The 109,742-nt window shown below is 53.6% G+C and overlaps 7 protein-coding genes across 18 annotated transcripts; 6 read left to right on the top strand and 1 right to left on the bottom strand.

Annotated features, from left to right (window-relative positions):
• The first annotated feature begins 1,775 nt into the window (after positions 1-1,775).
• BLVRB (biliverdin reductase B) lies at positions 1,776-17,013 on the top strand. Its single transcript, XM_030297275.1, is given in 6 exon segments — positions 1,776-1,962; positions 11,398-11,564; positions 11,701-11,790; positions 13,138-13,149; positions 13,152-13,265; positions 16,759-17,013. Coding segments are annotated over 6 exon segments (618 nt in total). The 5' UTR covers positions 1,776-1,885; the 3' UTR covers positions 16,917-17,013.
• Positions 17,014-19,501: 2,488 nt separating this feature from the next.
• On the top strand, positions 19,502-22,682 carry SERTAD3 (SERTA domain containing 3). Its single transcript, XM_030297276.1, is given in 3 exon segments — positions 19,502-19,684; positions 21,681-22,043; positions 22,045-22,682. Coding segments are annotated over 2 exon segments (597 nt in total). The 5' UTR covers positions 19,502-19,684; positions 21,681-21,686; the 3' UTR covers positions 22,285-22,682.
• Positions 22,683-31,120: 8,438 nt separating this feature from the next.
• Positions 31,121-34,420, top strand: SERTAD1 (SERTA domain containing 1). The gene is made up of 2 exons (XM_030297273.1): positions 31,121-31,276; positions 33,336-34,420. Exon 2 carries the CDS (start codon positions 33,336-33,338, stop codon positions 34,071-34,073), a length of 738 nt encoding a protein of 245 aa, XP_030153133.1. The 5' UTR covers positions 31,121-31,276; the 3' UTR covers positions 34,074-34,420.
• Positions 34,421-46,962: 12,542 nt separating this feature from the next.
• On the top strand, positions 46,963-55,168 carry PRX (periaxin). The gene is made up of 3 exons (XM_032591488.1): positions 46,963-47,365; positions 50,459-50,655; positions 51,295-55,168. Exons 1-3 carry the CDS (start codon positions 47,188-47,190, stop codon positions 54,970-54,972), a joined length of 4,053 nt encoding a protein of 1,350 aa, XP_032447379.1. The 5' UTR covers positions 46,963-47,187; the 3' UTR covers positions 54,973-55,168.
• Positions 55,169-57,467: 2,299 nt separating this feature from the next.
• On the top strand, positions 57,468-64,495 carry HIPK4 (homeodomain interacting protein kinase 4). The gene is made up of 4 exons (XM_030297256.1): positions 57,468-57,932; positions 60,642-60,998; positions 61,741-62,589; positions 63,336-64,495. Exons 1-4 carry the CDS (start codon positions 57,468-57,470, stop codon positions 63,513-63,515), a joined length of 1,851 nt encoding a protein of 616 aa, XP_030153116.1. The 3' UTR covers positions 63,516-64,495.
• Positions 64,496-64,569: 74 nt separating this feature from the next.
• On the bottom strand, positions 64,570-83,263 carry PLD3 (phospholipase D family member 3). Of its 6 annotated transcripts, XM_032591492.1 has the most exons (15): positions 83,178-83,263; positions 78,468-78,577; positions 75,504-75,548; positions 73,361-73,393; positions 72,363-72,455; positions 72,188-72,262; positions 71,957-72,099; positions 71,289-71,472; positions 69,803-69,923; positions 69,598-69,725; positions 68,285-68,485; positions 66,415-66,554; positions 65,764-65,929; positions 65,153-65,252; positions 64,570-65,068 (listed from the first exon to the last, which is right to left on the bottom strand). In XM_032591492.1, the coding sequence occupies exons 5-15, from the start codon at positions 72,387-72,389 to the stop codon at positions 64,881-64,883; spliced, it is 1,473 nt and encodes a 490-aa protein (XP_032447383.1). In that variant the 5' UTR covers positions 72,390-72,455; positions 73,361-73,393; positions 75,504-75,548; positions 78,468-78,577; positions 83,178-83,263; the 3' UTR covers positions 64,570-64,880. The 6 variants fall into 6 exon arrangements, with proteins under 6 accessions (XP_032447383.1, XP_030153127.1, XP_032447384.1 ...); XM_030297267.1 differs by lacking the exons at positions 73,361-73,393; positions 75,504-75,548; positions 78,468-78,577 and adding an exon at positions 81,925-82,004; XM_032591493.1 differs by lacking the exons at positions 75,504-75,548; positions 78,468-78,577 and having other exon boundaries at positions 72,363-72,561.
• Positions 83,264-83,493: 230 nt separating this feature from the next.
• On the top strand, positions 83,494-107,151 carry CE2H19orf47 (chromosome E2 C19orf47 homolog). Of its 7 annotated transcripts, none has more exons than XM_030297262.1 (11): positions 83,494-83,573; positions 84,925-85,031; positions 87,615-87,666; positions 91,652-91,739; positions 91,885-91,999; positions 94,108-94,189; positions 98,410-98,547; positions 101,531-101,683; positions 103,057-103,127; positions 104,520-104,594; positions 104,777-105,873. In XM_030297262.1, exons 3-11 carry the CDS (start codon positions 87,648-87,650, stop codon positions 105,269-105,271), a joined length of 1,236 nt encoding a protein of 411 aa, XP_030153122.1. In that variant the 5' UTR covers positions 83,494-83,573; positions 84,925-85,031; positions 87,615-87,647; the 3' UTR covers positions 105,272-105,873. The 7 variants fall into 7 exon arrangements, with proteins under 7 accessions (XP_030153122.1, XP_030153123.1, XP_030153118.1 ...); XM_030297263.1 differs by lacking the exon at positions 83,494-83,573 and adding an exon at positions 83,635-83,834; XM_030297258.1 differs by lacking the exons at positions 83,494-83,573; positions 84,925-85,031 and having other exon boundaries at positions 87,509-87,666; positions 104,777-105,125; positions 105,780-107,151.
• Positions 107,152-109,742: the final 2,591 nt, after the last annotated feature.

Raw genomic sequence — 109,742 nt, 5'->3', positions numbered from 1 at the left:
GGTGGGGAAAAAAAAATATCGATGCTTTAACCCTTCCGAGGCCGCGCCTCTCTCTCCCTGCAGTCTAGTCACTGTTCGAAAGCAGGGGACCTGGGAAGGACAAGGCCCGGAGGAAGACTCACGCATGGCGCGGAGGCTGGCCTGGGTTGAGGTGTGGGGGCTCATTCTGCCCTGGACCCTTCCCCTCCTCCAGCCCGGGAGACCCTAGGGGCTCAGGCCATGCCCACGGCGCGCGGGGGAGGGATTCTCGGGCAGGTGGGGACATGCTGTAGGGAGGGGCTATCACCCAAAGCCGCTCACCTGGGCCCCGTGGCCGCCGGTGCCGCCGTCCCCGCTGCTCGCGGCGCCCGACCCCGCCCTCACTGGCGCGTCCTGCCCGGCCCAACCCGCCCGGCTCCGCTCGGCCCCGCCGCCCCGCCGCTCTACCGTATCCGCATGCTCCTGCCGCCGCCTCCCTCCTTCCCCCTCTCTCGCTCGTTCCGCTGCGCTCTGCGGCTCCCCCTGTTACCCCTCCCTCCCCATCCTCCTCTTCCTCCTGCGCTTCTTTCCACCGCTTTCCCACGCCCCCTCACGCCCTCGCCGGGCCAGAGCGTCACACACAGCCACGCACTCTCACGGGGTCACACACTCCCACACTGTCACACACACACCCACACACGCACACACATGGGTCACATACGCGTCGCAAACATTTATCCACAGCCACACACTCACACGGCATCACCCCCCCCCCACCCACGGGGACACACAGAGCCAACATTCAAACTCACACGCAGTCACCACGCTCACATGGGTCCCACTCTGGCACAGTCCCCGACAGCATCACACATAGTGACACGCTCAATAGTGCCACCACCCACACCATGTCACACACAAGCACGCATATGCCATGCACTGTCGCACACTCCCATGGGGTCACAAAGAGTTATCTGCTTACTGGTCACGCACAGCTTCACAATCACACAGTATCCACACACTTTTTTACACACTCAAACTTGTTACACACTGTCACACATCTTGCAGGGTCATACACTCATACATCATACAGTCCCAAGAGGTCACAACAGCATCACAACAGTTAACACCCACAGCACCACTCAGATAAGGTCACAGTGACACATCCTTACATGTCCATGTGGTGTCATACACTCCCTAAAACACATCTCCACGTGTCCCCACACCACATCCCCCAGCTTCATGGATGCATACAGCATCACAGACCGACACAGTGTCATCCACAGTGGCACCACAAGTCCCAAAAGAACAGCATCAATGTTTGCCACTGTCCACACAGTCTCATACTGCAACATATGCTATACAGAGGATGGCGCCTGGTGTCATCCACATTTTGCTCTCCCTTGGGCTACTCAGTCACACATAGTCACATGGGCACATATACACACAGTGTCCCACCCTCCCTCATTTTCTCCCCTTGCAGCTTCCGAAAGGTCTTGGGGCACAGCGTGGGTCCCAGGTCAGCCTCAGCCTTAGAGAGGGGGCTGAGCTAGGAGAGGTCGGTGGGCGTGGCCCGAGCTCACCCCCCGCCCGACTAGAGCGCAGAGGCGGGGCACCGGGGTCCACCCCAGTTTCCTCCCAGTTGTCCATGCGCCACGCCTCCCATCTAAGTGGCAGGCGGAGGGGGCGGTGCTGACGCCAGTTGAGGTGAGCAGACCGATGCCGCTCCACCGCGTTCTTCCTGGCTAAGGCGTGGCCTGTTTGGCCCCGCCCCTCGGCCTGAGCCTGGGCCCAGAGGCAGCTGAGGCGTGCCTTCGGTGCCAGCCCCGCCTGTCCTCCCGCCGGAGAAGGACGATAGGGAGGCCCGCAGCCAGCCAGTTTCCCGCGCGTCGTGCAACTCCGTGGCCTCACACCCCTACGAGTCCGCAGAATGGAGGTCAAGAAGATTGCCATCTTCGGTGCCACGGGCAGGACCGGGCTCACCACCCTGGCGCAGGCGGTGGAAGCATGCATGATCTGGGGTGGGCGGGGGATGTCACGGGTGTATACGCCCCTCATTAGAAGGGGCATCCTGGGACCCGGCAAGGCTGGTTGGGCCTCCGTGCTTTGATTTTGTGACCTAGGGGCAAAGCGGTTGCGACGGGGCAGAATGGGGGACCCGTGAGATCCAATTTTATGAGTCTGAGACTAGGAATTGGCCCTGGGAGGCAGAGGATTCCAGTGACAGGTTTTAAATACAGTGCTCTTATGAAATGCTGTAGTTGTAGTTGTGGTTGTTAGCACACCCAGCGAGGGCTTACTAAGCCATGCAACGGCTTCCTCCCAGCCCCTACCGCTCTTCTCCCCCTGTTAATTCCTCCCCAGCGCTCATGTTGCGGGTACTATATCACCTCACTTCACAGATGATAAAACTAAGGCCCAGAGAGTGACTTGCCCGATATCAGACAGGTGGAAAGTGTGGTGCTGGGATTTGAACCCGCCTGTGCTCTTAACTGCCAAAGTGCACTTGCTCGTGGCCTGGGCACCAAGGCTGGAAGTTTAGAAGGCTGGGGGCCATTGCTGTGCACGGTATGGGAAAGAGGATATGGAGACGTAGGTGAAGACTTGGGGCTGGTCCTGGGAAAGAGGGGGTGGAGGTAGGAGTTGCAAATTCAGTTGCTCCGAGAAAGGGGATAACGTCCTGCGGCCTCCCTGCCTCCACCATCCAGACTTCACCAACCCCCAGGGTGCCTGGGACTTCCAGATATAAGGCCCCACCCTCGCTGGCCTCAGTGACGCTGAAGATATTGACTATCTGGGTGCCCCAAAAGGGTGGAGGCTGTCAGGATCCCACTCTCTATTGTCTCCTAGCCCAGCCCTTGGTGGGACTGGCCTGACAGTTCCTCATCAGGCCCACTGCTCTCTCCCTCTCCAGGAAGACTCGGTGAGGATCTTGATTTGTGGGAGGGAGAAAGAAATTTGCTGATAACTATTTCTCGGGGAGGAAGTAAGAGGGAGAAGTTGAAAGGTGCTGAGTCACCCTGAGGATCCAGAGTCCCATGTTACTACCTTACCCTTTATCCTGAATTCTGCTGAATTCCACTTGTCCACCCTGCTGGTCACAACTGGGACTGCACCCCAGGGAATTGAGAGCTGAGGCCGAGGGGAGGCCCTGCCATCTCAGGGTGGCTCTGACAAGTCTCTTCAGAGCCACATTGAGCCCTGAGCCTCACTGTCTCCAGCAGGAAAAGAGGAGCCTGACTGAGCTGGGCTTTTTATTTACCTCACTGATTCTATAGGCTGGTGCCAGACTGCCGCCTTCACATCCCAGCTCTGCCACTCACCACCTACATCAACGAACGCCTTGTCGTCTGTGTACCTAGACAGCTGGAAAGTGGGGATACAACTAGTAGCACTTGGGTGCCTGGCTGGCACAGTCAGTAGAGCGTGCAACTCCTGATCTCAGGTCGTGAGTTCAAACCCCACTGGACGTAGAGATTACTTAAAAAAAATTTTTTTTTAATTTTTTTAAATGTTTATTTTGAAAGAGAGAGAGAGCAGGGGAGGGGCAGAGAGAGAGGGAGACACAGAATCTGAAGCAGGCTCCAGGCTCTGAGCTGTCAGCACAAAGCCTGACTCGGGCTCAAACCCACGAACCCCAGCCAAAGTCAGATTCTTAAACGACTGAGCCATCCAGGTGCCCCCCCCCACCAACCAAAAAATTTTCTTAGAAGAAACTATATTGCTTGCTCTGGGGTGCTTGCAATGATTAAATGAGATAATATGTGGAAAATGCTAAGAACCATGACCAATACGTAGTTGGTAATTCAATAAGCCCTCTTTTGGCTGAGTGAACTCATAGCTGTGTGAACTTGGCTCAGTTAACCTAAAATGGTCTCAATTCCCCCATCTTCAAATGGCATATAATAATATCTTTTAGGATTGCTGCAATCTGGTGCTTTTCAAACTGTGGGTCATAGTTCTGAAATACATTTAATTGGTTATAAAGGTGTCAGTATATCATAGGTTAAATATTGGTTTTATGAAACTTCTTTCAATATATATATGCATGGAGTTGTATATACTGGGTTAGGCATGGAAATCTGTTTTGGACTGAGGGTTGAGATCAAAAATTTTAAAAGGGGCATGATCTCTGCAACTTACTCTCAAATAGTTAGGAAAAAACTTTATGCGTATGTTGTATGTGTGTGCTGTGTGTGTTGTGTGTGTTTATATATACACGTATATAATTACATATGTTATATTATACACACAGATAATATATAAGATAAAGCAAAAGCAACATGAGAAATGACGTCTTCCAACTTTCATATACAATAGAACTTCTTTTTTATAAATTTAAGAAAAAATATAAAGTTAAGGATTTGTAAAAAAAAAAAAAAAAAAAAGTGTGGAAGTACCTTACCAATGCTCTTGTTTTTTCTAAAGGGTAAAATATGTGAATTCTTTTTTTTTAATGTTATTTGTTTTTGAGAGAGAGCAAGCATGAGCAGGGGAAGGGCAGAGAGAGGGAGAACAGGGGATCCAAAGCAGGCTCTACACTGACAGCAGAGAACCCCATGTGGGGCTCAAAACCACGAACAGTGAGATCGTGACCAGAGCCAAGTCAGACGCCCTCGACTGAGCCACCCAGGCGCCCCCCAAATCTGTGAATTCTAAAACAATGCTGTTTGATATGGTAGCTACTAGTTACATGTGGCTATTGAAATTTACATTTAAATATGGGTTGTTTAAAAAAAATTTTTTGGAAAAAGGGGCGCCTGGGTGGCTCAGTCAGTTAAGCAGCTGACTCTTGATTTTTGGCTCAGGTCGTGATCTCACAGTTTGTGAGATTAAGCCCCGCATCAGGCTCTGTGCTGACAGAGCAGAGCCTGCTTGAGATTCTCTTGTCTCCCTCTCTCTCTCTGCCCCTCCCCCTCATTCATGTTCTCTCTCTCTCAAAATAAATAAACATTCTTTTAAAAAATGTCTGGAAAAAATACCATTCATCTATGGAAAGAGCTTAGCACGGGACTTGGCATATAAGAGGTTCTCAATAAATGTCATTAATCAGCAATAATATAACACTAATGGGCACCCTTGTACTGAGCACGTGTCAGAGCTCTCACTCTCCATGAGAACATTTTTCTCCCTCAGAGTGCTCACAATTTACTAGGGTCCGTTGTAACCATTGGTAGTTAACCGATGCTCACACTGGCACCCTGAAAGTTTCCACTGCTCCCTGATGTGTGTGAAGACAGCCATTCCCTTCTGAAAGGTGGTCACGCAGGATGGGGACACTGGGAATTCTCATTTTCACTTTAGAGAGGAGACTGGGGTCCAACCAGGGAGCGTGTTCCCTGTGGTTCCTCAGCCACTTACTGGTAGAGCTGGAGTTTGAACCCAGGTCCATGGGGCAGTAAAGCCTGTGCTTTGTGTTTATGTGTGTTATCCACCCCTGTGCTTTTGTGTTTATAAACATCAGGGAGATGGTGACGAATATGACAACGTCCCTGGAACTGCAGGGCCATTATTTACTCTAGGGCAGCATAAGTAAGACAGTGACAGAGGAAACACAAGCAGCTGGGGGCTTGGGGAAAGGATCAAGGGCTTCTGGCTGAGGAACAGCATGTGCAAAGGCCAGGAGGCAGGAAACCATGATGCATTTGAAGAACTTAAAAAGTACAGTGAGTTAAGAGGGTAGTGGCTTCAGCACAGGCTGGAGAGGGGAGGCCAGACCCCGAGGGACTGGAAGGCTGTCATGAGGAGCATAGACTTTATGTCCAGGCACTGAGGGGATCATGGGAGGGATATGAGCTGGAGGGCACTCCAGTAAAACTGTGGAAAGCTCTGTCTGACTGCCATGTGGAGTATGGATGGGAGGGGGTGAGATAGGGGCCGGGAGCCCAGGGAGGACTAAACCAGGACAGGAAATAACCTTGTGAGATGATTAAAAAGTATAGTAACAGCCAGCCCCACATACGGCCCCTTTCTGTGCCAGGCACCCCCTCAACTTTTCATTTGTTTGTTTCAGTTCTGTGCTTTTTTTTTTTTTTTTTTTTTTAATTTTTTTTTTCAACTTTTTTTATTTATTGTTGGGACAGAGAGAGACAGAGCATGAACGGGGGAGGGGCAGAGAGAGAGGAGACACAGAATCGGAAACAGGCTCCAGGCTCCGAGCCATCAGCCCAGAGCCTGACGCGGGGCTCGAACTCACGGACCGCGAGATCGTGACCTGGCTGAAGTCGGACGCTTAACCGACTGCGCCACCCAGGCGCCCCAGTTCTGTGCTTTTTAAAACACCTTTATTAAGATTTAATTCACATGCCATATAATTCACCCACTCAAAGTACACAACTTAGTGCTTTCGGCCTATTCACAGAACGTGCAAACACCATCGCAATTAATTTAGAACATTTTCATCACCCCAAAAAGAAATCCCTAGGAGTCACCCCCTCCGTTTCCTTCTTAACCCCTCCCCCAGCTGTCTACAACCGCTCATCTCCTTTCTCTTTGTACCTATTTGCCTGTTCCAGACATTTCGTGTAAATGGAATCGTACATCACGTTGTTCTTTGTCACTGGCTTCCACCGGCTTCTTTCACTTAGCAAGAAACATTGTTTCAAGGGGTCCGTGTTGGAGCACGTATCAGTCTGTCATTTTCTTTTTTTTTTTTTTTTTTTTTTAATTTTTTTTTTTTCAGCGTTTATTTATTTTGGGACAGAGAGAGACAGAGCATGAACGGGGGAGGGGCAGAGAGAGAGGGAGACACAGAATCGGAAACAGGCTCCAGGCTCCGAGCCATCAGCCCAGAGCCCGACGCGGGGCTCGAACTCACGGACCGCGAGATCGTGACCTGGCTGAAGTCGGACGCTTAACCGACTGCGCCACCCAGGCGCCCCTGTCATTTTCTTTTTTTATTGCCCAGTGCTATTATGTACATTGGATGGGTAGACCGGGTTCATTTTCATTTTATCCATGCAGTCCATGGAGGACGTCTTGGTTGTTTCCATTTGGGGCTATTATGAATAATGCCTCGATGGAATCATGTGCAAGTTTTGTATGAACATGTGTCTTCATTTCCCTTGGACATATACCTAGGAGTGGAAAGGCTGAGTCATATGCTAACTTCATGTTTATCCTTTTGAGGAACTAACTACCAGAATGTTTTCCAAAGCATAGCTGCACCATTCAGCACACCCATCAGTAGCGTATGAGACTTTCAGCTTCTCCACATGTGTACCAGCATTTAATGTCTTTTTTATCATAGCCATTCTAGTGGGTGTGACGTTGTATCTCTTTGTGGTTTTGATTTGCATTTCCCCGATGACTGATGATGCTGAGGATCTTTTCATGTATTTATGGGCCACGTGTGTATCTTCCTTGGAGAAGTCTCTGTTCATATGTTTTGCCCAATTTTTAATTGGGTTTTATCTTTTTATTATCGAGTTGTAGGAGTCCTTTATGTATTCTAAATACAAGCCCTTTATCAGATGTATGATTTGCAAAAGTTTCCTCCCATTCTATTGATTCTCTTTTCACTTTTTTTTTTAATGTTTATTTTTGAGAGAGAGAGAGAGAGAGAGAGAGAGAGACAGAACCTGAAGCAGGCTCCAGGCTTTTGCTGCTTGTGTTTTCGATATCATGGCTAAGAAACTGTTGCCTAATCCAAAGTCACAAAGATGTATACCTGTTTTTTCCTAAGATTGTTTATTTATTTATTTTTATTTTTTTATGTGTATTTATTTTTGAAAGAGAGAGAGAGAGAGAGCGCATGAGCATGGCGGGGGCAGAGAAAGGGGGAGACACAGAATCTGAAGCAGGCTCCAGGCTCCGAGCTGTCAGCACACAGCCCGACTTGGGGCTCAAACTCACAAATCATGAGACCATGACCTGAGCCGAAGTCGGACGCCCAACCGACTGAGCCACCCACGTGCCCCTCTAAGATTTTTTAATAGTTTCAGCTCTAACATTTAGGTCTTTGATCATTTTGAGTTAGTTTTCATATACAGTGTGAGGTAGGGATCCGACTTCATTATTTCACATGTGGATGTCCAGTTATCCCAGTACCGTTTGTTGAAAAGACTATTCTTTCCCCACAGAATTGTCTGGGCATCATTGTCAAAAATCAACTGACTACATTAAACCTTTAGATGTATTATTTAAACCTACATTAACCCTATGAGGTAGAGACTATTATCAGTGTCGCCTTATAGATGAAGGCCCTAAGGCCAAGAGAGATTATGTGACTGGCCCATTATCACACAGCTAGCTGGTGGTGTGGCTGCAATTCAAACCCAGGGTTACTTTGAGCATTAAATGAGTAAAACATATGTCAAACACATGTAGTGAGTATTGCATAAATTTTATTTATTATTTTCTTAAAACAATTTTTTTTAATTTTTTTTTAACGTTTATTTATTTTTGAGACGAGAGAGACAGAGCATGAGCGGGGGAGGGTCAGAGAGAGGGGACACAGAATCCAAAGCAGCCTCCAGGCTCCGAGCTGTCAGCGCAGAGCCCAACACGGGGCTCGAACTCACGGACCGCGAGATCATGACCTGAGCCGAAGTCGGCCGCTTAACCGACTGAGCCACCCAGGCGCCCCAAAACAATTTTTTTAATATTTATTTATTTCTGAGAGAGAGACAGAGCACGAGCGGGGAGAGACAGAGAGAGAGGGAGACACCGAATCCGAAGCAGGCTCCAGGCTCTGTGATGTCAGCACAGAGCCCGACTCGGGGCTCGAACTCACCAGCCGTGAGATCATGACCTGAGCTGAAGTCGGACGCCTAACGGACTGAGCCACCACCCAGGTGCACTGTTTATCATTATTGTCATCATCATTGCCCCAGAGTGTTCAAATCTCCCATCACTTGTTTTTGAAATACATGACAGCTGTCAAGAGAAATGGAACAATTTTGCTTGTTGTTTTTCCTTTTCTTTTATCATTTTCTGGACAATGAACTAACCCTCTGGTAGCTGTTGGTGATGACTAATGAGGTTTCTTTGTTAGTACCATTCTGAACTCACAGATTTTTAAATACTTGATGTGTAAATTTTTTGTCAATTTTTTTATTTACCAACTTAACCATTTTTTAAATTTTATTTATTTATTTTTGAGAGAGAGAGCATGAGTGAGCAAGGGGCAGAGAATCCCACGAAGGCTCCCCACTGTCAGCGTGGAGCCCGAGCGGGGCACAAACTCACCTGATGCAGGCCTCGAGCTCACCAACTGTGAGATCATGAACTGAGCAGAAGCTGGATGCTTAACTGACTGAGCCACCCAGGCATCCCTCTTTGTCAGTATTCTTTTGGACAAATCATATTGTCCCTGATTTTTCCAATGAGAACGCCTTCAAGTGGCTTCTGTGTCCTTTCAGGGGCGGCTCGGTGGCTCGGTTGGTTAAGTGTCCGACTTCAGCTCAGTTCGTGATCTTGTGGTTCGTGAGTTCGAGCCCCATGTCAGGCTCTGTGCTCACAGCTCAGAGCTTGGAGCCTACTTTGGATTCTTTGTCTCCCTTTCTCTCTGCCCTTCCCCTGCTCGCACTCTGTCTCTCTCTCTCCCTCAATAAATAAACTTAAAAATAAATTTATAAAAGTGACTTCTGTGTCCTTTCAATATAGCCTCATCATTCTTTAAGCATTGCCTTACCAGCACTACAAGACATTCCAGCCTCATCTTGTCCTTTCTCTAAGGAGCTCTGGTTCCTTTATCACAAGAATGATGTTTAGAAGCTGTCTTAGTCAGCTCGGGTTGCTATGACAAAATTCCATAGACTGGTGGTGTACAATAGGTATTTATTTCTCATAGTTCCGGTGGCTCCAAAGTCCAAGATAAGGTATTAATAGACTTGGCTTCCGGTGAGGGCCCTCTTCCTGGGTTGCAGACAGCTGCCTTCTTGCTGGATCCTCACATAGTGGCCAGAGAGCTCTGGTCTCTCTTCCTCTTATAAAGACACAAATCCCATCATGGGGTCCCCACCCTCATGAGCTCATCAAAACCTAATTACCTCCCAAAGGCTCCATCTCCAAATACCATCACATTGGAGGCTAGAGCTTTGGCATATGAATTTAGGGGGGTAGGGCACAAACATTTAGTCCATAACAGAGGCCACAATTAATAATTTTTTAAATATCATTATTTCCATACACCCAAACATTAACATCCTCTGCCATGTTTAGAACAAAGGAAGAATATGTTGGCTGTGAACTTATTTATTTAAAAAAAATTTTTTAATGTTTATTGATTTTTTGAGAGAGAGAGAGAGCGCGCGCGCGGGCGCGCGCGCGCGCACGCGCGGGGGAGGGGCAGAGAGAGAGGAAGACACAAAATCTGAAGCAGGCTCCAGGCTCGCATTGTCAGCACAGAGCCTGACTCGGGGCTTGAATCCACAAACTGTGAGATCACGACCTGAGCTGAAGTTGGATGCTTAACCGACCGAGCCACTGTTGGTTGTGAACTTTAAAATAGGTGTGTATGTGTAGAGACACAGTTACTCAAAATTCTTTGGGACTGGACATACCAAGACGATGTTCAAATCTTGAATGACCACTTAGGGCCCTGCCCTTCAGAAGTAAGCCTGAGGACCAATCCCAGCATTGGGCAACCTTTGGGGAGCTCATGTTTTCCTCTGTACCTCATTTTCCTCCATGGATGGGGGGCATAGACCGGTGTGATGCCAGGCTTTAACCCTTTAGTTGCTGGAGGGTGGAGAAGTCTGGGCAGTTCTGGGGGAGGCCCTTGGAGGCATCAGGGCAGGTTATTTATAAACGGGCATGAAGGTATTGTCCTATTTTAACAACCAGCTAAATGTCAACTGTGAGTATGCCAGCAAAAATATTTAAAGACTGGGTGCCTGCGTGGCTCAGTGGGTTGAGCGTCTGACTTTAGCTCAGGTCGTGATATCACGGTTCTGAACGTGAGTTCAAACCCTGCATCGGGCTCTCTGCTGTCAGCACTGAGCACTGCTTTGGATCCTCTGTCCTCTCTCTCTCTGCCCCTCCCAACTTGCTCTCTCTCTTTCTCTCTCTCTCTCTCTCAAAAATAAATAAACCTTTGGGGTGCCTAGGTGGCTCAGTCAGTTAAGTGCTGATTTTGGCCCAGGTCATGGCCTCATGGTTCATGGGTTCAAGCCCCATGTCGGGCTCTGTGCTGACAGCTCAAAGCCTGGAGCCTCCTTTGGATTCTGTCTCCCTCTCTCTCTACCCCTCCCCCACTCACGCTCTGTCTTCTCTCTCTCTCTCTCTCTCAAAAAATGAATAAACATTAAAAAATTTTTAATTAAAAATAAATATAAATAAGTAAATCTTTAAAAAATGTGTGAAGACCACTTCCCCATAACAAGGGACCTGGGGGGATGGATTTGGGGGTTCGTGGCACCCTCCGGGACCCAGCCCGTGGAGCCTGGGAGTGGCAGCCCACAAGCCTACTGACCTGCTTCTCTGCCCTTCTTTGCCCACAGGTTATGAGGTGACAGTGCTGGTGCGGGATGCCTCCAGGCTGCCCCCAGAGGGGCCCCAGCCAGCCCACGTGGTAGTGGGTGACGTTCTGCATGCGGCCGATGTAGACAAGACCGTGGCTGGGCAGGATGCCATCATCGTGCTGCTGGGCACCCGCAATGATCTCAGTACTGAGCCCCCTCTCTGCCCACGGCCCACCCCTGCACCTCGGCCCCCAGCGCCACCCCCGCCCCCGGCCCCACCCCTGCCACCCCCACCACCACCGCCACCTGCTAGTGACAGCCACTCTCTGTCCTTTCTAAGGTCCTACTACAGTTATGTCCGAGGGCGCCCGGAACATTGTGGCGGCCATGAAGGCCCATGGTGTGAACAAGGTCGTGGCCTGCACCTCGGGTGGGTGGTGGGATCATAGGGATGGGGCTGAAGGGTGGGGGGGTAGGTACTGGACAGGCAGCCAAGGAGCTTTGGAGCCATCCAAATGCAAGGAGCCAATGCAAGTTGCCATTGGAGCCATCCCAAGTTACTGTGCATTTATTGAGCACCAACCATGTGCACGAACCTTGCCGGGTGATGCTGGGGACACAGTGGTGACCAATACAGCCCTGGGCCCTGTACTCATGGGTCTCACGGATGGGAGGGAAGTGGTAAACAGACCCATCATCACACACAGTGGGACAGGCCAGAGTAGCCAGGGCCGAGATGAAGGGGCACAGGCAGAGGGTCAGGGCGAGAACAGAAGAGGCCTAGAGGACTACGGAAGCCCAGAGGAGGCACCTGACCCAGCCAGCCCGAGAGAGGGGCAGGGAGACCCTCCTATAGGAAATGACAGAGCCGTGATCCACACACCACGTCTCTACCTTCACAGAGCTCCCAATTTATGAGGAGAAGGACATGAAACAAATGGTTGCCTTGCATAATCCAAAAGACAGGGTACAGGGTGCATAACGGGAGCAGTGAATGCTAACAGCATTCACTGAGCACCTCCTGTGTGCTAAGCACCATATGAGTACCTTAGGGATGAGTGCCACTGGTCATCACAAAATTCTGACGTATTTATACTCCTAGCGGCACATAGTAGGTGCTCAGTTAATAGTAGCTGGTTTGTATGCCTCCTTGTATGGAAGGGAGTGGAGGCACGGGGAGGCCCACCGGCTGCACCGCAGTCACACAGCTTGGGGCTGGCAGACCAGGCTGTGAAACCAGGCTGACGGTCTCCACGGTCTCCGCGCCTTGCCTCTGTGCTTCATCCTCCCAGGAAGGAAGCGACCTGAGGGAGGGCAGAGGGATCCGCAGTTGCGAAGGCTCAGAGGCAGGAGTGTGGCGCGGGCCAGAGTGAGTGAAAGGGAGAGTGTTGGGTGCTCAGGTCAGGGGGCTAATGGTGCCAGTCTGGTGGGGCCTGGTGGGCTCTGACAGGACTCTGCTTTACCCCGAATGAGGTGAGCCACAGATGAACTATGACCCTCTGGGGGTGCACCGGCCCTGTCTGGCTGCTTGCAGGGGGCAGGGGTAGGCAGACAGGAGAAGGCTGTTGTCATGACCCAGACAGGAGGTAAACGGACAGGAAGAGGTAGGGAGAGAGGAGGTCAGCCCTTACGTGGCTGTGAGAAAGACGGGAAGCCGGGACAACTGGCAGGCAGTGGGGAGCCCCTGCAGGGTTTTGTCCTGGCATATGACCAGCGGGCTGTGGGCCTGGCCAGGCTGTCCTCAAGCCCTGGCTTACCCTGCTTTGTGTCTCCCCAGCCTTCCTGCTATGGGACCGACCAAGGTGCCCCCGAGACTGCAGGATGTGACCGATGACCACATCCGGATGCACAAGGTGCTGCAGGAGTCAGGCCTGAAGTACGTGGCCGTGATGCCGCCACACATAGGTGAGTGGGGCTGGGACCTGGGGGCAGGGTTGCCACCCGCCTCTCCCCTCCCATCAGATGGTGAGATCTGCCAGGCCTTCCCTGGCCAGTTGTAAAATTGCAACCCTCCCCTGCACTTTCTATCCTCTTTCCTGCTGATTTTATCTCCTTTCTGCTTACCCTTTTCCATTACCTCGTTTGACAACCACCCCAAATTAGAATGTAGAACAACCCTTATTAGTATTTTTTTTTGTAAGTTTATTTATTTTTGAGAGAGACAGAGCACAAGCAGGGAGGGGCAGACAGAGAGGGAGACACAGAATCTGAGGCAGGCTCCAGGGCTCTGAGCTGTCAGCACAGAGCCCGACGCGGGGCTCGAACTCACGAGACTGTGAGATCAAAACCTGAGCTGAAGTCGGAAGTTTAACCTACTGAGCCACCCAAGTGCCCAGCCCTCTTTAGTATTATTATTAGAAGTGAGTTACTGGGGCTAGCCCATATTCAAGGGAGGGGGATTTACCTTTTACCACACATATCGTTCCTTCCTTATCTTAAAAAAATTTTTTTTTAATGTTTATTTATTTTAGAGGGGGAGAGGGGCAGAGAGAGAGAAGAATTGAAGCCGGCTCTGCGCTGACAGAGAGCCAGATGTAGGGCTCGAACCCACCAACCATGAGACCTGAGCTGAAGTTGAACGCTTAACCAACTAAACATCAGGCACCCCCCTCTCTCTCTTTCTTTTTAATGTTTATTTATCTTGAGAGAGAGAGCACGCACGCATGAGCAGGGGAGGGGTACAGAGAAAGGGGAACAGAGACTCTGAAGCGTGCTCTGCGCTGACAGCAGAGAGCCCAATGCGAACAATGAGATCATGACCTGAGCTGAAGTCAGATGCTTAACCGACTAAGCCACCAGGCACCACTCCTTTCTTTATCTTATTTAGCGTGTGTCTCTGTCTGTAGAATGCCAACTCTTTGAAGGCACAGATTTGTCTTGTTTTGATCACAGCTGTGTTCCTAGTGCCCAGAACAGGGCTTGCATAAGGTAGATGTTCAGTAAATATCTGTCTGGTGAACCAACATTTCAGGGTGCCGTTGTGGAAAGAATCAGTAAACCACAACTACACCCTCTTTTCTTCTCCCAGGGCGGAATCCACCTGGGAGAGACAACAGAGCCAGACACAGGGAGGAATGAATGAATGAATGAATGAATTCATTCATTCATTCATTCATTCATTCAAAAATGTCTTTTGCATATGGAGAATGTACCCTTCCAGGCACTGGTGACACCAGTCTGCTCTCATGAGGTTTGCATTTTCTAGCAGGGGAGACAGGAAACTCAATATTACTGTTAGGTATGCTGTGGTGACTGAAGAAAGTATAAAGCACAGAGAAGGGAGACATGAGGAGGTGTTTATGGAGCACTGACTCTCTAAAGAGAATGGCTTCGTGCAGCGAGGGAGAGGCCGGTGAGCGGCCAGGCAAAGGAGGATTGGGCGTGAGGGATCGGGACACACACCAAGGCCCAAAGGCTGGGGCACTTGTATCTGCCGTCACATTTGCCTGTTTCGCTGCGAGAGCAGCTCTGCTTTGCCCTCGGCTCCTGGGATCCCTGACAAGAGAAGGCCTGTGCGCCTCTAGAGGTTCAAATAAGGCTCAGTGCTTAGGTTCCGTTCAGGGCCCTGTGGGGACCAGAATCCTAAGCTTTGAATTGGCCGCTGGGGGCTCATGCTGGAGGAACTGGGTGAAAATCCAGCCCCAGCACTGTGTGGACTTCAGGCCCGGGGCTTCTGTGCCTCAGTTTTTTCTCTCTGAAACAGGGCTCATAATTTTACTTCCTGACCTCTGGGGTTTGAAGTGAAACCAGAGACATCATGCCTAAACGTTATTTAACACAGAATACCTTTTTGAGGTAGGTTTTGTTGGTTTTTTTTTTTTTTTTTTTTTGTGTACTGTGTGTAAAAACTTCGAAACCTCCAGAAAGTTGAAGACATTAAGATTTATGAAGACCCCTAAACCCTTCACCTAGATTCATAACATCTGTTGCTTGCTTTACCTTTTGTGCACGCACCTAATGTGTATATGTGAATACCTGTGTAGTATGTATTTTTTATAGTATTTGTGCATATATATAAATACATATATATTTAAAAAAATTTTTTTGGCGAAAATGAACCATTTGAGAATAAGTTGAAAACATCATCACATTTCACTCCTAGAACTTGATAGGCATCCCCCCAAAACAGGTATCTTGGGAATGAGCCACAGTACCATTGTTGCATGAAGGGAATGGACATGAACACTACCATATCATTTTAGGGTCCATTCCATATTTAAAATTTTCCAATTGTTAAAAATATTGGAGGAGCCTGGCTGGCTCAGTCAGAAGAGCTGTGACCCTTGATCTTGGGGTCGTGGGTTTGAGCCCCAGTTGGGTGTAGAGGTTACTTGAAAATAAATTTTTAGGGGTGCCTGAGTGACTCAGTTGGTTAAGCATCTGATGCTTGGTTGGTTCCCCATGGTCTCACGATTCATGGGATTGAGCCCCATGTCAGGCTCTGGGCTGACAGCAAAGAGCCTGGTTGGGATTCCCCTCTCCCTCTCCCTCTGTCTCTCTCTCTCTATATATATATATATATGGTTCACGAGTTCGAGCCCCACATCAAGCTGTGTGCTATCAGCGCAGAGCCCGCTTCGGATCCTGTCTCCCTCTGTCTCTGCTCCTCCCCCACTTGCTCTCTCTCTCTCTCTCTCAAAAATAAATACGCATTAAAAAAATTAAAAATATGTCTCATAAAATTGACTCAGCCAGGTCTCTTTCTAAATATCCCATCTTCTGGATTTCTCTGCTTGTTTTCTCCCAGACTCAGATGAAACATTGTTGGCAGGAATGCCACTTGGGTGAGGGTGTGTGTTTCTTACTGCACATGATTCCAGGCTGTCCCTGCACTGGTAGCTGCATTCAACCCCTAAGTGAAGTTGGTCACTGTCATAATGCAGCCAACAGATTGCCCTCCTAACAGCCAAGTTATGCCTCCAAACGGAAGGACCCAGAGCAAATCTAGCTTTTGCCTGCTCGGAAGTCACCCTTTGCAACCCTGGGAAGTAACTTCAAAGTAATCTCCCAGATTCAGTTTGCCCATCTGTAAAATAAGAGTTAATAATAGCCCCTAGGCTATTCTCTGCTTTTTTCTCCCTGTAACACATTGTCTATTTGACTTTCTTATCTGTTGCCTTTTCCTAGGGAATGATTGCATGCAAAGGGCAAGGGTTCTTGTCTGTTTTTTGCCTTGCTAGGTGCCCAGCACCTGACACATAGTAGGCCATCGATAAGGATTTATTGAATGAATGAAGTTAGGGGTATAGATTAGAGTCCTGCTCGTGGGAAGGGTTTCCTACATGGTTGACTCCTATACCCTCTGGGCTGGGCACACTATAAGGCCCCTGGAATGATCATGTGTTGTAGGAAGGGAAGGGGCATCTGCTTCACCCATTCCTGTGTCTTTACCTTGCAGGAGACCAGCCACTGACTGGGGCCTACTCAGTGACCCTGGATGGACGAGGCCCCTCAAGGGTCATCTCCAAACACGACCTGGGCCACTTCATGCTGAGCTGTCTCACTACTGATAAATACGACGGGCACAGTACCTACCCCTCCCACCAGTACGACTAGGGATCTGACCGCATCCAGGAGGATGGCGTTCTGAGAAATGGAGAACAGAGGAAAGGAGCAATAAATCTTGAGCCCAGAGCTTCACGTTATTCTAGAAGACCCGACTCTGACTCTTCCTCTGTCTGGCTTTGTCTGGCTGATTCGGTGTCTCTATCTGCCTCTGTGTAAGATTTTCCTTCATTTCTTCATCTGGCCCTGTGCTGGAGACCAGGTGAGGACTATGAGGACCCAGGGGGTGACCCTCCCTTCACAGATCTCACAGTCCAGTGAGGAAGACACCCTTGCCCGTGACAGTGACCACCCAGAGTGGCCAGGGCTCTGAAGGAGGAAGTCCAGAGGGCTTGGGAAACTACCTAAGCCAGCTCCAGGAGCAAACAAGTTAATAATACTTGGCTCGGAGGGGAGGAGTGGTCAGCCCCAAGAGGCTGTTATATGGAAGCTAAATTGTGCAGAATCATTGTAAAAAGCTTGAGCTTCATTCTAAGGTTCTGTGCTAGGAGGGGAGCAGGAGAGAGGTGGAGAGGGGCACAGTCAAGTTTATGTTTATAAAGCTGCCCTTGACTGCTGTGTGAATGTGGATCGGAGGCGTGCAAGAGTAGAGGCTAGAGCCTCAGGGCACCAAGACAGAGGCCTTGACAGGGGCAAGAGAGTGGAGGTGAGTGGAGTTGGACAGTCCATGATGGAGGGGAGAGAGGCATCCAGGCTTCATGGGACTGGAACCTAGAGATGGAGTTACAGTGAGGCCACTCTGAGATGGGGCCTCTGGAAGAGGGGCAGGATTGGGCGGGGGGGAGAATGACCCCTTCCTAATCATGTCCCTCTTTGGAATCTACTGTCCCCTGCCCATGTTGCCCAGAGACACCTTTTGAAGGTTTGAGTGACCCACTCCTCTGACCCCACTTCACAGCCTCCCCCACCTACCCACCCAACACCTTCCCCTCCAAAAAAAAAAAAAAAAAAAAAAAAAAAAATTCCATTCCAATCATATATTGCTTCTGCAAGCAGCAGGATGACTGGTTGACAAATTCCAACCCGTGAGAACTGGTCTGAGGAGGCTTAAACCTCCCTTCCCAGGGGTAGCCTGGAAAAAACTCCCTCTCCCTCCTCTTGGTGACACTTTTAGGGGTAGGGCAATACTGGTTCAGTTTCAGGGCACTAGCTCAGGTTTTTTGTTTTTGTTTTTTTTTTTCTGCCCTCTTTCTCCTTCTGTCACATTGGGCATATTTAAAGAACTTTCACTGGATGCCTGCTTTGTGTCCATGTGCTGGGTGATGCTACGGACCAAGCCCTGGGTGACAGAGATAACCTCAGTACCTGCCCTCAGGGCCAAGAATGGGAGACATGGGGGGCGCCTGGGGGGCGCAGTCGGTTGGGCGTCCGACTTCGGCCAGGTTCACGATCTCGCGGTCCGGAGTTCGAGCCCCGCGTCAGGCTCTGGGCTGATGGCTCAGAGCCTGGAGCCTGTTTCCGATTCTGTGTCTCCCTCTCTCTCTGCCCTCGCCCGTTCATGCTCTGTCTCTCTCTGTCCCCAAAAAAATAATAAACGTTGAAAAAAAAATTTTTTAAAAAGAATGGGAGACATGGGCAGAGGGGTCAGGGTCAGGATGGGGGCAAGCCCAGGACACCATAGGAGCCCAGAATGGGTCCTAACCCACTCAAGCATCAAGGGAGGGCTTCTGAGAGAAGGAAATCTTTGAGATGAGACCTGGTGAGAAACAGTCTGGGAACGGAAGGTGTACTTTCAGGATGGGGAAACAAGTTTAAAGATCCAGAGGCCCTTTATTGTCATTTTTGAGTATTTGCTATGTACCTAAAGCATTGGGGTTAAGGCAGGAGGAAGAAACAGACAAAATCTGTGTTTATGGTGGTGGCGGGCACTCGAAGTCATTTTAGAAAAACTGAGAGTCAATCTGTGGTCGGATCACAGGGAGCAAGGAGTGTGTTTCAGGGACCAGACCGTGAAGGGCTTTGTGGCAAAAGGGAGGAGTTTGGATTTTGTCCCCAGGGGAGTAGCGAGTAAGTAACGAGTTCCCAGCAGTGCCATCCTGAGAGGGGAAGGATGGGGCGTCGGGGGTTGCAGGAGGAACCAGCACAGGACGTGCTGAGAAGTCCTGAAGATTAAGAAAGGGGCCTCGGGTAAAGTACTGGGGGGCGGGAGCACAGGAACTGGGCTGCGATCGCCCAGGCAACGTAGGCCGCGCCAAACTATTGGCTGGTCTTCAGCTACGTCATCCTCCGCCCCGCAGCGTCCGCCCTCGGAACCCCGGGGGCGCGGCCTCCGCGCGTGGCTCAGCCCCGCCCGCCTGGAAAACAGGGTGGGGAGGGGCGTGCCGACCAGCCTCGCTCCCGGACAGGGTCCTCACCTGGTATAAAGGCATCGCAGAGATCAATGTTGACGACTTTGGAGCGAGGACAGTGGCTGAATTGAAGGAAACAGTTCTGACGTCCCCGCCACCCTCCACCCTAGAGACGGTGGCCCCTCCCCCGGCGAGTCGGAATCCTTAAAAGGTCCGGGGTGTAAGGAAAGGGAGGGCCGGCCGGGTGTCTCCTGCGACGGACCGGTGGCTCCACCCGGCCAATCCGCGCCCCGCAACGGGCAGGGCTCCAGCCAATCGCGGCTCGCGGTTCGGCTCCTGGGCGGAGCGGGGTGGGCCGGAGGCCAAACCAAGAGGCCCTGGGGAGGTGAGCGAGGCTCGTACCCAGCACTGTTGGGTTTGTAAAAGCTACGGACGTTCCACGACTTGGTCATTGCGAACCTGGCAGCTGAGGTGAGAGAGTCCACCTGGCTTGAGATTTGCCTTAGTTTAGGGAAGGTGGAGGCGCGCCCCCCGAGAGTCGTGGAGGCGGGGTCTGGGCGTGAGTCGGGGGCGCAGATAAGGGTGACTGATAGGGTTGGTGGGGCTTCGAGACTGAAATCGAGATCCCGGACTGAAGGCGAAGTTGTTGGGGCAAGATCTTCAAGTGGAGGGAGTTTGAAGCTGGGACATGGGGTGTTTGGAGAAGCGAGAGAACCGAGGAAGGAACTTTTGGGGCAGGAAATCTGGAGATTGGGACAATTCGAGTCTCCCGGACGGGTTGAATTCGGGGCTCTAGTGTTCTGGAAAAGGGGTGAGGGGTTGGAGCTGGGATCCTGAGCATTTGGAAAAACGGAGATAACTACTGGCAAGGATCTTGGTAAGGGAGACGCAGTGGCGGTGAGGAGGTGCTGGTGAGAGTCCCATATTCAGGTCTTGGAGTCACAGGGAGAGTCTGGAGGTGAAGTCGAAAGGCGTTTGAAAGACGGGAGAAAAGGGGAAAGTTGACGGGTGAAGGTATCAGAATTAGTCTCCCAAACGGAATAAATCAGAGAGCATTTGTAGTTTTTGAGCGATGTGTTGGAGCCTGGGTTTCTGGACCCGAGAGCAGTTTGGGGAAAGAATCTAGGACCTCCTTGGGGTGCGAAACCCGAGAGAAAGCAGTTTTAGGGCCGGAGTCTGGGGTGGGGGAGGGGCGTTCCGGGCTTGGAGCTCAGACCCGCAGCCCTAGAGGCAGCAGAGGGCGGGGCTCGGCAGGCGCCGGGCAGCTGGACGTCCGGGTTCCCTTCCCCCACCGGCCCCGGGCACTTGTGCGCATGCCTTAAGGGAGGGCGGGGGAGGTTCGTCCCAAAGGCGTGCGGCACCCTCTGGGTATTGTAGTGCAAGCTCAACGTTACCGCACGTGCCAGGCGGCTATTGGCCCACATTTCCCAGAAGCCCCTGGGCCAAATTGTTGCCTGCCTGGACGTTGAATAGAGATCCAGGGAGGAGGCGGAGTCGGGCGTTGAGTCAAGTTTTAGCAAGTTTCTTGTGGGGCGCGCTTTGGGGGAAGTCGAAGGCGCGGGCTAAGAGAATGAGGGAGGCTCCTTCCCTGCTCTTGGGAGAGCTCCCAGTCGGTTAGGAAGAGGGCATGGTCAGAAATATACTCCCTGTAAAAGAAGAGTTTCGACAAATAGGTGTCCTAACAGGGCTTCGGTGGCTCTAATAAAACAGGCAACAATAGATAAATATTGAATGAATAAATGGCAATTAAATTCTTCTTCGTTAAGCGTTAACTGTAGATGGGTACCGTGTATATTACACATCGGATCTCCTTGAGAATACGGTGAGAATTTTTACATTCCTCTTTTTACAGATGGGGAAACAGATCCAGAGAGGTAATGTCACATAACTTACAAAGATCAAACAGCTGAGCAGTGTCAAAGGCAGAATTCAAATCCAGGTTTCCCTGCCTCCAGTCCAGGTCTCCGTACTCCACAGCTGTCATACGTGACACTGTTGAAGAAACGAGTATTGTAGAAAGAACAGTGTTAAGACTCAGGAACTTGATCCTCATCTTACAGCTGAGGTAACTGAGTCTCAAGGAGGCAAATTCACCATTCAAGGCCACACAGGCAAGTAGGGGGGATGCAAACCCACCTATGTTTCAATCCAGATCTTATTTTCTTAGTCATTTACATTTAGTCTCCTCCTCAGCCCTGTGGAATTCATATCATGTCCATTTTATAGATGAGGAAACAGGTTTAGATCATAAAAATGACCAACAACCGGGAGGCGCCTGGATGGCTCAGTCGGTTAAGTGTCTGATTCTAGATCTCCACTCAGGTCTTGATCTCAGGGTCCTGAGTTCAAGTCCCGCATTGGGCTCCACACTGGGCATGGAGCCTACTTAAAAACCAAACAACCATACAGGAAATTCGGGATCTGAATTATCCCTGCGGTGTCTGACTTGCCCCTCTTCTCTCTACAGGGCATCATGGTAGGAGGCTTGAAGAGAAAACACTCAGATTTGGAGGAGGAAGAGGAGGATGAGAAGTGGGACTGGGGTCCAGCAGGCCTGCGGAGCTACCAGCAAGCCCTGCTTCAAATCTCCTTAGACAAAGTCCAGCGGAGTCTGGGCCCCCGAGCACCCAGCCTACGCAGGCATGTCCTCATCCACAATACCCTCCAGCAGCTCCAGGCCGCCCTTTGCCTGGCTCCAGCACCTGCCCTACCCCCTGAGCCCCTCTTCCCGGGCGAGGAGGACTTCTCCCTGTCCGCCACCATCGGCTCTATTCTCAGGGAACTGGAGACCTCCATGGACGACACGGAGTCCCCTCAGAATCCGGTAGCTCCCCCGGGGCCCCCAGAACGAAGTGCTGCCCCAGCCCGATCCAGTCTTCTTGGAAGCTCTGAGCTCCCGGTATCTGGGGGACTCTGGTCTGGATGACTTCTTTCTGGACATTGACACATCTGCAGTGGAGAAGGAGCCTGCACTGGCCCCACCGGAGCCTCCTCACAACCTCTTCTGTGCCCCAGGGTCCTGGGAGTGTAATGAACTTGATCACATTATGGAAATCATTCTGGGATCCTAAAACTTCCAGGGGCTGTTTCTCATCTCTGCCTCAGTGGGGCAGGATCCCTGGATGCAACTGTGGTGTGTGTGTGTGTGTGTGTGTGTGTGTGTGTGTGTGTGTGTGTGTGTTGCAGGGGCTCTAAGCAGTGACTGTGGCCTCCTTTCCTCCCATTTCAGGGTTCCACAAACCGTCTTGCATGTGTGTGTGTGTCTGGTTGCCGCAGCCTTCTGTGAAGGTGGGTCTTCCTGAATTAATTTATCTGTTCCAAATGCCTTAACGTGACTCTGTTTCTGGGAGTCTGATTTCCCACTTCCCACATTTCTTCTGCCTTTTCCTCCAGTTCCTACTCCCCTGGTGACCACTGGGGCCTCAGGGAAGATAAAGCTGGGCCTGTATGTTGATGACTGGGATGTGCTGCCTGGTTGCTATGGGAACTCAGACTTTGTCACTTGCACCTGGAGGGAGCAGGAGGGGCGGACCTCCTCCCTCAAGGCTGATCCCCACCTCATTGGCAAGACCCCAGTCCCAGCAGTCCCCTGATGCATAACCAGGCCGGACCACGTGCAATAGGGTGGAAACCAAACCGCTCCATGCCACATTATTTAAAAGAAAGGCGGGTTTTGTGGTGGGTTTTGTTTTGTTTTGTTGTTTTGTTTTGTTTTTGATTGTTTGTAATGACTTTTTTTTTTTTTAATAAAAGTATTTTGGAAAGGGTGATGTTGCCTGAAGTTTCTAAACTTCAGCGGGTCGATGAGAGGGACCTGGTAAGTTCCCTGGACACCTGCACCACCTCCCCACCCCCCCCCACCAAAGTTGGGGCAGGCATATTATTAAACATAATATTTATAGAGTACTTGTTAAGAGTACTGTTGTATCCACTTTGTTTGGATTAGGTCATTTAATCTTCATGATAATACAGAATTCTGTTAACAGGTTTTACATAGGAGGAACCTCAAGTTCAGAGAGGCCAAATCACTTGCCCTAGGTCACACAGCAAGGAAAGCAAGGACCAGGGAGCTAGGACTCAAACTCAGTTTGCCTCCAGGGATTGGTTTTCAACTATTGTGTTTGTTGCTCCTTGGTAGACTTAGACTCCCCAGCCACGTGGGTGCACAAAGGAAGGAGAAACTAAGTCCCATGAATTACCAAACTGTCAAAGGATAGGTGACTCTAGCATCTAAAAGTCATTTTTTTCATTGCATGCAATGTGTTGCTGGGACCCAGAGGGGAAAGAAAATGTCTAAAGATAGTCTGCATTAAGAGTAGATCTTTCTAGGGGTGCCTGGGTGGCTCAGTGGGTTAAGTGTCTGACTCTTGATCTCAGCTCAGGTGATGATCTCACACAGTTGTGAGTTTGAGCTGTGGGTCAGTTGGTCCCTGCACTGACAGAAGGGAGCCTGCTTGGAGTTCTCTCTCCCTCTCTGCCCCTACCCCACTGGTGTTCTCTCTCAAATGGAGGGGGGGGGAAGCTCTAGAAAACTTGGCTAGGAAGTAGAGACCAGGTTGAAGTTAAAGTGCTAAGGATTTGGGGCTTTTGGGTGGCTCAGTGGGTTAGGTGTCCACCTTCGGCTCAGGTCATGATCCCATGGTTCATGGGTTTGAGCCCTGCTTCGGGCTCTGTGCTGACAGCTCAGCCTGGAGCCTGCTTTGGCCTGTGTGTCTCCCCTCTCTGCTTCTCTCTCTCTCTCAAAAATAAACATTTAAAGTGCTAAGGATTTATTTGGGAGGTACAAGCCCAGGCCCGTGAGAGGAGAAAAGAGAGGGGGGCCAGGAAGATGCAATGCTTAGCACTGGCTAAGCCTCTTGCAAAGACCTTAGAAGATAATGCAGCAGGTGAGTTTATACAGCATTAGGGACTCTTCTAGAAGGTTTGCAAAGAGGAACTACACCGGTGGAGTCCACAGGCAGGGAAAGGAGGGGGATTTTGCTTTTGCTTTCTGGCCCAAAGCCAAGGTTCTCAGCTTAAGAGGGGCTTTGCATCTAAGTCTGAAAGCATTGGGGTAACTGACAGGTGCCAATGGAGAGAGAGAGAAGAAATGGTCATGAGAGCCTCAAGGCACATGCGTTTCACATCTCGTGGATGCCCATGTCTTACTCCTACTTAAAACTCTCAGTGCCTTCTCACACTCAGAATAAAACCCCAACTTCAAGGCCTGCAATACAGCAATCTTGGGGCACCTGGGTGGCTCATTTGGTTAAGCAGCCAACTCTTGATTTTGGCTCAGGTCACTGATCTCAGGGTTTGTGAGATCGAGCCCCACATTGGGCTCTGTGCTGACAGCAATGAATCCCTACTTGGGATTCATTCTCTCTCCCTTTCTCTCTCTCAAAATAAATGAATAAACATTAAAAAAAAAAAAAAAAGACCTGTCAATCTTGCTCCTAACTTCCCCATTTGAATCTCCCACTCTTCCGCACCACCAGTCACCCTGGTCTCATTTGACTCCATGCTCATAACCACCCCAGGGCCTTTGCACTTATTAATGACCCAGAGGATATGTCCCCTCTAGTTTCACCAACATAAATGTCCCTTTCTCAGAGAGGTCTTCTCTGCCCTTCCTAGCTCAACGTGTCTCGCTGCACCGAACATTCGCCCCACTGTTTGATTTTCTTGGTAGCATCTATCCTATCTCAAGTTATTTGTCACCTGTTTATGGTTAGCCTCCTGGTCTATAAAAACTCTGAGAGGGAGGGGTTTTGGTGGTCTTAGCCCAGCTGTGTGCCCTAGTGTACAAAACTACGCTCAGTACAGGTGTGCACTCAAAAACAATTTTTTTTGGCTATTAAAAAATTTTTTTTAATCTTTATTTATTTTGAGAGAGAGAGACTGAGCATGAGTGGGGAAGGGGCAGAGAGAGACGGGGAACACAGTATCAGAAGCGGGCTTCAGGCTCTGAGCTGTCAGCACAGAGCCTGCCGTGGAGCTCGAACCCACGAACTGAAAAATCATGGCCTGAGCCTAAGTCGGACGCTTTAACTGACCGACCCACCCAGGTGCCCCTTTGTGGGCTATTGTTGAAAAAATGAACCGACCTTGCAACGGTCAACCCTCCCTCTTACCTCTCTGAATTCACCTTCCTCACAGTCTCCCCACTACTGTGCTCCAGCTATACCATTCTCTACAGTTCTTCAAACAAGCCAGCATGTCCCAACCTTAAGACTGGATTCATACCTGCCTCCCTGAGCGATTGTGCAAACTGGAAAGGAGGGCCTGATGCATGCCAAGGATTCCAATAATCGCTCAAATTTATTGTCTACGGTGGGCCTGGTGCTCTTCCAGGCATATGAATAAAACAGACAACTCCTGCCCTCATACAGCATGGCAGTTGGGGAAGGCTGCAATACCCACACAAATAACTAAAACGGAGAGTCTGTCGGGTGGTGACAAATGCTGTAGAGAAAAAGAAAGGAGAGCGATGGGGGTGTTAACTATTTCAATGGGATGGCCAGAGAAGGCCTCACCGACAAGGTGACATTTGAGTCAAGACCTGAGGGAGGTGAGAAGTGAGTCATGCCTATCTGAGGGGGGACGGATGTCGGATGTCTATGCAGACAGAGGTAACAGCCGGTGCGAAGGCCCTGAGGTGGGAGCCTGAGTGGAGCGTTTGAGGGACCTGAAGAGGTCAGTGTGGCTGGAACAGTGTGCAAGAAAAGAGCATCCTAGGAGATGAGCTGAAAGAGACGTACGGTCTTGAGGGCCTGAATTTTACCGAGTGAGATGGAAGCCATGGGAGGCTGTTGAGCAGAAGAGGGATGAGACCTGACTCACCTTTTAACAGGTCCTCCTTGCCCTAAAGATAATCGAGTGAAAGGAATCAAGTAGCTTTCTAGCACCACAGTGAGGCCACTATAAGGAGCATCCCCACTTTCCAGATGGACAAACTGAGGCTCAGAGAGGCCCGGTATCCCCCGCACCCCGTTAAAGAGGCTGATGAGAGAAGTAGAAAGGCTGGCCCGCAGAGGGACCGGGTATCTGAAGACAGAGTCCACCTTCCCCAAACTGCGCTCTTCCGGCCCGCGGTGGGGGGAGGGGGCGCGGCCGCCTCGGGGCGTGGCCGATGGGACAGGCCCCTCCCACCTGCCCACTACCCATCCCCAGCTGGCCGGGCGGTGGAACTATTCGGAGGTAGCGGCTGCGGCTGCGGCGGGAGCCGGCCCGGCGCCTGCTCCCTCCCCAGAGGCCGGGTGGGGCGGGGTGGGGCGGCCGGCTGGGGGCGGGGCGCTCCCCGACCCGCTTCCCCCTCCTCCCGCCGCGGGCGGAGCCTCCTCCCCAGGCCTGCCGGGCGGGCGGCCTGCTTCTGGTTTCATTTGCCGAGGCCTGACCTCTCTCCCCCTCCCTTCCCCCAGCCCTTTGAATTCCTGGCTCCTTCTGCACTCTCTGGTCTCAGCTCCAGGGTCACCTCCTCAGGGAGGCTCTCCTGGACCATCCCGCCACAGGCCTCCCTATCATATACCGTCCTGTTTTGTTTTCCTCAAGGCACTGAACAGGGGTCGAAATTATCTTCCTCATGTATTCATCTTCTAGGGTCTCAGAATAAAACACAGTGTTCCATAGAGGGCTCTAAACCGCCTGAAAGCTTCTCTGACCTCCCAGGCAACACAGTCCGGCTACACTGGCCTTGCTGCCTGGCAAACTCCCTCCTCGGGGCCTTTGCACTGGCCCTTCCCTCTGGCCAGAACACTTTTGTTCCAGAGCTTTAGTACCTCTCTCGTTTCATTGGGTCTACTCAACGTCACCTCTTCAAGGAACTTCCTACCAGCACCAGCCAGCATCCTATCTACACCACGCACCACGCACCCTTTCACTATTCTCCCCCTGCTCTGTTTTATTCTTTTCCTTTTCACTTCACCTTATAAGATACTAAGCAATTTCTTTATTGTATTAAGTGTATTGTCCACCTCCTCATGTCAGGGGTTTTTGTCTTTATAGTTTTACTGCCGTATCAGTGCGGTATCATCCACGGTACCTGGCACACGGAAGGTGTTCAATCCATGAATGTTTGTGAATCAATGAATGTTTTTGTTTTCATATTTCTTTTCTTTGTTTACCTCCTCCCCTGAGCCATGAAAAGAGAGACCCTGTGAGGCTTATCCTCACGTATCCTTGCTGGATCCTTATTGACTGTAACAGTGCCCAGAATATAGTAGGTGTTCAATAAATACAGGTTAATCAAGCTCTTGCGATTTCTGTGAGCTCTCCAGCATGCGATCTGGAGCAAGCCACTTGGAGACTCGGAGCCTCCTGTTTCCTTAGGCCATAAAGATAGGTTATGGGAGAAATTATGTGAACTTGCCTAGCAGGGGCCAGCTTCTAATTAGCATTTTACCCTCCTTTTATTATGAAAAATGGTAAGCATATAGAAAAGATGGGGGGTGGGATGTATTCTCAGTGCCTGTATAGCCTCCCATCTAGATTTAATTGTTAATATTTTGTTTCCTTTATCTACATATGTATATATGCATATGTATATGTTTTCTTTTGCTGAACCATTGGAAAGTAAATTGTAGACATCTTAACATTCTACCTCTAATAGCTCAGCAGAAATTTCTTTTTCTTTTCTTTCTTTCTTTTTTCTTTTTTAATAGGACAAGGAGGTTTTGTTTTTTGTTGTTGTTGTTTTTTAAGTTTATTTATTTTGAGAGAGAGAGAGAGCAAGCACTTGCAAGCAGGGAAGGGGCAGAGAAAGGGAGAGAGAGAATCCCAAGCAGGCTCCAGGGGGCCACCAGCATAGAGCCCCGGTGGGGGCCATGAGATCATGACCTGAGCTGAGATCAAGATTCTGATGCTTAATTGACTGAGCCACCCAGGCACCTCGGTATTTCTTAAGATTAAGGACACTCAGGGGCGCCTGGGTGGCGCAGTCGGTTAAGCGTCCGATTTCAGCCAGGTCACGATCTCACGGTCCGTGGGTTCGCGCCCCGCATCGGGCTCTGGGCTGATGGCTCAGAGCCTGGAGCCTGTTTCCGATTCTGTGTCTCCCTCTCTCTCTGCCCCTCCCCTGTTCATGCTCTGTCTCTCTCTGTCCCAAAAATAAATAAAAAACGTTGAAAAAAAAATTTTTTTTTAAATAAAAAGATTAAGGACACTCACCTACAAACACAACATTTCACATCTAATAGAATTAAGACTTCCAGGGGCACCTGGGTGGCTCTGTCGGTTGAGTGTCTGACTCTGATTTTGGCATGATCTCATGGTGCGTGAGTTCGAGCCCCACATCGGGCTCTGTGCTGACAGTTTGGAGCCTGCTTTGGATTCTCTCTCTCCCACTCTCTGTCCCTACCCCACTTGTTCTCTCTCTCTCTGTCAATAAATGAAAAACCTTAAAAAAAAAAAAAAAAAGAAGAGCGCCTCGGTGCTCTGTTGGTTAAGCATCCGACTTCACCTCAGGAGATCTGGTGAGTTCAAGCCCCACATCAAGCTCTGTGCTGACATCTCAGATCCTGGAGCCTGCTTCAAGTTCTGTTTCTCTCTCTCTCTCTGCCCCTCCCTTACTCACACTGTCTCAAAAATAAATAAACATTAAAAAAAATTAAAAAAAAATAATTCCAGGGGCGCCTGGATGGTTCAATCAGTTAAGGGCCTGACTCTTGATTTCGGCTCTGGTCACGATCTCATGATGGTATGTGAGAACGAGTCCCATGACAACTGGCTCTTCGCTGACAGCAAGGACCCTGATTGGGATTCTCTCTCTTCCCCTCCCCTGCGTTCTGTCTAAAAAAAAATGTAATAAATGAACATAAAATAAAAAGAATTAAGAATTCCACAAGTCATCTGATATCCAGTCTATGTTCAGATTTCCCCATGAATATCTTTTGTAGCTGTTTCTCCAACACCCCCCCCAGTCAGGATTTAGTGAAGGTTCATACGCTTATTTGGTTGTAATAAAGAAATTATACAGTAATTTTCATTCTGGAAAATCCTCCACCATCAACCCCACCAAACCCTTTTTCTGTTTTCTTGAAATTGAATTGTTGGTGGAACAGCACAGTTGTGCTGCAGATGTTCCACATTCTGTATTTGTCTGATTGTGTTCATGTTTAATTTGTTCCTCTCTGTCTCCTATAAGCTGAAGGTTAGGTCTAGAGGCTTTGTGAGATTCAGTTTATGAAGTTTAACAGGGACTCCACAGGGAGTGTGCGTACTTCCTAACGCATCATATCGGGTGGTGCCCAGTGTCGGGGTGTCCCTCTCTTGTGGGTACAGAGTTTCATTACATGGTTAAGGTGGTGAGAACCACATCTCCACATCATAAAAGGATATTTTCCCCTTGCAGTTAGCAAGTAACCTGTGGGGTGATGTGTTGGAGCCTGCCAAGATCCTGTTAACCTTTCACCCGAAGGTTTGAGCATCCATTGATAATTGATGCCTGAATCGAATAGTTTAGTTAGCATTTTCTAGAGCTTACTTTGGCCAGAAGCTTTATTTACAACTAACAATTCTTCCCAGAACTCCAGAAGAGTTAGCAAATGAGCTACTTGGAGAAGCTAAGTCCCATTGTCAGTTTATCAGACAAGTGTTAAACTCCTGTCTACCCATACCCCACCCCACAAGTCCCCCTCTCCTTGAATTAAGTACCTGTGCTATACCAACCGCTAATGCTACCAACAAAAGGACATGTCGAGCACCATTCTGAGCATTTCATGCGATTACTCTTTTTTTGATATTAATTAATTAATTAATGTATGTATTGATTTTTAAGTAGGCTCCAAGCCCTACTAAGGGCTCGAACTCATGACCCTGACATCGAGAGTCACATGCTCTACAGACTGAGCCACATAGGCGCCCCGTCCCCTCCAACCCCGGCCTTTTTTAAAGATTTTGTTTTTAAATAATCTCTACACCCAATGTGGGGCTTGAACCCACACTCTCAAGATCAAGAGTTGCATGGTCTTCCAACTGAGTCAACTGGGTGCCCTTATATGATTATTCTTTTTAATCCTCAAAATAATCTCATTTTAAAGGTGAGGAAACAGGGGCACCTGGGTGGCTCAGTTGGTTAAGGATCTGACTCTAGCTCAGGTCATGATCTCACAGTTCGTGGTTTTGAGCCCCACTTTGGGCTCTGTGCTGACAGCTCAGAGCCTGGAGCCTGCTTCGGATTCTGTGTCTCCCTCTCTCTCTCCGCCCCTCCCCCACTTGAGCTCTGTCTCTCTCTCTCTCTCTCTCTCTCTCTCTCTCTCAAAAATAAAATAAACATTAAAAAAAAATTTTTTTTTTAAGGTGAGGAAACTGAGACCCGAGGGGATTCAAACACTCGCCCAAAGTCACAAAGTTACTTAGGGTATGAAGCCCAGGATATGTGACTCCAGTGGCATCCACTCCTGCCCCCTCCCTCCACGCCTATAACCACCATATAACTGCCCAGCATTTGCTGAGTGTGCTATAGTGCTCTTACAGATACAAACTTATTTTAATTTTCCTAACTCCCAAGGGGTAGGCAAGAAGATGCCCATTTAACACACTGTGTGGCTCAGAGAGGTTAAGCATTTTTCCAAGGTCACACACACATCTAATGAGTGGTTAGAATTTGAACCCATGCCTATCTGGCTTACAGTACAGACCCGTTAGAGTTGGGTGTGTAAGAAGCTCAGTTTGGGTTTGGCAAGTGCATGGGCAGGTGTGAGGGGCCTGCACTTTGAGAGGTTAAAAAAAAAACCCTCCCCGCTACTGTCCCGCAGGGAAAACGGCCACCCCACCTGGCCCAGTCCCTTCACGCAGTAGCCGGGCATGCGCCCTGGAGCCAACCTACCCTCCTTTCGAACCTTCCCTCTATAGGCTCCGCCCATCACCGTCCAGGCCCAATCCCTGGGTGGAGGGCGGGGCCGCCACGGGAGTGGGTGGTAGTTAAGGAGAGTCAGGAGCCTGGAGTCGTGCGCCGGAGTCAGAACTGCGTCTCACGACCCAGGCGCCGGTTGCTGAAGGAAAGCGAGCGAGCGATGCTGCCGTCGCCGCTTCCTGATTGGCTGTGCGTTGATCCCTCTTCGTTCTGATTGGCAGCGGGTGAGCTAGGTATGTAAATGAAGTGAAGGGGCCTGAGGAGAGAAGGGAAACCCTCGGCGGGGTCGTTTGGCCGGTTCGATCCCCGGGTCCTGCCGGTACGCGCCGGGGCTGCCCGGGATCGAGATGCGCGGGCCTCTAAGTGTCGCCCGGCCGGGTTGGGTGAATCACGTCGCAGCCCAGGAAGGGGGCGGAGGCGCCGGCTTCTGGCTCCGGCTGCGTGACTCACCCGCCCCCGCCGCCGCCGCTTCGGAAGGAGCCACCTCCACTGCCTGCCGGAAGCGAGCGCAGGCAGAGAAGGCGGAATTAGTCCTCCGGGGATCCCAGCCCGCACGGTCCTGGGCGGCAAGCTGGAGCGACAGCCAGGACGTGGGGGCAGTGTCGAGGATCCCGGGGTCTGAGGAGCCGGAATCCCCGGGGAAAGCCGGCCTGGCGCCGCTAGGGGGCACCGGGACCAGGGGGCGGAGTCGGGTGGGGGCAGAATTCCTGCGGTTCTGAACTCCCGGGTCTGCGGGGAAGGAGGCGAGGACCGTTTTTAGTAGGGTGGGGGGTTACTTCTAAGGTCCTGTTGGGGCAACTCCCCGGGGACTGGACCTTGCAAGCTTCCAGTCTGAAAAAAGCAAGTTGGGGCTGGGGTCCAGAACTCCAGGGGCCCCTACCTCGGGGAAAGTGTGGGTCCTCAAAGTTCTCTGAGTGGCCCCCTGTGCCCGTCAAGATTTCCCGGCAAGCTCTGTCTACTAGGCCTCCCAAATAAATCCTGAATCGATCAACTTCCTTCCACGTCCACTACCAATCACCTTCTACTCCAAGCTACCATCATCACCCCAAGAGTGCACTAGCCTCCAAATGGAGCTTCCGATCACGCTCTTCCCCGTCTCCACTCCTCCCCACTCATCTTACTCCAAGCAGCTGAGGGGGATCTTCTGGAAACCTAATCCACAGCACCACTCTATTCCCTCCTCAAAACCCTTCAGTGACACTCACAGTAAAATCCAAACTTCTTGCCTCTGCTTGCTTTCCAAACCCTGTTCCCTCCCATGTCACTCTGTGCGCTGACCACACTGGTGTTTTTTCAGTTCAAGCTCATCCAGCCTCCAGGTCTTTCTTTGCTTTTGTTGTTGTTCTCTCTTCCCTGAATGCTCTCCCCCTGGTTCTTCTATAGCTGACTCCTTCTCCTGCTTGAGGTCTCCACTCAAATGTCTCTTACTCAGAGGAGCCTGCCCTGACCACCCCCCAGAATCTTCCTAGCACCATCTGTACGTTTCCTGTATTTAAAATTTCTTTTTTTTTAAATGTTTATTTATTTTTGAGACAGAGAGAGACAGAGCATGAATGAGGGAGGGTCAGAGAGAGAGGGAGACACAGAATCTGAAGCAGGCTCCAGGCTCTGAGCTATCAGCACAGAGCCCGATGCGGGGCTCGAACTCACGGACTGTGAGATCATGACCTGAGCCGAAGCCGGTCGCCCAACCGACCGAGCCACCCAGGTGCCCCTACATTTCCTGTGTTTATGTATGTATTTGTCTGATTTATAGACATTCAATAAATGTTAGGTTAAACTATGTGAAACAGCTGCTTTCATGGGTTAAAAAAAAGGTTGAATATTGGGCATTTCACATGGTTCACTGAAGAAGCACATAATAATAGCTATTAAAAGTACTTGTTAATAAGAATAGTTACAATGTAGGGGCGCCTGGGTGGCTCAGTCAGTTAAGCATCTGACTCTTGACTTCTGCTCAGGTCATGAGATCGAGCCCCGAGTCAGGCTCTGCGCTGATATCAAAGGGACTGCTTGGGATTCCCTCCCTCCCTCTACCTCTCTCTCCCCCTCTCTCAAAATAAATAAACTTAAAAAAAATAGAGTGCACTAGGCACTGTTGTAAGTGCTTTTTGTATATTATCTCATTTACTCCAGAGAACAACTCTATTATCTTAAAGTTTCCCTAAGGAAGCACAGGCTCAAGAAGTTAAATGACTGGCCTGAGATCACACCAGACACCAGTTACCAGAGCCAGGGTTTGAACTTGCCACGGACTTTCTATAAGTGAATGACTCGCCCCACCCCCTGCAGATGATGCTGAGCAAAGGTCTGAAGCGCAAGCGGGAGGAGGAGGAGGAGGAGGAGGAGGAGGAGCCGGAGAAGGAAGCCTTGGCAGTCGACACCTGGTGGCTGGATCCCAGGCTCCCAGCAGTGGCACAGGCACCCCCGGCTGTGCCCTCCAATTCCCTCTTAGACCTCTCGGTGCTCAAGCTCCACCACAGCCTGCGGCAGAGTGAGCCGGACCTGCGGCACCTGGTGCTGCTAGTGAACACCCTGCGGCGCATCCAGGCATCCATGGAGCCCGAAGCTACCCTGCCCTCCGTGCCCAGCCCGCCTGAGGCCCCTGGCGTGGCGGCTGACAGCCTGCTGGCCAGCTCAGACGCTGCCCTCTCAGCCTCCATGGCCAGCCTTCTGGAGGACCTCAGCCATATCGAGGGCCTGAGCCAGGCCCCCCAGCCCTTGGTGGACGAAGGGCCGCCGGGCCGCCCCAGTGGCGGGGCCCCACCCGGCCTGGGTGCCTTGGACCTGCTGGGCCCAGCCACTGGCTGTCTGCTGGACGATGAGCTCGAGGGCCTGTTTGAGGACATCGACACCTCTATGTATGACAGCGAACTTTGGGCACCAGCGTCTGAGGGCCTCAAACCTGGCCCTGAGGATGGGCCTGGCAAGGAGGAAGGTCTGGAGCTGGATGAGGCCCAGCTAGACTACCTCCTGGACGTGTTGGTGGGCACACAGGCGCTGGAGCGGCCACCGGGGCCGGGGCGCTGACCCCCACAGCGGAGATGGTGGTTTGGTGTCCAAACTGAGCCTGGTTGCTGGACTAACTGTCCTTGGAAAGACACAGCTAACTTCCCTAGAACGGAGAGAGGGGCTTTGGAGAGACAGAATCCGTTCCTGAGCAACTTCACCTCTGTCCTCTTGGCTAGGGCCAATGAGGGGAGTCTGGGACTGGCCCTTGGGAGGGGATGACAGGGCCCGGTGGCTGGAATGTGATTTGGACCAGGCCCTGTGCTGGACTGAATCGGCGGAGGTCGTTCCCGGGGATACTTTTTCCGTGATGTGGGACGAGACTGCACCATTTTCTGGAAATTAAAACCAGTCCTGGGTTATTTCAAGTCTGTGTGCTTTGTCTCTGGGCTAAGGCAAGGGTCAGGTAATAACCTCCAAATTTTACTGAGCGTGGACTGTGTGTGCTAAGCACCTGACGTGTGTTCACTCTTTTCATCTTTGAAATTAGATGGCCATTATTACTATCCCCATTTCACATTTTGAGAAAACTGAGGCTCCAACAGGACATCGCATGAGGGGGTGGGTTTCAAGCCATGAACTTTACTGCTTTCTTGTTCTGGTAAGCGGATGAGTTAGCTCTGGTAACTGGCCCTCTAGAAAACTCCCCCCAACATACTCAGCCAGGTTTCCCTGATTGTGCATGATGATGGTGGTCGTGGTAGCTAGCAGTGGAAGAGCCCCAGGCCACCAGAAATCATGGCCTTGCCTGAAGTCTACCTGTGTGTCTTGAGGCTGGGGGTGGGGCAAAAGGGAGGTTTCAGAATGAGCCAGAAATAAAAGCCCAAAGCTGAAGGCTTGATGGAGCTTCTCCAAAGAGCTTTGAGAGCCAGCTCTCCAAGAAAATGGGGAAAGGCACGGGAGACTCCAGCAAGTTAAGAAGAAAAAAAAAATCCACTCGGGGTCTCAAATCTGCCTTTGGGCAGGGATAGGGCAATTTGGAGGGTGCCTCTGAAATAAAGCCACCGGGTTTAGCGGCTTGACCGCAAAGCAGAGGCGGTCCTGCTTTCCTTCTAGAAGAAACCCAGGCCCTGGCGAGCTGGGGCCACCTGCCCCACTGCTCGAGTGATAGGGCCCGCCCGAGCGCCGCGCCGGGTGTCTGCGCCGCCCCCGCGGTCCAGCCGCATTCCTGGCCCGGCAGGGAGGGGCCGCACACTCAGAGGCCTGGCACGGGACCCAGGAGGCGTCCTTCCTGGCGGCTGTGGGGGCAGGGCAGCGCCCCGGGTGCGGGCGGGGGGAGGGGCACGGTGAAACCCACGGGCGGCCGGGGGGCCGGGGGCCGGACGGTGACCTGCGAGGCCCGCTGGGCCTCCAGTGGGGTAACGCCGGCAAGAGGACACCGAAATCGCCGGGCCCCAGAGCCTCCACCCTGGCCGGAAGCTCTAGGGAGGCTGAAGCTGGGGTGGAACTGGGGGAGGCGGGCAGCTTCGGCGGCCCCTCGGGCCGGGAAGGGGCGGGCAGAGCGGAGCTTCCTGGAGGAGGAGAGGAAGTCGTGCCCATTTCTGGAAGTGGATGGGGCGGCCCGGGGAGGGGGAGTGGAAATGGCCCGAAGGGAGCTGGTGCCCTGGCTGAGGGTCTTCGGGTGCCTGACTCCTACACCGGGTGACTCCAATGGGATTCAGATCTTGAGAGTGTGGGTTGAGCTCTGTAATGCCCCCTGGTGCTCAGTCTGGGGGTCTGAGATGCCGCTGCCTTAGTTCCCTGTAGATCTGTCCAGTGGTCAAGTAATCTCCCAGTGTAGGGCCAGCAATGCCCTCTGTTTACAACACTCTGGGGGCCTGTTTCCGTTGTCTCTGGGTGCCAAACTGGGGGACAATCTGTGATGCATACTGATGCAGACAGCCTACCCATCTGTCAACGATGCTCGCATCTGCCCCTGTGCCTACTTGGCCAGCGATGCCCCCTCTCCCCAGAGCCTCTGTATACAGTTGCACAGGTTGTGGGCTGCGCATAGACTCCATGTTTAAGGGGCTACTGTGCGTGTTTCAGGCACCATTCATTTACATATTGACTGCAACAGTTTCCCAGCAGATGGAGGTCAAACGCCTTGGGGAAGGAGTATGCCTTTTGCACAAAAGCACCATATGGGCTGGATCAGCTATAGTCCCATCCCACTGGTGCCCTCGGGTCTATGAGCAGCTCGTGCCTGAGGACCTATTCCCCCCACCCCCTACTCTCCCCATGTCTGACCCCCAGATGATTGCGCAGGCTCCCAGGCTCTAGTGTGCCCCACCGCCCTCAGGCTCAACCCCAAGAGGCCACCCTACCTCAGCCAGCAGATTCCAGGGCCCACACCATTCCGAGCTGAGCCACCAGCCCTGGCGCTGTTACTCCTTTTCACAGAGCCTCTGTGTTCCTGCCAGGACACTCCCCAGCCAGGCTAGCTCCCCTCCAGGGGCATTCTCAGGATCCCCCATCACACATACACCTCTCTTCTCAACACCTGGGACAGTTGTCCTTGCTGTCCTTCACTCCCCTCCCTTCATCCCTTCTCTTATTCAGAAAAGATGTATGCTGGCCTACTGTGTGCCTGGCTAAATCTGACCGTGTCTGTCCTCTGCTCCTCTGAGATCTGAACTCTGCCCCTACCAAGGCTCATCTCCCTCACCTCCCCGTCCCATTCACGCACTTAAGGAACATCTACTGAGCACCTGTGGTCCCAGTGCAGAAATCTATGCTTTTTTTTTTTTCTTAACATTTATTCATTTTTGAGAGTGAGAGAGACAGAGCATGAGCGGGGGAGGGGCAGAGAGAGAGGGAGACACAGAATCTGAAGCAGGCTCCAGGCTCCGAACTGTCAGCACAGAGCCCGACGCGGGGCTCGAACTCACGAACCACGAGATCATGACCCAAGCCGAAGTCTGACGCTCAACTGACTGAACCACCTAGGCGCCCCCAGAAATCTAATTATGCTTAAGTCGATGATTATTGATGCAATAAGCCATTGAGCAGAGGTTGTGCTGAAAAGCCAGATCACCTGCATTTGAACCTCTCTGCTTTGCCATCCTGTGGCTCTGTGACCCTAAGCAAGGGACTTCACGTCTCTGTGCTCATCTGTAAACTGGAACAGTAACAGCCTACCTCCAAGGGCTGTTGTCCCGAGGTGGATGGGCGGGGGGGGGGGGGGGGTGTTGTAGGCAGAGGGAACAGTATAAGCAACGGCTAGCCCCTGAGGGACCCTAAAACTTTTTCTAGGATCTGGAAGCTCTGGGTTTGGCTGGAAAGAGGGAGAAGCAGTGAGGTAAGTGATGGGGCTGGAGGGGTCTGCAGGGGGCCAGGGCGCAAGGGACACTGGGTGAGGGACTTTACTGCTAAGGTACTAGGGAATCACGAAGTGAAGGAATCCCTCTGGCTGCCATGTGGACGCAGTGGTACAGAGGTGAGACTAAAGGCCGGGAACCCCGAGGGGAAGCTGGGAAGGGACATCACATCCGTGGCAGGATGGTTGGGAGGAAGGGGAGAGGGGTTTGAAAACCAAGAGGACAGGCTCCGGGATTGATGAGCCTCGATGGGGCAGGGGCCTCACACAAGGCCCAGGGCTCTAACCAGGAGACCCACGGGGACAGTTGGGGCTGCCTTGGGATGGTGACTGGGGGGACAAGCAGGTCTGGGGTTGACGCTGAGGCCAGAGAGGGACACAGTGAGTGAGAGGGGCTGGTGGGGGGACACCCAGGAGAAGGCATCTGGGTCTCGAGGCCCATGGGACTGGGCTTAATAGGGAGGGTGGGAGGCAGGAGCAGGCAGAGGTGATGTGAGTGAGGGAGAGATATTGGCTGTGTTGCTGGGCACCCAGCTACCACTTGGCTCGGAGTGGATCGGAGAGGGTGGTCCCTGAGGACAAGCTTCCACCTCTTTCCCCAGCCGCACAGGATATCCTGTGTTTACTGAGGTGGCCTTGGCCGGAACCGGGACACTGGTGCCACCCCCTAAACTCAACTTCCCATGGCCACACCCCCTGGGGTGAGGGAAATTGAGAGACACAGAGAGAGACAGAGAGAGGGACAGAGACGAGGAATGAGGATAGAGACAAAGAGAGGAACAGAGAGGTACAAAGACACACAGACACACTGTTCATGACAAAACACGGCAAACTAGAAAAGGAAGCTTCCTCAGCTTCCCCTGCCTCTTTTACATTCCCCGATTTCTCCAAGGGGCCCCTTGCACAGGCTGTCCCTCTACTTGGAACCCACTCTCACTGACCCACCACCTACCCAGCAGCCTTCCGTGAACTTTTTTTTTTTTTAATTTTATTTAGTTTTGAGAGAGAGAGAGAGAGAGAGAGAGAGAGAGAGACAGAGTGTGAATGGGGGAGGGGCAGAGAGAGAGGGAGACACAGAATCCTTAGCAGGCTCCATCCAGGTTCTGGGCTGTCAGCACAGAGCCTGACACGGGGCTAAAACTCACAAACTGCAAGGTCATGACCTGAGCTGAAGTCGGACACTCAACCAACTGAGCCCCCCAGGTGCCCCTCCACGAACTCACTCCTACATATCCTTCAGGTGCCAGTTCAGATGTCACTTCCTCCAGGAAGCTCTCCCTGCCCTTTCTGGTAGTACCAGAGTGCCAGGCCCCTCTTATAGACCTAGATCTGTCCCTCATAGTGCTTAGCTCAGTATGTAAGTATACACTCATTTCACTGATCACTTCTTTAATGTCGGCCCTCATACCCCCCCCCCCCACACACACACACTGGGAGTCTTGTGAGGGCAAAATCAGGGTCACTGCTGTGTCCTAAGCACCACCAAGCCCAGGGTTGGATACCGAAGGGGTATCTGTGAACAGCTGCTGAATGAACGTATACATGAGGAGGAGATATAAGGGGCATGTTTGGCCCGGGGACACAGCCACGAACAAGGAAGGACATAGTTGTCAGCTCCTAGAAATTTCACATGTGCTGACCTCTCTCTGGATTCAGATCCTCCTCACAGGCTGTTCCCTCTGCCCATAAAACTTCCCCTCCCTCTTCTCTTGCCTAGCTCCTGTAGGTCATCCAAGTCTCAGTTCACATGTCCCCTCCTCCAGGAAGCCTTACCTGACCTCCCTTGCTAAGCTGGAGCAAGGGACCTTTCCTGGGCTCCCCCGTCAAGGCCCTGACCTTTTTCCCTGTGACTCTCTCACCCCAACCCTGGGCCATGCTGGGTCTGTGTCCCTGTTGGACTGTGAACTTTGTGAAAGCAAGCCTGGGCTATCTCAGTCACACTGTGTCCCCGGCACCATCCAGCGTAGGGCTGGACTCACTAACTGCTGACATTGGATAAAGACTGCTCCCTTTCTCCCCTCTGGTACACTTTGCCTGCATTTGTCCCCTCTCCCTGGAAGCCCCTTCCTGCACTTTTACCTGACTCCCCGCTTCTCCACCATCCAGTTTGACTTCAGAGGTCACGCCTCGCAGGAATCCTTTCCTGAGCCTGCCCCCCACCCCCACCCCATGGTACATGGTAAACGTAAGTCTGTCGGTATCTCCAATGCCCAGCAAAGAGGCTGCTGGCAAGGGCTTGTGAATGTTTGTTGAATGAATAAATAAACAGGTGAATGGTTGAATGAATCAATGAGAGACAGAGAGAGAGAGAGAGTGCACTGGGGTGAGGGGCTCCTCAGGACCATCAGCAGCCCCATTTCTTCCTCCCTTCCCAGGAGAAGGGTTCTGGCAGGGTTCTGGCCACACCCCAACCCTTGGTGGCTGCCAGGCCTGGATGGCATTTCCCAGAGCTCAGCACATTCCTGCCTTCCCTGGCGGCTGAGAGTGGGCAGGGGGCATTTTGGAGAGAAGGGGGGAGGCCCCTAGAATTCTGGGATCCTGCCAACTTGTGCCGGGTCCCCATGCCCTCAGGGAAGTAGGCCCCAAGCTCTCGGTGTGGCAGGGAGGGGTACAGGTCCACAGAGGGGCCAGGGGGCTGGTGTGAGGGGCAAGGTTGACAACTGAGGGGAAGGCCTGGTGGCCGTGCCTGGCCAGACAATGGGACAGAAGCTGCTGACATGCATTTTGGGGGTAATCCCCAGTTTCATCCCAGCCCTGGCCCCAGGCCTGGGCTCAGAGAGCCCGGAGCATCGGAGCCAGCGGCCGGGTGGGTGCAAGGGGCATGTGGGGGTACTTGTGCTCTCTGTGCCGCCCCCCGGGGTCTGGTGAGTCAGGGCAGGCTGGGGCCGGGGGCTGAGGGATCAGGGTGAGGCCTGGGGGCCTTGGTTTGGGAGTTGGGCAGGTCGGGGTTCAAATCCTGGGGCTACCAATTACTTGCTATGGGTGACTTTGGGTTTCACTTACCCTCTCTGAGCCTCCTTGTCTGTTTTATGAAGGCGACAGAAGAGAGTTGCAGGGTCTCTGGGCCTAATGTGTTCCCCGTGTACCCTGGATTCTGGGAGCAGAGCTCCGGGTGCCCAGCACATTCTTTAGCACATGATGGGTGTCCCCCCAGCACAGAAACTCCATTAAACAGAGAAGTGGGGTTCCCCTGTGCCCAGGCCAAAAGCCCCTCCCCCAACAAGTCTAGCCGGCCCCCTAATTTGTGTGACTAATAATGCAAAATTCTTATAAGGAGCACTCACTCTGTGCCAGGCACTTTTTCAAGTTTTTAGCCTCTTTTAACGCATCTCATCTTCACAACAACCCCATGAGGTGGGCGCTTTTTATCACCCCTGTTTTAGAGACAAGGAAAAGGGGGCCCAGAAAGATGCCGTGGCACAGCCAGGAGGTGACTAGACTGGGATCTGAACCCAAACTGACCGGGAGAAGGAGTAGAAGGAGTTTATTTTAGGGGCCCCTGGAACCAGTGGGGCCATGCCCGGGTCTGGAACCAGGAAATAATGCCTGTCGGGTGATCAGCCTCCGAGTGGCGGGAGCAACGTCCAAGTCCCTGGAACAAGGCTCCTGGTGAAGGTCTCAGCCCAGTCCAGGGCGCACAGCCTGTCTGAGCCGTCTTATGGCTCCCCACCCCCTTGCCTGTGGATGTAGCTGGGGGGGGGGGGGCAGGGATGTTTGTTTCCCCACCACCCACTCCCTGGTGATGTCATGCCTCAGCAGCCAATGGCTGGGGTCTCTCCCTCCTCCCCCTCCCCATTCCTTTTCCCCCCCAGCCTGGGGCTGAGGCTGAGCAGACGGACTGGGAGCTCTCGAGGTGTCTGGAGGCTTAGGGGTAAGAGATCAGCCTGTCTAACCCGATGCTTGGCCAGGCTGAGAAGCCAAGGGAATGAGACCCAGGGTCCTGGGAGGTGCTGGCAGGTGCTGGCAGATACTGGGAGGGTACGTGGGCTCAGGAGGCAGTGTGGTGTAGGAGTTAAAGGCACAGACTTTGGAGCCAGACCCTGGGTTCGAATCTCAATGTTCCCCTCTTTCTGGCTATGCAGTCTTGGGCAAGATGCTGCGCCCTTTGTACCTCTGCTTTTCCATCTGTGAAATGGGCTGATGGAGAGTAAATGAATTGCTGCTTACAAAGAGCTGGGCAGGATGCCTGGGGTGGAGCAGGCTTTTTGGTGCTTGGAATAGGGTGCTGGGGAGGCAGCACTGATCCCGTTGGTAGGAGGCAGGTGCCTGAGCTGGGTTTTGTCCCTCACCCAGAGTTCCCCTTGGCTAAGAGAGAAAGTGGGGCCACTGGTTAGCAAAACCTGGATACGAGACACTTGAGATGCACAGCCCGCCCTCCAACTGCTGTCAAAGACTAGTGTATATTACCTGAGCACTTACTCTATACCAGGAATATTCTAAGCACCTGCTGTTATTTTGTGAATCCTCAAAGCCACTCTTAGTGGCTCCATCTCACAGATGAGGAAACTGAGGCCCTGGGAGGTGAAATACTTTGCCCAAGTATTCAAACCTGAGAAATGTTAGAGCGGGGACTAACTGAGGGAGCCGGGAGGCCCCTGCCAGCACGCCTCCCCCTCTGCCTCACAGATGGTCTAGGGGCCAGGATGAGTCCGGTCAACTCCTCACTCCCACTGCTGAGGGCACCAGATCACTGGCAGTTAGGGAAGCTGAGGCTCTGGGTAGGCAGAGCTCCTAAATGGGGTTGGCACCAGCCATGGGGAGAAGAGGGTACAGAGGGGCAAATCTAGGGGTTTCCTCAGCAGGCCCAGCTCAGCTGAAGGGCCCAGGGCCCAAATGACAGGCACTCACCCCAGCCACTCTGAAGGGCATTGGCGGCATCGTAAATGGGAATCTAAGTGGCACCTTCCTCCGGGAGGTATTGTGAGGATTTAATGAGCCAAGGTAGGGAAGGATCTTTGCACATAGTAAGTGCTCAAGAAATGGGGACTCCGAGAATTCTAGAAGCTCAGGAATGTACCAGGGGAGTGCCAAAGGAACCGCTCAAGAATGGCTCTTGGCACCTGGGAGGCCCTGCCTGGACTTGATTCACCGGGGGAACCCCAATAGATCGTCCCCTAACACAGTCAGGGACCCCCAGGAACCTCCCCCTCCCCTCCCCTGCCTAATGGGATGGGTAGGGCTGGGAACAGAGAGTGCCCAGGGTTTCCTTCCGAAGCCACCCCCACCCCATGCCAGGACCTGGGTATGTGGCTCAGGAAGGGCACAGTTAGGCTAAATATAACCTGGGTTGGGCGGCTGTCCCAGGCAGGGATGAGGAAGGAGGGCACTCTCTCTTGCTCCCGCCCCAGCTAAGCTTCCTGTGCCAGCCTCTGGGTGTGACCCTCGCTGCCCTGGCCTGAAACCGGGAGCTTGCGGTCCAGGAGAGCCTCCCCTCCATCTCTACCACCTCCTACACGTACCAGGCTCTCCCACCTCCAGCTCAGGATGCTATGTTGTGTCAGGGACTCAGTCTTGCAGACCCAAGTTGTCTGTTACCGTCATATCCTGTCACTGTGATATCTTAACCCTAATTTTCTCGTAAGTAAAATGGGGGTACCGAGGCCACATCTGTAAAGTGCCTGCCCAGCCCAGAGTCGGCACCAGAGAGGTCCTTCTAAAAATGCCCGTTTCGGGGCACCCTCAATCCCCATGCCTTCCCCAGTTGTTTTGCTGCTTGGGCTCCTCCAGTGCTCAGAGCCACCAATACGAGTTCAGTTACAGAGTTGGGGGTCAAGGGCAGGGTCTTGGCTGTGTGACCCCAGACAGGTCACTTCCCCACGCTGAGCCTCAGTTTCCAACTCTAAAACAGCCACCGCATTCAGGGTGATTTTGAGACTTATGGGTGGCAGCCCTGGGTCCAGTTCAGAGGAAATGCCACAGATGTGGGAGCTGAGGGCTCAGAGGGGAGCCTGGGGAAGGCCATGGAGACCAGGACTCCTAGGAGCACCAGAGAGGGGCCCTCTGCTACTGTGGGGTGCCTGCCAGTGGAGTGGGTACAGCTGGAGCATTGAGGGGTCCCTGTGTCCTCTATCTTGGCCAGTGGTGGGCTATGAAGAGCCATTGTGCGGCTGGGGGTGGGTGGGCAGGGGCGGAATGTGACTGGGCCCAGCAGATGGGCCATTGTTTGAGGGAATGTGCCGCGTGAGGCCTGACCTTTCCCTGTAGAGTGGGGGTTGGCGGGTTGGCATGCCAGGTGGGGGCTGGGAGGACAAGGCCAGCGTTGGCATGAGGAGGGGTAGAGAGACAGTATCCACTCCCCAGAAAGGTCTGTTGGGGAGTCTGCATGGGAATCCCAGTTCTGCCGCCTTCTCACTGTGCTGTGTGACCTTATGCAAGGTCCTTGGCCTCTCTGAGAGGCTAGGGTTTTCCGCAGCGAGGAGCACAGGGCTGATGAAGAGTAACCACTCCAACACCCATTGGTTATTATCATCCGTATGAGAGTCTGGAACTCTCAGATAAGTTCAAGTCCTGGCTTAGCCATTTGTGACCATCCGTGCATGGCTTCCCTTCTCCCAGCCTCAGGTGTCTTTTCCGTTAATGGGCTCAACGATTGTCTTGACCTCACAAGAGTGTTCTGAGGTTTATGTGCAATGACCCCTGTGGGACATCTGACACAAGATCGGGACCACGGGAAGTTCTTAGTAACAATGATAGTAAGTGCTTCTGAAGCCCCTCCATGTACCTGGAATTTTATATTTGCTAACGTATTTGACAAAGTAGGTGCTCTCCTTCTCCCCCATTTTCTAGACGAGGAAGCTGAGGCACAGAGAGATGAAGTGATTTGCCCACAGGGAGTACGTGGGAGTGGTTAGGATGGGTTTATACTGAATGTGGCTCCCTCGCTCAGCCCCGGTGTTTGGTGGAGTGGCTCTGCTGTCGGACAGTCCTAGGAGTCAGCTCTGGCTCTACTGTTTGCTGTAAAAAGGTCTTCTAAGCCTCAGTCTCCCTGCCTGCGCTATGGGGATAGAATATTGACAGCACGCAGGAAGGGGCAGACACGTAGGAAGCAATTGGTGGGGTCAGCTGATGGTAATGCTCACCTTCTTCTTCTTAGAGCCCCGGACCCAGGAGGCCCAAGGAGCTGGAGGTGATCCTGAGGTGAGCATTGGCCGGTGCCACATGCCCCTCCCTGTCCCTCCCTGGCCTGCTTGGAGCCTCATGCCCTGGTCTCTTCCTGGCAGGCAGCAAGACCCCAGAGGAAGGGCGCGAGCCCCGCAGACGACTGCGCAGTACCCCAGGCTGGGCTCCTGTTAGGAGGGGGTGCCTGTGCTCAGGCAGCGGTGAGAGGGCAGGGGTGGGGGGCCCTGCTCCCCTTCTGACACCAATCTTGACCTCTCCCTCCATGCCCAGCCTCCTTCTCTCATCCCTTCCCGGCCTCAAGCCTCCACCCCTGCCCCGCACAGGCTCAGAGGCAGCTGCTCCATGCAGAACTGAAGCTGGTCCTGCAGCAGAAGGGAGAGAGGAAGCAGGAGCCTGGGGCCCAGGTGACTCCCAGCAGCGCCATGGAGGCCAGGAGCCGGAGTGCCGAGGTGAGTTCCAAGGGGGACTTGTGGGGCCTGGTGGTGGGGCTGCACAGGCTAAGGCAGCTGGAAGACGGACACTTCCTGATTTCTCTGTGCCTCAGTCTCCCCATCTGTGAAATAGAAATAGCAACAGTGCCTATTTTATAGGTCGCTGTGAGGGGAAAAAATTAACATATGTAAAGCACTTAGCACAGTGCCTCGGACAAAGAGTCAGAGGAGCTCATTCATCTGGAGATCATGGAGTTAAAAGTAATAACAGGCTAAAGACAAATAGGCAGGATGGTAGAGGGGTTGTTAAATGCATGAGCTTTGAGGGGCGCCTGGGTGGCGCAGTCGGTTAAGCGTCCGACTTCAGCCAGGTCACGATCTCGCGGTCCGTGAGTTTGAGCCCCGCGTCGGGCTCTGGGCTGATGGCTCAGAGCCTGGAGCCTGTTTCCGATTCTGTGTCTCCCTCTCTCTCTGCCCCTCCCCCGTTCATGCTCTGTCTCTCTCTGTCCCAAAAATAAATAAACGTTGAAAAAAAAAAATTAAAAAAAAAAAAAATTAAAAAAAAAAAATTAAAAAAAAAAAAAAATGCATGAGCTTTGAGCCCATGGGCTTAAGTCCCAACCTTACCAGTTTAGCTCTAAACAGGAGACCTGACCATTCAAGCCCTGCTTCCCCATTGGCGAAATGGGACAATGGTCCCCACCTCTAAGGGTGTTGAGGACTCACTCTTGAGCCATGTGCACAGGGCCTGGCATCCAGGAAGCCTACCTGAATGTTAGCTGTGGTCACTGTTAAGGAGATAGAGGACTGGTACCAACTGCTTCCGGGGGATGCTAGGCACAGAGCGGGTCCGCTTTTACAGGAGCCAAGCTGAAGCTGAGGGGTGGCCGGCAGGGAGTTAAGGGCAGGGCCACTGCCTCCAGGCCAGCCTGTGGGCTCTGAGGTCACAGACCTGGGGTTCAGGCCCAGCCGCTTAACTTGCCGTGCGGCATTAGGCGAATCACTTTGCTTCTCTTTACTTGGTGTCCTCCTTTGAGTCTGTCCAAGCTGTGGGAGGCTGAAATGAGATGGTGGGCATAGAATGCTTAGCCCAGGCCCTCAGGGTGGTGGTGATGGGCATGCCATTCCCTGCTGCCGTTACAACACGTTCCTCCCAGCTCTCTAGTCCCGGGACCACTGCTGGGCCCAGACTTGCTTTCCCCTCTCCAAGCCCTATGCTCAACCCGACTATACCAGCCTTGATGCCCTTGCCCATTAGAGTATCTCTCAGGTCCCTGTTGCTTCAGGGCTCAGCTCACAGAGACTCCTTCCGGTCCACCCATGTTACCTAACTCTGCAGTAGGGAAATGGGCCCAGAGAGGGCAAAGTTCTTGCCTAGAGACACACAGCAGATTGAGTTCTAAGATGGTTGTGGAACTGAGGTGAGAGTCACTGCCTTTTCTAAGCCGGGAAGTGAATCCCGGAGTGCGTCGCTGGGCCGGGGCCAGGGCAGCACCATTTACAGTGAATACCAGGAATGCCACGTCTGCTAGTCCACCGCTCATTACCCACGCACCCCCCCTCCCCCATCACTTGATTCCCTCTCCCAAAGGCGTTATGCAGGTCTTGGGGTCACAGAGTCCACAAAAGGGAACACTCTCACATACATTCAAGCCTCCAAGAGCCCAGTCCCACCCTCACTCCTCCGTCCTGCACCACTTAAGACGTCCAGCCCTTTCCCCAGAATCCCCTTCTCACACCACCCCTTGTTCTGCTCTTATTAAAGCCCCTTCCCATACCTCAATCCCACCCTTAGACTATGGGTCGCCGCCTTACTTCCAAGTATGACTCTCTAGCCACACCCCTCTCAGATTTTTGGCCCCTCCTCTGTGGCTGTCCGCGCGTGCAGTCTGACTAGGCGCCAAACCCCTAGTCCCGCCCCGAACTGGCCCCGCCCCCCGAGGGCACAGCCCCGCCCTATCAGGCTCGCCTCTTACTCACATCTCAGGTTCCCTCGGGCCTACCTACACCGCCCCTCCTCCATAACCCCGCCCCTAACCCCGCCCCTTTAGACGGCGGCCACAGGGCTCCTCCCGGCCAAAAAGTGGACGGAACCGTTGAGCCTTGCAGCGGTTCCGAGAGATCAGGCGGCCCTCGCGCTTCCTTAAAGGGAAGATGCCGGAGTGGGTGGGACCGCATGGCCGGCCTGAGCCGCGCCTAGGGGCTTGTAACTCGAGGACGCGTTTAAGAGCCGTTTTTAAGCGCGATGCCGGGCTCTGGGTGAGGTCCGTCCATAGCGCCCCATGCGATGCCTCGCCGTCCTCCGCAGGAGCTGAGGCGGGCGGAGTTGGTGGAGATCATCGTGGAGACGGAGGCGCAGACCGGGGTCAGCGGCATCAACGTAGCAGGTGGCGGCAAGGAGGGAATCTTTGTCCGCGAGCTTCGGGAGGATTCGCCCGCGGCCAGGAGCCTCAGCCTGCAGGAAGGTGGGCGGGGCGGATGCATGGGGCGGGACATCCCTGAGGGGGCGGGGTTAGGAGTGGCCCTTGGTCCGGGGCGGCCAGGAGGCGGGGAGAAGGGCTTGGGGCGGGGCTTTGTGTGTAGGCCTTGCAGTGGCTCGGAGCGGGCTCTGGAGGTTCATCGTGTCTGTTTGACTCCCAGATCTGCAGTTTAGTAGCTTGTGATTTTCTGTGCCTTGGTTTTTTTCATCTCGAAAGTGGGAATGATTTTAGTACTCACCTCATAGGGCTATGACTCGGATTAAATGATTCAGTATTTGAAAACAGCGCTAAGTGGCACATAGCACCGTGTAAGCACTAGTTATTATTTTTGTTGTTGGGACTGGAGAAAAGAGGTGGAGTTAACAACTTGGAAGGGTGTGGAGGGGAGCTTAGTAAGTAAGGGATGTTTTAGGTGACATAGATGAGGCTGATGTGGTATATTCATGCAACAACTATTTACTAAGTGCTTGCTATTTCCAGATATTATTCTAGGGGCTTGGGCTACTGCAGTGAACAAAACTCTCTGCACTTGAGCTTACCTTCTAGTAGGGAGAGACATATTTGAGCAAAGTTTGTAAAATACATAGTAAGTTAGAAGGCAATATGTGCTATGGGGTGCCAGGAGGACAGTTATATTTTTTTTCTTTTCTCTTTTAGAGAGAGCGAGCACATGAGAGAGCCAGCAGGGGAGAGGGGCAGAGGGAGGGAGAGCGAGAGAGAGAGAGAGAGAGAGAGAGAGAGAGAAAGAGAGAGAAAGAATCTTAAGCAGGCTCTACACTCAGCGTGGACCCTGACGCGGGGCTTGATCCCAAGACCCTGGGATCATGACCTGAACCCAAATTACGAGTTGGATGCTCAACTGACCCAGGTGCCACCCAGGTGCTGCAGGACAGTTGTCTTTTTATTTGTTTTTTAATTTTTTTTAATGTTTATTTATTTTTGAGACAGAGAGAGAGCATGAACGGGGGAGAGTCAGAGAGAGGGAGACACAGAATCTGAAACAGGCTCCAGGCTCTGAGCTGTCAGCACAGAGCCCGACGTGGGGCTCGAACTCACAGACCACGAGATCATGACCTGAGCCCAAGTCGGCTGCTTAACTGACTGAGCCACCCAGGCACCCCGACAGTTGTCTTTTTAAATAGGGTGAGCCAGGAAGGGAGAAAAGGCCTGGTGGAGGACGGGGAGTGAGCTCTGTGGCCATCTGGAGGAGCATTCCATGCAGACAGAACGGCCAGTGCAGACATCCCAAGGTTGGGGTGTGCCTAACTTGATGGAGGAAAAGCAAGGAAGCCAGTGTGGATGGAATAGAGTTAGAGAAGGGCAGAGTAAGAAAGGAGGCCAGAGAAGTAAGGAAAGGGCAGTTTTTAGAGGGCTATATAGACCATGGTGGGGATTTTGGCTTTTAATCTGGGAGGGTTGTGAGTGGAGGAGGCACATGAGTTGGCTGTGTCGAATAGCATGCTGTGGTAGCAGTAGGCTGAAGGCAGCAGGGTGGGGAGCAGGGAGCCCAACAAAGAAACTACTCCGGGGCACCTGCTGGCTCAGTTGGTAGAACATGTGACTCTTGATCTCAGGGTCATGAGTTTGAGCTCCACATTGGGTGCAGAGGTTTACTAAAATAAAATAAAATAAAATAAAATAAAATAAAATAAAGAGGCTACTCGGATTATCCAGGTAAAAGATGGTGATGCTGAGGACCAAAACAGTGATAATGGAGTTGAAGAGAAAGGTTTGGATTATGGATGTATTTTGAAGGAGAGGAGCCTTCAGGGCTGGGTATGGGGTATGATGAAAAGAGAGGGGTCAAAGATGTGTCCAGGGATTCTTGACCTGAGGATGGAGTTGGCAGTTCCACAGATGGGGAACACTGGGGCTGGAGCTTGCTTGGGGTAAGACCACATTTGCAGTTTGGATCTGTAAAGTGAGGGGTATCTATTGGATACCAAGGTGAAGATGTGGAGGGGTAAATGGGTATATGAGTCCTCGGTGGAGGGGAGAGTGCTGGGCTGGAGACATACAGTTGGGAATTGTCAGCCCATTTCTGTTCTTTAAACTCCTGAATCTGGATGAGCTTCCTAAAGAGGTACGTGTAGCATGTAGATAGAGATGAGAAGAGGTCCCAAGCCTGAGCTCTGGGACAGTGTGTCTTTAAGAGATTCGGGAGATGGGAAGGTGCCATCCCAGGAGTCTGAGAAGGAACCTCCAGGGAGGTTCTAGAGGGGCCTGTCTCGTAGAGGGTATGTGGCACCCGGGAGGCCAAGCCAAACAAGTGGATGAAAGGGAGAGAGTCAAGTTAGGTCGAAGGTTGTGAGGTCCACTCAGACGAAGTCTGGGACTTGCCCATTGGACTTAGCTACACAGAGATATGGGACCTTGAGAGGAGCAGCTCAAGGTTCTGGAAGGGGGTGTCAGAAGTGTGACTGGAGATGTGGAAACAATGCAGCTGGATAACTCAATGCATTTGCCATTAAGGCGAACAGATATGTGGAGCAGGAGCTCCAGGAGTGAGGTCAAGACAACTTTTCTTATGGGAAAAGTAATGGTATGCCGATGAGAATAACATACAAGAGAGGGACAAAATGATGATGTGGGGAGAGAGGGGAGAATTGCTCGAGGATGTCCCTGAAAATGTGGTGGAAAGATTGACCTGGGGGAGAAGTGAGGACAGGTGGAGTAAATTACCACAGGGGCAGGTGGGGGGGGGGGGGGAGTAAGGGGGTGGGAGTTTCTAGAAGTTCTTTTCTGATCCTGTTCTCTCAGTAAAGGGAACAAAGTCGAGTGTCTAAAAGGTGAGAATGGGAGAGGGAAGTGGAAAGCAACGGGCGTGGTTTGAATGGGTGTGGATTTGCTGGGGGAGGCGGAGCTAAGGCCATGGGGCGGGGCTTCACGCTTGAGTGTCTGCACCTTAAACTGGGAGGAACTTTGCTTCTCAATTCTGGGCTGGGGGTGGGCAGGATCGGCGGGGCCAAGGTTTGGGGCTGGGCCTCGCTGGCTCCAGGGAAGTGGGTGGGACCAGGCCTGGATGGAGCCGAGCGGATGCCCAGCCCACGCCCTGCCCATCTCCCGCCTCACCTGCAGGGGACCAGCTGCTCAGCGCCAGAGTGTTCTTCGAGAACTTCAAGTACGAGGACGCACTACGCCTGCTGCAATGTGCCGAGCCTTACAAGGTCTCCTTCTGCCTGAAGCGCACTGTGCCCACCGGGGACCTGGCGCTGCGGCCTGGGACCGTGGCTGGCTACGAGATCAAGGGCCCACGGGCCAAGGTGGCCAAGCTGGTACGCGTGCTTAGCCCGGTCCCGGCTCTGGACTGCCCCAGCGATCCAGTCTCTGCGCCGTGAGCCCCACTCTTCCACACCCTGGGCCAGCCTTGCCCTCTGTCTTGTCACTAACCCAACTCTAATCCCACCTTCTGCCTCCTGTTCCCCACTCCTAAACTCCTCCCTGGGGAGGGAGACCCGCCCATCTCAGACCTTCACCCACTTTGGAGAGGAGGCAGCTCTAGGCATGCCGGGGGTCCTGAACCGAAGGGACTCCAAACCAGGGAGGCCAGGTTCAAACCTGAGTGCTGCTCACTTACTGCTGAGTGACCCTGGACAAGTTTCTTTCCCTTTCTGGGCCTCAGTTTCCCCATTTCTAGAATGAAGGTATTGGGGAGAATCCTGGATGAGGACCTAGAAGTCTTGGGTCCCAGTTCCCACACTCCTGTTGACTCATTGTCAGATGCTAAATGAAAGTCTTTGCCTTAGGGGGCCAGTAATGGTGAAATGACAGGAAGGAAGTGGGGATGGTGATTTGGGGACGAGATGCTTCGTCCGACACATCCCCAGCCTGGTGTAATGCCAGATGGGGATCCCCCCGTCTACCCCGAGCCTCCCACTGTCCCACCGCCTCCCGCATCTCTCCTCTCTCCCCAGAACATCCAGAGTCTGTCCCCTGTGAAGAAGAAGAAGACGGTGGTACCCGGGGCCCTAGGGGCCCCTGCAGAGCTGGCCCCTGTTGACGTCGAATTCTCCTTTCCCAAGTTCTCCCGTCTACGTCGGGGCCTCAAAGCTGAGGCTGTCAAGGGTCCTGTCCCAGCTGCCCCCGCCCGCCGGCGCCTCCAGCTGCCTCGGCTGCGCGTCCGGGAAGTGGCGGAAGAGGCCCAGGCGGCCCGGCTGGCCGCCGCCGCTCCTCCCCCAAGGAAAGCCAAAGTGGAGGCTGAGGTGGCAGCAGGAGCCCGTTTCACAGCCCCCCAGGTGGAGCTGGTTGGGCCCCGGCTGCCTGGCGCCGAGGTGGGTGTCCCCCAGGTCTCAGCCCCCAAGGGGCTGGGAGAGGTGGCCCTCCACCTGCCAAGCCTTGGACTAGGCGCCCCAGCCCCACCTGCTGTGGAGCCCGCAGCCCTAGGGATCCAGGTCCCCCAGGTGGAGCTGCCCGCCTTGCCCTCGCTCCCCGCTCTGCCCACGCTGCCCTGCCTGGAGACCCGGGAAGGGGCTGTGGTGGTGACGGTGCCCACCCTGGACGTGGCAGCGCCCACCGTAGGGGTGGACCTGGCCTTGCCGGGTGCGGAGGTGGAGGCCCGAGGAGAGGCACCTGAGGTGGCCCTGAAGATGCCCCGCCTCAGTTTCCCCCGCTTTGGGGCTCGAGCGAAGGAAGTTGCCGAGGCCAAGGTGGCCAAGGGGCCCAGACTTCGAATGCCCACCTTTGGGCTTTCTCTCCTGGAGCCCCGGCCCGCTGCCGCTGAAGCTGCTGTCGAGAGCAAGCTGAAGCTGCCCACCATCAAGATGCCCTCCTTTGGCATTGGGGTCTCGGCCCCTGAGGTCAAGATGCCCAAGGGGCCGGAGGTGAAGCTCCCCAAGGCTCCTGACGTCAAGCTCCCGAAGGTGCCCGAGGCAGCCCTTCCAGCCGTGCAGCTCCCCGAGGTGGAGCTCCCCAAAGTGTCAGAGATGAAGCTCCCGAAGGTGCCAGAGATGGCCGTGCCCGAGGTGCGGCTTCCAGAGGTGCAGCTGCCGAAAGTCCCCGAGATGAAGCTCCCCGAGATGAAGCTCCCGAAGGTGTCCGAGATGGCCGTGCCGGAGGTGCGACTCCCGGAGGTGCAGCTCCCGAAAGTCCCAGAGATGAAGCTCCCGAAGGTGCCCGAGATGAAACTCCCGAAGGTGCCCGAGATGGCGGTGCCCGAGGTGCAGCTCCCAGAAGTGCAGCTCCCGAAAGTCCCGGAGATGAAGCTCCCAGAAGTGAAGCTCCCGAAGATGCCCGAGATGGCCGTGCCCGAGGTGCGACTCCCGGAGGTGCAGCTGCCCAAGGTCTCAGAGATGAAACTCCCGAAGGTGCCCGAGATGGCCGTGCCCGAGGTGCGACTCCCAGAGGTGCAGCTGCCCAAGGTCTCAGAGATGAAAGTCCCTGACGTGAAACTCCCCGAGATAAAACTCCCCAAGGTGCCGGAGATGGCCGTGCCTGATGTCCACCTGCCAGAGGTGCAGCTGCCAAAGGTGTCCGAGATGCGGCTGCCGGAAGTGCAGGTGCCCAAGGTCCCAGATGTGCATCTTCCAAAGGCACCCGAGGTGAAGCTGCCCAAGGCTCCGGAGGTACGGCTGAAAGCCGAGCAGGCAGAGGCGGTGGAATTTGGCTTCAAAATGCCCAAGATGACCATGCCCAAGCTGGGGAGGGCAGAGTCCCCACCACGAGGCAAGCCAGACGAGGCCAGGGCTGAGGCCCCAGGGAAGCTGGTAACGCTCCCCTGTTTGCAGCCAGAGGCGGGCGCCGAGGCTCGGGTGGGTGTCCCCTCTCTCTCACTGCCCTCGGTGGAGCTAGACCTGCCGAGGGCCCTCAGCCTGGAGGGGCAGGTCCCAGCAGCCGAAGCGGGCAAGGTGAAACGGGCAGAGAGCCCCGGGGCAGCGGCAGGGGTCGGGGAAGTGGCCTTCCGGATGCCCTCCGTTGAAATCGTCACTCCACAGCTGCCCACGGTGGAAGTGGAGGAAGGGCGGCTAGAGGCGATGGAGATGAAAGCCAAGCCCTCCTCCAAGTTCTCTTTGCCCAAGTTTGGACTCTCGGGGCCCAAAGTGGCCAAGGCGGAGGCTGAGGGGGCTGGGCGAGCCACCAAGCTGAAGGTGTCCAAGTTTGCCATCTCACTCCCCAAGGCCCGAGCGGGGACTGAGGCCGAGGCCAAAGGGGCAGGGGAGGCAGGCCTCCTGCCCGCCCTCGATCTGTCCATCCCGCAGCTCAGCCTGGATGCCCATCTGCCCACGGGCAAGGTGGAGGTGGCCGGGGCTGATGTCAAGCTCAAGGGGCCCAGGTTTGCCCTGCCCAAGTTTGGGGTCAAAGGCCGGGACACTGAGGCGGGAGAAGCAGTGTCAGGGGGGGCTGAGTTGGAGGGCAAGGGCTGGGGTTGGGACAGGAAGGTGAAGGCGTCCAAGCTGAAGATGCCCTCCTTTGGGCTGGCTCGAGGGAAGGAAGCTGAGATCCAGGGCGGGCGTGGCAGCCCCGGAGAAAAGCCAGAGTCCCTGGCTGGCCAGCTTAAGATCCCCGAAGTGGAGCTGGTCACCCTGGGGGCCCAGGAGGACGGGGGCGCCGAGGGGGCAGTGGCCGTCAGTGGAGTTCGGCTACCAGGCCTGCAAGTATCCACGACCAGGCAGGCAGGTGCCGAGGGCCAGGAAGGGGTGCTGAGGATGCCCCTGGGTATCTCCCTGCCCCAGGTGGAGCTGCCCGGCCTCGGGGAGGCCGGCCTGGGTGCCACCCCCGGGCAGCAGGTCAAGGGTGCAGCCCCTTCAGCCGAGGGCACAGCAGGCTACAGGGTCCAGGTGCCTCAGGTGACCTTGTCTCTGCCTGGAGCCCAAGTGGCAGGTGGTGAGCTGTTGGTAGGTGAGGGCGTCTTCAAGATGCCTGCTGTGACGGTGCCCCAGCTTGAGCTGGACGTGGGGCTGAGCCGGGAGGCGCAGGTTGGGGAGGCAGCCACCGGCGAGGGTGGCTTGAGGCTGAAGATGCCCACACTGGGGGCCAGGGCCGAAGCTGGGGAAGAGGGGCCTGGAGACCAGCCCCCAGGGGCCGAGCGCACCTTCCGCCTCTCGCTGCCCGACGTGGAGCTCTCGCCACCTGCTGTGGGCAGCCACGCCGAGTACCAGGTGGCAGAGGGCGAGGGGGATGCCGGACACAAGCTCAAGGTGCGGCTGCCCCGGTTCGGCCTGGTTCGGGCCAAGGAGGGCGTGGAAGAGGGTGAAAAGACCAAGAGCCCAAAACTCAGGCTGCCCCGAGTGGGCTTCAGCCAGAGCGAGGCAGTCACTGGGGAAGGCTCCCCCAGCCCTGAGGAGGAGGAGGAGGAGGGCGGTGGGGAAGGGGCCCCCGGGCGCCGAGGCAGAGTCCGAGTCCGCCTGCCCCGCGTGGGCCTGGCCACCCCTTCCAAGGCCTCTCGGGGACAGGAGGGCGACGCAGCCCCCAAGTCCCCTGGCGGGGAGAAGTCACCCAAGTTCCGCTTCCCCCGGGTGTCCCTAAGCCCCAAGGCCCGGAGTGGGAGCGGGGACCGGGAGGAGGGTGGATTCCGGGTCCGGCTGCCCAGCGTAGGGTTTTCGGAGACAGGGGCTCCAGGCCCTGCCAGGATGGAGGGGGCGCAGGCTGTCATCTGAAGCCCCGGGGGCCGAGGGAGAGTTCCCTCCCATCTTCCCATCCCTGCCTCTTCCTCGTTTTGTGTGTGACATAACTAGCACTAACCCTCAGAGGGCCGGGAGGTGGGTGACTGACCGGGAGAGGGCCGGGGAGGCCTCCTGCCCGGCTCACTGGCTGGACTGCCTGTATCTTGCCAAGCCATGTGAATAAAATAATCCAGAGGTAGGCTTGTGTTCTGTTTCCTCTGTGCGTGTAGGGGGGTGGGTTGGGGAGGGACGGGGGACAGGGGAGGGTGGAGAGGGTGCAGGGAAAGAGGTCCCCAAGGAGGAAGAAAGGGGACTTGAGCCTGCCCTGCGGAGAGTCTGCGTTCCGGAGAGACACAGGCCACCCCTGGTCTGAAGAGAGTCAGGGAAGCCTTGCGGCGGGCGGGGTGGGAAGGGGCCTGCCCTAGCCATTCCGAATTCCCTAGGGCCTCTGAGCAAGACCCCTCTGCTGGGGACTCTGCCAGTTCTGGGGGAAACACTCCCACCAGACCTCCCTGGGGTCGCCCTAAGAGAGCACAACGATTGCTACCCATCTGCCCCCTGCTGGCCACCTTCACATCCACAAGAGTGCCTCTACATCCTGGCGATCCTTTCCTGTCGGGCTGGTTTGACTGCCCCGGCCACCCGGGGCCCCACCCAGGGAGGCCCCTCCCTGTCCCCTCTCCCAGCTCATGGGTTCAGAGCCTTCACCCCAGATACCCGGCTGCTTCTTAGGACTAGGTCCCAGGGTCCTCAGCTCCCATCAGGGCTGGGCCTCGGCTCCCGGGGACCCTTCCCCACTCAGGATCTAAGCTCCCCACCGAGGCCTCCAGACTCTCCCTCATCGGCTGTGCCCTCCAGTTGTCACAGACCCTTGATGTATCCTAGCCCCTTCCCCTTTAAAGCTGGCCTCCCTCAGGTCCCTGCCTGGTTCCACCAAACATGGCCAGACACGGCAAGAATTTACACTCACGGTGTGCACCCTTTGCCTAGCGCCCCGGCATTTGGGGTTTCCCTCCCACCACGGCTGTCCTGTCAGCGTTCTTAGTGACCTCTCTGTGGCCACGCTGGGGGCTTCCTCTGTCTCCCTTTTCCGGACTTCTCAGGGTCCCTTCCTCCTCCCTGAACACCCTCTCCTGTCTCTTCCCCACTCCCTCTCTCTCTCCTCATGCCCTTTGGGCCCTCAGGACTCCTCCCAGGCCCTCATTCACCCCCATACCCTCCCCAGGTCATGTCACCCCTCCCCGTGGTCCACATGGGAATGCAGTGCACCACCCGTGGACGTCTCCCGGGCACTGGGAGCTTGGCTCTAGAACCAGACTGCTGGGGGGTGGGGGGGAGGTGGGGGTGGGCGGTAAGCCTGTATCTGGCACCCAGCTGGGTGACCGTAGGCATTTGTTCAACTTCTTTGTGTCTTGATTTTCTCTTTCACAAAATGGAGCTATTAAAACGTATGTCATTAGGATCGGCTAAGGCTTGTAAAGCACTCAAGACATGTCTATATGTTTTGGTGTCCAAGCTTCTAATCTGACACCAGCATCTTCTCCCCTAAAGTGCTCCTTATCTGAGGGACCATCCCTGAGCCCTGGGCCTTGTTCTGGATGGTTCCCTCTTCCCCCCCTCCCCCAACCCGTCAGTCCCACAGCTTGGCCTCCTGTCTCATACACCAGCCTCCTCCCCGACACCCCACCCTCTCTCACCTGGGCCCTGCTCCAGGCTCAGGGTCTCCAATTTCGTCCCCTCCACTCTTATTCACACAGTAGCTTTCTGATACTTCCATCTGATGCTGTCCTGCCTTGCTCACAGCCCTTCTGTGGCTCCCCAGTACCCTGTACCCAGTACCCCAGGACCCTAAATGACTCCAAACTCCTTAGCCTGTCAGTGAAGACCTTTTACCACCTGGCCCTGCTTCAGTCATACCTCTCCTACTACAGCCACCGGCAGGGGTGGGTGTTTGCTGAACACAGACACACACACACACACACACACACACACACACACACACACACAAATCCCCCCAGCCTTTCACCTCTGTTGAGGAATGTCCCTGCCCTCCGGCCTAGAGGTCCAGGATCAGACTTCCTTCTCAGTCAACCCTTCACCTGTCCAGCCCCTCCAGGGTTCCGCCACTGGGTGGGGGAGGGGGCTCTACCTGCCACCCCACCCCCCGTTCCAGCCTGGGGCTCAGGTCTCCGACAACAGAACCAGAGCCACTCAGCAACGCTGGAACCCATTCGGGGGCGCCTGGGGCCCCTCGTCCCAAGCCAGGAGGGCTTCGGGGGAGGGGTGTGGCCCCTGGCAGACTGGCAGTGAGGCCCAGGGGGTTGGGGGGTGCCAGGGAGGTAGGGGCGAACCTCGCAGCGGGAGATACAAGTGCGGTTCTCTTTCCCCCACTGGGGGGGCCTCGGAGCCGGTGGCGGGGCCGAAGGCTTCGAAGGCAAAGCCTGTGGGGTGAGGGCGACAGCAGGGCAGTGCCTGGTGGCAGGGGCACCATGGCCACCATCCAGTCCGAGACCGACTGCTATGACATCATTGAGGTGCTAGGCAAGGGCACCTTCGGGGAGGTGGCCAAGGGCTGGCGGCGAAGCACGGGGGAGATGGTGGCCATCAAGATCCTCAAGAACGATGCCTACCGCAACCGCATCATCAAGAATGAGCTTAAGCTTCTGCGCTGCATGAGAGGCCTGGACCCAGAGGAGGCCCACGTCATCCGCTTCCTCGAGTTCTTCCATGATGCCCTCAAATTCTACCTGGTCTTCGAGCTGCTGGAGCAAAACCTCTTCGAATTCCAGAAGGAGAACAACTTCGCACCCCTCCCTGCCCGCCACATCCGCACGGTCACCCTGCAGGTGCTCAGAGCCCTGGCCCGGCTCAAGGAGCTGGCGATTATCCATGCCGATCTCAAGCCCGAGAACATCATGCTGGTGGACCAGACCCGCTGCCCCTTTAGGGTCAAGGTGAGTGGGGCGGCCCTGGGGTGACGATGTCCCTCGTTCCGGTCTTCTCCTGGCTTCCCCCAGCCCTAGACGCCCTCCTGTCACCATGGGCTCCCTTGTCCCGCCTACCCCACCCCCATGCCACTGAAGTCTCCCCTGCCCTACCCTGCCCTTGATGCCTGTCCCCACCTCCTAGTCCTAAAATCCTCATCTCCCTGTCCCGATTCTGACATCCTCTGTCTCTCAGACCTGAGGCCTCTCGTCCTTGTCCAGTTCCTAGTTCACCTCCTCGAGGCCCAGTCCTGTCTCTGCAGGGCTGACATTCTGGTGGGGGAAATGGAGTCACCAAGACAACTGAGTCAAATATAGTATATGAGTGAGAAGGAGAAAAGATAAAGTAGGGAGGAGGATGTGGGGTGTTGACTGGTGGTGCTGAGTGAAACTGTCAACAAGGAGGTCAGGGAGGCCTCACTGGGAAGGTGACATTTGAGAAAAGTCCCAAAGGAGGGAGGTAGCCACGTAGACATCTGGGGAAAAGCATCTGGGTAGAAGGAAAAACTAGTGCAAAGGCCCTGAGGCAGGAGTGATCTGAGTCTATGTGTTTGAGAAGCACCCCAGAGCCCAGGGTGGCTGAAGCAGGGTGAGAAGAGGAAGGAAAGGGGATCAGGGAGGTGACGGGGCCTGGTCACACAGGGCCTTGCAGGCCACAAGCCCCTGGTTCCCTCCATCTCATTCCCGGCCCCTCTGCCTGCCTGTGTCCCCTCCCATCCCAGCCCCAATCCCTTTGCCCTAGCACCCCTGTCTGTGCCCCCCAATCCCAGCCCTGGCCCCTCGGTCCACTTCTGGGTTTGCTACTGTCTGGGGATGGGTCTGAACTAGAAGCTCCATGAAGGCAGCCACGTCAGATCTGTCGGCATCTGCCAGCACAGTCCTGTGGCGGAGACAATGCTCAATGAATGTCAGAGTCACAGGGAGATATAGAGACATGAAAAGGCAGATCATTTTGCCCTAAGAGATGGAAGGACAGAGACCCAAGGAAAGAGAGGCTCCCACGAACACAGCAGGAAACAGGACAGATCCACAACACCTGGCCAGTGTTGGCACCCCTCCCGTGTTTGTGGAATGGATGGATGGATGGATGGATCCCATGAACACTGAGTGCCCAGGGTCCCTCAAGCTCTGAGATTCAGGCCTCAGCAGTCTGTATTTAGAGTCCGGATTAAGAGTCATTTCATCATACCACCTCCTGCACCTAGAAAGTGAGGGGTAGCTGAATGAAAAGCAGGGAAACTCGGAGAGGGAAACTGAGGCAGGGGCCAAGATAGAGTCTTGGACATTCAGAGTGAAAATGGCCCATGGCCCTGAGAGAGACAGACTTTCAGCCACATTCACAGTGCTGGTTCAGCAGGTGCTCGTCGAGCCCCTGTCTTGTTCCGAGGGCCTGCGAGGGATGTGAACAGTGGCTGATGATAAAGACAGAAGAGGGTCGGGGCTTCAGGGAGGTGTCTTCCTAGCAGTGACACAGAGATGGAGACAGAGAGAGACGCTGAGAGATGAGAGGCACGATGAACAGGCAAACAATGAAAAGGCAAAAAAAAAAAAAAAAAAAAAACCAAAAAACAAAAAACAAGAGAGTTACAAACAAGAGGCAGAAAGAATGGCAGGGACATAAAGCTGATTCATTCATTCATTCATTCATTCACTCACTCTTGACGGAGCCCTAGCTGTGTGCTGGGTACTGTTCTAAGTTTCCAGGGAGGCAGCAGTGAAACAGACAAAATCCCTGCCCTGACGGGACTGACATCCTAGCTGGGTAGAGAGACAATGAACTCAACTGAAAGGTAAAATGTATGGTGTGTGAGGTGGTGTTCAGAGCTCTGGAGAAAAGCAGAGTGCTGGGAAGGGGGATAGGAACGGTGGGGGAGGCTGTTTTTCATAGGATGGGCAGGGGAGGTCTCACTGAGAAGGGGACATTTGAGACCTGAGAGGAGGGAACCGTGTGGACATCTGGGGGAAAAGCATTCCAGGCAGAGGCATCAGCCAGTGCAAAGTCTCCGAGCTGGGAATGCACCTGGCTTATTTAAGGGACAGTGAGAAGCTCATGCGAGGGAGAAAGGGGGAGGAGCGGAGGGCAGAGAGGTGATGGGGCAGATTGCTCAAGCTTTGGGGGCCACGGTGAGGCCATTGGCTTTCATCACAGGATGTGATAAAGCCACAGGGGGGTTCTGAGTAGGGGAAGGACGTGATCTGAGTCAGGTCTTCATAGGATCTCTCAGGGTACATCTGATGTAGAGATTGGGGCACCGAAGGAGGAGCAGGGAGACCAGAGAAGAGGCCCTTACACTGGCCTCAGTGGGAGACGATGGAGGACAGGACGGGGCAGTGGGGGGCGATGAGGCTGGGATACAGAGTGGGCAGATTCTGGATCTGTTCAGAAGGTGGAGCCAACAAGATTTGCTGATGGACAAGGTGTGGACCGAAGGACAAAAAGAGGGATCCTAACCCTCACAGACATAGGTTCTAGTGGAAAGAAACAGACGGAGAGACCAACATGCAAACCAGAGACATAGACTGGCAAAGACAGGGACATAAATGAGAGATAAAGACTCCCAGACACGGCGATGGCCAGATGGCAGATGCAGAAAGACACTGGCGAGAGACACCGGGGAGGCCTCGATCGGCTGTCCCTGTCCCTCGCCCTGCCCACCTGCCTCCCTCCCCCTGACACAGGTGATTGACTTCGGCTCAGCCAGCATTTTCAGCGAGGTGCGCTACGTGAAAGAGCCATACATCCAGTCGCGCTTCTACCGGGCCCCCGAGATTCTGCTGGGGCTGCCCTTCTGTGAGAAGGTGGACGTGTGGTCCCTGGGCTGTGTCATGGCCGAGCTGCACCTGGGCTGGCCCCTCTACCCGGGCAACAACGAGTACGACCAGGTGCGCTACATCTGTGAGACCCAGGGCTTGCCCAAGCCCCACCTGCTGCACGCCGCCCGCAAGGCCCACCACTTCTTCAAGCGCAACCCTCACCCCGATGCCAGCAACCCCTGGCAGCTCAAGTCCTCGGCCGACTACCTGGCTGAGACCAAGGTAGGGGCGCAGGCGGGGCGAGGGCAGCGGTGGCGGGGGGCGGGGGCTGCCGCATCGCATCGAGAAAAAAAGAAATCTAGGTTAGACCTCGGAGAGGACCGGAAGTTCGAGGGTCAGCTGCGGGAGTGGTCACAGCATGAGAGACGTGGGTGAGACCGAAGGTGGCACTGCAGGTGGATGGTGGCTCCTCGGAGTTTCGTGGCCGGGGGCAGCACGCTAGCGTGGCAGGGAGGTTCGACCACTGGGAGCCCTGGAGGACCGGGCTCGGCGGTGGAGGACCAGAGGTTTCGAACAGCCCCTCTGCTAGCAGCTGGTAGGGGCCGGACCCATGGATCTGGGGAGGACTACAGGTGTGGGGGGGGAGTGAAACTTGGCTCAGTGAGACTCTGGGTTAGATGACAGGAGGACCACAGAACACAGGTACCTTTCCTGCAGCAGTAGGAGGGCTCTGGGTCAGACCGGGGCGGGGGAGGGGGGTCTGGTATTGGGGAGTAGGTGTGGCCCTCCAGCAGCAAGAGAGCTCCGAGTCAGATCACGGGCAGAACCGGAAGCCTAGCTTCAGGCGTGTGGACTTCGTAGCAACATGAGCGCCCTGGACCAGCCTCCAGGGCACACTGGGAGCTGGGGGTGGAGGAGGGTGGGTCATGTGTGGGCCCCACTTCGGGAGCACCCAAGGCCCAAGGCCTGGATTCAACGTCAGCCTCGTGCCCCCCCCCCCCCCCCCCCCGCCGGGTCCCACCAGGTGCGGCCCCTGGAGCGCCGCAAGTACATGCTCAAATCGCTGGACCAGATCGAGACGGTGAATGGCGGTGGGGCGGCCGCCCGGCTGACGTTCCCGGACCGTGAGGCGCTGGCGGAGCGTGCTGACCTCAAGAGCATGGTGGAGCTGATCAAGCGCATGCTGACGTGGGAGTCGCACGAACGCATCAGCCCCAGCGCAGCCCTGCGCCACCCCTTCGTGTCCATGCAGCAGCTGCGCAGCGCCCACGAGACCACCCGCTACTACCAGCTCTCGCTGCGCGGCCGCCGCCTCTCCCTGCAGGCGGAGGGCAAGACGCCCGCGCCGGTGGTGGCCGCTGCGGAAGACGGGCCTCCCTACTACCGTCTGGCCGAGGAGGAGGAGGCCGTGGGCCTGGGCAGCGTGGTGGGCAGCGGGCCCTTCTTCTGCGAGGAGAAGGCACCGGGCATGCAAAGGGCCATCGACCAGCTGGATGACCTGAGTCTGCAGGAGGTGGGGCGTGGGCTGTGGGGGGAGACCCGAGCCGATGTGGTTCCCGACATGCTGGCCCCACTGAAGGCAGCCGCCGCTGGCCGCCGGGCGCCCGACTCGGGCCCTGAGCCCATCCTGGCCTTCTATGGCAGCCGCCTGGCAGGCCGCCACAAGGCCCGCAAGCCCCCCGCAGGCTCCAAATCGGACTCTAACTTCAGTAACCTCATCCGGCTGAGCCAGGCTTCGCCTGACGACGTTGCACCGTGCCAAGGCAGCGGCTGGGCAGAAGGAGAGCGCCGCGGGGCCTCTGCCGAGCCGCCTGCCATCCTGCAGCGGGATGGGGATGGACCAGACATCGAGGATATGACCATGGATGCTGACGTGAGTGAGCCAGGTGGCCGGCGGGGTGCAGGTGGCTCTGGGATCAGGGCCTCCCCGAGCTCCAAGATGGGGGTGTCCGTGAACCAGGCCTTGCCCCCCCCCCCCCCCCCCGCCACCCCCCCCCCCCCGCCCCGCCCCGCACATCTGCATTGCCTGCGGCTGGCTCAGGGCTCAATACATACTAGTCCACTCTCAGGATGTGATAAGGTTCAGCAAACACGAACCCATGCTCAGGATACGATTAGGATTTGATACAGCCTGTGTTCAGGATGTAACATTCAGCACACCCTAGCCCACCCTTACAATGCGATGAGGCTCAGCACACGCTAATAACTTCAGGTTAAGAGGCTCAGCACACACTAACTCATACTCAGGACGTAAAGTTCAGCACACATTAACCTACTCTCATGATGTGACAAGGCTCAGCACATACTAATGCACTTTCAGGCTGTGTGAAAACTAAGAACGTAGTACTAATCCATCTACAGGAAGTGATAAAGGCCCAACACTCGGAACAAGGCCTTAGTAGGTGCTCACCCCCCCTCGGAAAGAAGTTCCTTCAGAATCCCTTAAGGTCTCCACATACGCTATTTCAGGCCCCAAAGTTACAACGTGGGTCCAATAAAATCGCCCTCAGGAAGTGAGAAGGGTTTCATTCAGGACTGGAGAGAGTCTGTGAGGGGCAGGCTGGTGGTTCCCAGGGTTGGGGGGCTTCTTGGCTGATAGTCCTTTCTTCTCCCCCACAGAGGCCGGGCCCTGAGCTCTTCGACCCCAGCAGCTGCCCTGGGGAATGGCTGAGTGAGCCAGACTGGACCCTGGAGGGTGTCAGGGGGCCCCTGGCTCAGGCGCTCCCACCCCGCCACGTTCACCCGCATGGTGCACCCCAGACCACCAGCTTCCTGCAGCACGTCGGTGGGCACCACTGATGGTGACCCCACCCCTGCCCATCACCGGGGGCTGCACTAGCTGGGCTGGGATCCCCTCCTTAGAGCCACTTCCTGAACCCACAGATTATTCTTACAGAAAGATAGTTATCCAGAAATTCCCCATTACCCTCGCCCATGGTGCATGCATGCCAGCACACACACGTCGAACACAGGAGGGCCTTGGGGTCTGGCCCGTGGCCCCCTGGGCCAAAGGGACACAGGAAGGGGGCTGTACCCCGCTGGCCCCGCGCATGCCCTTGGCCCCGCTGCCTCTGCCTATTTCAATAAAGAACTGTTCAGCAGCCCTGCGTGAAGCCTGGCCTGGTGCCAGGGTGGGGTTCAGGCCGGTGGCCAGGGCCCTGCTCTCTGATCTGCGCCCAGTCGGCTACCAGCTCAGGCTGGAGGCTGGGCTGCTGTCGCACTGGGAAGGGACAGGCTGCGCTCGCTCGCTGACCCACCCCCTAAATATGCTACGTGCTTGGCACGGGAGAATCCACCCTCAGATCATTCCCGGTGTTCAGCAGCTGCCAACCCAAGCTCGCCAAATGCCCAGGTCTCATCTGTTGACCTGCCCTTGCCACGTGCACAGGCTTGGCATGCACTCACCCATGCTCGGGTCACGCTAAGTGTCAATTCACTTGGCAGGCAGAAATTCACGCTCGGTGCACACTCCAGTGTTCAGACATGCGAGCCCACCCTGGGGGACACGGTGACGGGTCAGCGTGTGCCCGTCTGGCCGGGAGTCTGGGAACGCCACGCCGAGTGTGCAGCAGCGTGGGGCTGGCCACGTGGGAGTCAGCTCGTGCCAGTCCACATGGTTACACGCTACATGCTCAGCACGTACTGGTTCATGTGCATTGCACACCGAGAGCCCAGCACGTGCCAAATACATGCTAAAGACACAGCACGTGCTGTGGGTTCAGGATTTGCCAAGCCACACCGCTGACATGCTGAGGGCTCAGCAAGCACTACGTCTCCAGGAGAGGCCCATGCCAGCCGTCCCCGACCCCGACCCCGACACCTCACTTCACATCACTGAGCCAGGCACAGGCTGTACAGACAAGTTATTTACTTCTTCTTATAACCTTGAGCCCTCTTTGCCCTGGAAAGGGGGGTGGGCCAGGGGGCCGGGCCCAGCATGCACCCCCATTTCTTCGGGGGCTGATCCCTCCCCCAGCTGGGCCGGGTCCTGGGGCCACAGCGTCAGGCTGGCAGGGGCGGAGGTAGAGGTGGGAGAGCAGGGGAGAGCCAGTGGAGCCACAACGGGACACACAGAAGCGGGGGCACGGGGACAGGGGCCGGGACCCGGGATATCTGGGTCCGTGGGGGCCTCGCAGGCCTCGGCCTGTCTGCGGGACCGCGGCCTCACAGCAGGCGACAGGCATTGCCCACGCTGTCAGCTGAGGTGTCAAGGTCATGGCTGTAAGGGGAGTCCCAGTCCCTTAGGAAAACGGCCTCCAGCTGGCTCCTCAGGCCACCACGCCCATTCTGTGTCACCAGCAGCGAGGTGCCCGCCGTCTCCGTGAAGTAGCTGCCAGACCAGTTGGAGGTTCCTGCCGGGTGGGGTCAGAGAGTCAGAGCCCACGGCTGTGACCGGACTCCCTTTCCATCCCCCTGGCGGAGCTCAGGACACTCACCGATGTAGGTGGCGCGTTCGGTCACCATGTACTTATTGTGGTTGACGCGGGCGTATGGGATCCGGGTCTGGGCCTCATCCGCAGGGACCACAAAGAGTTTCTGAGGGCGAGGGGAGAACGGGAAGGAGCGCGAGATGCAGGGTGGGGTTGGGGACAAGCCAGGGTCTGGGGTGGGGAGTGGAAGCAGGTTTGCAGGACTAGGGACTCAGCTGTTTCCCACAGAACTGTGAGAGCCAGAACGGGGCCCAGCGGAGTGGGTGTCTGCTACCAGGGAGGAACCAGCTGCCTTGTTTGCCATTCCTTCTAGAACAGCTCCTATTCGTCCTTTGGTCTCACCACAGATGTCCCCTTTTCCAAAAAGTCCTCCTTGACACCCCCCCACTGGGGCAGATGCCTCCCGGGAGGACCCCCCTATCCTGGCCATGATGCCTCCGTCCATGTCTCCTCCGTCTGGGCCCTGCCCCCCTCCCTGTGCCCTGTCCTCCTGGCTGGACCCACGGTCTCCCCGTCATGGCACAGCCCTGTCCATCTGGGTCGTCCCTGTCAGGTGACAGGTGAGCTCCTTGAGGGCTGTCTTCAGGTCCGAGGGGTAGGTCCGGGGGGGCACTTACCACCTGGATGTCGGAGTGGGTGTGGTTGTCACGCAGCGCGGCCAGGGAGTGCAGGAAGGCCCGCATGGATGGCTCAGAGTGTCCCCAGCAGCTGACCAGCAGGCGCACCTTGACGCCTCGCTCATAGGCAGCCCGCCGGAGCCCGTCGTCAATGGCGGGCCAGAACCTGGGGGATTCAGAGGACAGCTTTACCTACGGCCTCACCCTGAGGCCTGCTCCAGCTTCCGAGCGCCCTCAAATCCCAAGACCGCCCTGTCTCTGGCTCCCAGTTCTGTTCCTGCCTCCTTAAATCCCACGTGCCCCATCCCGTTTCTGGCTCCCACTCCTGCCCCCCAAGCTCCTCATCCTGTTTCCAGCCCATACTCCCTGCTCCCTAACTTGAGAAATCCTACACCGCGCAACCCCTGCCCCAGGCCTCAGGTCCGCCGCCCTGTCCCCAGCCCCCCAGTACTGTCATCCTTTCCTCTGTCCCCCCCGCCCCACCCCGTCTTGAGTATCCAAACCCCCCATTCCTGTCTCCTCTGCCTCTCCCTGTGGTTTCCCTTTGCCTGGGTCCCCTGCCTGCTTTGTGGCCTCATCACTCTGTCTCCCGCTGCCTCTTCCATTCATGGTGGTTGCCTGCCTCAAGCCCCGTCCATGCAGCAGTGGCACCTGCGTGGGTGGGAGAACTCCATGGTGGGCAGGTAGTTCATGACCGCAACGTAGATGAAACTCCGGGCGTTGTCCACCACATTGAGCAGGGCCTTCAGATCTGGGGTGCGGCCACTGGGACACAGTGGTGGGGGCGCACTCTGCAGGGAGGGGGCAGTCAAGACACGTGCCTTGCCAGGGGTGCCATCATAGTGGACCCCAGGCACAGACAAATTGTCCCAAGCCAGGTCCTGTGGATTGCACTGAATTCTCAGCCTCCGGGAAAGGTTGGGATAATTACCACGTCCATTTTATAGGTGAGGAAACTGAGGCTCAGAGAGGGTAAGTGATTTGCCTAAGGTCACACAGCTGACAAATGGAGCCAGGATTTGAACCTAGGCTGTCTGGTTCCAGAATTCATGCGAGGGGCCCCTGGGTGGCTCAGTCGGTTAAGCATTGGACTCTTGATTTCGGCTCAGGGCATGATCTCACGGCTCATGAGTTCAAGCCCCACATGAGACTCTGCACTGATAGCACAGCCTGCTTGGGATTCTCTCTCTCTCCCTCTCTCTTTGCCCCTCCCCTGCTTGTGCAAGCTCTCTCTCAAAAGAAATAAATAAACATTAAGAAAAAAGAGAATTTACGCTCTAACACAGAGGTTCCTGACATAAGGGTCCTGGTCCAGCACAGACAACATCACCTGGAACTTGTTAGAATTGCAAATTCTTGGCTTGGGGGGGGGGGGGATGGGGGGGCGGCGCCTGGTGGCTCAGTCAGCTGAGTGTCTGACTTTGCCTCAGGTCATGATCACACGGGTTCGTGGGTTTGATCCCTGTGTCCGGCTCTGTGCTGAGAGCCTGGAGCCTGCTTCACATTCGGCGTCTCCCTCTCTCTCTGCCCCTCGCCTGCTCATGCTCTGTCTCTCTCTCTCAAAAACAAATAAACATTAAAAAAATGAAAAGAAAAGAAAAAAGAATTGCAGATTCTTGGGCTTCACTGCACACGGCATACTGAGCCAGGGTGCTGGGACGGGGCCCAGGAGTCTGGGTTTTAACAGCCACCCTCCCCGCCCGCCCCCTGCCCCAGCGCCATGCTTCTGATGCGTGCTCAGGTTTAAGGACCTCTAATCACTTTTGTCCCTGACTTGCTCATTGCTGACCTTGCCTATGTACCGTACCACACCATGCCCTTTACCTATTTCCCTCCATCCTCGTGACAGATGAGCAAACTCAAGCTCTGAAGGGGAAGTGGTAACAGGGGAACGCCTAACCTTCCTGGCGAGGCCACCAGAGCAAAGGACCCCTGTAAATCATGGGTCCCTGCATCCGTGCCTTTGTGTGGCCCTCCACCAGGACTCTGGGCTTGGCCAGGTCACTTGCTCAGGGGGACCAAAAGGCACCCAGACTGGCCGCCCCAACTGGTGAAAGTCTCAGCAGCTGAAAACAGCAGCGCCTCGTCTACAGGGCTCAGCGTCTGCCACAGGCGACCGCGGATGCTGTCCAAGAGAACCTTCCACAGCGATGGAAACGTTCTATGTGTATCTGCACCGTTCGGTGTGGTAGCCGTCTGCCGCATGTGCCTACCGAGCACTTGAAATGTGGCTAAGGCAACCAAGGAACTGAATTCTTGGCCATGTTTAATTTTAGCCGATTTAAACGCAAAGAGCCGCTCGCTATCTGGGACAGCACAGAGGCACCGGGGGCTTGCATGAACACAGCTGTACCTCCCTAGAGGTGGCAGGAGAGAAAACCGAGGCCTAGGGAGGTTGGGACACGGCCCCGGCCCCAGACCAGGCAGAGTGAGCCAGAGTGAGTGGCCAGGACGCCCCCTCCCCATCACTGGGCAGGGTTAGGCAGAGACTGTGACAAGGCCCCTCTTCCCAAAGACTCACTGCCAGGTAGGCCAGAGCAGGGGTTCCGTTGAGACAGATCTCCATCGGTGTCTCTTGATTGTAGCGCGTGTCATAGGGCCGGGGCCAGGTTGACGGGATGGAGCTGCCCGCCTGGCCCAGGTACCAGTAGGCCTCAAAGATCTTGGTCAGGTCCCGAGCCAGGCAGCTGCAGTTGTACATGACCACGCCTAGCTCCTTGACCTGTGGGAGGGCAGTGCTGAGCCTGGGGGTGGTAGCCTGGCACCCACGGATGGCATGAACACCCACAGCCCCCTCTTCCACCCCCCTCAGCCTTCCTTCCTGCCCCTTGCCTCTCAACCTCCCCATCTTTCTGCCCCTCCGTCCCCAGCCCCACCGCCACCACCAGGACTAAAGTCCCAAGACGGGCGTGGATTTGACTCAAGCCTAAGAACTCGCCAAGTTCTGGCAAAAATCCTTTGGTTATTCTGAAGTGCCAGGTTTCCCAAACTTTTGCCCATGCTTTTGTTTCTACCCTCCACAGAACCAGCTCCTACTCATTCTTAGGGCTCGGCTGACAGCCTCCTCCCCCAGGAACCCTCTCTTGACTGCCCAGACTGTGTCGGGCATTCCTCTGGGCTTTCACGGTCCCTTGGACTTCCCTCATTTCTCTCTCTAGTGACGCTGGACTGGGAAGACAGCCACCAGGGATGTCTCAGCCACGGCTGTATCTTCAGCATCTCCCCCAGAGCTGGTGCTGTTAGGGGCTTGGGAGTTATTTGCTGAGGAAATAAAGGATCATTGCCTAAGCCGTACCTTCTTTCCCGTCTCGCGCTAACTCTTACAGATCTTTCAGCTATCATATTAGCTGTCACCTCCTTTGGAAGACTTTCGCTGATACTCCAGACTGGGTCCCCCATCCTGGCCCTGACCCTCTGGGCTGCCGCACTGCCTGGTGACCACCCTGCCTCTGCACTGGACTGACAGTTCCCAGAGGTCCATCGCTTACCACCACGTCCCCAGTATCTCCCGGGACAGGCCTGGGCTTAGAGCAGGCACTCAGGGAATGAATAATGAAGGGCAAATCGGTGGACAGGGCCTTGAATGCAGAAGGGCTGGCAGCTGTCATCGGGGATCAGAGGAAACCCCAGGCTTCCGTGGGCGGGGGGGAAGGCAGTGAGGGCTGGGCTGGATTTGGGGATGCTTAGGGAGGCCTGGTAGGAGGTAGGAAGGAAGCCATTGCAGAGACTGGACACAGAAGATGCTGGGATGGAAGAGGGGTGTGGTTGGAGGCCGGGCGCCCTGTGGGGGCGGGGAGGGGCCGGGAAGGGTGGGTGGGCAGGGTGCAGGCAGACCTGGGTCAGGGAGCGCCAGTCCATGTTGGCGCTGCCGATGTAGAAGTGGGTCTGGTCCACCACCCAGAACTTGGTGTGCAGGACGCCATGGGTCAGCTTCTGCATATCCACCATGCGGACCTGGGCACCTGGGACAGACAGGCTGTCGGGAGCCGGCTCGGATGGCCCCCGGCCCGGCACCCCCCACGGCTGCCCCTTGGCTCACCACTTTGCAGCAGGGTCTGCAGGTCGGCCTGCGGCTGGGGCCCGTTGGGCTTGCTCACGGCGATGCGGACCTTCACGCCTTGAGGTGCCAGGGCCTGTAGCTGCCGGAGGACCTCCTCACCCTGTAGGGAGGGGAGAGCCTCTGAGAGGCTGGGCCTGCCAGCTCTCCCACCCCATGCGGCACCCCCCAAAAAAGGCCGTCTTGATTTTGCATTTCAATTTGTGATCAGGACTGAACAGGCTTTCCATTAGCCGGGACATGGAGAGATGGCTTTACAGGCTAAGCTATGAAAACCTTTCATCTGGTTAATTACTGGTGCTCTGGGCCACACCAGGGCCTCCCTGCCAGTCCTGTCCTTCCAGGGACTTCCCCAAGATCTTGCCTTGGAAGCGTCAAAGCTTGGCACCACAGGGGCCTCCATGCACCCTCTCACATGTTGGGGGCAAGGCACGGGCTGGGGATCCAGGAAGGTATAGGGTGAGGCCCGATGGTGCCAATAACTGTAAGAACGACAGCCAAGGATTCCCTGGTTCCTACTGTGAGCAAGGCCCCACCCTAAGCCCCTTCACATCTGAACTCACAGACTCCTCACTGCTCTCACTGATGAGGCAGGTCTGAGTAAAATCCCGGAGGTGCGGAGGAGAAAGCTGGCATCGGAGAACTCAGTGGTGAAGTGGGATCTGAACCCAGGTCACCTGCCTCCTATGTCTGTGCTTTGTGCTTTGAACCACTCCAGGGGGAGCCGGCGGGGAGGGAGCACTCCAATCATTTTTAACTTCTGTGATTATGTTTTCAGGCAGTGCTTGAGGAGCCCCGCAATTTTAATAAATGTTAAGCCCGCTTCTGACAAAAAGAGGCAGCAGGGGGAGGAAAACAAGAAGGGACCAAGTCAGTGTGTCTTTCAAGGAAGGGGTTACCCGCCTAGGCTGGTCCTTTTCACATCTTGAGGTTTTATGTTTTTTAAGTGTGTCTGTAGACCTTGACAAGGATATAAAGCAAACGCTGATGGGGGGGGGGGGGATGGTTGTCAGAGACCGTGCTGGAATCTGCATGGATTTATTCTTGTAAGCGGCAAGTGCTAGCTATTGGCCCCATTCTATAGATGTGGAAGCTGAGGCCTGAGAGCGGCGGTGACCTGCCCAAGGTCACGGGGCTGGGAGGCGGCAGGCTGGCTTGAGGCTGGGCTGTTACCTACTCTTCCATTTCATTGTGTGACAGGGTCTGGGCGAGCAACTGCTGTCAGCCTAATCCCTGGTAACCAGACCCACACCCTGACCTTCAGAGGCCTCCAGATGACCGTGACAAACGCCCCCAGTCCAGAGCGCCATGTGAAGACAGTTGCTTTCAATCACCTGTGTCCAACCCACTGTGTGAGACGTGCCCATCTGTCTCCTGGGCTGCAGGGGAACCCCCTTCACTCCCCCCCACCTCCCCCCAATGGCTCCCACCGCCCCTGCTGCCAGCCAGGGCCCATGTTGCCAGGTACCTGCTGGGCAGAGGGCTCCTGAGTGTGGGTGTCATTGTTGGTGAGAGTCCAGTAGAAAGAGGCGATGTCCAGACTGCTGTGGGCACCGGCGAGCAGGCCCAGCCAGGCCTGGCTGGTGGACGGGTTGCTCGTGGAGGCATTGGGGAAGTCCAGGCCCTCTGGAATGCTCTCCACCAGCACTGCTCTGGGGGGTGGGGGGTGGTATCAGCCACAGGGGGCCAGAGACAACTGGCTGGAACATGAGTGCTCCCCTGTCCGTCCACGGAGGATATTTGTATGTGCCTGTACTCACGATTCTGTGCGTCTGTGCATTTGTTCGTCTAGACGAGTGGAAGGCAGGCTGCGCATGCGGCTATTTGTGCGTGTGTGTGTCTGTCCACACATGTGTCGGAAGATGCCGTGTGTGTGTCTGTGTGTGTGCTGGTTTGCTCACAGACACGGACAGAAAATGATGCTGTGGCTGTCATGGGAACAGTGTTGGGGGGAGGGGTTGGGGATGGAGGGAAGGCCCTGTGACGGTGCATTTGGGAGTCTGCGATCAGATCACCTCCCCCTGTCCCAGGCACCGGCTGTGGCTCAGGGCAGTCCCTGCTCAATGTGTAAGCCTCCGGGTCCTGGCAGGGCTCTTTCCCCCCACTGCCCGAGACCCCTCCCCCGCCTCAACTTACTCGCAGGGGTCGTAGCAGGGGGCTGGGCGCTGGTTGGGCCCGAAGAGATGCAAGTCGCCGTATTCCCATAGAAACAGCTGAGTCATCAGGGCTCCGAAGCCCACGACCGCCAGGATGAGGACCAGCAGGACCCAACGAGCTTTCTGTGGGGAAGAGGAGGCCATCAGCCAGCCCAAGGCGACCAGCCCAGCCCACACCTGAGACAGGGTGAGGGTGGTGGCGGGCTCCTACCTTCTCCGCAGCCTTCCAAGCCTCAATCTCATTCATGGGCAGCTCATTGGCGGGCTCTTCAGCAGGCACCTTTAGCTGGGGAATGGGTATGGTAGGGGGGTGACAGGGCAGCTTGGCAGGGTCTCTGCCCTCCACTGCACCCAGCCCCACCCCACGGGGCCCCAGATCCACCTACCTCCTGGTACATCAGTTTAGGCTTCATCTTGCCAGGCAGCCAGGGGATATGTGGAGCCCAGGCGGGGCAAGTGGGTGTGTCAGGGTCTCCAAACTGTGGGGAACAAAAGCTGGCACTGTGGTGGGGTTTCCGGGCTTTGGGGGAACATCACGGAAAGCAGAGTAGTGTCGAGCTCACGGGATCCATTGGGTCTCCTTGTCTGTAAGCACGGGATCACTGGCATGGGGCCCGCCACCCCAAAAGGAGGAAGCTGACCGCTGGTCAGCAGGGTTTTCGAAATCCCTCAAAGTCTAACGCCTTGCTTTCTTCCCATCATCCATGGTGCCTACGCTGTCCCCCTTAGCGCCCACCCTGCCCCCTCCCCCTTAGCGCCCATCCTGCTCCTCATTATTACGCTCCCTATTAGCATCTTCCCTTCTCTGAGCTCTAATATAGACATTCCCAAGAAGACCACTCCGGATGGGGTCAGTGAAGCCCCAAATCTTTGCCTGGCTTCTCGCAGCCCGAAGACCACCCAGGGAGCATTTTCCAGGTGGCTCCTCTGCCATCACCATTAGGTACCCACCAGACAGCTCAAGCCGGGAGCCCGGAACCATCGGGGCCTCACCGCCAGCCCCCAGCCCATCCCCCGAGCCATCCTCCGCCACCTTACCCCGGAGGGGACTCGGTCTCACTCCGCAGGCGGCAGCTGCTAACCTCCGCGGGGCCCCAGCTTCTGCCCCAACAGGCTAAGCAGGGGCGGGAGGAAGGAGGGGGCGGGGCCAGACGGGGCTCCGCCCACTGCAGCGGGGAGTCTGCGCAGTGCGCAGGCCGCCCCGGCTCACCGCAGGGAGAAGGGGGGCTCCGGTCCCCCAGATACGGTCCCGCCAACCTGGCCGGGGTGCGGGGAGTACATGGCTGGGGGATGGGCTTTGCCACCCATATCCCCCAGAGCCCCGGGGTGGGGTAGGGAGGGTACAGGTAAAGAGGAAAAGAAACCCCGCATCTTGTCTACAAACCTTGTGAATTTTTGTACCATGGGCATGTATTACCTAGTCAAAAATAAATAAAATTGTTAAAAAAAAACCGTATAAAATGTCAATTATACTCAAAAAATTTTAAAAGCCTTATAAAATAAAGTGGAGCGATCAAGGTTGAATAATATGATTTTCAGAGGTAGCGAATAAAATCAGAAGACACAACTCAAGCTATGGGGTTGGGAAGGGGGGGGGATGAGCGGGGTGGTGGAAGGAGACTGTGGGTTTTCTGTTGGAGTCTGGATAACTATTTAATTTCTTTAAAAAAAAGCCAACTGATATTTTGATAGGGATTTTAAAAATTTTGTTTCGGAAATCCAGGCTCCGGCTGGAAGATTAAGCAAGATTTCCCATTTCCCATCTCCTTTTTCCCAAGCAGGATTTAAGACCACCGCTGACGAAAAGAATTGAAGAACCCCTCCCCCCCCCACCTTTCCCAATACAACAGGGGCAGGACGCCCTCCCCTCCGTCCGCGCAAGAAGTCAACAGATGGATGCAGAAAAGGATGATCACTGAGAGATGCGACAACATCAGAAGGGGTTGCCTCGAGTGGCATTTGGGGTGGGTGAGGATTGCTTTTTATTGTACGCCTATTTTCTTTTTAAAAATTGTGCAATATAAGCGAGTTACAGAAAAGTAGAGGAAAAAAATCTCTGTGCAGATTAAGAAATAATTATAAAGCCAACACAGGTGTTGCGTCCCACGGCACGCATTACTGAGATTTTAAAAAAGAAGGAAAGAAGAAAATTGCAAAAGGGAGCTAGGTTCCCCCGCCCTTCCGCGTTACCGGAAGATCCAGCCTACACGTGAAAGGATAATTTGGAAACCCCTTCACCCACAACGTCAGATCCCAGATTGGCAAGGGCTGAGCACAGCTAGATCCCCTCCTCTCATTGCAGGGAGACAAATGGGGATGGGCCAAACGGATCCAGCAAGAAATGGTAACAGACCAAGGTTATTTGGAACTTCAGAGGTCACCAGAAGCAACAGAAAACAATCTTAGAGGTGGCTGACCGCAGGGTTGCCAAGTGGGCGAGGGGAGGCTTGGGGCAGGAAACATTTGCCTTTTATTTATTTGCAAAAGCCTTGGTGACAAAGGTTTTATTGAAGAACACGGGGTTGAGGGGCGCCTGGCTGGCTCAGCCAGTAGAGCCTGTAACTCTTAGTCTCGGGATTGTGGGTTTGAGCCCCACTTTGGATGTAGATAACTCTAAAACAACAACAACAACAAAATATGGGGTTGGAACCGCAAGCGATGTAAAATTAGGGAAAATAAAGTGAACAAAAACAAAACTGGGGGAGAGGTTGGGCACGGAGGTGCGAGGCACGGGATTGGGCACAATGAGGCCGAGAATTGGAATGGCCATTAATACACCAAAAATAGGTAGAAACTAGCATGCACTTCATTCAGATTATTAGTGACATTTTGGCTTTCAACTTGTATGGTGATTACAGGTCTGAAACAAAGGGTTTACTTTTAATTTCTGCTATATTTTTATCAAAATACACCTAAGGAGCAACTGGGTGGCTCTGTTGGTTAAGTGGCCAATTCTCGATTGTGGCTCAGGTCATGATCTCATGGTTCAGGAGATTGAGTGCTGCATTCATGAGGTGGAGCCTGCTTGGGATTCTGTCTCCCTCTCTGTCTCAAAATAAATAAACTTAAAAAATGCACTTAAGGTGTTTAAAAAAAAAAAAAAAAGCAACCAAAAAACTAGTAGGGTGCCCAGGTGGCTTGGTCGGTTGATTTAGAGTCTGATTCTTGATATTGGTTTGTCATGATCTCAGGGTTGTGAGATAGAGTCCCGAGTTGGGCTCTGCTCCCTCTGCCTCTGCTCCTCCCCCGCTCACATTTGTGCTTACTCGCTCTCAATAAATAAATAAATAAATAAATAAATAAATAAATAAATAAAATGGAGAGGTAGGTTAGACTGTAAGGCAGTTAATACTGTGGATTCCAGAGCCAGATGCCTGACTTGAATATGATCCTCAGTGCTCTTGTGACTGTTTGACCTTGAGAAGTGACAATGAATCTGTGCCTTAGTTTTCCCATCTGTAAGATGGGCATGGTGAGAATAGTACCTACTTTTCATAAGGCTGTTCGTTAATTTTACACATACTTACTGAGTATCTATGTACCAGCTATTGTTTGAGGCACTGGAAATACCACTGTGAACAAAACAGACACCAGGGAAGACAGATACAAAAATAAGTAAATTATGTTAGAAGGTAATACATGCCACAGAGAATCAGGGAAGTGGGACGGGGTTGGGGGGGAGGAGTTGGGATTGTCAGGAAAAGCCTGAGAAGGGGATACCTGGAAAAAACTTCAAGGAGGGGAGGGAAGGAGCTACATGGACTTCTTAGAGAGTGTGTCAAGCAGAGGGAATAGCCAGTGCAAAGGCCCAGAGGCAGGAGTGTGCTTGATGTGTACTGGGAAGAACAAGAAGGCCAGTGTGTCTGTAGTGGGGTGGGCTGTGAGGAGGAGAGAACAGTCAGAGGGGTGACAGGGCCAGATTGTGCAGGGCTGCCTGGATTGTGGTGAGAAGGTCGGGGCCATGGGTAGGCTCTGACCAGATTGTGCAGGGCTGCCTGGATTGTGGTGAGAAGGTCGGGGCCATGGGTAGGCTCTGAGCAGAGAACAGACATGATCTGCCTAGGGTGTTGTAGTTGGTTGACTGCTGGCCTCAAAAAAAATATGTCCAATATGGCCATAATCTCCAGGACTTGTGAATGTGACCTTAGTTGGAAAAAGGGTCTTTGCAGAGGTCACTAAGGATGTTGAGATGACATCATCCTGGATTATATGGGTGGGCCCTAAATCCAATGACAAGTGTCTTTAAGAGACAGGAAGAGAAGAGACAGAGGAGACCACGTGACCGGGGATGCCGAGATTGCTGAGGTATGCCCACAAACCCAGGTATGCCTGGAGTCACGAGAATCTCCCCTAGAGCCTCAAGGGGGGTGTTGGCCCCGTCAACACCTTGAGTTTGGATGTCTGGCCTCCAGAATGGTGAGAATACATTTTGGTTGTCTTAAGCCACTCAATTTGTGGTAACGTGTGATAGCAGCCACAGGAAACTCATTCAGGTGTTTGCAGGCTCCCTCTGGCTGTGTGGGGAACAGACGTGTGTGTGTGTGTGTGTGTGTGTGTGTGTGTGTGTGTGTGTATGTGTGTGGTACAGCCAGGGGTTTGGGCCCAAACAACTGCCACGGATAGTGCCCCAATAGCTGATCTGGGGAAGGTCAACTTGGGAAAAGGCCAGAAAGAAATGAAATGAACGAACGAACGAATGAATACATACACTGCGTGTTGTGTGTTCTGAACATACACAATTTGAGAAGGGACTCCTTTGAACTAAAGGGATTAATATCTCTCAAGTGTATAGAATGGACACGTGAGAGGTTCTCAATAAATGTGATTGTGTCAAGGCTCCTGACAAAAAAAAAAAAAGAAAAAGAAAAAAGGCACCATTTTCCCCCTGCCACCCCCAAGACAAGATGCTTTTTATTGTAGGGCTTTAGTGACCATTTAATTTTTTAAATGCATAGGACTTGTGTGGAAATTAAATTATGAGGCTCAAGCTCTTAGCTTGAGTGCCCTTTCCTCCATATCACAGTCTCAAAAAAAAAAAAAAAAAGCTTTAGCTGGATTAAGTATCCAGCATCCCTATCCCGATCCCTGGGAGGAAGGGGACGCAGGGCAGGGTGAGATCAAAGGTGGGAGCAGACAGCTAGACTGACAGAGCTAGGTTGGCAGGTGCTGGGCATTTTCCTCAGCTTGGCTCAGTTCCTGTGTTGCTAGTAACCCAGAACCCCTACGGGGTCCCTGGGCAATGCCCAGGTTGATCCTTATGCGCTGCTTCCTTGGTCATGGGATGTACCTCTGTCTGCAAGGGTGCCCCTCCAAGCCCAGAGGATATCCCTGGTCCCTTGGCTTGTGCCCTGCCTGCCTTGGAGTGTGACACTACAGCCCACAGAAAAGGAGGAAGCAAAACCCACTGGGTTTCAGAGACACGTGCTGGGTCACAGCTCCCTGAACACCCCTCCCTTGGGTGGGGGCAGGAGATTTGATCCCTCCTCCATACCAGTGTTTTATGTTGCAGAGTCTAGGGTTCAAATCCCACTTGTCACTCTTACTGAGTGACCTCAGGCATGGGGCTTTACCTCTCTGAGCCTTGCTGGCTCATCTATAGAATGGGGATCGTCTCATGGGGCACAACTCATGGGTGGCTCAGTCGGTTGAACGTCTGACTTCGGCTCAGGTCACGATCTCATGGTTTGTGAGTCTGAGCTCTGCATCGGGCTCTGTGCTGTCAATGCAGAGTCTGCTTTGGATCCTCTGTCCCCTCTCTCTGCCCCTCCCCAGCTTGCACGCATGTGTGCATGCACTCTCTCTCAAAATAAATAAGTAAACTTAAAAAAAAAAAAACCAAAAAAGGGTGGGGGATCATCTCATACTCATCTAGGGGGTGGAGGCTTGGTGAACTCTGAATGGTTTAAGGGGTGGGTCTCAGAGTCCTACCGCCCTGGGTTCAGAGCTTAGCCATGTATTCCTGGGAACCAAGGCTCCCTTCTCGGAGCTTTACTTTCCTCCTCAGACCAATGGGGAAACAAATATACCAACCTCACATTTGTCAATGAACCCATCCATGGGAGACAGGCAGCATAGCAAATCCCCCAAACAAGCTTCTTGGTGACATCTGTGTATCCCCTAGTACTCTGTACACACTTTTAGCACAGATAGACTTATGTGTCCCTTAAAAAGCTAAGTCTGTGCCCAGCACATCACAACCACTCAATAAATGTTTGTTGGCAACAGAAGAAATGGGGTAGAATGGAAACCTTTGAAAAAAGACGTTCACAGGGGTCTCTCTAGACCCAGTGACATTTTTTTATACACAATGATAACCAGCTTGTGCTCTAAGCCCAGAGCAGATGGGTGGGTGCAGATTACAGCCTTTCAGCCTGAGAGTAAAATTCAAGGTCAGTTTAAGTTTGATTCAAGCCACCTGAGAGGGCAAAGGAGGGTGCAGGGCCAGTTGGCTGCTGAAGCACCAGACTACACCACAGGAAACATTTACAAACCTATGGGCCTTCCATATGGTTCAAAACAGAAACGTTCTTGTGTTTGAAGGAGCTGATTTTCACTTGATTGTGCAGACCCCTTCGGACTGAACAATCGCCTGAGGTCAAGTCTACAGAAAACGGAACAGAGCACTGGTTTTGTAAACTTTGTTTTGTTTTGTTTTGAGCAGTAGAACCTTTATTTCAAAGGACCTTTAGAAGGTGCCCTTCCTAGGGAGAGAAGATGCTTGGTCTGAAAAACAAATGGGTAAAAAACAACAAAGTACATCATGATTGGTGAATATTTCTGAGTTGGAACTCAAAAATCTAAGCTGTCTCATCCCTGCTCAAGACCGTTCTGTGGCTCCCCACTGCCCTCAGGGCCAAGGGCAAACTTCTTACCATGTCCTCTAGGGCCCAAAGCTGTCTCCAGCTCTCACTTCATCCCTGAATTTCAGCTTTGGAAGCTCCCTCGTCTCCTAGATGTTTCTCTCCAGGGGTCCCCAAGCCCCTCACGCCCACCATGTCCTCAACTGTCCTTAGCATCTCTCCCAAACCTGCTGCTCTTCTGGGTCCCCATTTCAAGGACAGCTATCCTATTCATCCTACGGGTCTCAGCCTATGTGTCACTTCTTTCAGAAAGCACCCCTCCCCCCCACCGCCCTGACTCCCCTGGAGTCCTGGGCATCGTCCTGGACCCTCCACAGCTTGTCCACTTGGCATCCTGAAGGTCTCTCCCACACACACCCTTTTTCTCCCCTCCACAGCCTCGACCTGCCCTCTGGGATTGAGGGATCCCACTCCCACTGGGATCCCCACTCCCGCCACCTCCCTTGGTTCCCAATCTCTATCCAACCCTTTTAGTCCCCCTCCATCTGAATGGAAAATTGTTCCTTTCCCGCTCAAAAACCTATGCCCCCCACCACCCCCTGGTATCCTTAGGACAAAGTCTCAGCTCCTCACTGTGCTTCCCAGAGCCCTGAATGATCTCCCCTTAATAACCTCTTTGGTTTACTGTCTCATTTATGTCCCATTCATATTTAATATCTTTCAGTTCCCTGAACTGAAACCACACTTTTACCACCAAACACTCCCACAGCTGCTCCTCCTGCCCAGCACACCTTTCTCTCCTCTTCCTGTTGCTCATTCCTATCAGCTCATGTGCCACCTCCCCTAGGAAGTCCTCCCTGACTCCCGGGCTGGTCCAGAACCACCCCCCACTTTGGGTTCCAATAGTCCCTGGGCTTCTCCATCCCACATGACCTTTCTGTTTCCCCAGCCCCAGCCCTGACCGCTCTGTGCTGTCACGGCCTGGTGATGGGTTTGTTTCTCCCACTGGACTATGAAACCCATGAGGGCAGCGCTGGGCTGTCTCAGTCGCTGCAGTGTGCCCATTACCACCCAACACAGGGACAGTAGGTATCAGTTCATTCATCTAGTCATTCAACTAGTATTCAGTGACTACTCACTGATAAGGCCTGTGTAGAAACTGGAAAGATAGCACAAAACAGAAAAAAACAAAATCCTAGTAAAGATGACATTCTTTTTGGGGAGTGAGACAATAGATAGACGCATGAAGCATATAGTATGTGCCTTGGAGAAAAACAAGTAGGGGAGGGACATAATAGCCTCACAATTGAAAATGGTGGATGGGGGTGCCTGGCTTATTTGGTAGAGCATTCGACCCTTGATCTCAGGGTCATGAGTTCAAGCCCCGCGTTGGGCGGAGCGCTTACTTAAAAGAAAAAAACCACTAAGTGTTAGGGGTGCCTGGGTGATTCAGTCGGTTAAGCGTCCAACTCTTGATTTCGGCTCACTGTTCGTGAGATCGAGCCCCACATTGGGCTGTGCGCTGGTGGCTTGGAGCCTGCTTGGGATTCTCTCTCTGCCCCTCCCCTGCTCATTCTCTCTCTCAAAATAAATATTAAAAAAAAAAAAAGAGAGAGAGAGAGAGAGAAAGTGGTTGATGTCTCAGTTCAAAAATAACACCACCGCACATCTGGGGGCAAGGCACTGTTCTCCCCATTTCGGATGAGGCAGTAGGGTTCAGGGAAAACTCTGCTCGGGTTGTACAATCTCAAGTCTGTCGGTATGGAGTTCGAACCCGGGGCTCAGTTCTGTTCCAGGATACCACGATGTCGGAAACCGATTCATGAATGTAACATACAGGCAGAATGTCTTTTCCTTGCCACCCGGAGGGAGGGCAGGAAGTGGGGTGAGAGGGCAGGGCCCCTTGTTACTGAACCGAGCGCTGCTGGAAGCACTTTACGTATTCAGTTTCTCACCGAATTAGCCCTTTCCTCAGCCCCATGTGACGGATGAGGAAACTAAAGACCCAGAGAGGTTAAGTCATTGGCGCAAAAGGACACAGCCAAGAAACAGTGGAGCCAGGATTTGACCCTGGGCTGCCTCGGGACCCCAGGTGTAGACAGCCGCCTCTCCTGTTGTTCATCATCTGTAGATCCGTGGCTGTCCGCCACCCCTCCCCACCAACCCCAGCAGCACGTGAACCAAGAGGTGGCACTGGCTTCGCAGACACTCTAGCAACATCTCCTCTCCCTCCCAGACTTTGAGGGGGACGTCGGAAGCTTTCTCCAAATATAAAGGATATGTGAGTGCAGCTTTAAGCAGACAGCTCTGGTGCTCCTTCTGGCCAGGCCGCTCTGGCCAATCCATCCTTGGTCGAAGTTCTGGAGCTGCTGCTGCCGTTTCATGTCACATCGTGTCACATCAGATTGAGTCTCTCTTCTCCAAATCCTCCCATGGCTCCCGTCTCACTCAGAGTAAAGCCAAAGTCTTGTCCACGGCCCATGACATCCAGATGATCTGCCGCCTCACTCCTCTGGCTTCATCCCCACCCCTCTCCTCCCTCACTGGCCTCTTCGCTATTCCTTAAGTATTCTACGTGTGTCCCCACCTCAGGCCCTTTGCATGTGCTGTTCTCTCTGCCTACAACGCTCTTCCCCGTAGAGCCTCGTCACTCTCTCCCCTCCTTCACGTCTTTGTTCAAATATACCATCTACGAAGACCTTTCCTGACCACCTTATTTGAAACTATAACCCTTACCATGCATTCCCATCCCTCTTCTTTTCTCTTCCCCCTTCTTCTAACACATCATAGAATCCACTTACCTGTCTGCTTGTCTTTGACCCTTGCTAGAATAGAAACTTCACGGGTGCAGGGATCTCTTGTCTGTTTTGTTCACTGATGTGTCCCACCATGCCTAGCACAGTATTGGGCATGTAGAACATGCTTGATAAATATTTGTTGAATGAATACCTTGTGTTTTTATCGCCATATTGCAGATGCAGCAACTGAGGCACAGGGATGTTAAGCCACCTGCTCAAAGCCATGAAACTTTTTAAGTACTAAGTGCTAGAACCAAGATTGGAACCAGCGTTCCAGCCCCCAGGCACACATTGCTAACCACTGTCTCACACTGCCTCCCCAAGGCAAGTCGAGTGAATAAGATACTTACCTCTCTACCTAGGCATTCAGCGTCGCTGAGGTTGGACTGAGGTGTGCCGGGACCTGCCTCATCTCTCTGTACCCCCGATTCTAAAAGTCAAGGGAACCTGGGTCTAAGCCAGCTAGTCTCCCCCCACCCCACACCACTCCTGGATTCCCACTACAGCGTCGGCTCAATGCTCTCGTTTTGGGGGTGGCAGATCACTCAATCCAACAAGGGAGAAATAGGGATTAAGTATTTACCCAAGCAAGGTTTGTGATGGCCGATGGGCCACCCCCTCAGGTGTGGTGACGTGGCAGAGATGAGAACATGGAGACTGTGACGTGGGGTGGCGTGGGTTGTTGCCATGGCAGAGGGTATCATGACACAGGGAGTGTACCGACACCATGGGAATGATGAGGGCACCCGAGGGGAGGGGGGGAGGTGACAATGAAGAGGTGATGAAGGGGACCGCATGACGGTGAGGGTGACATGGTTAATAACATTATTAGTCCAAATCTCCACATCAGGATGAGCATATCACAAGAATAAACTTGCAGAATCCTCATAATCGTCCTTGATGTAGGTGTCCTTGTGTGCGTTTTACAGATGAGGAAGCTGAGATTGCAAAGGTGTGATCAGGTGGTCAAGGTTACCCAGGGTTTAGCGGTGGAGCTGGGATTCTGGCACACGCCAGGATGGGACTCTAGCCCATACGGTGGTGAGTATGTGAGAGGTGACACGGAGAAATGACGGCAACACGGAGGCAAGAGAAACAACTGGAAGGCAGAGTGGCTCCTTATCGGGAAAACTAGAAGCATGAGGCATGGACGGTGACTGTTAGGAAGCAAAGGTGACATGGGAGGGATGGAGTGAACATGACACAAGGGAAGGGTGACTGCGATTTAAGGAGATGGTGACAGGAGGCGTGTGAAGGTGACATGGGGGTATGATGACGACTTCAGTGAGGACTTCATAAAAGAAAAATAGCAACAAAAGAAGAGAGCAGGTGACGGAAAGCAATGGTGACTTAAAGGGGGAAGACTGCAACGTAGGGTGGCAATAGGGACTTAGAACGAAAGCGAATTAAGGCGGCTGACAGCGACATAAGGAGGGTGACGCCGACAGAAGCGGGGTGGTGACGATTTAACCGGGGCGCGACACAAGGGGAGGAATGGCTACATAAAGGGGCACTGGATGACAAAAGGAAAGAAATGAATTACGGCGGGAAGGGCAACATGAAAAGGCTAACAGAGGCGCCGCGCCCCCAGATCGCACAGTACCTGCACTCCGCGTCTCCCACTCCGGGACCCAGCCCCGCACGCACCTTGCCGGCTGGAGCCCCGCCCGGCCACCCCCGCCTCGCACAGGCGCACTCCGGCAAGACTGCGGGCTAGCGGGGGCTAGGCATGTGCCTTTCTCATTGGCTGCGCTCCTCGCTAGAGCGGGGCGGAGCGAAGCGCCTGGGAGACCGTGGGAGGTCACGTGACGGTTGCGGCCACACTCTCGCTGGTGGCGGCCCGGTGGGCTAGAGCGGCCGCGGTCGGTCGGTCCGGCTTCCGGCGATGGGGGCGGTGCTTCCGGGGCGGGCAGCCGGGCCGAGGGAGGAGGGTCTGACAGTTGGCGCCGCCGGGGAGGGAGGGCGGGCGGCGCGAGTGGGCGCGGGCAAGGAGGGTCAGGTGAGGCGCGGGCCATGGGTGGTGGGACTGGGCCGGATGCGGAAGGGATGGATGGCGTTCTGGTTCTGGAGTCATTCTCGGCGTCGCTGTGCGGCCCGGACAAACGACTTCTTTCTCTGAACCTCAGTTTCCTCCTCTGTAGAATGGGGGCCAGAATCTGGCATAGCATCCTCCCTCTGGGTTGGAGTGAGAGCTCAGCTCGTGCATGTTGGAGACCCTAGTTCAGCGCCTAGCACACTGCACACTTCGTACTATACTTTTGTTAGTACTGTACTGATGAAAATGTTTGCGCTTGGCATGGAAGATCTGGGTGTGGGGGCATGAAATTGGAGGCCGGCAGATTTCGGTTCAAGTCCCAGCTCAGCTTTGTGGCAGGGAGCCTGTGCCTTAACCTCTCTGAACCTCATTTTCCTTATCTGCAGAACGAGGGCTAATAGTACCAATATCATAGAGTCGTTGTGAGGATGCTAATGAAATGTGCATGTGAATCCCTTAACACAGGGCTTCGTACAGTATTGAGTAAGAGCTCCATGTATTGGGACTATGATAATAATGACTCTGAGAGTTACCGGTGTAGCTGGGACTTGCAAGGGAGTAAAGGGTTGGAGGAAGCCCAGAGACAGCAATAGGAAAAACTGGAATCTGGAATTGGGCAAATCGACGTCCTGCCACTTCCTATTTGACCAATTTTGCCGGATCTCCTAGATTTAAGTTTTTCTTTTTTTTTTAAACCACTAATGCATTTTCCTCCAGTCAGTTCACTTGAGATGGACATTTTGCATTGCTGTACTAATGGAAAACCAGCATTGCTGGCTGTGAAAAAGAGGAAAACTTAACCTAAAATGCAGCGGAAGTAGAATAGTCTATTAAATTGTAGACAGAAGCTGAAAGAGATTGAAATAACCTGTGCTTTGCGATTCCACAATGCCACGGACCCTATCAAGTTATACTCTGTTCTTCACTTGCATTTGGCACGGGACTGACAAAAGTCAGTGACTGTCCTACCCTTTCTCTAGCTCACCGAAGGTGCATTTATTTAATGCGTATGTACATAGCACTTATCTCCTGCCAAGCGTTGTTGTAAGCACTTGGTGTTTATGAACTTGCTTCATCCTTCTAACCACTGTAAGAATAGATACTCCTATCCTTCTTGTTTTAGAGTTGAGGGGAAGTGAGATCCAGAAAGGTTCAGCCACTTGCCCCAGGGTCAGGGTTCAGAAGTGGTAAAAGGATTTAGGTCCAAGCCTTTTAAAAAAAGGGCTTAGCAAGGGAGTCTGATACATGGTAATTTCTTGAGTTTGGGGAATTGTCACTTTCTATTATTATTAACGTTCCAATTTTCACTGTTCAGAAAGTCAGCGCTGGAGATGGGCTTTTAATGAAGGAGAGAGGCAATTGAGTCCAGCAGGGTGACCTCTGCAGCTGTAGGGAGAGGATACCAGTACTCAAAGGCTTCTGGTAAGCATTAACTGGAACCTTGCCAAGACTGAGCACAGTGCCTGGCTTGTAGTAATCGCTCAACCAGTGTTAAATCATAGTCATTGGACTGACTTGGGTTCAAGTCTTGGCTTATAGTTATTTGCTGTGTGATCCTGGACCTGCCACTCTCGTTTGTAACGTGGGGATCGTTTTAGGGGCGCCTGGGTGGCTCAGTGGGGTAAGCGTCCGATTCCAGATTTCAGCTCAGGTCATGGTCTCGTGGTTCATGGGTTCGAGCCCCGCATCGGGCTCTGCGCTGATGGTATGGAGCCTGCTTGGGATTCTTTCTCCCCCTCTCTGCCCCTCCACTGCTTGCGCACTCTCTCTCTCTCTCTCAAAAATAAAAAACGTTCAAACAAACAAACATGGGGATCATTTTAACTTTGTTCCCCAGGTGGTTGTGGGGAGACACTGAGCTGTGTATATTCAGTGCCTGCCGAGGAAACATTCAACAAGAGCTACTGAATGGGCCCTGGAATCCGGGAGAACTTGTTTTCAAATCCCAGTAAAGTCACTTGCTAGATGTGCCATTTGGTAAATGACTGTACCTCGACGAGTCGGTTTTTTTTCATCGATTAAGATGGGGCTAATAATAGTGCTCAGTCATGAGGAGGTTGTGAGGTGTCGACACGATGCCTGGCTCCGGTCCTGGTGCATAGTCAGTGCTCAGTACATGAGATTTGTTTTCCTGTCTGACATATCGAACCCTTGCCATGCCCTGCTCTTTGAGAGATGCTGGTTGTGCGGTCTTTGGCCAGTGGCAAAATCCAGAGGGGAAAGTAGATCTTAGCAGTCAGGTACGGGGCAGAGTGATGTCTGTGGTCACGTTCGTCAATGAGACATGCAACCAAAGCCAGAGGTGGTCAGGATGAACCCTCGCTGGAGGTAGAGGAGAGAGTCTCACATCTGGTGACTTCAGGAGAGCTTCACAAAGCAGATGGCCAGGCAAGCAGAGTGAAGGAGAGCTTGCCAGGAGGACAGGATAAGAAAGCATTCTGGGCCCAGGTGACCTGCTGTGGGAAAACCAGGGGGGCAGGCAAAGCCCTTGGGTGTTAGAGGACAGGCTAAGGTGGGATCCCTGGGAGATAAGAACAGCCACTGCTTCTAGACAGTTGGAATGCACAGACACCAGTTGGAATGCACAGGCACTGCCGCAGGTGCCCCGTGCATAGAAACTCGCCTGGCCTTAGCAGCCCTTCAAGGGTAGTACCATCTGGACCGTCCCTGTCCCTATTTACAGATGAAGACGCCAGGTTGACTAGTGAAGTAACCTGTTAAGACCACACAGCTAGCATGTGGTCGAGCCAGATTTGAACCCTGCAGTCTGGTTCCAGCGCCCTTACTCTTCTACTGTCTCTCCTGTACCGTCAAAATGGGGACAGTCTGCTCAGGGGCAGACTGTGGAGGACGCCGAGAAGGGGTGAGGGAGAAGGATCAGAATCGGGGGCTGAGGTGGGTAGAAGAGGGCAGAGGGGCTGGAGGAGAGGGCAGGGCTGGAGAAGGACAGGAGGGCTGAGTGGGAGGTTTGGGCCCGGGCAGCGTGGGACGAGTGGTCCTGGAGACCGATAATGTGGACCCATCAGGCAAGGAAGTTTTTCCCTTTTAGTTTCCTTTCAGCCCTGCTCTTCATGTTCAGGGGAAAGTCTCCCCCGTTGGTGCTGGTATGTCTTTAACAGCTTCCGGGCACCTGCAGTCTTACCTAAGTGGACACTGGTTTCCCATTTCTCCTCCGAGGCCCCTCGTGAGGCGGTGGGCCACCCGTCTGTGCTCAGCTCCCCCACCCTCCTCCCCTCCGCTCACTCACTGCAGCGCAGTCTCAACGGCTCCGTGCGTGCGGTCCCCCTCACATGCCAGATGGGCTCCTGCCTCAGGGCACTGGACTTGCTGTCCCTTTTCCCGGAACACTCTTCCTCTACAAGACCACGTGGCTCGCTCCTCCACCTTCTTCGGGTCTCTGAATGTCACTGTAGAACGGTCTCCCCTGTTCCCCCTGTTTAGAATTGCAGCCCCTCCCTTCCTGGTCCTCCAGGTTTTCTCCATGACACCGAAGGCTTTCTGACTCACCGTATCCTTATCTGTTCTGCCTGTTTACTTCTCTGTCTTCGCCTCTCCCCAGTCTCCACCTAGATGCCACACTCTGTGTTTTTGTTCCCCTCCGTATCCTTAGCTCCTAGAATAGTGCCACACGCATAGTAGGTTGTCAGGAAGCAGTTTGGGAATGGCTGACTAGTTATGGTTAAAGTCTTGAGCGGGGGTGTCTTTTGTTTTCTTTTTCTTTCTTTTCCTTGCTCATTCCAGCCAGAAACTTTTGAGGTGTGTGGGAACAGAGCTGCGGACATTTGCCGTCCCTGGGCCTTGTCCCAGGCAGCAGTGATAGTTGTGGTGGCAGCTCTAGCCCAGGCTGACTTCCTGCCAGCTGTTCCAGGCTATTCCTGGGCTGTGAGCCCCCAGCCCAGGAACGCTTCTCTGGCAGGCACACCGACAGGCAGCAAGGGAGGGACGTACGTACACTCACAGCCCGTGGCGACTCATGGGCCCTTCTCCCCTCGTTCTGTCTTCCAGGCTCCCGGGAGCAGCACCAGGGCCAGGGAGACAATGGTCTCAGTGACTATGGGTGAGTCTGTGGTCTTCTCTCTGGGCTCCCTCTCCCCACTGTCCTTGTTGAGGTATGACCTTGGTGAGGGGAGACGAGGTGGGGGAGGGAGGGCCCGGTCACTGGCAGGAACAGCTGTACCCTGAGGAACGTGGAGGCGGGGCCAGGGCCTCTCCGCTCTGTGTGTTGGCCTCTGGACAGCATGGTCTAGCCTTAAAGAACTTGTGTCATGAAGTCCAGCAGCGCCTGGGTTTTCTCACCTATAAAATGGAGATACTAACAGTTCCTTACATCCTAGGATGTTGTAAGGAGTAGAGAGCTTGTTGCACATCAGATCTTGGGCATGGTTCTTGACAAATGTTAGCCGTTATTATTCTCATGAGCTGTGTCTCTGTATTCTCTCTAAGCCCGTATTTTGGGATTGCCCAAGCACTGAGGTCAGCTGGCAGCTTTGCAATTTTTTGAGATTTGTACATCTAGAAAAGTACATAAAACGTCGGAAGAGCAATTAAGAAGCGAACATCGGAATACATCCTTCACGATTCCATTTACGTAAAGCACAGAAACAGCCCAAACCAATCTGTACCATTAGAAGGTGGTGGTTGCCCTCGAGACGCCACTACACAGGGAGTTGGTGGGGGGGGGGGGGGGGGGGGGGGCATGGCTTCTGGGATGTTGGAAATGTTTTATTTCTGGATCTGGGTGCTGGTCTGCAGGCGTGTGTTGGTTTGTGAAAATTATCGAGCTATGTGTACCCTTGTATGTGTGTATGTTCTAGTTCAATACAAACGTTTTAAAAAGGAACCATCCAGGCCAAGAAATACAATGTTGCCAGCCTCCCCAGAGCCCATCCGAGTCACAACCCCCTCGCTCCTCCAGATGGAATCAACCATTATCTCATCTTTGTGATCATTTCTCCTTGCCTTTTATAGTCGTACCACCAATGAGAACATTCCTATTCTTTAGACTTTGGTTTTGAACTTGGGGGAACGAAATCGTGCCTTGTGTTCTCTTGTGTGTGGCTTCTTCTGTACCACACAACATCTGAGCATCCCCTCTGTTGCCGTGTGTAGCTGTGGTTCTCTCCTCTGCGCTGCTGTGTGGTATTTACTGTGTGAGTGGCCACCCTTTGTTTACCTGCCTCTGTCCGTGGCTACTGCATTGTTTCTGGGTTGGGGCTGTTACAGACAGACTGCTGTGAATATTCTAGTGAATGTCTCCTGGTGTGTATAGCAAGCCATACCTCACTGAGTCCATGACCCACGCTGTTGCCCATCTTTAATATTTCGGAAATGGGGGTGCTTATGGCCATTTTATTGGCAGTATGTTTTCCTCTTCAGTAGGACATAAAATGATGGTGGGGACCTGATGTGGGGATGTTGGCAGTTCCTTGACTTTCTGCTTCAGGCAGCTAGCTACCCCCAAATGATGTGGCACCTTTTTCCTCCTTAATAAGATTTTTTAAAAATTAGTTTTAGAGAGAGGGGCTCCTGGGTGGCTCAGTTGGTTAAGGGTCCAACTTTGGCTCAGGTCGTGATCTCATGGTTCGTGAGTTCGAGCCCCGCTTTGGGCTCTGTGCTGAGAGCTGGGAGCCTGGAGCCTGCTTCAGATTCTGTGTCTCCCTAGTTCACTGCCCCTTCCCCACTAACACTCTGTCTGTCTTTCAAAAATGAATAAACATTAAAAAAATTAAAAAAATAATTTTAGAGACAGTGTAAGCAGGGGAGAGGGACAGAGAGAGAGAGAGAGAGAAAGAGAAAATCTTAAGCAGGCTCCACACTCAGCGTGGAGCCTGATGTGAAGCTTGATCCCACAACGCTGGGATCATGACCTGAGCCGAATTCAAGAGTCAGACGCTTAACTGACTGAACCACCCAGGCTCTCCCCCTAACCTTAATAATAGTTTAATTAAGATACAATTCACATTTTATACAGTTCAATGGTTTTGTGTTTTTAAATAAGCTCCACACCTATCATGGAGTCCAACATGGGGCTTGAACTCCCAACACTGAGATCAAGAGTCGGATGTTTAACCGACTGAACCACTCAGGCACCCCCGCTCAGTGGTTTTTATCCACGGAGCTATACAACCATCATCACAATCAATTTCAAAACCTTTTCATCACTCCTCCCAAATGCCCATACCCATTAACTGATAGTCAAGTTACTCTCTTTTCCTCATCGGCCTCTCAAAACTACTAATCTACTTTCTTTTTTTTTTTTTAATGTTTATTTATTTTTGAGACAGAGAGACAGAGCATGAACAGGGGAGGGGCAGAGAGAGAGGGAGACACAGAATCTGAAACAGGCTCCAGGCTCTGAGCTGTTAGCACAGAGCCCGACGCGGGGCTCGAACCCACAGACGGCGAGATCATGACCTGAGCCGAAGTCGGACGCTTAACCGACTGAGCCACCCAGGCGCCCCTACTAATCTACTTTCTGTCTCTGTAGTTCTCTGTAGATGTATACCTGTTCCAGCCATTTCATATAAATGGAATCATTTTGTGGTGCCTTTTGATATTTAGACAAAGTTGCCTGCTTTTGGCTAACAGAACCCAGGGCCCCATGCCTGGGCAGGTGGATGGTGCCTGTGCAAGGCAGCAAAAGCCCCCCTTCTCTGGGCTGGTGGGGGAGTCCTGAGGGCATGAGCTCCTCACCTGCCTCAGTCCTGGGGAGATGGGCTTGTGGCCAGGTGGGCAGGGGCCTCCCTGGGAGAAGAGTGGTCCCTGGGCTTGGCCTGAGTTCTGGATGGCCACCAAGACCAGAATCTCTTTCCCCACTCCGAGGCTCAGTTGTCTGATAAGCAAAATGGGCCTAGCAGTAGCAGACTTCTTCTCATCTAACATAGCATGGATTGTTGGGTGCCATGCTATATACCTTGAGAAAAAGTTTCACCAGTTAAAACCACGGCACACCATTGATTCTGAGGTGGATCTTAGTTTCAGAGGTGTTAAAATGTGAAAAAAAAAATCTTTTGGAATTAGTGATCTTATCTAACACACATTGGCCACACCTAGTTTGAAAGTCACACCCAGGAGGCCAACAAAGAAGTTTCCAGACAATAAACTTTCATGGGTGGGTGCCTCCTTGGTCTTGACCTTGGCCTGGGTAATGGTGGTAGAATAATAGAATAATAACAATGATACTACTACTAATAATGGCAGCTGCTATGAGTTGATGTTGTCCCCTGGCCAGGTGTCATTCAAGGCCCTTCGTGTGGACTTTCTCATTGAGTCTGCACAGTGATCTGAGGATGTTAGTGTTATCACTAGAATTCGAACTCGATGAAGGAAGGGATGTTGTCTTGTGCCTTGCGGTATCCCCGGTGGCTGGAATGGGACCTGGCCTGTGCCAGTCCTCAATAAATACTTAGTGTATTATCGTAAATTCACAGATGAGGAAACTGAGACACCAGGCGTTAACCTCCCATTGTCTCTTGGCCCGGAAGTGGCAGAGCCAGAATTTCAACCCAAGCTCCAAAGCCTGTACTTGCTGCTCCTACAGTGAGGAGAGGGCTTTATTGACGCTCACAGGCCAGCTCTGTGTCCCTTCTTCCCATTTACCTGTGGATCCCGTCACTCCTGGAGCTGGGCCTGTCAATGGGGACCAGGGCGGAGAACGCAGAATCCCAGCCCCCTGAAACCAGGCACTGGCCAAGCATGGGGACGACCGCTGCGGGTCACATCCCAGGGCAGGGCAGAGCTTATAAGAAGGGCGGTACAGCAGCACATGGGTTGAGGACTCTGCTTCCTGTTAGCGATGTGGCCTGAGGCCAGCTGCCCAACCTCTCCCTGCCTCAGTGTCCTCATTGGCCAAGTGTGGGAGTCCTAATGCTGCTGAGCTCACAGGGCTGTCATGGGCCTAGTTCCACTGTCTGCGTGAAGCGCTCAGCCAGGGCTTGGCATGCGGTGAGCATTTAATTTGTGGGAGCTGCTGCTGTTGCGGCTTTTCGGCCGCTCTTCTCTAGAGAGAACAATGGGAATAATGAACCCTGTCCACCCCTCAGCCACTTCCGAGTGGATCCAGTTCTTTAAGGAAGCCGGCATTCCTCCCGGGCCTGCTGTCAATTACGCCGTGATGTTTGTGGATAATAGGTAAGGGGGCCCGAGGGGACAGAGCTGAACCTGGAGAGAGGCGGGGAGAGGTGGGGGGAGCCTGGGGGGGGCGGGGGGAGATGGGAGCTGGCTGGCCCTTCCATCCTGGCGCACTGGCGGCCTCACCACTCACCCTCCCCTGTAGGATCCAGAAGAGCATGCTGCTGGATCTCAACAAAGAGATCATGAATGAGCTGGGCGTGACCGTGGTGGGCGACATCATCGCCATCCTCAAGCATGCCAAGGTGGTGCACCGCCAGGTGGGTGTCCCACCCCACCCCTTGGTCCCCGGGTTTAGGGCGCGGTGGAGCAGCGGTAGCAGAGCCAGCAGGAGGCTTGGAGGCAAAGACAGGCAGACCTGAGCTCCAAGGCTGGCTGCACCATTTGTTGTGTGACACTGGGCGTGTTGCCTAACCTCTCTGAGCCTTTCTTTCTCTATTTGTAACATTAAAAAAAAAAAAATGTTTATTTTTGAGAGAGAGAGAAAGAGAGAGAGTGCACACACAGGGTGAAGGGCAGTGAGAAAGAGGGACAGAGGATTCGAAGCGGGCTCTGTGCTGACAGTGGAGAGCCCAATGCGGGGCTTGAACTCATGAGCTGTGAGATCATGACCTGAGCCTAAGTCGGATGCTTAACTGACTGAGCCACCCAGGCATCCCTCTCTCTCCATTTGTAGAATGCAGATAGGCAGACCTATCTTGCAAAGTAGTTGTATTACGTTAAATAAAGCCCCAGTACAGTGTAAACAGTAGGGCCTCAGTAAAGGCTCTCTATTACCATTACTAGTTCTCCTCTTCCCCGTGATAATAACATCATTAGCAGGATTCTTGTCTGTCCCCAGGACAGGAGTTCCCCGCTCAGGACCCAGGTGCTGACTTGGCCAACAACATGGCTGTTCCATTCTCGGCCCCTCCACTTACGGTGACCCTAGACTAGTGATCTTCACTTCCCTGAATCTTCTGAAACAGGCTTCTCCCACACCACTCCTGCTGTGGCCACCTACCAGATAGTATGTGGCACCGAGGTCCACACTGGGAATGAAGAGCTTGTTGAGCTTTGATAGCTGACATTTACCGAGCGCTTACCGTAGCCTGCCAGGTGCTGTCTCCATCCTTCATCCATTTTAACTCATTTCCTGCTCACTCCACTTGACTGAGAAGGAAACTGGCTCTAGAGCGGTGCTCTCAGACTCCCCACTTTACCAAATGGTAGCTGCTTCCCCCACCCAGGGACGGGCCTTCACCTGTCCAGCCAGCCAGGCCCCCGCCGTGATGGCTTTCTCACGTCAGGGACTTGAGTTATCACAGAGAAGGTCACTGGGCAACACTTTTTTTTTTTTCCTTGAAACTTTTAAATTTGGGAATGATTTTAGATTTACAGAAAAGTTCCGACAGCAGTACAGAAAGTTTCTGTGTCTCCTTCACCCAGCTTCCCTTAATGTTAACATTCGTAGTAGCCACGGTCCATTTGTCAAAACTAAGAAATAAACATCAGGACACTGCTATTAACAAAAATACAGACTACTTGGGTCTTATCAGTTCTTGTATTAAAGTCCTCTCTCTTGGGGCGCCTGGGTGGCTCAGTCGGTTGGCCGTCCGACTTCAGCTCAGGTCTCGATCTCGCGGTTCGCGAGTTCGAGCCCCGCGTCGGGCTTCGGGCTGACGGCTCAGAGCCTGGAGCCCGCTTCCGATTCTGTGTCTCCCTCTCTCTCTGCCCCTCCCCCGTTCATGCTGTGTTTCTCTCTGTCTCAAAAATAAATAAACATTAAAAAAATAAATAAATAAAAAAATAAAGTCCTCTCTCTGTTTCATATACCACATTGCATTTATTTATGTCTCTTTCTGTCTCTTAAGTCCCCGTTGATTTATACCAGTTTCATAGTCTTCCCAGATAATGTTCGATGACCTTGACAGTTTTGAAGAGTACTGGTCAGTTGTTTTGTAGAACGTCTCTCCGTTTGGGTTTGTCTGATGCTTTCTCATGGATAGGAGTGAAATGTTTTGAACTCTCTTCTGTAGCAGGTCAGGCTCTGATCCCCCTATGTTACTCAGATTTCTCAGATTATCCTTGTCCACATGGTATCCCCGGCACCTTTTTTTTTTTTTAATGTTTATTTATTTTTGAGAGACAGAGAGCACGAATGGGGTGGGGCAGAGAGAGAGAGACAGAGAGAGACAGAGAGAGAGAGAGAGAGGGAGAGGGAGACAACAGAATCCGAAGCAGGCTTCAGGCTCCAAGCTGTCAGCACAGAGCCCGACGTGGGGCTCGAACTCACGAACCGTGAGATCATGACCTGAGCCGAAGTCTGAGGCATAACCGACTGTGCCACCCTGGTGTCCCATTATTTTATTTATTTATATTTTTACAGGACATGTGCAAAGCTGCCACTGAGTCCGTGCCCTGCAGCCCCAGCCCCCTCCCAGGCGAGATTCGCCGAGGCACCTCTAGCGGTGAGTCCCATCTACCCAGGGTTCCTTTCCTTCAGTCATACGCTTCAGCTGTAGAGGGGATACACCTGAAATCTGCAGAGGTGAAACAAAGCCATCTGAGGTTCTCTTAGGAAAAAAATAGTCTGGGTAGTGAGGTGGCAATATGTCCGGTCGATTTTCGTCGGTGGTAGTTCTGCTCCATAACGTCACTGTGACTACTGAATTAGTGAATATTGAGTCACTGCTTCAAGAGGAAGTACAAAGTTAGGTTCCTGTAAGCCTCTAGTCACAACATTTTTGTCAGTTGATTAACAGATCTTATTATTATTTTCTTTTAATGTCTATTTATTTTTGAGAGAGACAGAGACAGAATGCGAGTGGGTTAGGGGCAGAGAGAGAGGGAGACACAGAAGCAGAAGCAGGCTCTAGGCTCTGAGCTGTCTGCACAGAGCCCAATGCGGGGCTTGAACTCACGAGCCGTCAGATCATGACCTGAGCCGAAGTTGGACGCTCAACCGACTGAGCCACCCAGGCTCCTCGACACAGATTTTATTTTATGTGTATTTCTGTTTAGAGACCTTTTACTTGTAATACATTGTTGATACATTAACATCAAGCTCACAGCCAACAGCACTGTGACTCCTGCCTGGACGAAGCTAATCTAACATGTATTTTCTCCATAAGGCACATCACCTGGGAATATGAGAAAGCACGTTGTCACTATGCTTGGGCGCCATTTTAAACAGCAAAATCATTATCCAAAAGCACAAAACTGTAAAAAGGGGATACAAAATAGACCGTGAGAAGGATACTTGTTTACCGTGAGAGCTGAAGGCAGAGAGTCCCCTTGTTTGACTTCAGTTGGGAGTGTGTGTTGGGTGACTCGAGTGTTTCACTGTTCAGCGCATGGCTGTGAATGGCAGCAAAAGCACCACAAATACTGGTTTTGGGGTTAGAAATCAATTATAGTGAATAGGCGAATTTGCAAATATGGAATCCGTGGATGGTGAGAATGGTATTTATACATTTGATTTTTTAGCAGTGTGGTACCTTTTTTAAGAAAAATAAACTTTAGAAATTTAGTATGCATATTAGCTTAACAAGCCCCAAACTGGTTTAAAATACAAGCTTTTATCTCTCGTGATTTTTTTTTAAATGTTTTATTTATTTTTGAGAGAGAGAGAGAGAGAGAGAGAGAGAGCACGAGTAGGGGAGGAGCAGAGAGAGAGGGAGACACAGAATCCGAAACAGGCTCCAGGCTCTGAGCTGTCAGCACAGAGCCCGACGCGGGGCTTGAACTCACAAACTGTGAGATCATGACCTGAGCCAAAGCTGGACACTCAACCGACTGAGCCGCCTTGGTGCCCCATATCTCTCGTGATTTTATGACATGGCTGGTCACTTCTGCTCTGGGTCAGCTCAGCTGATCTCAGTGGTCACCTGGCAGTTTGGTTGAGGCTGGGTGATCTAGGATGGCCTCACTCACACGACTGATGGTTGGCTTGATGTCATCTGGGCCAACAGAGGTGACTTGGCCACATGTCTCTCATTTTGCAGCAGGCTAGCCTGGGCTTGTCCACGCAGTGCTGATTGCAGGGCTCTCCAGAACAGCATAAGAGGGCAGACCCCAGTGTGCAAGGCACCTCTTAAGCTTCTGCCTGTATAACAGTTGCTCTTGCCTCATTGGCCAAAGTCAGTCACGTGGCTAAGCCCAGAATCAGTGTGGGCAGTGCCTACCCAAAGGCATGGACAGAGGGAGGCTGAAAAAATTGGTGTTCTTTTCTGCAGCAGTCTTCCTCAACTTACACACAGGAAAGGGTTCCAATCATAAAGGTACAGCCGAATCACTTTTCACAAGTGCAACGCTTGTGTAGCCAGCAGCATCCAAATCCAGAAACTGAAACATGACCAGCATCACTACCCGCCCCTCCTCTCCAGGGAACCCATTACCTTGATGTCTTTTTTTTTTTTTTTAAGTTTATTTATTTATTTTGAGAGAGACAGACAGTGTGAGTGGGGGAGGGGCGGAGAGAGAGAATCCCAAGCAGGCTACGCACTACCAGCACAGAGTCTGACATGGGGCCTGAACCCATGAAACTGTGAGATCGTGAGCTGAGCCAAAACCAAGAGCTGGACGCTTAACCCACTGAGCCACCCAGGTGCCCCTTATTGACCCTGATTTCTAACAGCATTGATGATCTATTTTTTTAGTCTTTTTGTTCGTCTTTCAAATGTACATCAATGAAATCAGATAGTATGTTATTTTTATACCTTTTTGAATGTCTTAGTGTCAAACAAGTTAAAAAAATTAACAAAAATGCTCGTGGAGAAAATAGGCAGTTAGGAATAGAGGAAGCAGGCAAAGAAGGAAAGGGGTGGGGAAGAATGTTCCAGAAAAGCATTCCTGGTACACTCGCTTCTATACACTTTATGATATACACCTTTGAATACCATGTCTGTATCTATGTGTCTGACACCTGACTACAGTTCAAATTCGTTAGGGCGAAGATAGTTGTTTTTCTTCCACCCAAATGGTGCTTACCTGTTGTGATAAAACATCATATGCCTTATCCCTTTTAAGCAAGACCTCTCCCTCTGGGTACACTGCAAGAGGCAGGGCCTCTCAGCTGCTTACCTCTCGTAGCAGAACATCCCGATCATCCCAGGACAGATTCTGTGCAGCCAGGTGGTTTACAGCTGGTCAGAAAGCCACCTCTATCCGGCTTCAGAGCTGTCTGAAGAAATGTCCTGGGGAAATTGTGGAGGGGTGTATACCGATCGTTACCAGGGGAGTGAGCAGGGCTGAAAACTGGCCATTTCTTTCTGGTGAGGGGCAGGGAAGAGGTCTGATTGGGAAGGGCCAATCCCCAGACTTCCGGGTGACAGTAAGGCTCCAGTTCTTGACCTGGGTGGTGGGTATGTGGGAGTTCACTTTTTGTTAAGTGGTCTCTGTGGGTTTGGTGTATTTTTCTGTATGCTATAGTTATAATTTAAAAAATCAACCAAGTAATATATAATTGTGATAACGTATTGAGGGTCATTGTGGGGAACTTGAGCAGGTTTTGAGAGAGAGCACATAGCAGAAAAAGAAAGGACTTTTGGGGAGTAGGTAGGGTGGAATACCCAAATCTGAAAGCCCTTGGTGGAGGGTCTGGGGATTACTGGGACTGTGGTGTAAGCAGGGACGGCATGGAGACCCCCTCCCTCCCCTGCAGGGCTTCCCCAAGAGCTTTTGAAACCTGTGCCCTAAACCCAGCTGTTCTGAAGACAAGACCCGTGTCCTTCCCATGCTGGGGTTGACCCTCTAGAGCATGCTGTAGCTCCCACCTCGCACCCTGAAATCCCTCCTTCTGCTCCACAGAAGACGGGCGCCAGAGCCTGCCCTCACCCCCATCCTCCATCCCCAGAAGGGGGTTACCGCTTATTTCCCCTCAGCCCAACTGGAGCCGGACCCACCACTGCTTAGGGACCTGGCTGAGTGATCCCCTCCTGGAGTCACCATTTCCTCGTCTGTAAAATTGGCTTGCAGTAGATCTGTCTGGTAGGGATGTTGGGATTTTCAGTGATAGTGTTCATCTTTGCCAGTAGATGTTCCGTGAGGACCTCTAAAGCACCAGAAGCTGTGATAGGCACTAGGGATACAGAAATAAATGGGCATTGTCTTCTCATGGGGCTTGCATGCTCGTGGGAGAGCCCACCAGGAAACAAAAACGTGTAATTTGATGTCAAGCAGCGATTAGGGCTACGAAGAAAAAGAGAGCCTTGCGTAGGGTCAGGGTGGTAGAGGGGATGGAGAGGTCCAGGAAGCTTTTTCTAAGGAGGTGCTGTCTGAGAGGAGACCTGAGTAAAGAGCCAGAGAAGGCCCGTTGGTACTCAGGGAACTGCATGCCAGGCAGAGGGAACAGCATGTGCTTTGAGAAGGTGCACACTTCTGGGGGAAGAAGATCCCCAGACCAGCTGGGCTGAAGTGGAGCTGGGAGAGGAGCTCAGAACAGGGCTGGGTAACTGTTGGGTGAAGAGTGACAGGAACCAGTCTGGTCTAGGCCCTCAGGAAGGACCCCCAGGCAGTGAGGAGCGGGCTAGCTCCTGTTTAGACTGGCTTACGCCCAAGCATCCCCATCATGGCAGTGCAGCTACAGGGGGACCCCAGCTGCCCCTTCCCCATGTAGTCCCAAGACTTGTCTTCTGTGTCCTGGCCTCCATCCCAGGGACGATGGGACTCTCGCCTTTCCTCCCTGCAGCTGCCTCTCGAATGATTGCTAACAGTCTGAACCGTGACTCCCCACCCGGCACTCCACCGAGGCGGCCGGACACCAGCACCTCCAAGATCTCAGTCACCGTGTCCAACAAGATGGCAGCGAAGACTGCCAAGGCTGCCGGTGAGGGGGTTTGGGCAGATGGCGGGAGGAGCTGGGGGTGAGTGTGGGTTGGCAGATGGTATTTGGGGGTCACGTTCCGAATATCTCATGGTGCTTTGAAGGCCTCAGGGTGTCCAAAGCGTTTGGATTTTGTCAAGCCCCTGTATCTCTGTGTGCCTTGCTTTCCAAGTCTATAGAATGGGGACAGTGGGAAGCTGTGGACGTGGTGTACTTAACAGCACAGGGGCACGGCGGTTCTCACTCAGGGGTCTGTTCAGTCTTTTTAAATTTTTTATTTTGTTTTATTACGGAAAGAATGCTTAATATGGTGTCACCCTCTTTTTTTTTTTTTAAATGTTTATTTATTTGTTTTGAGAGAGAGAGAGAACAAGTGGGAGGAGGCAGAAAGAGAGGGAGAGAAAGAATCTCCAGCAAGCCCTGTGTTCTCAGCACAGAGCCCGATGCAGGCTCGATCTCACAAATTGTCAGATCCTGACCTGAGCCGAAACTGAGTCAGATGCTTAACCCGCTGAGCCACCCAGGCGCCCCTGACGTCACCCCCTTAATTAAGTCTTAAGCGTACAGTACAGCTCTGTGGACTATGGGTGGCTCATTTTTTTTTTAATCGTTTATTTATTTTTTAAATTTACATCCAAGTTAGCATCTAGTGCAACAATGATTTCGGGAGTAGATTCCTTGATGCCCCTCCCCCATTTAGCCCACCCCCCCCAACCCCTCCAGTAACCCTCTCTATATAAGTCTCTCTATATTCTATATATTCTCTATATTCTATATAACCCTATATTCTATAACCCTCTCTATATAAGTCTCTCTGTATTCTCTCTATATAAGTCTCTTATGTTTTGTCCCCCTCCCTGTTTTTATATTATTTTTGCTTCCCTTCCCTTATGTTCATCTGTTTTGTATCTTAAATTCCTCATATGAGTGAAGTCATATGATATTTGTTTTCCTCTGACTAATTTCGCTTAGCATAATCCCCTCTAGTCCCATCCATGTAGTTGCAAATGGCAAGATTTCATTCTTTTTGATTGCCGAGTAATACTCCATTATATATATATATAGTTACCCCATCTTCTTTATCCATTCATCCATCGATGGACATTTGGGCCCTTTCCATACTTTGGCTATTGTTGATAGTGTTGCTAGAAACATTGGGGTGCGTGTGCCCCTTTGAAACAACATACCTGTATCCCTTGAGTAAACACCTACTAGTGCAGTTGCTGGGTCATAGAGTAGTTCTATTTTTACTTTTTTGAGGAACCTCCACACTGCTTTCCAGAGTGGCTGCACCAGCTTGCATTCCCACCATCAGTGCAAAAGAGATCCTCTTTCTCTGCATCCTCGCCAACATCTGTTGTTGCCAGAGTGGTTAATGTTAGTGTCTCAGTCCTTTTTTTTTAATTATTTTTTTTATTAAAAAAAAATTTTTTTTTTAACGTTTATTTATTTTTGAGACGGACAGAGACAGAGCATGAGCAGGGGAGGGGCAGAGAGAGAGGCAGACACAGAATCTGAAGCAGGCTTCAGGCTCTGAGCTGTCAGCACAGAGCCTGACATGGGGCTCGAACTTACAGACCGTGAGATCATGACCTGAGCCGAAGTCGGACGCTTAACCGACCGAGCCACCCAGGCGCCCCAGTGTCTCAGTCCTTTTTAACAGATGTTCACTGAGGCCTGCACTGGTGCCGGGCCCTGTGCTTGATGCAGGGGTCAGAGGTCAAGAAACTACCATTTTCTCTCAGCAGCCAGAAGGATCCTTTCAAACCTTCAACCTGACCCTTTCACACTCAGCTAGAACTCTCCAGGGCTTCCCATTGTCCCAGTAACAAAGTCATCTTCCCACGTGGCCTATAGGTCGTGCATAATGTGAGTCCATCTCCTGTGTCTCTCCCTGGCTCCCTTCCCCAGGTCCCTTCCAGGCTCCTTCCTGTCGTGGTATTTCTGCCCCAATGTTCCCTTCTCCCAGCACATTCTTCCTTCACAGACCTTTTATGCTTGGCCTCTGTTCCTCTTCCAGGTCTCAGCTTGAAATCTGGGAATAGGACCCTGGCCTTTGGGCTTCCAAGCTGTCCTTCTGTCTGCCCCACTGTCCTGCCTTTGTCGGACCCACCCCCACAGCAAAGATCTTGGCACAAGTGGAGACTGAGGCCCAGGGAGGGGGCTTTGTTATTCTGATGCCCAGCCCCTTCATGCTCTGTCCACCTCCATTGCACATGCTCCCTTTTTGCCGTGTGTGTTTAGAAGTGCCTCATCCCCTTCTTTGGACCCTTTACTTCTTGGGGCGGGGGAGGGGCAGAGAGAAGGGGGTAGAGGACCCCAAGTAGGCTCCGCGTTGTTAGCACAGAGCCTGACGCAAGTCTTGAACTCACGATCCATGAGATCATGACCTGAGCTGAAGTCAAATGCTTAGCCGACTGAGCCACCCAGGTGCCCTTCTGGCCTTTTGATTGATGTCATGAGTAAGAAAGTTTAAATTGATTTCTAAAGTATTGAAAAAGTGGTGAACCTGGGAGTGTCGAGGGGATTTTGTTTTTCTAATTGAGATATAATTTACTTAGGCATGATATACAAATTGCAAGTATACGGCTTGATTCATTTAAAAAAAAATTATTACACCTGTGAAACCATTGCTTAGCTGGAGCTCTTGAACTTTTCCATCAGCCAGCAGTTTCCCCTTCTGAGGGGATCCTGACTGGGCTGGGAAGTCAGCCTGCTCGGGGCAGGGACAGAGGCAGAGAGAGCCTGGGAGGCCCGCCACAGCGTGGGGATTCTGAGCACCGTCGGCAACCCCGTCGTGCCCAGACCTCTGAATTTCTTGGTGGTTCAGAGTCAGTGGTGATGGGGTGGTTGGGAAGATAGGGGATTGCAGTCATTTGAACGTATGGAGATAAAGGGCACATTTGTGCCCTTCGTTGGGCATCTAGCCCCCACCCCAGGAGAACATTCCACCCCAGAAGGTGCTCACCACCCCTCTCCTCCCCAGCAGCCCTGGCCCGCCGCGAAGAGGAGAGCCTGGCCGTTCCCACCAAGCGGCGCCGGGTCACTGCCGAGATGGAGGGGAAATACATCATCAACATGCCCAAAGGCACCACCCCCCGGACCCGTAAGATCCTGGAGCAGCAGCAGGCGGCAAAAGGTACTGTGCTGGCGGGGGCACACGCTTTGGTGTGGAGACTGCCTTTCCCTTTTGCTGCTTTGTGCGGGGTTTGGTCATGCCCTATGGGCATTGGCCAAGAAGTGGGCTCTAACGAGATCCAGGGGGCCTTGGACCAAGGGGACAGCGAGGGTGGCCACAGAGGAGGAGAGCACATCACCACCTCCACCCTCGCATCCTGCAGTTAGTGTAGCAGGTGCTTCACCTGGCACCTCTTCCCCAAGGGCAGGGGCTTGGATTCCACGACTGCCTGACTGTAAAGTGGTGTCCGTGTCTGGCTGAGGGCAGGTGCCCAAAATGGTGGGAACCATCATCATGAGCCAGAGGAGTCTGGTTGAGGTTCAGTCCGTAGCTGGGGTTTGCGTCTGGTAGTGCAGAGATGGTCTTCCTCACAGTGTTCCTTTTAGAATGTTGTACGCATTCCCACGGGGAAAGCATTCATATGGTGCAGAGGAGTATACGACGTCAACTCATTCTTTCCCTCACTCCCGTGTCCCACGCCGTCATTAACCTTTCCAGACCGGCACCTGTGGACTTGCATGCGTGTATCTATATATAAAAACACAGAGAGGTGTTTGTTTCTATTTCAACACAAATAGCAGCAGCCTGTAGGTATTATTCTAGAATTCTTTTATTGCGATCTTTTCACATAAATACATGTGGATGTGCTTCATTCTTTTTTTATTTTAAATGTTTACTTTTGAGAGTGAGAAAAAAAGAGTGCAAGTAGGGGAGGGGCAGAGAGAGAGGGAGACACAGAATCCCAAGCAGGCTCCAGGCTCTGAGCTGTTAGCACAGGGCCCAGCATGGGGCTTGAACCCACGAACCGTGAGATCATGACCTGAGCCGAAGTTGGACGCTTAACCGACTGAGCCACCCAGGTGCTTCTCTGCTTTGTTCTTTTTAATGGTCATTTAAATTTAATATTTGCATCGTATTCGTATATCATGATTTAGTAAACATTCTCCCATTGATGGCTATTTAGGGTGTTATTTAGGGAGAGGGCTTATCCGTTCAGCAGACTCTCAGAGGCCCATGACCCAGAACAAGACTGAAGGGAACAAGTAGGGATTTAGAACTCTTCCCGCACACGTTCACGAACTCGTGCAAAGTTTCCAGGAGCCCAAGGGTCAATTTTAGTGGATCTTTCCCACATTTGGCACTAGCCAGAAACATGTGAGTCAGGTCCGTGTCAGCCAGCGCTCAGACACAGAGTCCGTGCCTGCCTGGACCGGAGCTGCCTGGGCCTGGGCCGCATCTCCCCTCCCTTGTCTGCACGATGCATGATGCTCGGCCGGGCCCAAGCTCCGCGCGTGGCTCAGTTGGTGCTGGCTGAGGGCTCACTTCCCTCCCAGGTCTCCACAGGACGTCCGTGTTCGACCGCCTCGGCGCCGAGACCAAGGCAGACACGACAACAGGGAATAAAGTGAGTTGGAAACGGGGAAGCCAGTTGGGGTTCTCTGATTCTTGTCTTCCTGCGGGTGTTGATCCCACATCCAGCCCCTCGTACTCCCTGGGCCGCCTCCCCTGTCTTAACAGTCTCCGTTCCGTTCTTTGCACCTCAACGTCTCTACTGATTTCCAGCCCCCGGGGTCTGGCCAACTCCTGAATGCTGCCCTTGGGTCCTCCCACCAGATGTCCCAGACTGGCCTCGGCATCTTCCCCCAGAGTAACTCCCCTCCCGGGCCCCGTCTCAGGGACACCCCAGTGCCCCATTCCGGGCAGGCTCTAGTGATGGCTCCGTCTGTCTTCCCTTCTCTGCCACTTTTCCCTGTCTGGATAGGGCGGTGGCCTCCTAACTGGTCTGCAGCTCCTGTGAACCCCCTTCTGCCCCTCCCCCCATAGCAGCAGTGTGTGCCACCCACAGGACAGGCCACCCACCCCCCACCAGATGCTTTCACCTTGGTCAGGATGAACGCCACCCTCCTTGCCTTGGCCTGCAGTCCCGCGGGCCCCGGGGACAGTGTGTGTTAGGAGCACGCAGCCTGAGCCCTGCCCGGCATGAATCCAGCTCTGTCACCACCTGGCTGCATGGCTGCATGGCTCTGGCCACGTCACTTAAGCTCCTGGTACCTCAGCTTTCTTATCCGTGTAGTGCACACCTCATGGGGTGCTTGTGAGGATTAAGTGACACACACCTGCACAGTGCTGGGGGTGTCTGGTGCACAGCAGGCACTCTTTAAGTGTCACCTTTGACTAACTGCTCCGGAGCTCCCCAGCTGCGTTTCCTGCCTCTCCAGTCCTCGCTTGCCAGGGCTTACCCAACCTTTCCCTCACTTCTTAGAGTCTTATCACGAGCAGGATAATAACACTCAGGATCGTGTGGCTTGAAGATGTAGCCGTGTAAAGAGCTTGGCACAGAGCGAGTGCTCCATCAGTATGATTCCTATTCCTGCCTTGGGGACTTAGCCCTTGCTCTTTTCTCTGCTGATTCATCCTTGAGGGCCTGGCTTAAACATCAGTACCTCGGAGAAAGCATCCCTGAAGTCGAGAGGGGTCGAGGCCTCCCTGTCTCCTGTCCACCTGTGCTCCCATCTCTTCCAGAGAACGCACCACTGTCGTAATTAGGGAATCGTTGGGTGTCATTTCCCACGCCAGGTCTGTCTTCCCCACTGGACTGGGAGCCCCCTGAGGGCAGGGCCAAGGCTGTGCTTAGTCACCACTGTTTCCCCAGCACCACCCAGCACGGGGCCAGGGACAGTCGGGACTCAGGAAATGTCTGTTGAGTGAATGAGCAAATTTTTCTTCTCTCATGTTCTCCTGCAGATCTCTGCAAATGGTCTTCTCTCCGTCTTCTCTCTCCCCCCTTCTTTATTAGACCCACCTGCCGTTACTTTCAGATCTCATCTCTGAGGTCTCTTGTCCAGGGAGTCTCTCCCGAACTTCAGCCAAGGTCAGGAGTCTTCTCTGGGCCCCACCAGGTCCCTGAATCTCCCCTGTCGTGGCTCTCACCACTGTGTAGCGTGCCACTGTTGGGGATTTCTCCCAATGAGGCCAGGCACAGATGGGGCAGCTCTCCGTGCATGCATGTTGAGTGACTACATGGCTCACTTGTCCCATCTCTGACCCCTGCAGCCCACAGGAGTCTTCAGCCGCCTGGGGGCCACCCCAGAGATGGACGAGGATCTGGCTTGGGACAGCGACAATGACAGCAGCAGCTCTGTCCTGCAGTATGCCGGGGTCCTGAAGAAGCTGGGCCGGGGCCCAGCCAAGTCCAGTCCCCAGCCAGCACTGACTGTCAAAGCTAAGGCCACAAGTTCGGCCACAACGGCTGCCACCCCAACACTGCGGCGTCTGGCCCTTTCCTCACGCCCTGGACTCGAGAGGAAGCCAGAGTCCCTGTCCAAAGGCAGCATCATCCAGAGACTGGGCAAGGCTGCCCTTGTGCCTGAGGCCCAGGACAGCCAGGTCACGAGCACCAAGAGTAAGTCCTCAGCCGAGGTCAAGGTCACCATTAAGAGGACTCTGGTGGGGCCCCGGGGGAACAGCTCCAGCGAGGGCCTGGGTGCCCAGATGGACCATGCGGGCACAGTGAGCGTGTTCAAAAGACTGGGCCGCAGGACCTTCTAGCCTCTGGGCGGGGCGCAGTCCCCTCTCCAGGCTCCTGGCTCCGGCAGAGGCTCCAGTGAGGGCGCGCCCAACCCTCTGCCGGCTTCTGGATGACACTGCTTGTCTCCCTCGGCATTGGAGCCGGCCCGAGCTTTCTGGGGACTCACCCCAGTTTTCTGAGTCTGAGATGGTCGTTGTGACCTGGCCTTGCTGCTCCGGTCTTTCCTTTCTCTCACGTCCTCTGTTCTCTCCTCTCTGACTGTGGCCTTGGCAGGGCACACTCCTCTACCTCTCCCAGAGCCAAGTGCCCTTTTCCCTCCCCCATTCCCCTTCCTGCCTCTCAGCAGCATCTGCTGCCTCAGCCCCAGCTCCTCAGCCTTCCAGTCCCCCAGAGCGGGTGTCACCTGGAGGGGCCGACTTCCCGACTTCCCCTCGCCCCTCTGCCCCGTCCCCATGCTACTTTAACTTCTCGGTCTCTCCCTCTCTTCATGCTGTTCATTTCTCTTCTGTTTTCTGTCCCTGTGGCAAGGCCCGACTGTGCGCTGCGTCCTGCCTGACCCTCCTGCGCCTCCGGCCTCCCAGCGGCCCCGTCGACGGTGGCGTCGAGCCTGTAGAGACTGTTAGCCGCCCTCGCTCCCAGACCCTGGGCTGCAGCAGGGCCCCTCTGTTTTCCGGCCCTGGGCGTCTTTTTCTCTGAAAGCCTGTGGCGGGTGGCGAGCAAGGGTCACCGGGAAGGGAGGCCAGTGCCGAGAGAGAAGAAAACAGCTGTTTTAATATATTTTTGTGGCTTTCAAACTGTTTCCCTCCCCTCCTTCAGGGTGAGTCACAGGGTTGTTTTTCACACAAAGCACAATGTGGGTGGGGGTGCCAGTGAGGGGTTGGGCTCTGTCTCTGAAGGTCAAGGCTCCACGTGGGCCATGTCTTTGCTGCAGGCCCCCAGTGGAAGGGAGTAATGGTCACGGTCCCCGTTCAGTTGGGCTTCCTCTCCCCATCAACCCACTGCGGTGGTCCTGCCTCTGTGTCTGTCCCCCCACCGTATATTTCACCTGTGCCTGCCATTCTGCCTGTTGGCAGCTTTCCAGATTGCTGGCTTCCTGGTGAGGCAGCTCCTGCCGATTTGATCACACACCCATTCACTGCTGCACAGCCCCTACCCTGTGCCAGGCCTGTTTGAGGAGCTAGGGATCCGTTGGGAGCAAGGCAGACAAGCTCCTGCCAGCACGGCTGACCTCTCTGGCCAGGGAGATGGCGGTAAAGTGATCATGCTGTCGGAAGAATGGGAGTGAGGAGCAGAGGCGACCAAGGCCTCTTCAGAAGTTGGGGGTAAGAAGGCCTTTTAAGAGGAGGTGAGGCAAGGGCTGAGCCGGGAACGATCAGAAGCGGCTGCGTGAAGTGCAGGAGGAGAGTGTTCGGCCGAAGACAAGGCCAGGGCAGAGGTTGAGCGAGGAGCAGGGAGAGGCCAGGGGGCCGTCAGGCGTCAGGGGAGCCAGGGGCTGAATGAGGAGCCTGCCATGTAGCACAGGTGGGGGCAGGTGGGCGGGGACCAGGTGACTTAGGGCTTTGTGATTCATGGTGAGGAATTGGACATCTTCCCTACGCTCTGAGAAGTTGGGGAGGGTAAAGCCAGCAAGGGATGGTCTGAGTTGCCTTTTGTGAAGGTGGCTTTGGCCCCTGTGAGGAGGATAAATTGTCGGGAGGCAGCCGTACAGGAACTGGGGCAAGAAAGGAAGGTGGTGTGGGGTGACGCGTGGGGAGGAGGAAGGTGAGTGGGCTTCGGTGGAGCAGCGGGCAGCGTGGATGGATGGGAAGCTGGGGTGCGGGGAGCAGGGGTCACCTCGACACCGGAGCATCTAGCCAGAGGTGCCGTTTGTGGAAACCAGGAGGCTGGGGGTAGGGGAGCGGGGGTGGGAGGGCACGTGGCCGCTGGGGCTTGAGGGGGCCACCCGGGGAGCTTCGAGGAGCGACACCAGCCTGAAGGGAGCATAGAGACAGGAGAGGGCCCAGATGGGAATTGGGGGCCCTTTTCCCATTTAGAGACCAGGACTGCTAGGATTCGCGGGCGTGGTCTGGGGGTTGGGAGGCCTAAGAGCAGGTGAGCATGAGATTAGACGTCACCCGTTTTTTTTTTTTTATTGTGATAAAATAAACCTAACGTAAACTTGACGATCTTAACCATCTTAAAGTGAGCATCCTGTCCAGTGGCATTAAGTATATTCACACCGTCATATAACCATCATCACCATCGTCCCCACATCTGTGTCATCTTCCTGAGCTGATTGTCTATTTGTAGTGTTTCGGTTGTGTCGTGTCGGGGGCTACTGTGTGTTGGGCAGCGAGCCAAGCACAGGGCCTGGGTGTGAAGGGTGGGGCTTCAGTGTGAAGGACACGGTAGGGAGGGCTAAGGCTAGACCTTTTGGGGGGACTGTAGGAGGTCGTACCTCAGAAGGACAGCAGCTGTTGGCAGCGGTGATTCCGGAGGCTGCACCCTTGTGGTGGCGCCACAGGGAGGGGCTCACACGCCGTATGCTTTCCCTGCTGCTCTTCAACTCTTGGGGTTTTTTCCCCAGTCATTTCCTCTGGTTCCACCTCATGGACAATTCTAGCAACTGCCAAGGTTCAGAGGAAAAGTTCCGGTTACTAAATTTAAGAGCACTGGATAATTTCTTGATGTGCAATGATGTAAAAAACACGTGTCGCTCACTTACCCACTAAAGGCTCACCTGCGTGAGGATAGTCACGTCACTGTGGCTCTTTATGGAGGCCCAGAGGGGAGTAAGCTGCCCCGCATCTCACCCAGCTGGCAAGTGGCAGGTCAGGGAGCCGACCAGGAACCTCGCTCCGTAAGCCCTACCTTGTGCTGATTGTGGGTTTGAAACAAGGACCTTTTGGAAAGGGGAGGGTGGGGTCCTAGGATAGTAGTTTTGGATTTTCTCGAGTTATTTACATGTACATGTCCCCCCCACCCAATCAACTTGTTGTGAAAAGCATTTGCAGCTTTGGGATGCTGTGGCCCATGAGAGTCATGCCCCCTCCTGCCACCGTGTGCTGGGTGGGCCAGACCAGACACCCCCTATGCCTCCTAGCTGCTCCAGAGCCACAGTATGTGTCCCCACTGTTTGACTTGGTGATTCCCCCAAACCAACCCCAGCATCTGGGACCCACAGAAGTGTGTTATTTTTCCTCTGGTTCTATTAAGTATTTTTTTTTTTTAATGTTTATTTATTTTTGAGAGAGAGAGAGAGAGACAGAGCATGAATGGTGGGGGAGGGGTAGAGAGAGAGGGAGACACAGAATCTGAAGCAGGCTCCAGGTTCTGAGCTTCAGCACAGAACCCAACGTGGGGCCTGAACCCACAAGCTGTGAGATCATGACCTGAGCTGAAGTCGGAAGCCCAGCTGACTGAGCCACCCAGGTGCCCCTCTATTAAGTTTTTTTTTTTGAGCAGAATACTTTCGTATGGTTCAAGATTCCAAAGGCTTTATGGTGAAAAGTTTACACACACACACACTCATATATATATATATATATATACAGGCAGAGGAACATACAGTACACATATACAGGCACACACGCATATTTATGGCCTAATTCACTTCACCAACCCTTTTTGAAAGGGAATTCGGGTTGCTTCCAGTCTCTTACTAGCGTAAGCTGTGCTGCAGTGGGTAAGCTTGTCCCATGTGAAGTCAGGTCAGGGGTGAATATGAAGAATTCCAGTTAAATCAATACTTCAGTGCGACTACTGATAATTGGGTCAGTAGGAAATCTGAACCAGGCTCCCCACCCCCCGCCCCAAGATTATTGGCATTCCTCACACGACTTATTCGTACACTCATCACCCCATTCCAGAAAGGAATGGAGAGCCGTTGGACTCTTCTGGTTGGAGACCACTGGAGGAAGCAGGTCAGGGAATGCTAAGAACTAGCACCAACCACACCTTTGTGCCAGGAAATACTAAATAAGGGCTTTGGTAAGTTGACAGACTTCCCAAATCCTTAGGGAAAGGGCAGCAGCATGGAGGTCAGGGACTTCCTATTCTCCTCCCATAAACAGATGTCATATGGAGGGACAGGGAACCTAGGGCTCAGGCTAAATCATAGAGCCAGATCCGAGCCATTCCCGGTGAAGGATTCTGTTTGGATGGTGGTCTTGGGATGAGGTGACCTCCTTAGCTCACACCAGTAGACGGAAGAGGCGGGATGGGAACTTATAGCACCTATGGCGGGCAGCCAGCGTCCAGGCAGCCCCACCGCCCCTTCCTCCAGCGTCGGAGCCTGGTGCCACCCAGATGGGCCAGGTGTCAGGCTGCGGCGGCCTTGCTTCCTCCTTTCCCTCCTTTGGGGATCTGAGCTGACTTAGACTGGTGAGCGCGACTTCTATATACCCCTGCCTTTGAAGGCCTGATGTTTACCTACACAGAACTTCACCTGCTTTGTGAACTCCAGGCCTCTGCAAACTTCATCAAACAGGCGAAGCCTGACCCAGCTGGCAA

The sequence above is a fragment of the Lynx canadensis genome, chromosome E2 (assembly GCF_007474595.2).
Source record: "Lynx canadensis isolate LIC74 chromosome E2, mLynCan4.pri.v2, whole genome shotgun sequence".
Lineage (NCBI taxonomy): Eukaryota > Metazoa > Chordata > Mammalia > Carnivora > Felidae > Lynx > Lynx canadensis.
The sequence above is the reverse complement of the archived record's forward strand: the minus strand, read 5'-3'. Positions and strand labels throughout refer to the sequence as shown.

What these genes read in the sequence shown, in the direction of transcription:
- SERTAD1 (XM_030297273.1), top strand. Translation starts at nt 33,336, where the DNA reads ATGATGCTGAGCAAAGGTCTGAAGCGCAAGCGGGAGGAGGAGGAGGAG.
- PRX (XM_032591488.1), top strand. Translation starts at nt 47,188, where the DNA reads ATGCCTCGCCGTCCTCCGCAGGAGCTGAGGCGGGCGGAGTTGGTGGAG. An exon ending in GAGCCTCAGCCTGCAGGAAG is followed by an intron (nt 47,366 to 50,458) that starts GTGGGCGGGGCG and finishes CCTCACCTGCAG; the next exon opens with GGGACCAGCTGCTCAGCGCC. An exon ending in GGGCCAAGGTGGCCAAGCTG is followed by an intron (nt 50,656 to 51,294) that starts GTACGCGTGCTT and finishes CTCTCTCCCCAG; the next exon opens with AACATCCAGAGTCTGTCCCC.
- HIPK4 (XM_030297256.1), top strand. Translation starts at nt 57,468, where the DNA reads ATGGCCACCATCCAGTCCGAGACCGACTGCTATGACATCATTGAGGTG. An exon ending in GCTGCCCCTTTAGGGTCAAG is followed by an intron (nt 57,933 to 60,641) that starts GTGAGTGGGGCG and finishes CCCCTGACACAG; the next exon opens with GTGATTGACTTCGGCTCAGC. An exon ending in ACTACCTGGCTGAGACCAAG is followed by an intron (nt 60,999 to 61,740) that starts GTAGGGGCGCAG and finishes GGGTCCCACCAG; the next exon opens with GTGCGGCCCCTGGAGCGCCG.
- PLD3 (XM_030297267.1), bottom strand. Translation starts at nt 72,389, where the DNA reads ATGAAGCCTAAACTGATGTACCAGGAG. An exon ending in CTTGGAAGGCTGCGGAGAAG is followed by an intron (nt 72,100 to 72,187) that starts GTAGGAGCCCGC and finishes TCTTCCCCACAG; the next exon opens with AAAGCTCGTTGGGTCCTGCT. An exon ending in CGAACGCGCCACCTACATCG is followed by an intron (nt 65,069 to 65,152) that starts GTGAGTGTCCTG and finishes CCCACCCGGCAG; the next exon opens with GAACCTCCAACTGGTCTGGC.
- CE2H19orf47 (XM_030297262.1), top strand. An exon ending in GTGATGTTTGTGGATAATAG is followed by an intron (nt 91,740 to 91,884) that starts GTAAGGGGGCCC and finishes CCTCCCCTGTAG; the next exon opens with GATCCAGAAGAGCATGCTGC. An exon ending in GAAGACTGCCAAGGCTGCCG is followed by an intron (nt 98,548 to 101,530) that starts GTGAGGGGGTTT and finishes TCTCCTCCCCAG; the next exon opens with CAGCCCTGGCCCGCCGCGAA.